This window comes from Diuraphis noxia, unplaced genomic scaffold (genome assembly GCF_037042655.1).
Source record: "Diuraphis noxia isolate RWA-SAM2 unplaced genomic scaffold, SU_Dnox_SAM2 contig0001, whole genome shotgun sequence".
In the NCBI taxonomy this organism is placed as follows: domain Eukaryota; kingdom Metazoa; phylum Arthropoda; class Insecta; order Hemiptera; family Aphididae; genus Diuraphis; species Diuraphis noxia.
Window position 1 is genome coordinate 65,322,832 of NW_028301711.1, and position 144,179 is coordinate 65,467,010.

At 29.7% G+C, this 144,179-nt stretch overlaps 6 protein-coding genes, 2 long non-coding RNA genes and 3 pseudogenes across 9 annotated transcripts; 4 read left to right on the forward strand and 7 right to left on the reverse strand.

Moving 5' to 3' along the window:
- Window positions 1-4,926: 4,926 nt before the first annotated feature.
- LOC149061313 (uncharacterized) lies at window positions 4,927-5,416 on the reverse strand. Its single transcript, XR_016189829.1, has 2 exons — window positions 5,182-5,416; window positions 4,927-5,081 (listed from the first exon to the last, which is right to left on the reverse strand). It is a non-coding gene; the product is annotated as an uncharacterized LOC149061313 (long non-coding RNA).
- A 14,590-nt stretch (window positions 5,417-20,006) lies between these two features.
- Window positions 20,007-21,326, reverse strand: LOC107172671 (innexin inx2-like). Its single transcript, XM_015522963.2, has one exon. The coding sequence runs from the start codon at window positions 21,123-21,125 to the stop codon at window positions 20,055-20,057; it is 1,071 nt and encodes a 356-aa protein (XP_015378449.2). The 5' UTR covers window positions 21,126-21,326; the 3' UTR covers window positions 20,007-20,054.
- On the forward strand, window positions 21,327-27,365 carry LOC149061314 (uncharacterized; annotated as a pseudogene).
- Window positions 27,366-28,106: 741 nt separating this feature from the next.
- On the reverse strand, window positions 28,107-30,139 carry LOC149061315 (uncharacterized). The gene is made up of 3 exons (XR_016189703.1): window positions 30,050-30,139; window positions 29,407-29,852; window positions 28,107-28,612 (listed from the first exon to the last, which is right to left on the reverse strand). It is a non-coding gene; the product is annotated as an uncharacterized LOC149061315 (long non-coding RNA).
- Window positions 30,140-34,535: 4,396 nt separating this feature from the next.
- LOC149061316 (uncharacterized) lies at window positions 34,536-35,653 on the forward strand. Of its 2 annotated transcripts, XM_089215918.1 has the most exons (3): window positions 34,536-34,797; window positions 34,864-35,223; window positions 35,284-35,653. In XM_089215918.1, the coding sequence occupies exons 1-3, from the start codon at window positions 34,683-34,685 to the stop codon at window positions 35,571-35,573; spliced, it is 765 nt and encodes a 254-aa protein (XP_089072044.1). In that variant the 5' UTR covers window positions 34,536-34,682; the 3' UTR covers window positions 35,574-35,653. The 2 variants fall into 2 exon arrangements, with proteins under 2 accessions (XP_089072044.1, XP_089072043.1); XM_089215917.1 differs by having other exon boundaries at window positions 34,545-34,797; window positions 34,864-35,653.
- A 6,676-nt stretch (window positions 35,654-42,329) lies between these two features.
- Window positions 42,330-47,493, forward strand: LOC149061317 (uncharacterized; annotated as a pseudogene).
- A 19,377-nt stretch (window positions 47,494-66,870) lies between these two features.
- Window positions 66,871-76,721, reverse strand: LOC149061318 (uncharacterized; annotated as a pseudogene).
- Window positions 72,522-74,615, forward strand: LOC107172700 (zinc finger MYM-type protein 1-like). The gene is made up of 4 exons (XM_089220797.1): window positions 72,522-72,751; window positions 72,841-72,860; window positions 72,951-73,700; window positions 73,793-74,615. The coding sequence occupies exons 1-4, from the start codon at window positions 72,522-72,524 to the stop codon at window positions 74,515-74,517; spliced, it is 1,725 nt and encodes a 574-aa protein (XP_089076923.1). The 3' UTR covers window positions 74,518-74,615.
- A 1,810-nt stretch (window positions 76,722-78,531) lies between the features above and the next one.
- Window positions 78,532-85,436, reverse strand: LOC149061319 (E3 SUMO-protein ligase KIAA1586-like). Its single transcript, XM_089214937.1, has 2 exons — window positions 85,011-85,436; window positions 78,532-80,103 (listed from the first exon to the last, which is right to left on the reverse strand). Exons 1-2 carry the CDS (start codon window positions 85,434-85,436, stop codon window positions 78,532-78,534), a joined length of 1,998 nt encoding a protein of 665 aa, XP_089071063.1.
- Window positions 85,437-87,442: 2,006 nt separating this feature from the next.
- LOC107171116 (uncharacterized) lies at window positions 87,443-88,004 on the reverse strand. Its single transcript, XM_015521346.2, has 2 exons — window positions 87,902-88,004; window positions 87,443-87,840 (listed from the first exon to the last, which is right to left on the reverse strand). The coding sequence occupies exons 1-2, from the start codon at window positions 88,002-88,004 to the stop codon at window positions 87,443-87,445; spliced, it is 501 nt and encodes a 166-aa protein (XP_015376832.2).
- A 20,576-nt stretch (window positions 88,005-108,580) lies between these two features.
- Window positions 108,581-114,210, reverse strand: LOC107171417 (uncharacterized). The gene is made up of 9 exons (XM_089220803.1): window positions 113,872-114,210; window positions 113,124-113,324; window positions 112,791-112,991; window positions 112,215-112,221; window positions 111,559-112,134; window positions 110,832-111,118; window positions 110,416-110,582; window positions 109,217-109,356; window positions 108,581-109,122 (listed from the first exon to the last, which is right to left on the reverse strand). Exons 1-9 carry the CDS (start codon window positions 114,163-114,165, stop codon window positions 108,581-108,583), a joined length of 2,415 nt encoding a protein of 804 aa, XP_089076929.1. The 5' UTR covers window positions 114,166-114,210.
- Between the last annotated feature and the right edge of the window lie 29,969 nt (window positions 114,211-144,179).

Below are 144,179 nucleotides of genomic sequence, written 5' to 3' on the forward strand. Positions count from 1 at the left end.
TGTAGATATATTTAAGAATAAATTGGTTTTTACTTAATGAGCTTACGAACATTTTATCTTAAGGCTGGTTATTGATTTACGATTTAGCGATTTAGTACGTCTGCGAGTGTCGCAGTCGAAAGATATTTTAAAGTTTATAGTGTTATAGTATATGATTATGGTGACTAGATATTAAAAGAGAAAAAACAGTACCTACATTATAATATAGGCTAATACATTATGTGTATATACATATATCAATATAATTACCTAACAATATAACATTAATTTAAACTCATTTATTTATTTTTAAACATAAATATGCATCACAGATTTTTAATCTTACTAACAGTGAAAAATAAAATATGTGTTTTTATATATAGGTAACTCTACTCATTATGTGATTTTCATGAAAAACAAGACTTATAATAATAAATACTTAATAAAAGACAACTTTAGAACTTAGATTATTATTATTATATTTATATTATTATTAGATAGTATCTAAAGCCGTGATTACAATATTAACACTATATCACGGTACTTATTAAAACTTTTTTTTTTGATGACAGCATTTTTTAAATCCCTTAAATTTGAATTTAGGTAATTTTTTTTCCATTTACAATATTATTAAATTATTAAAAATAAGTACATTTAAGTATACTTCGACCATTTATTTAGGACAGTAGGACATGTTACCAAAAAACAGTACTGTCCTTATAAAATAAGTACGTCTGGTCACCATATATATGATATAATATAATGAATACCATTTTAGGTGAAAAAAATAAATAAATTCGAATGATTGATAAATTTAAATATCGTTTCCACAAAACGTTGGCCAATGAAGTCGAGCGTTGGAGTTATACAAATAAGAAATGCAAATTTTATTTTAAGAGAAGTGGATCAGTGTTATTAGAAAATGAAATTAACTATCCAATCATTGTCATGAGACGGATTCTTCTGAATTTTAAAGAGAAAAAATATTCGAAGCAATTTAAAACAAAACGCAACTAAAGATATTACTTTAAGACCGACAACAGTCAAATAAAAACAGATCGTAAGCAGAATAGTAATTTTTATTTCTAATATAGTAGGTATTTAGGGTGATATAATATATTGGTTTTTACATATATAAAATGTATAGTCACTTGTGATACACATTTAATATAAATAAAAACCATTTATCTAAGTCAAGTAGTTTATTTTTTAGAATTTTTTAAGTAAATTAATTTAGAATGTAATAACTTTTTCCAAAATATAATTTTTGGAAATTTATCGACATTAGTATATTTCTATAATATTTAATCAATATTTTAAGAGTCGATGATTTGACAACTTATGATATTTCATGTATATACACAGAGGAATTTATATGTCCCGAAAAAAGATATTACTAACTCTACTAGCTATCTCTACCCCAAAATATCAAAGGAGTACATGATGAAATAATCTAGTAATTAAATATAAAAACTATTAAAAGAGAACCATTACAAATGACAGAATAAATAACATTATCATATTTTCATGTACTAGTAACTTACACGCATTAAACTTAGTAAAAGATATAGTGATTAGACAGATGTATTTCACGTCTTAGGATAGGTATATGGTATAATAATTATAATTTTGACTATTCAACATTTATTTGTCCGATTGTTAAAAATTGGGCTGCTTAATTTTATATGCTGCATCTGCAATGAAAGTCTGCGCACACCTATGACACAAAGATAAAGAGGTAAATAAAAATGCAGTTATCGACGAATTTTGTGCTGACAACAAACGCCGACTTAATTTAAAATAATAAATATTTTAGTACTCAAACATTTAATAATTAATATAGGTATCATTGTTATTTGCTTTCTTAATCTATATTTATTTTTAATAAATATATTGATGAGTTCAGTTAAAATGTTAACTAGGTATACATGTGCATTTTTTGCAAATTGTTAGCTTTACCTGTAAACGCTATTTTATTCAATAACTTAAAGATCTATGACATATGTACGCCTTGTGAAATTTTTGTTTTTCAACTACATAGGTACCTAACTATTGTAATGTACAAGGCAGTTTATTTTATACCAACCGGCCCGGGGTATATAATAAGTATTGGCCCACTGTGCAATTGCACAGTGGGCCAGTCTACCCCTGGGTTACCTTAGATAGGTACTTGAAATGTACACCAAATGATTATTTTATCATTATATATGTATTGAATGCACTTAGATTCTTTCCTAGTGGAGGCTACCAACAAAATATTGGAAAACACAGAGATGCTGCTGTTAGCCAACCATCTGTAAGTAGAAGCATAGCAGAGGTAGCAGTTGCATTAAACAACTCAATGATATTAAACAAATATGTACATTTTCCAACAACAATAGAAGACCTTAATAAAGTTCGACTAGGGTAAAAAACCAAGACAATTTATTTTAAATTTTTAGAGTATAATGAAGCAATAGAGTTCATAATTAAATATTATAACTTGAAAATTAAAATTGTATTTAACAATAACAACAATTACTAAAAAGTATTAACATTTTTTATTGAATAGGTTCTTTGAGAAATACGGTATACCTGGTGTAAATGGTGTGATAGACTGTACTCACATAGCAATATTGTCACCTAATACTAATGACCCATTTTATTCAGAACATATAAATATATATATAGAAAAGGATAACATACCATTAATACTCAATTGGTTAGTACATCTTATAATAATTACTGTTGAAAGTCTAAACATTTACCATTAATATTTTTATTTGTATACTTTTTTAATTTTTCTTAATATTGTAAATAAAAATAAGAAACATCTAAATGCATTTAAATACTAATAAATAATAATAAATTCTAGATATGTGATTCAGATTTAAAAATTTTAAATGTATGTGCTAAATTTCCTGGCAGTGCACATGATAGCCATAAATGGTGATTAAGTCAAGTACAAGGAGTTTTAGAACATCTCCATTCAATTGGACATACATCATATTTTTTATTAGGTATGTAAAGGTAAATATTTAATGAAGTGATTTAAAATGTAGGTGTTATTTTATTTTTATAAGGAGATTTAGGGTATGGACTAAGACCATGGATACAGACACCGCTGTATAATCCAGAACCAAATACTCCAGCGGAACAGTACAACAAATGGCTATGTAAAACTACATCTATTATAGAGCATTGTAATGGAGTACTCAAAATACGTTTTCGGTACATACTTTTATTTTTTTAAGCAAACTAATTTGAAATAATAAGTGCATAATTAATTAAATTTAATACAGATGTCTACTTAAGCACAGAGTACTTCATTATCATCCTGAAAAAGTTGAAACTATAGTCAACGCATGCACAATACTACATAACATTTGTATAGGATCTATATGTAATTCCTGATATTATAAGTTAGGTTACCTATAAATGATAGAGGAAATAGAATAAACCCAGAGCTTACTGCAGTAAGAAATTTTTAACAACATTTAATCAAATTATATTTCACATAATAGTCACAAGTTATAATGAAAAATGTTGTTATGTTATGAATTCATAAAAACTTTTTTTTTACTTTTGAATACACATTATTTAACACTATATATTGTATACTTCCTTAGGGGATGATTACTCATAAGGATAACATTGTATATATCTTAATTAACAAAATTTAAAATTTAAAAATAAAACTATTACTCAAATAACATTAACATTAATAAAATTAAATATATAAATATAAATTATTACACTTTAAATATTATTCTTAAATATTTTTTAATTATTACACTTCCTTTTAATACTTATGTATTCATCATAAATTATTACCTCCTTAAAGGCTGCATTAAAAAAATAAAATAAATAAACATAAATTGTTACACTTTTAAGTTCCTTTTAATTCTTATGTTTATCATAGATTATTATTTAACTATTCATTACATAAAAAAAAGTAATTAGAAAATATTCATACCTCTTTAAAGGCTGCAGCCCTCATATGATAACTTTTTATTCTTTTGCTATTAAAATCCTTTCCAAAAGAAGGAGTTTCTTAGCATAATAATCTTTAATGATATAATTTCTAACCTTCGGAAGAGAACTCACATCATTGGACATCTCCATCGATTGTCTTAAACGAATCTAAAATGGCAAAATAATATGCAAAATAAAACTTTGTATTCCAGATCTATTGACTATAATATTGAAACTGGTAGCTTATCTTGATATTTTTTGGACTGTTAAGGAAAATTATGCAATTGCATATAAATCCGGCCCCTAGTAATAACAATAAATTAAAATTTTATTTTGTTTATTATATAAGATTTCTATTAGTTACAAACATTAAAGTTTAGCTTATATGACTGTGTTAAAAATCTGTAAGAGTACCTACGTAACAGTGGAATTTGTTGTCTCCGTCTTACCAGTGCGTAATATAGTAAATTTATGCTCAGAAGAACACTTGTAACTTCTTTAGTTTAAAAATTACAGTGAATCAACCTATTATAAAACTTGATGGTAAGAACATTATCTGTGTTTGTACATTGCTTTTTTACGATAGTTACATTTTTAAGTGAGTTATGAGGATTTTTAATGTACTGTATATTATATGCCCATAACTCAGTTAAAAATTGAATTATCGTAAAAAAGCAACATACAAACATAGATAATGTTCTTACCATCAAGTTTTATAATAGGTCGATTCACTGTAATTTTTAAACTAAAGAAGCTTCAATACAATAATACATATAATTATGTATATAATATTATATACATAATATAATAACAATATATTATATTATATACAATTAATTCATGGTTTTTAAATTGAAGTGAGGGCCGCCAGTGGCGTAGTTATGATTTGGTTCTGGGGGGGATATTTAATTAATTGGATAAACGTGAAGTGGAGGCCAAAGTCCCCCACACCTCCCTAACAGGTTTTTTTTTTAAACATAATTCTATACACAGTTAAATTAATACAAAAATTTTATTTCCATAAATTTTATAATTTATAAAATAAAATCCAATTTCCTTGGTTTTTTGGCTAACTCGTTTATTATCTCCTCTGTGTCAATGTGTACGTTTTTGTGGACAGCCAACATAGTTAATCCATTCAATCGATCCTGTTTAATAACAAATAAGGATTATTAAGTAATTATTATGAAAATGTAATGACAATCGTTTTATGACAATGAATAAAAAGTTAATGATTTTTAGTCTTACTTCAGACATGGTATTTCTTAAATATGTTTTTATTCTTTTTAGGGATGAAAACATCCGCTCAGGTGTTGTAGTGGATACAGGCAATGTACATAAAATTTTGATTAATATAAATATATTAGGAAATAGATTAGCATCACATTCAATAAGCGCTTTAAGAGCTGATTTTGATACAGTATAAGATGATCTGCTTAGTTTGCGCCTCCACAACTTTAGCTCAACCAGTAAAATATCTAAGTTTTCCACATCTGGTTGGTAAAATTCAACCAATTTCTTAAATGAAGTTCCTTCAACTTCAGTCAAAATTGTATTAGAAGAAAATAAACTTTCAAACCCTAAAAATGTAAAACAATTTCAAATACACTAATAAATAATATTTGTTAATATTACTATATAATAATAATATTATATTATTAAACTACCTTTGAAAATGTCTGAGTGTGCCAAAAATCTATTTTCCAATTCAATTATGAAATAATCAACATATGGTATAAAAACAGTTATTTTGTAGTAAGTTTCCGCATCCATTTGTTGATCAGACAATGGATTTGCTCGATTTGTTTGTCTTTTATTCAACCGTTTGACTGTCAACTCAATATCCATTTTAACAGCCATTGCCTATTTTTGCCCACAGATGTCTATAAATAGAAATTTGTAGGAAAAACACTTGGTTAATCTATGGTATTGCGTTTCACGTATGATTGTATGAATGTATCATGAATGATAATATGATAGACGAAATATATAATTTGAGAGCCAAGATAAGGACATGGTGAATTAAATCCGTAATTATAATATATTTTATTATATTATTATAATATATATTTTATATGTCAATACATTAAACATTTAAAAAAAAAAAAGGCTCTGGGGGGGGATCTATCCCCATCATCCCCCCCCCCCCCCATAACTACGCCACTGAGGGCCGCATCAAAATCTACAATGGGCCGCAGGTTGGACACCGCTGATTTAAAGTATACGTGGAAATGATTATTTTTTAAATATACATATTCAAAAAATGAAAATATTTTCATAAATTCTATATATTTCTACATAATTTATTAAGTTGTGAATATAAGTTTTCCATACCTGTATTCAAGGTTAATGAAATAAAATCTTTTGGCAAGATTTAAATTGGACCTGTGTAGTTACTTGAAAATTTTTTTCTTTTTTAGAAATTTTTAGCAGACTTTGGGATCAATCTATTTTAAGGAGTGTTTGGAATATTTTAAAATTTGAAATTACTTGAAATATTTCACTTGATAACTTTCAAAAGCCATTTAATTTGTAATGATTTAACAATATCTAAATTTGTTAAATTCAAAAAAAAATATTGAGAAAAAATATTAGAATTTATGTTACTAGTTAAATGTTTATTCCTTATAACCAGTGCTTGAAAGTTAATTCCCTAAAAAATGCCAAAATAAGTTTGCACATTGCACTCGGACCCTAAAAACTGGCAAAATATATATTGAAATATGCCTTTAAAAGTACAGAAATATGCATTTATATGCACTAAAAGTCTAAAAATATGCATTAAATAATTATTAAAAAAATGTCCATTCATATTTGTAAAATATATATTCTATTTGTTTAATTAATTTAATTTAAAAAACTAATGTAAAAAAAATCCATTAATAATCTAATAATTATATACTCGTATTATATTTTATATAACTTGTTTCCCACGATTGCTTAATGTGGGTTACATAATATACGTCCATACGTATTTATGATCTACCTATATACGTTTTATTTTTAATAATTTTATGTTGCGAAAATTCTCATTTATTTTATAAAGTGGAAAATATAAACCATTGCAATTTCATCAAGTGTTGGTAAAAATACACTAAATAGCACAGTGAAATAGAAAAACGCATAAATAAGCCAAATAGGTAGTTAAAAAATTTCTAAATAGGCAAAAATATGCAAAATAAAACTTCACATACTTAATCACGGTATCTTGAATTGGATATCTTTGCATTAAATGCGATTTAGCTAGATTGATAATATGCAAATGCATAAAGTCACGAGCCCTGCTAATAACACTATACGAAATACTATTTTACTTCTAAAATAACATTTAAAGGGATTTCCTTGCTTTGGTTTTATATTACATATATATTTTTTTTTGAAATGTCATTGATTCAGTTCGTTGCACATATTATACATCATAACAGAGGAATAAAAGGAATTTATAAGCCAAAAAGAGAAACTCGAACAGTCGAACCATAAATCAAAACCTGTTAATTTTGTACAACTATTGTGTTGAATATTCTATAGCACTTTTTTTTTACACATCTTCAACAAATATTTCTTAAATAGGTAGGTAGATAGGTAACGAAATTTGGTCTCTACGTGGCCGTACAAAAGAACAATGAATGACCCTTGGATTCCACAGGTAACTGGGTTGTTGTTAGGTAGGTGGGTAGGTATTTGACCGGATACAGTGTTCACACAGCCACACAGGACAAATAGAAGGGTCGAATTCTAAAGCAATTCAATATGACTGAAGAGGAGGACGATAAATGAAAAAATCTTCCAAATAAATGGTCATTAAAACCACAGTATTTTACTATATAAGATGAAATACCAGTATAATACGAGTATAGTACATTATCATTATACCTACAGTAGTGCGGTACAATTATTGGTATTATACCAAGCGAGTGACTTTTTAGAACTTGGAGTAATAAGTTAACACTTTAAATTTACTAATATATATATTCCAAAAAATATATTGTATTATATAATATCAATAGATAGTTTCAGAAGATATTAAATAAACCATCGTTGTTTGGCTATATCATAATGTAAATTTATTTTGCAGACTACAATATTGGTAGAGCACTAATCATAGTTTTTGTAGTTGGTGTATTTTTAAACTATGACCAGAGCTTGGAAGTTGTAGGAGCTGAAGTCAACAATATATACGTGAAAAAGCTTATATACTGTTTAAAATGTAGGTGTTGTCAACATTCGTACGTTATTGATTTTATCTGCAAAAAAAATTCCCATATAAATATACAATATGTCCTATACTAGCTGGTATTTATCATAATTATTAAAATAATATTTAAAATCTTAACATAAATAGGTTATAGACTCATAGTAAAAGCATTTACAATTTATATAATTAAGGGGATTCGATACCGTGATTTTCTTACTTTGTCCAACACATGTGAGACATAGGATTTAGAAAGAAGAATACTTAGCCAAGCGATTGATTTAGTTAGCGAGATAAGCGAGATAAGAATACTGAAAACAGATTTGAATTTATCGTCAACTCTATTTCAGGTTGACTTACACCTAATTTTTGATTTTTTAATCTTAATTTCTCAAAAAATTGAAATATGAAATTACTATTTTTGAATAAAATGTTCTTAAGAATTTATTGGGTAGTATAAAAATTTGGGAAAGTCGATCTTAAGTACCTAATCAAATCTGATTTTAGAATTTCTATCGATTTATTAGAATAACCGGTATGTTTAAAAAAAGAGAAAGCTTAAAATCTGAAGTCACGTGTGTGTTAGACAAAGATAGAAAATCACAGTATTGTATAGCCGTATAGGTAGCCGCATGTGTTGTCTCCGTCTTACAAGTGTGTACATGGCAAATTTTATGCTTAGCAGATAATGTTTATTTCAATTTTCGTTAGACCACTCTATTAGGCTAAAATTTAGAGTAAATTGACCTCTTATAATAATTGAGGGTAACATTATTTTCTATGGTGTCTCATGGGATTTTAATTCTATTTTTATTTTAAAGCAAGTTATAAGTATTTCAAAGTAGGTATAAAAACAATTTACAATATTAAAATACTCATAAGTCTCTTTAAAATTAAAACATAATCAAGAGCCCATGAGATGCCCTAGATAATAATCCTGCCTTTAATTTTGATAATAGGGCAATGCACTCTAAAATTTAAACTAACGAAGCTAAATGTGATCTGCTGAGCTTAAAATTTGCGATGTTACACATTTCTAAGACGGAGACAACACATACGGGTGTGACGTCCTCTACTACCATTCATATATCATTACTGGCATTGTTGGTTCCATTTTGCTCTATTTATGTGTTTTTTAGTGTGCTCAAGACCTCGAGTATTGATCTATAATTCTAATATTTTAAAGTTATGTACATGCTTTCTATACTGTTCCTGGGGCTTAAGTGATTTATAACGACAATATATTATATAAATAAAGAAATATTATTGAGAGACATATGGCTATATTATTAACTATATTTTAAGTAGTTGAAATTATAAATTATGAAGTTTTCAGTAGGTAATTGTTTCTACCTTTTGAACGACTGATTTATTTATATTTTAGTATCTTTATTTATAGTTTTTATATATTATGAAGTTTTAAAACTTAAAAGCATTAAGTATACCTATGAACTTATGAGAAAATTTGGTGTTTACCTACTTACCTAAATACCTATACTACTTATCAGGGGCGCACCCAGGATTTTTTTTTTTTGGGGGGGGGGGGGCTAAATTCAAATAATTTTAATATTAATAGGTAGTATTTATTTTGAAATATGTACAGAAATCTTAAAGCTTGTTTACAATCTTTTACTAACTAATTTTGTTTTTCTGTCCCGGTTTTAAGTTTTATTTGAATAAACAAAAAACAATTAACAATTAAAAATGAATAAATAAATAAATAAATCAGCTCGCGAAAAACCAACGATGTCGACTTGAACAGTTGTACGACAATAGTCTCAATACTAGTTAATCTACTAAATAAGCAGTGTTGGGAATTATCTAGATAATATTATTCATTAAATTATCTTATCTAGATAAAAAAATGAGTGGTTATATATTATCTTATCTAGATGAATTTAATGATTATCTGTGTCAATTTATCTAAATAAAATATTTTAAGTACTTAAATTTATAATTTTTTTAATTTTTTAATACTAGGTCACAATATACCGAGTGTCGACGTAATTAATATTGCATTATTAATAATGAAATAAAATTGTATTAATAAATTTATAATTTGAGATTTTAATTTTTTGTTTTTATATTCCAAATATTAAAATGATAATATTATATAAATATAACTAAAATGAGTTTGCTTTCGTGTAACGCGTATAACTGGCGTGCAGTGCGATAAGCCGATAACCGGATAGGTAACTTCATGCCGGAATGCCGCACAACGTACGGCACAACAGAAATATGATAATAAGAATAACCATATTATGTATAAATCTGAAATAGACAATGGAGATAATGTCGCTAGGTCGTTTCAATCAAGTGAAATGGAATCTACCGAAAATAAAGTACAAAATTACTTGCTAGATGGCAAATATTACAAAATCATGTCTGTCGAAGGAACAAAAATATTTGCTACTTGTAAAATGTGCTTGAAGAAAATTATTGCTTATAACAACTCTACTGGAAACTTATTAAGTCACTCTAAAGTATTATTTGTCATACATAAGGGACTAAGTGAAAAGTCAATGTTTTAGGTAGGTACATACATTTCTAAGAAGAATACCCTACAAGTCCCTACTACCTAGTAGTTATTCATATTTGTTTTTCAAACCATATTAATATATATTTTTCAATTGACAATTTTGAAGAGATGGGTATAAAATAATTTAGGACATAGGTAGGTATTAGGTACCTCATATTTAATACAAAAAAAAAATAATTCTTCTCACCTACCTACTTTTTTAGAAATACTGTTTTGCCGATTTATAATTTTATTTTTCTTATAAAAAAGCTCTGTAAACTGTGGTTTTTCACTGTAATTCTGAAATTAAATTAATTTTTACTTTTACTACCATTTACATTAATTTTGTTCTTAAAATCGTTATTTTAGTAAATTACCTAATACCTAATACTAGTTTACAATAGGTAGGGTTAAACCAACCTCATACCCAACATTTCAGTATAAGTTATATATTTAAATTTAAAACCCAATACATAAAATAAAGATATACAATAAATTATCTATTTTACTTTAAATTAATAATTATTTCCATAAGTAAATATTTTCAAATCCTTAGAGTAAACTTAAACCTAATATAATATTAATAATTTTGCCATGACTAGTGACGACACTGACAACTCACCTACCGTTTTTTAAAGAGAAGTAGGTATATTGTGTATGGCGAATGGCGAATGGCGATTGGCGATTGCTCCACTTGTTAAAAGTTACATTTTTATTTTATATTTTTAAATATTGGTTTGTGATTTTATGCAGCAACTTTAACTTAAAATTTTTCCATAAGCTAGTAGTGGGTATATGGTTGTAGTATAAAAAGCTAAGATAAAAACATTCAAATATGTTGATTTATACTACATATATAATTTAGAGCTTACAAAATATTAATTACCTATGGTTTTTTAATTCGCATAATTTTTCTTTTTAGTTATTACATTCAAGTACAATGAGTCAAGTAAAGGAGTACAAAATCTTGAAGATGTCTGGTAATTCAAAAAAAGACATTTTAAAACAAACAAAATTGTTCCATTCAGGAATATTTTATTAAGATATTCTTAGCTAGGTAATATGTTCTTACAAATGAACTCTGTTTATTATGATTACCTATGAGACTATTAAGGTCTAAAATACTATAATTTTAAAATAATTCTTAACATTCAATAATAATGTGCATAATCTAGGTACCTACTATAATTATTATACCTGTACCCCTACGTTTTAATTAGGTATCAGCTTGTATTTTGGTTAATAATATAGGTATGATTTGTATTACTGTAATAATATAATCCAAGAACCTATGTATAATTAGGGAACTATATATGTTTTAATATATCAAACGTATATTATAAACATTATATATAAAGTGATTTGTAGTTGAAAATGTACATTCTATATTTCAATCAATTAAAGTATTTACATTATTATAAGGATTATTATGTACTTATCCAATATATTTTTATTTTTTTTATTCACTAAAATATATTAGATATGTTTAATTGTGTTTAAACATTTTATTTAAAACTAATCGCAAAAGATCAAAAATTAATGTGAACAAATGATAAATATATTATAACAAAACATTTTGTGACCTAGGTTCTTTTACTATATTATAATTTTTTAATCTATAGTTATAGATTATTAAAAATTAATTGAAATTTATAATTATAATGTAGATGTTTGGATAGTTAATAATTATTTATAATACATCAATTGTTCTTATCAAAATATATATTTTAACAGGTAAATGATCTTGTATATTGTATGTGAAATGCGACCATTTGTGACTGTCGAAAAACGTAGTTTTAAAAAACTCATTTTGGGACTCACTCATTCAAACGACGAATCCGTTATTCCAAATAGAAAACAAATATTGCAACTTTTGAAAAATAGTTACAATTCATATGTTTCTATGTTATCAGATTTGATTCAAAAATCAAAATTCATTTGTACAACAGCAGACATATGGAGTGGCAATAATAAAAGTTATCTAGGTATGATTTAAATTATTGTTATTAATTATCAAACTTTTATTAGGCTAAGGTATACCTATACTATTTATAAATAAAATATTTTCTATATTTATTGAATAATTTATGTCAATATTTTTATATTTTTTTCATACATATTAAGCAAATTACATACATATTTATTTACTTTTTAGTTCATTAACATCATAAGTCCTTACTAATAATTATAACACTAACTTTAAGTTTTTCTAGTTTCATGTTTTACATTAGTTTATTTTATCATTAAAGATATTTTAAAAACCCACTAAATACAATTTAAAACAATTTTTACCATACTGATTTATTTATACCAAAAAGATAATATAATATTTTTAATACATCACACATAAGTTCATAACTGTAGTACATAAATATAGAATATAGAAATTTATGTATTCCAAATATTCAAAAAATATATACTTTAATAATCACATTTATGTACCAGAATTTCATTTAAAAGTGGCATGTTAAAACAAAGAAACTATTTTGAAAATGAGTAGTTTATCACTTAAAAAATAGTTAGTTTAGTAACAATCATTTTTATGTTTGAAATATTTTTTAAATAGTAATATTTTATCATTTTTCAGGGATGACTTGTCACTTAATTGATCCTATAACTTATGAAAGAAAATCATTTGTTTTGGGCTGTAAGCGAATAATCGGAAGTCATACTTACTTAAATATCACTGAAACAATGACATGTATGACACAAGAATATAATATTCATTACTCAAAAATAAGTCATACAGTTACAGATAATGCAAGTAATTTTGCAAAAGCTTTTAGAACTTTTTCAACACGCGTAAAATCAACTCAGTCAACTACTTTAAGCATAGGTGATTTAACCGAAGACAGTTCACCATATGAGGATTCAGATGTGGAAACTGAAAATATAACTGTGGTAGATATTGGTCAAATATTTACCAATTCTGAGGATCAAAATATAGATGATTCATTTTGTTTACCTCCACATATGAGGTGTTGTGCACATACTCTAAATTTAATATCAACAACTGAAATAAAGATAATTAAAGATGCAAGTTACATTAAAATATCTGAATCAACATTCAAAAAATTGTTTAGTTTTTGGACACTCATTAGTAGAAGCACAGTTGCTTCAGACAAAATTTTAGAAAAGTGTGGCTGTAAATTTCCTATTCCTGTAGTAACTCGTTGGAATTCTTTGTATGACTCTAGCCTAAAAGTTTAGTCTAGTGATGATACATTTCAAATGTTGTTATGTTTTAGATCAAAATTTGATTTATAAAAAATAATTATTTTCAAATAGTGTCAAGTCAAAAAATGACATAATATTGAAGTTGTTTTTATTAACTATTATTTGCTATGTATTATTAATTATTATACATTATAATTTGTTATTACTTATGTTCAAATAAAAATATTACATTATTATAATTTATAAATGTCTGATGAAGAAATAACAATTGTTTTTAGGCTTATGCAGGTTGTATAGGTAATATGATACGTATACATGTGTATTATACAAATTTACTGTTTATAAATTAATTTAGTTTAAAAAAAATTATATAGATAAAATTTTATTAATTTTTTTCTCTATCTAGATAAAAAAATTAGTGGTTATATATTATCTTATCTAGATAAATGTTGAATGACTTATCTGTTATCTTATCCAGATGATTATTTGGTCATCTTTTCCCAACACTGTAAATAAGTAATAAAATGAAAGTGGAATTTTTTAACGCAAAGATACCTGCGGTTTGCGATAAACTAAATCGTATCGATAAAAATGTATAATCTAGACATTTCCGGTATCCTACACAGTACACAGTTTCAACTAACGACGTCGTGATGATAATAATAGACAACAGAGGTCTCACCCGGGGCCCGGAATGACAGGTAGAAATATAATATTATGTTTTACCTAATGTTTCAATTTCGATAGTTGATAATTTTTTTTTATAATAATTTAAAGTCAAATGTCAATTGTCAATAAACCTAATAAAATTATCAAAATGTTTTGGGGCTAGCCATTTGGGGGGGGGAGGGGGGCTAAAGCCTGTTAGACACCCCCTTGGGTGCACCCTTGCTACTTATACCAAAACGTGTCATTTGTAAATATTAATATTCCAATAATGATTTTTTAGTTAACTAAGGAAAAACTACTTAACATAGTAGTACTACTACTTGCAAAAATTTTAGCAAGTATTAATTCTATTGGTATGTATCAGAGGTAAGTTAGTATGAGCAACCAATCAAGTGTTATCAATAATATGACATAACAGTTTATTCCTAACTTCTATACACTTAAGTACTAAGTTAATAGTTAATAATTAATATTTTTTAAATACTTCCAAATGTTAAAGGCTAATTTTCAATGTTAATATTAGACAGCTTTATAAGGTCTAAGTAGATACAGTAAAAAGGCAGTTAGAATAATATTTTAATCATAACTAATACCCATTTTCAGTAATTAAATCAAATTTCTCACTATACATACATAGATAACTAATTTTTAGTACTCATACTTCACTTTATTTCATATTAAAATTATTTATTTGTTATGTATCATAAATACAATGTTTGATAGTTCCATAAATCATTGCAAAATTATTTTGCAGCTATCAATTTACTCATTTAAAACATTCCTTGTTATTATTGTTTCAGGTACCACATCAATTTTATCACTTACATTTAACAAAAATTGAAACTTTGGAACAAGCCAGTAGCTAATAATTGTCCATTTTTCACAGAAGTCTTTCACTGGGCTGATTATTGGTGGTCAGTGACCAATATTGGCCAAGTAAGCCCATTGTATTAGACTGACAAAATATTACAACATAAACATATTACTACATTTTATTTTATTTTAATACAAATGTTTAAATAATTAAAATCCTTAATTATAACTAGGTCTCGTTAGTTATAGAAGCGTAAGTGAATAAAATATACACTAAAAAAAACCCTAAGATTTCAATCAAAAATGTTAAACATGTAAAAAAATATTTTCAAAATTCTATAACAAATTCTAAATACACCAATTAACTAGCAAGCTAGCTAATTTTTTTTTAAATTCAATAAGTCAAGTTAATATAAAAAAGTGTTGGTTACATTTTAAGTTATTTTTAAAATTTTTAAACCTGTAAAAGTTACAAGCTAATTAGAAATAAGAAGTAAATTACTTCAGTTAAGAATTAGTTTTTTTTTTTTAACTAACATTTAATGGATGTTTTACAGTTTTAAATAAATGTATTTATTAAAATGAATTGCTTAGGTATCTTAATACTTTAATCAATGATCAAATCCAACAAAATAATTATTTTTTTTTGTATTTGTTTTCCTAATTGTCTACTATAACTATACTAAATTATAACCTAAGATATATATATATATATTATAACATCAAATATTATTTGATTGAGGTGTTATTCTATGAATGAATAAAAATATTATAATATGTAATAGTTATTAGTTATTACTTATTAATTATATAGATTAATGAGTATATAAACATGGATGGGATACTGAGTAAATTGTTGTATATTCTTTTTCTAATAAAGCGGTTACCCCTATCATTTTTCTGTTTATAATATAAACAGTGTTGGGTAAGTTACTTTTTAAAAGTAACTAAGTTACATTATAAGTTACAAAATAAAATAGGTAACTAGATTACTTGTTAGTTACTGAGTACAAAATTAATGTGTAACGTTACACTTTTTTTCTTCAAAAGTAACTAGTTTCAATGATGTTACTTTTATGTGATTCAAGTTTTAAATAAAAAAAAATGTATATTTTAAATCAATCTTTTTTATATTTATTTTATACAAATGCTAATTTATAATCAATTAAATTGAAAATAATATTTACACAAAATCGTTTATTCATATAATTATATTAGATTATACTGGGAAAATGTTGTAATTATATAAATATCTACTTATATAGGTAGTTTAAATAAAATTACAATATCTGATCCGGATACAAAGGCAAGAACTGCTCCGTGAAGTTGAAAAAAAAAATAAAATTTATTTTATAATGTAATGCGTTCTTCTGACATGTTACTTCTAAATAATTAACGTAGTGACACTTGCGCTACCCAAAAATAATAATAACGAAGTTACCATAACGTTACTGAAAAATGCAACTACGTTACTACCCATCACTGAATATAAATAATGTATTCTATGTTATGCACTATTATACCATGGTTATAAATTATTATTGATAAGTTATACAACAGTATTTATAAATAATGTTAGATACATCCGATTATCATTATTATTTACTTATAAAACAAATTTTTATAAAAATAAATATATTTTTTAAATCAGGGATTTTAAGAAAAAAATAACTCAATTCAGCAACTCTTATCACTTCATACATGGAAACAAATTTAACTCGTTAAGTTAGAAGTTACTTCTGAAAAAAAGTAGCTTGTTATTGTAATTTAGTTAAAAGTAACTTAACTTTAAATTTTCAACATGCTAGGTTATTATTTATTAACATTTTTATATTAAAATGTATGTCTTATGATTACCATTACCTTTTTTTTTTTGTTAGTTTATTACAAAATTAAAGCATTTTATAGAAACATTAATTAATAAGAAAACTATGATTATTGGGAAAACTGGCCATAGTTATGAACCAGAAATATTATTGGTACCTATTTATATAGTATCATTAAAAATTTGTTTTCAATATTTGTGAAAAATTGTACATTAAGAAACAATAAAAGTCATAAAATAAAAATAGATATTTGCGTAGTGTACAAAAATAAAAAAAATACCAATAAATTAAAATTCATTAAAAGTTTAAAAATTTATTTTAATTTTATAATATATAAAGCAAGGTTCTTAGACAGATTTTTTTGGGCTTCATGAATGATGCAATTAGCATGTCGAGAACCACATGATAATGCAAACACTGGGCCATTAGTGGAAAAAGCATAGCACTGGAGAAAATCAGCTGGTCGACTGATTATTCTCTTTTGTGACAGAGTATAGAGTGAATAAATTGTAGACTATAGATTGTTAGAAGCATGAGAATGGGCATTAAGCTGCAGAATTCAAGTTTATAAGTCAGAATTAAGTTGGATTTTTAAAAAAAAATTTGTATTTATTTTACCAAATAATAAATTACTTAAATTCATACACTTATAACATGTCTACATTCTGCCAATGAATTCAGTCAAAGCCTTTTAGTTGTAGGAGTATGATTGTAAAGTGAAAGAGGAATACTTCTTAAATGTCTAGCAAAAATTAAAAATAAACGTTGATCATATTCTTATTTAATACAATCACCTGTTGTATAGGAATCCCATACCTCAGAGCCACACTAATACATTTAAAAAGAATCTAGTTGATTTTTTCTTAGAAATTCTTTGTCAATCTTATAAGTCATTAAAAAGTCAACTTATAAATACATTCAAAGTCCTCAAACTTATCGTTTCAAAATGGTGCCTAGGGTTTAGACTAAAATCTAGATAAAAATCATTGTCAATTACACTTACCAACAGAATATCAAAACCAGATTGAACATTTTATAAAGTAAACAACTCTACTGGCGGACTGTGGTCCAAATCCAGACCATTAACATATCAAACAATTTTTTTGTCTTCATATTACTATTAAAATAAAGATTTTCCTTCTGGGCCTCATTTACTCATTATTTTAATCTTCCAGACTACAATATAAATTGCTTGTGAATCCCTACTCTAAAGTATGACCAAACATTACACTTAACCAAGTATTTTTGAATTCATTGTTTTATAAAATGGATTTTAAATTTAGTCATCTAATAAACAAATATGAAGCTCTGTCATTATCTTCCTGTAGAAATCAACATAAATAATTAATTAGCTTGTAACTTAAAATTTATCAAACAACTATATCTGAATCAGTTATTAACTTTAAAAGTATCTTACATCTTTACTAGTTACAAGTTACTACTTGTAAAATAATAAATTAGTAACCAGTTACCACAAATGGAGCAACTTATCAATGTAAATTTAAATCAATTGCTATAGATTTGTTTTCAATTACTGTATACTGTATAAGTTAAAAGTATATCACAAAAAATAATAAAACACAAACTTCATTTTATTTGAAAAATATATTAGTTTTTATTGTATTGACAAAACACACTATAGTTTAACATTCATTTAGGTATCAGTTTTACTTTAATGGCAGGATGATTTAGATTTAATTTATTGTTATAACAATGATAATAAATAAATAATAAAAATTTCACGAATGTGTTAAAATGCTTAAATTCAATTGAGGTATTTGACAAAAAGTGGTTACAGTAAATGTTAGATAATTAATTTTGAGTATAAAATAATGGTCATCGAGATATACAATAATAAAACTAGTATATATATACTTAAATATAATATTAATTATAATAATACTAATTATACTTAAAAATTATAGTTGTAAAAATATATAATTAAATGATATTATGTTATTTATGTTAATGAAAATGATAATACACATAATGCCTAACTTATTACAATTAATGAGTGATACATATTTATCACTGACCAATTTTATTTAAATGTTTATACTAATTTGATAAAACTAAAAAAAAAATGTTTAGCTAATTTTATTGCTCAAAGATTTTAAAACTAAATATTATTTGTAAATGTAGATAATTAATTAATCGTATCTACTAAATATGCAGCTTATAAAAAAATAATTTTAACATACTTTAATTGAACATTATGTTTACCAAGAATTATTTAATTATTAATTATTATCTAAATAAGTACCTCATAAAATTTACTATTGTTTGATTAAAAGTTAATTATTTATTTTAATACAGATAATTGACATAATAAAAGTATACAATCATTTATAATTTTTGAATCAACTATTGTATAACAGTTGTTCACATTACAGTTAAAATGTAAAATCAAATACTAAAAACTTAAAAAAATTAAATTACAATTAAAATCTTATAAATTAAGTAATTCTTTATAAGTTATTGACATGCAAATAAGACTTATAAAATTCATTCTACAACTAATCTTTACATTTTAAAATTATAAGAATGAAACCACAAATTATATTTAATTAATATCAGTATTTACATATTATAATATGGAATATCATTCTAGGATGTGATTGTACAAAAAATATAATATTTTGATTTATCAATATAAAAGCACTTGTCCAGAAAAAAAAAAACATCTATAATATTTGTCTTTTAAAACCCTGTAGTTCATTAATTTAAATTGGAAATTGATTTTAAATACCAACATACCTACTATAAGATATATTCACATGGATTGATAAACAATCATATTTAAATAAAAATTATATATATTATTGATAAATAGTTACATAAATTATATTTAATTTGTTCAAAATTGTTTTTATTTGATTTTGTTGGTATTTAAATTTTAAATGATGTTATATTTATTGAGTTGCAATTACACATTATCCTTTGCCTCAAACTTTTCGGTCAATTCTGATACCAGCTCCCTGAAAACTACAGGGCTGACATTTTGAGATAATTGATAAAAGACAAACCAATCACCGATCCAAAATTTCTGGGTTAAAGTTTTTAAGTTTTCATAAGAAAAGCGATCAGTTTTTGATCTCAATAAAAATAAACGGAAACAGGGGACCATAATGACAAGTGTGCGATATACAAAGTTTAATACGCTAATTATGGCAACAAACCATAACCAAAACCATAAAAATACATATATTTTTTCGTTAAGATTGTTTTGTGACAATATACACATACCGTCAAGTTTCTGTATGGTTCCAGAAGGACCGAATTTATTGAATGTACACTTGGTGACTAAAGGAAACACTCGAGACATTACATCATTACGATCTTCAGGATTCATTTCAATCATTTTAAACACATCTAAGCCATAGGTTCTAAATTCACCTTCAAGAAACAGGTCCATAAAATAAATCTGAAGAAATACATTGCACAAGTTAAAGATCTCGCATATGAAAAACCGAATAAAATATAAATTTTGTGAGTGTAGGTTGTGGACAAAGTAGTTTATCAACGATTGCTTGTGTTCGGATTCAAAAGAAAATGGACTGTTGAGGTCAAGGACCAATGCCTTCATGCGTCCAGCCTCCCATATTTTCCAGACATACCTAGGGAAGTAGAAAAACATGGCCTGAAAGAATAACACAAAACATACCCACTGGTAATAATTATGGTACTTGACACTATCAACATCCTCTTTGAAACTCGATACACCTGGATGCGCCATGGTTTTGCCTGCCTTTCCAGTGATACGATTGGATATGGTGAACGTCGAGTATATCCAACAGTATGTGTCCATGACATGGCTTGCAACACCATCAACAATGCAATCAATTGGGTCGCCGAAGTACTGCCGTAATGTTACTATAGTCGAGCAAAATAGTAGGATTATAAGCGTCGCCTTATAGTGCAATTTGAATACGATGTTGTCGATGCATATTTCGTCGATTTTCAGTAGTGCCTTTATAGATCCAAAAACGTCAATCATGTTGTAATAGTTCAAATGAAGTGTGCCTTGCGAGTTTAAAATTTAAAACCGGATGTTACAACAAGCCAAAATTTCTTCGTAATAAAATTCAAAATAGTAGCGAATTAGACAGTTGCGAATGTAATGTTATTAAAATAAATATTTAAAGGCGCGAATGTCTCGAACGCAACGCGCACATACACTCGAGTCACAGACAGTGTTATGGACGAATTAACGACTACACACTACAACCAACAGGTGACCGAGGACCGACTGAACGACGAACAGCGCGACGGTGGTTGTTGCGGACGAAATAAGAATCACGAACGACACACCATCAATGGCAGGTGCTGGTGAGTATAGCCGTTTGGTTGCAGCGTTGGACTCGTCGAAGGTACTGTACTGGTGTACTACTGTGGTGGTGTAATCGTGCACGTGAACAAAGAACGACAATGGTGTGAGCGAATACGCGGGGTGAATTGCCAACTATCTTGCGGTCAATTGGTGGTGGAGTGTTGTCGTTACTGCCACTATTGCCACCCGTCAAACAGTGCTGACCTCCCGGTAAATTCTTGAATTTCATATTCGACCAGCACACAGTACTGTGTACTTCGGTTACATAATTATATAATACGTACTAGCTGTATTGCCCATATCAGGTTAATGTAAAAAAAATTGATGGTTTAATAATTATATATGTATTTATATGAATAACAGTGGTGAATTTACAGGGGGATCTCCTCTTGGTCACTTATTGATAATATTGTAATCTCGATGGTAGTGAGCTACTCTCTCCCCTTAGGGAAATTAAATAGCAACACCGGTCAGCGACACAGAACGACACAGCAGTTTGCAGCAGAAATAAGAGTAGTGTGTTGTAAAAATGCGTGGTTGCGGACGGCAAGCAACGCCAAAACGTGTCGCTATGTAACAATACGGAAATCTTTATGCTTCTAGTTCTAATCAGTGCTTGACTTGGTGTCTGGGGCCGCAGAGGAACGGAGGTACCCCAACTAATTTTTCAGAAATGTTAGCGTACTCCAAATTTTATTTTTAAGGAGAATGCACGAGACTGCATCATTCTGCAGCATTTTTATCAAAATGCACGTGATAACATCATAATTTTTTTTCCATGTAAAATCTTGGGTATTAAATGGTAAAAGGGATGTAGATGAAAACCGTTGTCCAGAAAGGATCAAATTGTAACATAAGAAAGAACATACCTATGATAAATTATAGAACTATGAAAAAATCAAAAAATTTGATTTGTTATAAAATAACGAAAATATTTATTCTTAGTTTAAATAATTAATTTCTTTGATGTTTAAACGTTAAATGTCCATAAAAAAAATTATGTTTTTAATAATTAGATTTTTTAGTTCCAGTATTTTTCCTCTTAAGGACGTTGGAAGATGTTCATATTCTTATTTGCGGATCTTCTTGGTTCAAGCACGAATGTCTAGAATTTTCGGTATTAATATAATTATCGATATTCGGTTAGTCGGCAGCACGATTTAAGGGAGAATGGTTGTGCTAATTGACCAAGCGATGTACCAAGTGCAATGTACCTCAGACGAATGGACTGACTATTATAGTTCCATCTAGCGTCAGTCTGAATATGTTTTTATAAATCGTACTAATAGCAGGAATCGTATTTTATGATTTTTTTAAATAATTATGTTTACTTATCTAATATCTCATATTATCTTATAGATTATAAATATGACCTTTAGATCGCGTTAAAAGCTAGTAAATTGTCACCACAGATACATAAATATATTTTTTTTATAAAATTTCTGTAATTTTCATAAACGCGTCTTTCTCCTGCCCCTTGAAATTGTTGGACGCGCAACCATTCTATCTTAAACCGTGGTCGGCAGGGAGCAGCACTGCGTTCAGTAGCTCCGCCGCCGATTCGCGACTTGCCGAAAGCTACGTTGGCACGTTGCGCTGTCGCGGTCTGCGTCACTGGCCGATTACCATGGATCAGTGGCGTATTTAGGAATTTTGCTAGGGGGGATGAAATATATAATAATTAATAATACACCCATAAGGCCATAAATACGTACATTATATATTTATATACATTCTTAAATCCCCTAACTTGTTATCTATTACGGGTAGTGTGGATCAATGTGAAATAGGAATTAACGCAAATTGTTTAGTACTCGCCTAATAATTAATAACATTTATATAATATATCAGAGTACAAAATAATTTCAAGAGTTCATGAATATTTGGATAAAAGTCTTTATCACATATACACATATTATCGATATACACTGCTTATGTAATCTTTGTAGTTTCAAGTTTGTTTATTAATAATTAAAATTTAAAATTCTTTAATTATTTCTAATTAAAATTATAGCATGACGAGTGATAATAATAATTATAATTTTACCATATCCATATGTGAGTGTGGTAAAGAAGAAAAAAATATGAGTAATTACAATCAGCTTTTGCATGCACATCGGCTCGTGCGTTGTGCGAAAGTCAAAACTACCTATCAAACAAAAATATAACCACCTATTTTTCAAAAACTCCAAGTAATTAATAACTTTAAAGTTTTAGAACTGTTTTAGTTTTGTTAATCCGTTAATACATAATACATTAATTATTAGTATAAATAATATAAGATAATAAATGTTTAAGGGGATTGGAAGTGGTGATTTTCTGTCTTTGTCTAACACGCGAGGGACATACAATACGCCAAACAAAAATTAGGGTACCTACTTCTAGTTGTTCGATTTAAAATATGTAAAAATGTGTTAATTGGTATACAAGATTACTTTACATCAGTCGAAACACTTATTCGATTGTAGCAATATTTTGATAAGAATAAATATATTAAATGTTATAAATTTGTCAATTTTTTTTATTAAATATATTAAAAATATGCTACGACCGATGCAAAGTAAACTTATATATCAATCCAAAAATCTTTACATATTTTAAATCAAGCTACCAGAAGTATTTTAATTTTTATCAGGCGTATTGTATGTTCCACGTGTGTTAGACAGAAAATCACCGTTTCCAATCCCCTTAACTGCAAATATTTTGTTTGTTTAATATTTGTGCTTATTGCTGTGATTAATAAAAACGTCGATCTAAACAAAGTCGATGATGCACAAATTTCAGAATCTTCATCATAAAATACTAATCTTGAATCAAAAGGTAAGTTATGTACACATTCTATGTAAATACTAAATAATAAAATTAGTTCCTAAATATATTATTCAATAATTATTACACCTTGGAAATATCAAATATTACAACTACATTTATAGTTTAAATATTTCTGCAGTACACTACAGATATACACACGTGTACACATACATTCAGAGCAAGACTAACAAAATTAATATGGTAGATCTTTGGACTCTAATCAGAATAATATTTTATCCTATGTTTTTAAATTTTATTCTTCTATTATAAATTTTAACATATATCTATTTTAAGATTAAATTAGATAACTTAAGGTTATTTTGTATTTCTTTGTTCATAAACCACTAAATTTTTTACCCATCAAATGAATTATTTCTCCAGAAATTAAATTATATAAAAATACACTGATCCAAATTTAATATTATGTATTAGTAAAATTACTTATTATAATCCATTAATATTATATAGAATGTATAATTAAAAATGTAATGTAATATAATAATTTACAACATTATATAGTTTCAATATAACAATATTTTATGAATTAAAATAAAATGCTTTATGTTTCAAAACATAATTTGTATGTTGTATTGCATTTTTTTCTAATTTATGTTTTGGTTGAAGATTTAGTTTCAAAACATTAAGAACTTCCATTGCTTCTTAACATATCACAAGTACTTAATGACTGCCAACCAGATCAAACAAAATTATCATAAATTTCAAACAAAGAGACACCTTCAACACCTCAAGATAATTCTTCCAACTTCCAATGTGATATAGATAGGTTACTGTTAAAGTCATTTGGCGCTCATTCTTATGAAGATAAAATGGGTATTATATTGAGAGGGAGGCCTACTCCTAAATTACCCAATTTGAAATCTAAAACTAAAAATTGCTGTTACCGTTATTTTTTAATGAAAGTTTTTATAAAATATGTGATTGGCTCTGTGGTTGTTCAGATAAACTATGTGCCCTGTGTGATATTTCACATAGTGAATCAAATGTCTGGTCAAAATATGGCGTTACTGATATGTCTAATTTTCATGGTTTTTTAACTAGACATGAATCAAGTCAATTACACATTCAATCCTTCGTTAATTTATAAACTTTTGGAAACAATAGGATAGATATTTGGATAAGTGAGGACTTAAAAAAGACATAAATAAATATAATGAAAAAGTAGATAATAATAAATACATTGTTAGTAAATTAAATGATATCACTTGTTTTGTCGCTAAACAAGAATTAGCTTTTAGAAGTCATAAATCAAATTCTTTAAATAAAGGTAATTTTGTTGTAACATTTAATTTACTCTCTTCTGTTGATGATAAATTAAAATTCCATATTTCAAATTCTACTGTTTTTACCGGCCTTTCTAATGACATACAAAATGATTTAATAAATTCTATAAAAATGTTATAGTTACAAAAATGACATACGATGGAGCTGCTGTTATGTCTGGATCTCATAATGGGTTGCAGACTTTAATAAGACATAGATATAAAAACGTTGTGTATATTCATTGCTATACACACAGAATTGATTTAGTTCTTAAACAGTCAGTATCTCATATAAAAGAATGTAAAACATTTTTTACCAATCTGAATGGACTTACTGTTTTCTTCCCCAATAGCACTAAAAGAATTAATGAATTAGATTTAATAGTTAAAAAACGATTTCCAACTATTGCTCCGACCAGATGGAACTATAATAGTAGATTAATTAACACTATGGTTGAATATAAAAAAGAAATAAAACAATTAATGCTGTCTATTGTAGAGAACGTAGATAAGTTGGATACTGAATCATTAACATGTGCTAGAGGATTTTGTTTGACTCTAGAAGATTTTGATTTTAATTTTAATTTAATTATTTTTACTATCTTTAGCCAGATACCTTTTTGATATATCTATTACAAAAAAAGTATTTGATATTTCATTTTGTACACAAAAAATTGATGAATTTAAAAAACAATTAAATGAATATAGGCAAACGTTTGAGTTAGTTTGGAATGAAGTAAATGACTTAGAAAAACATACTAAAGTACCTTCCAGAAGTAAAAGACCTCAAATTGTTCATGTATCTATAGAAAAAAAAATTAAATATAAATGTTTATTCTATGAAATAGTAGTTACTATTTTAGTTAAAATTAATGATAGATTTCCTAAAGTACATAATTTGAAATTTATGGGGTTACTTGATTTTGAAAAATTTTCTTTTTACAAAGATTACTTTCCTCACAGTAAATTTAGTTCTCTTAACAGACATATGGCCAGTATTTTGAATTTCCAAAGTTAAAGAGTGAATTATTAATTATAATATATATTCATCTGATCAGTTTTATCAAACTCATATTTATAAGATTTTAGAATATTTAAGAGAAACAGACTAAACTATACTACCACAAGTAACTAAATTATATAAATTAGTTTTAACCATTCCTGCAACTAGTGCTTTTGCTGAAAGATCTTTTTTAGGCTTTAAAAAGAATAAAAACTTATTTAAGAAATAATCAAACGCAAGATAGACTTTCAAATTTATCTTTACTTTTCATAGAAAAATATGTTTTAATGACAACAAAGTGTGAACCTAAGTTTTATAATGATTTTTAAAACAAAATAGAAGAATCGATTTGATTTATAAATATAAATATTTGTATGTATTATTTTATTTGTACTTACTTAATTTAAAGTTGTTTATAATAAAGTGTTAATTTTTATAAATAAAAATACTGTTGTTTATACTCATTCTTACCAAAATGGCACGTTGGCCAGGCTCTGTGCATGACTCAACTATATTTAATAATTCTAGATTGCACACAGAAGTTTATTGCAACTACATCATGTTAGGTAAAATAATAGCTATTATTAGCTATTAATTATTATCATTAATATATGTATAATGTATATACATCTATATTTTTGTTATGTATAGGAGATAGTGGATATCCCTTATTAAACTATTTAATGACATCATTATTATATACAGCTACAGCTAATGAACAACTTTACAATGAAACTCATATCTGTACAAGAAACTGTATTGAAAGACGCTTCGGTGTCCTTAAAAGATTTCCAATTCTTGCTTATGGTATAAGACTACAAAATATTGATGCCATTATGGCAGTCATTACATCAACATGTATCTTGCATAACATCGCTATTCCGTTCAATGACCAAGTACAAGACAGAATAGACCTAGAACACCCTCAACATTTGAATTTAGTTATTAATAGTAATATAAAAAAGATAAATTCATATTATTACCATTACCTAAATATATTAAAAATAATAACACACTATATTTTAGTTTAATTAAAAATGAAAGCATATCTGCTGTATTCATTTAAAAATAAGACATTAAAATAATATTTACGATTATGGATGGCAATCAAATAAATGGAAGAGATAACCGACAGCATGGAGAATAACTAGATAACTAATTTAATCAATAATTATTTTGGAAATTTATAATGCAATTTATAACTACTATACCAAAAACATACAATTTTTATTTGCCAACAATTATATGAATTATTTAACAATTAATACATTTTTATTTATTAACATTATACCTATATAGTCTTAATGAAAAATATTTAAGAGAAAAATAACAGGTCAGTATACGAATCTATATGACTATATACTAACTAGTATATACTTAACATAAAAAAAATATAATACTTCAACTTAATAAACTATAAATCTTAATATTAATTATATGAAATATAAATGTTTGATATATAAATAATTATGATTATAATTATTATACTATATAAATTATTTAAAAATTAATGAATTATTTATTTATCAACATTTAATAATAAAGTCTATATAAAGTTACATACAAACTTAATAAAGAAAAACAATTTCAATTTACATATAGGAACATAAATTAATTTTTTATTCATAATTTGGTGAATTAATTATTTTTAATAATTTGGTTAATTTAATTAAATTTTTTAACAGTTTGTTTTTTAATAATTTAATAATAAGGTAATAGAGGCAATAATTAATTACAAATTACTTTAAACCCAATTCCTTTTTTTAAAATTCTCACTCCATTAAGAGAAGCTCCTTTCGAAGTAGATGTTCCTCTCTATCTTTTTCTTCTTTGAGTCTTAAGTTTGCTAGCAGTTGTTTGGCTATTTGTTTTTTCATTTCTGCTACTTCTTCAAATTTCTTGGCTACATTTCTAGTTGGGGTATAAGACGGTCTTCTTCGGTTTACCCATTCTTTGTTGATATTCTTGGTAGTTGTTAGTTTTGTATTTGGTTTTGTTTGTAAATTACTGGCCCACATATTATTAGCACTCCAATCTAAAACTTCTTTTGGAATTTGATTCTACAATAATATAACCTTGTATTACATAACTGTGTAAAAATTCAATTCTACAAAAAATGTTAATTTTAGAAAAATAACATCTTCTAAGTTTATATTTAATAATAATAAATAATCTTTATAGGTCAATACTCATAAAATAATAAAAATAATTACATATTATATTGTATAAAATAAATTGATATACAGTATATTATGGTAAAAAATGTATAATAGGTACAAATATAGCCTTGATTATTATTGATATGAATGGTTAATAATAAGTGTGTAAATTGTTTAGGTATACTTCAATTTGAGATAGATACAGCATTAATTAGTAAATTTGTTTAGTGAAAAGCCAAATCTTTAACAATGCCCTAAATAAAAAAAACTAACTTTAACTAAAAATCTCTCCTATGATCACACCAACGGCCACTTTTTTCCTTGTTCATATTGACAATAAAATAATAAACTGCCTACCAAATTGAACATAATATTATTTTCTAATAAAATGTTAAAATGTAGGTATTTTTATTTATACAAATTAGATTTAAAAACATGTACATTTTTTTTTCTGTATTTATAGAAGACAATTTGTTATTAAATATCTGAAGTCTGATTATTAGACTTTTAATGAATAATTAATATGAGTGAATAATATCATATAGGGCCAGTTGTACCGTCTCTGATTAAAGTTAACCGGAGTTTAATTGGCCGAATTTGCAAGGTTAAATATCTGTTATCAGCTGATTAAGCGTAATCGAAGTTTAACCGTAGACGGTACAACTGGCCCGTAGAGTAAAATAAAAAGTACTCACATCACTTTCTTCATATTCAAACTAAATATTTGATAAAATGATATCATTGCTTATAGTAACCTGGTCATCATCATAATTATAATTGTGACCATTCACAGAAGTAGCATTCATAACTTCTAGAGTAGCTATGTCTATTGTTGAGATTGCTGGCGTTTCAATTTTTCCAACTCCAGTCTTCACTACGGTTTTGAGCAATGACTTTACAAGTATTTTTTTTTTTACGATTATCGTAAAATTTTTTTAATGACTGCAATTCACGGAATACAGTAAAATTTGAATTGAAATCATTTGTTATTGATTTCCAGGCATCTTATTTTTGCTTCTACGAAACTGCATCGGTAATTTTGTTCTCTTTTATGTGTTTGTACTTGTGACAAATATTTACGAGCCGCAATTTTTCATCAGGAGAATAATTTTGCCTTCTTTGGTGCTTTTTGGGAGGTTCACTAATAATTAAAAGTATAGAAATTACAAACATGTCTGTTAATACTAAAAATAAATTTAGTTGGTTACGAATAAATCGGTACATATAATACACATTATGAAAAATCGGAGCTTTTGGCATTCAACAATGTAACGGGATGTATTTATGTGTCACACGTCATAATGTGTGATAACTAAAGTTTAAAAAACATGTACTTACTCGATATTGTCCATCATCTTTTAGGAATACCTACAGATTTACTCTTAACAATTAACACAAATGACAAATGTCTGTGAAGCACCAAATACTGTAAACTGTAAATGATAATACAGGAAACTTAATGATAATATGGTTAAAACTCGTTGCCCTCAGTTTCAATGGTGGTTGCCTATGTAGAGCCCCTTTTGTACCTTACTAATAATACTACTTGATATATTTTGTAAGTTTGTATTTTGTTTTAATAAATAATAATTAATAATGCTATTTTATATAATCTGTGCTATTATATTATGATCCATGGTCTTTGTTTCTTTATGTAACTATACATTAATATATACTGTGTAACTATAATACAAATAACATAACATTCAATTGTTGTATCATTTTACAGTCTATACTAGTACTAGAATATTGAAGGTACATAATACTGGTCAGAATAGCAATTTTTCATGTACAAAATAAAATATTGTTATCTACTAGAAGTTGTGAGTTAAAAAAATTTAGTAATTGTACTTGATATAATTTTTCTACAAAGAAATTTTAATTTATTATTGGAATCTGTTAAATAAATTTGAAAACATATTCATTACATATGTCCATGAGAATAAATCTTCTATGTGAAAAAATGCTACTGTTCAGTAAAGACAAAACAGTTATTTTAAATTAGCTATTATTCTATTTAATTTGAAAATACTTTCAGTGTAAGAAATAAATAATATTTTATTTTTTAAATTCCGTCATAATATATACTTTATTTATAAAGATATTAATTTATTAAGGATTTAAATAAAAAAATTGTCACATCAGATATTTTTTTATCTAGGGGGTGACAGGAGACTATGAAAAATATTAAATACAATAAAATGTAATAATAATAAAATCAACTTGTAATAATTTGTATAATATACAAAATAAAAAAATATTATTATCCATAGTAAAATAATGGCACAGTATATTAATAATAAATTTGATTATAAATGAGCTATTTTCTTCAATTTCTTATTTTTAGTTTTCATTTTATAATTCTGTATGGTAGTGTTATTAAAATTCTTCACATAAGCATTTATTAAAACATTAAGTAATTTTTCAATGAATTTTGATTTACATGTTAGACAAATATGTAATGTTCTGATGTATACAATTTCAATAAAATTTATCATTCTGCTTTTTATGTTGTGTTTTGTTTCAAACAACAATTGTTCAATATTTGAATTAAATAAAGATGTTATTCTTTTACTATAATCAATGGTTGCATCAAGTGGATATAACATGTCTGAGTTTTCATAACTTTTAATATCTATAAAAATATTATCTTGACTATAAGTTACTGAATAATCTTTACTTTTTCTTTTAGCTATCTTGTCAATGCAATCTATATGTTCTAAATTACTACATACCCACCCAGTCACATATGCCACTGCAGAAGAATTATGTTCATCCATAAGAATACTTTATATATTAGTTGGTGATAAAAGGTTCATTAAACTATGTATGTAATTTTCTTCTTTTTTGTCATTAACTTGATGTGTTTCATTTACAGTTGTTTTCAGTTTTAAACCTACCATCTTTATTTCATGAAGTTTTGTTAGAAACTGACATGCATTAATTTCACAGTTTCCTATTTTAGATGGAGTTAATAAATGATTACTAATTAACATTCGCATTGAAGAATTAGATTTTGATGCGTCGGGATTAACATTATTACCTCCTTTGGATCTGATAACTGAAAAAACATTTTCTACACAATCTTAAGTAAGTCTCCTAGTTAACAAAAAATCTACATCATAATATTCATTTAGTTCTTTAAAAAGCAATTTCAATGAACTTATATTTTCTCGCCCGCCTGTTATACATGGAGGATGTTTTCCTGATTTATTGTAAATTTTTAATTTATACAAAAACTTATCAGCTTTATTCAGAAATTCCCAATGACTTGAGTCTTTAGAAAGAGGCCTTCTTAAAACTTTTGGTTAATTTTGTGTAATACTATTAAATATGTCAAAAAGATCATCAAAAAATTAAATAAAATTTGCTGTATGTCATCACTGCTCATTTTATTTAATCCAACAAGTGTCATAATTCCTGAGCTGACGGTATGGCTTAAGGTTTGTGTTGCTAAACAAACACGCATTGGAGAAAAGGGAGGTTATACAAATTTGCATTTGTACAATTGAATTACTTTTAAATTTAGTTAATAGTTGTTCATCATTCCCACTGTTATATTTTTTAACTTTATTTTGAAGTAAGGATATTTTTTGCTTTTGTTTATGAATTAATTGCTGACATTTTCTTAATTTAAATTTCATAGACTTTAAGTTTTTTGAACAAGATTCTTGTTTATGATTGTGATGTACAGGTAATTTATAACTATAGCCTATAGAATAACCAAAATATAGTAAATGGGTGATTTAATATTATAAAGTTTTCCATGACAAAGAACATGTAACCATATTAAACCATGCATTGTGTTTTATTCATCATATTAATTATCTACCTACTATATCTAGTACATAAACATATTGGATTTTAATCACATTTGAATTATTCATTATTTTCCATGCTATATAAATACCTAACATAATAGATAAACAACATTATTTACGTTGTGTATATAAACATATTATAAGAAGAATTTATTTTCAAATTATTATACAATATGAACAAAACACATTAAGCAAATTGCCTAAATTAACACTCTAAAACACATAATTATTAATAAAGACCAAATTTACTACTTGTTTTTGTGGGATTAAGAATACACAATTCAAATTTGTAAAAGCAAGAAGAAACTGGCAGGTATCTAACTACTTCAAAATTACTACCTTTACAGTTATAAGTTATAACTTATAAATACACAGATTAAAATAAGCTAATCTCACAAATCAATAAAAACTTACATTCTTTAAAATCATTTTCATTAAACATAGGTAGTGGTTGAACAGACTTTTTTAAAGTATTGCATTCTACAAAAAGTTTTCTTGAACATAATGGTTGCCTTAATTTTTTTGGCATAACTGAGCTGAATGTATCTTTGAAAAAATACTTTGTTAGTATAATTATAGTATTAATAAATAAATGTAGTAAAATACACTACCTTTACTCAATGTTTGCATTATTTCTGGACTTAAAACTTTAGGTAATGATGGCATTATCGATGGCATGGATAGGTTATGTAGTAAGCTAAAAAGTTTATTAGAAAATATAATTTTAATAAGCATACCTAGGCCGAAATCCATTGAAATTTCTAGGGGAGCTGAATTAATTTTTTCATAATGATATTATAATATAGGTACTGTATAATTAGTAAGTACCTATATAATATCATATTATATTTTTACATTAAACACAAAAAAATTCCGGGGGGAGGGGCTAAGTCTCCCCAATCATATATTAATAATAATGTATTATTATTAATCAGTAATTATTACATTGTCATATGGCAGCTGATATAGTAATTTATTTAAATTAAATAATTTTACTTGTATTTTTGTGTAAAAAATGTAATATAATTTAAATAATAATTACTTACGTCTTATTCCCAATGCCTTTCCAAATAATATAATCAGATTCAAGAAAATGATCTGAGCAAATTGTCCTATTTTTGTTCAAAAATTTTGGGCCTTTTTTATTTAAAACATCTATAATGCATTCATTTTGGCACCAATCAGCCCATTTTTGACACCTGAATTATGTTTTAATAAATTACAAAAATATTGACTCATTTGAATAATATCCAATATGTCTACCTATGCTATTAACATACATCTTTACATTTGAAGGAAATCTGTGGAATACCAAATGTGGGAAATCCTTTCCATTATTTCGACAATACTTCACAGAACACAATTTTTTCGATGTCATTTGAAAAATATATATTTAATGATATATATACCTAATAAACTTACAGAATATGAGTTTGCGAAAAAAACAGTATATATTATAAACAAAATGTATTGCCTATTGATGACAGGTGTGTCTACTACTCTACTAAGACTAAGACAGAAACCAGAATGGCACATTTCTTAACAGGATATCTTATGCTTTAAGCTATAGCACATGTAGCAAAGTGATCTGTGGTATATGTAGTTTAACCTAGTCTTAGATAATCTGGTTGACGGGACACAAAACGTCAATTAATGTGAAATATGAAATGTGAAACATAATAATAAGACATATATTATTATAAATTATTATTTAGTTGGGGAATACTAATTTACTAAGGCGCAAATATAGGCAATAATAGTGATATTGAGGGCATAGTTGGTCTCCATTGATTAGATTTGAGTTTCCCGTATTATCATTTACAGTATTTAGAAGCATGATTATGGGTGCGTTCCGGCTGGACGCTTTGTACGCTTCAAGCGCTCATGAGCGCTCCCAGTGAGTTCCACTTGGCATTTATAAGCGCTCACACTACAACCGTGACGTCATGAGATCTGAGCTCTACGTCATCGTCACGCGCTCACCAACGCTCAAATGAAATAGGTAGTGCAGCGTAAGCGTTTGCGTCGTTTGCGATATCTTATCAGTTTATCACAGACTACAATTTGAAAATAAATGTACGGCAGTAATTTATTATTAATATTACATTTATTACAGCAGTAATAGTTTAATAATTTAATTCAATAGTAATATGAATAATAGCAATAGTAATAATATGTCAATTTCTATTATACTGATGGATGGAGTGGATGGAGAAACGTACACATTAAATGTGACGAGGGATGAGGCGAATCGTATAAATACAGGTATTATAAGAGTAAATCAAATTTTTGAACTTATTTTGAATTCAATTTGAATTTTTTTGTTCTTAGATATGGTATTCGCAGCTGAAATGTTGGATATATGCAAGAAAAATCAATCTGATTCACAACAGCCGACAGAACAACTTGAACAGACATCACAGAATAATTATTCTGGAACAGTACAAGAAGAACAGACAGCTGAAGTTGATGTCAATGTATTTAAATGGCCTCATGAGGCCATATTACTTCTTATTGAAGAATATAGAAAAACGGCCGACAATTTCTGTTCAGGGAAGATTTCCCAAAAAAAGATTTGGCAATCAATAGGAGATGAACTGTTAAAAAAATCTTACAATGTAACTGGTCCTCAATGTCAATCAAAATTCGGAGGTTTGAAGAGGACGTACAAGTCGATCAAGGACCACAACAGTAAGTCTGGAAATGGTACCAGAACTTGGCCATATTTTAATTTACTGGATGACTTGTTAGGAGCTAAACCGTACATTACACCCATAGCCACTCTTTCTTCGACGGGGAAAAGGGACCAACCAGAAGTGGAAAATTCTCCATCTTCTGCCATAAGCCCTGGTCATGAAAATCCTAAAAAGAAACAAAACTATTTTTCTCCTGTTGATAAGTTTAGATTAGCAATTGAGGAAAATAGAAAAGTGGTAGAAGAAAACAGAGAAAAGCGACATAAAGAAAAAATGGATCAGAAAAAGGAGGCTATTAATCTTTTGGCTAGACTAGTTAGTGTACTGGAAACTAAAAATCAGTGATTGAGATAACTGTAATTATTCAATATATATATGTGATTTGTAAAACTTTAAAATATTAAGACTGAGGATTATAATCTGTTAGATATGTTTATTATTTATTATTTATTTTGTTTATTATTATTTTTTTTTTATTATTATATATTTATGTTCAATATTTTAAAGGTTGAAAATATATTTGTTTGATATTTATTTGTGAACTAATGTTGTTAACTGTAATTAGTCAATATATATGTGATATATATTTAATATAATATATATTTTTGTTTGATGGTAGTACTATTACTAACTTATAATTATATAAAAATAAAATACAAATTGTTATGATTCAGACTAGTTTTTTTTATTGTAAACATATCATTGTATTTACACTATATATGGCGAAAAGGTAGTTGATCACACAAATTGTCCCTCTTGAATGCTCCTTGACGATTAATTGCAACCAACTCTCCACGAGCTTGTATATTTTCGTTTACCGGTGTTGTTTCAGGTAGACCAGGAAACTCATCATTTTGTAATAAGCATATATTATGTAAAATACAGCATGCAATAATATACTTGGGAATTAGATCGACACGCTTCATATCCAATGTTGTTAGGAGACTACGAAACCGTCCTTTTAGGAAACCAAAAGACCGTTCAATTGCCATCCTTGCAGAGGAATGACAAAAGTTGAAATTCTTTTGCTTTTGAGTTAAGTGCCCATTATCACGGTATGGAACCATAAGATGTTCATGCAAGGTATAAGCAGAATCACCAATTAAATGGGTGTTATTAGGAAATTTGGTTGCGTCATCAAGGTAATTTTTCAGTTCAGATAATCTGAAAACCCGTTGATCATGTACTGAACCTACATTCCCAGCATAGCAATGAATAAAACGACATTTATGATCGCACACAGCCTGTTGAAAAAAACAGTTCATTAAAATCGAATAAAATTTAAAAATTAAAACATTAACATACTTGTAATTGAATTGAATGGTGACCTTTTCTATTAACATAAGTTTCTTGATGGTCATGTGGTGCAGGAATGTTAATATGTGTCCCATCAATCGCACCAAGAACATTTGGAAAAGTACTGTTAGAAAAAAATCCATTTTTAATTTCTTCAACTTTTTCTTCATTTGGCCAAGTGATGAAAACTGGTGCCAACATTTCTAAAGCAACAATGACTCTTCTAATACATCTTAATGCAGTAGCTCGCCCCACACCAAATTTTTCACAAATTGATCTAAAAAGTTATTAGGTAGGTATCATATAAAAGATAGAACTACATATAATAATATGGCAAGTAATATTATTGCATCTAAAAATAATGTTATTTGTGTAACAGAAGTACCTGTAAGAGTCAGGAGTAGCCATTTTCCATATTGCAATTAAAAATTGTTTATTTGGTGAAATAGATTTGTACCCCGGCTTCATTCTTTTTAACTTTGGAGCGATTAGGGTTAATACATATTCAAATGTGGTTGGAAGCATCCTAAAAAATAATACAATAATTTTATGTAGAATATTTACATTTAATCTTATTAAAAACTTAAAAGCCTACTACTAACCTGAAGTGAGATTTGAATTGTCCATCATTGAATTGTGGTACGATGGTTTCAACATAATTCTGCAACCGAGGTATTGCAGTTTTAGTCTCAAGATTCTGTACTACGTATTCATACAATTCATTGCTGTCATCTTCACTGTCATCCGACGAAGAAGAAAATATAATATCACAGCATTGTTGTATAGCCATAATAACTAACGCACGATCATTCAAATTATTCATTATAAAAACAAAGAAACAAAACGTTGGTAGATTATTACAATTTAAAAAACAAACTAGATTTGTGGATTATGTTATCAATTTCATTTTTGATAAAATGATAACACGGTCTAAGCGTTCATGGCAGGTTCAACATCGTTCCACTTGGAACGTAAGCAAAGCGATTCTATGCGCTTATTTTCTAGTGGAACGGTTCATAATCATGAGCGCTATTGTGAGCACTGTGAGCGCGAAAGCGTCCAGCCGGAACGCACCCTATAAAGAACAGGTTAAGCATCGCGCGCTGTGTCAGCGCCTCAGCGGTCAGAACTAGTTACGCACCGCGTAGTTCATAAAACCGCCGAGCGCTGCTAGTCAGACGTGCTACATTTTCATTATTCTGTAATAATCCCAATGGAAAAGAACGCTTTTACACTTGCAATGTTTTGTAAAAATGTAAAGTATTCGAATAAATGTAATATGTATTCAAATACTATTTTTTTATTCGAATACTATTTTAAATACTTTATGAAAAAATTATTTGAATACGTATTCCAAGTACAAAATATAAGTACACTTATGAATATATTGATTATATGACTGCGCCTAGGTTGCAAATCATGCTCAGACAATTTGAAAAATTGATCATCAAAACCACAATCAGTTTTTATAATGCTTACATATTTTCTTATTGTTGTAGTACAAGGCAATGGAAGAAGCTGTTGGTCCCTTAAAAATTTGTAAGCACCAGAAGATCTTATGTGAAATAATAAACACAAAAGTAACCAGTTCTCAGAGTAGCGTCGATTTTTGGGATTTGTATATTTACTTGCAGCTATAACTTCTCTTAACATTATTGATTGAGAATTATTCAACTGATGTTTATTAATTATATCTTCTATTAAATTGCATGGTATTTTATTTAATTCATCTTTTGCAGCACTTAGTTCACTCTCTAATATTTTCAATCTAAATTTGGCCCTTAATACCTTTTTTTGAATTCTATGCTTATCCTGTCTAACAGTGTTAAGTTGCTCCTTCTTAGACGGTGATAAAAGCAAAATACTTTTTTTACCTTCAAAAACATCTGTTTTCTTTTCATATGCAGAGCACCACTTATATTAAAGCAATGCAAACAGCTTTGTTATTGTCGTATTTTATAATCTAATATATATGGACACTGTTTATGTCGCCAACGTCCATTCAGTCCTACGTGTGCCATACTGTTATGAATACCAGGATATTGGTGTTCTAATGGTCCCCCAATACACACACGAATATTATTAAGCTGTTGTAAAATAATAGTAATATTTTGAACTGATGGTAAACAAGGAATTTCTATACCAATTTTTTCTAAATCAAACATTTTGTTATATAGTTTACACATCATCACCATATCTTTACCAAAGCTAATCTGTTTTTCAAGTAACAATACAACTGTCCCATCAATATCAATGCATGATATTGCAAAATAATAAGTTATAAATGGGTTTTTTTCATTAATTATTTTATACTGCAAACCATTTGGACATAAAACTACAGCTGGATTTTTAAATATTTGTGAAAATATTACACCTGGTTGATATTCTGGCTGTAGAGAGGAAATGGCAGTCTCAGTGGGTACCAAATTTGATTGAATACAACTGTTTTCGTTATTAACTTAATTGGCCTGCAACAAACATAATAGATAATATAGTCATAATAACAAGACAATATGGGAGCAGCCTTTTTTATATTAGTAAAATCTAAAATATCATAAGATACAAAATAGTAGAATTGTGATTACCTGATTTACTGACCTGTAAAACACTCTTTTTGTAGGGGCTTTTCTATTCTTTGTAAGCTTTGACAGGTATTTAGGTCCTGGGAATATGGAGGGTATTGCTTCACTAGTCAACTTTGGACGTTTCAAGTTTATCTAAAATAAAATAAAATTAGGTATCTAAAACTATTGCATATTGTTATTGATACTTGCAACCAGTGTTGGGGAAATTATCAAAAAAAAAGTAATTAATTACAAATTACTCAAAATACAAGTATTTAATTACAAATTACAAATTACATGATTGTAGAATATTTAATTACAAATTACAAATTACATAATTGAATTACTTAAAATTACCAATTGCATTTAAAAATTATTTATATAAAAAAGTGTATAAATTAAATCAAAAAAACATTAGAAAAATATAGGTACATAGAAAAATTAGATTATCCCGTAATTTTGATTGCCTTTTAAAAATACTAGTTTTTCGAATTGTTCGTCAGACAACCGAGAACGAGTAGGTGCCATTATGAAGCCAACAAATGAAAACAATCTCTCTACCGGTGCTGACGAACAAATATTAGTATTAAAATTAATAAATAATTGTTTCACAACAGGATAATTGTTTAAACATGTAAAACTTTTATTTTTGTCGTTAAAAAATTGCAAAATCTGTAATTCAACACTTGTTGAGGAATCTGTTATAGCGTTACCACGGTTTGGTGACAATGGTGACATGCATATTAAAAAACTTTCCTCGTTGTCGGATATATCGGAAGTAGAAATTTCATTATTAGGTATATTTATTTGTTTAGCAGCATTTACACATAGCAATTGTATTCTTTCTTTATCAGCTTCAGTTAGACCTTTCGGAATCCATCGCGTTTTAAAGAATGGATGAAAACACGTAGCCAAAATAGCATCATCAGCTTCATGTGATAAATTAAAATAATTTTTAAATCTATCATGCAATTTATTACATAAAGGAGAAATCAGATTAAATAAATAGCGTAACTTTTGATTTTTTAATTCTTCAAGACGAAGTTTTAAAGAAATCAAAGTTGGTATTAGTTGACCGTAATAACAATTTTTTTCCGCTTGTAAATAGTCTAATGCCTGTGCTATTGGCTTTAAAACTTTAACTAATTCCTCTAAGTATTCGTAATCAGATTCCTTAAACACAAAATTTAAATTGAGGCATTTAACGACATTATTTAATTTACATCTTAACGTTTTTAAATGATTAAGAGAGTCAAACATAGAATACCAACGTGTCGGCGTTGGATAAATAAGACTACAACCTAGTTCATCAAGGATGATTTCAGACGATTTTGGACGCCTTGATGCATCCCACAATGCAGTACATTTGCCTATCACGGAATAGTGTGTTTTTGAATTAATATTAGGGTCTAAAATGTTATTGAAATCTGTGGTTGCTAAGAGGCTTAATGTGTGACTAGCGCAACGAACATGATGAGGCAAAACAAAATTATTAATAAGATTATCTTCAAGAGGTATATAAAAAAAAACTATTTCTTCATTTTCACTGTTAGTGTTTTCTTCTATAACAAAATATACAGGGTGATTTTTTAAGCATGCTCACCCCACTTTTATGCTTAAATTATGCATATATTCAAATTCTGATTTCTGGAATTTTTTAATGGAATTAAAGACGATATTTTAGAGTACTTAGATTTTTCACAACATTTAAGGAGTATCCTGTGGCAATACCAACTTTTCAAATGAGATCATACATGTTTTAAAGCAAAATGTGAATCAGCTAATTTTTCTGAAAATTTTGACGTATTGTAATCGAAATTTGAACGAAAACTTCCGAAGTTATTCTCCTTTGAATACTGAGAAATAAGGATAATAGTCCATTATACTAAATACTTCGTAAATGGATACGAACTCAATAATCATAATTCGGTATGCAATATAAAATATTAGTTAATAATTACTACTTATTACTAAATGCTTATGGATTAATATTGCACCTGACAATTTTCAAAAACAAAGGAAATATGTATAAAATAATTTCCTTTCTATTTTATCGTCTACCTATGTTATCTTATAGCCTATAGGTATAAGCATAACTATTTACTTCGAATAAAATACTAAATAATCGTAAGTAGTAGGTAAAACGAGTGTAAAATAGTTAAAATATGTAATAATTAATTAAAAATACATATTGTAATATCGCAGGCATTACTTAGCTATTACACATGTACTTATCGATATTTATACACATCCAGGAAAATGCTTCCAGATTACGCACATGCTCGAAGATCGGGTAAGGTAAGTAAATTTAGATATCGGCGTTTAGATAAAAGATAATTGCCAATAATAATTGCGATAAGCCACGAACCAGACTTCAGTTATTAAAAGTTGTCGGCTATGGGCGCTATGGCTATCTAGTTTGTTGTATACATATACATATTGTGTACATAATACATATATCTGTGATTGGTATCAAATGTTTTGTCCTTTCTATCACTCATTCACTCCACCAATCAAATCAAAATTTAGAAAGGTAGGAGGGCCGTAAAAACAGGAAATTATTTTTCAGGAAAATTAATATCAGAACGCTATTTTGTATGAACGATATTTTTCATGAACACTATTCAACAAGACTTTTATTTAATGGAATTATTTTTTATCAGAATGTTATTTTTTTGGAACAATAATACCATGGAATATATTTATCAGGAAATTATTTTCTCGAAAACCGTTTACAAAGGAATGGTATATAATAGTATTATACTACACAGAATCGTACGAATCGGGACAGTTTTTTATAGTACGGTAAAAACAAAAAATTATTTTCAACGATTTGTAATTACAATTTATTAATTAAAAAATAAAGTATTTTACAGAATCGTACGAATCGGGATGATATTAAAAACAATATACCAACAAACCATGGTCGTAGTAAATAGGTTATAACCATTATACTGTTATCACTTATCAATTAGTGTTAAATTTACCGGTTTAAATTAATTTGTGTTCTAATTTTAGTTTGAACATAGGTGCAATTAGGGAGTCAAAGCCACAGACAAAATATTATTAATATTGTGTTTTAATGTAGGTATTGTTAATAAAGTTGAGAACACCGAACAATACGCTCAATTTTTGGGAATTTTATATTGGAAGTCATACGATCTGATGTCAGTAAATAGTAATATTTAAGTGTTCAAAGTTCATTACCAGAAATTATTATTTTTCTCTCACGCAAATAAGTTTTTGCAATGTTTTACATTTGTAAGACGGAGACAACACATGCGGGTATAGCGTTCTCTTAATATACGGTCCAAAAGACCGTGTGCCTGATCGCGAAAAATCAACTATAGGTTATATTTTTAAATTGTGTTTTCCAATAATTGCTGCTGAATAGACGATATCGATAATGGATCAATAAACTATTCAATAAAGAATATTATTCAGTCCTAATATGTCTAAATAAGTACTAACCTAACCGTAACTGTAACTGCTAATATATTATATGAGTTTAGTATTTATATTTTATTCAACGTATGAAGACTTTTAGATCAAGCTTTTCGATTAATTTTGTTTGAAATTAATAAAATATGAATAAAAACGGTTTTGTATATAAAAATAATGGAGGCATCCATAAAAACAAGAGTGTTCGGTAAGTTTAAATAAAATCATCTTATTATTGTATTCAATTTTTATGATTTTATATTTTAATATTAATCAGATATTTGATCTGCAAAACCAAATATTGCAAAGGCTCTGCTAAAATGTTAGCGAATGGGACAATTGTTGAGTTGGAGAAACATACGCATGACCCTGATGACCACAATCACGAAATTTTGAAAAAAGCATTCAGGCAAATACTGAAAGACCGTTCTAAAAACGAGACAACAAGACTCCGGACCATATATGATGAAGAAATGATTAGGTAAACATGAATTTAAATATTATTTATTAGTTATATTTTTGGCATAAATGCAATTAAGCTCCCTGCAAGCGTTTTTTGGAATTTTTTTTTTTCAAAGTGTGTGTTATTTCATGCCTAATTTGATGGTACTTTCAAAAAAAGCCGGTCAAACTTATTTTTGGAGTTATGGTAAAAAAACTTATTCAAAAATCGTGTTTTTGAATTTAAAATTAAATGTTTGTATTTACATGTTCAAAATTTTTGTGGAATCAGAATTTTCCTAATAGTTGCGAACTTGTGTCTTGTGTACTATGCCTATAATAACATGCCTCTCGATTTTATTGAAATTTACGAGCTTTTTGGGCGAAAACGTCAAAACGTCACGGGGATGTTTCTATAGTAGTGATTGAAAAATTGCAGTCTTGGACATTAATTGCCAAAAACAATATATTAAAATGTGATCACGGGCATTATCTTAAATTCTTAAATTATGTTTGAGAGCATATTGTTTGAACGGATATGTATGGAGACATTGTAATCGTTCTATTAATTTACCCATGCCCCCACATCAGGGTTTTTTTTATATTACTTTGTAACGTACCTCGGGTCGCCCTTGTCAACCATACGTAATTTTGGCGCGGCGACGAATATGCAAATGTTTGAAATAACTTTATAATTCAGTTTTATGTGGTTTATTAACAATAACATAAAAAGTAAGTACGATAGGCAAATTCTGATTTCACTAAAATGTCGAACATATAAATAGGTACAAACATTTCTAAAAAAAAAAAATTCTAAAAACTTAAATTTTTGGTATTTTAAATTCAAAAACGCGATTTTTTTTACTATAACTTCCAAAATAAAAGTTTGACCGGCTTTTTTTGATTGGGAGCTAAATTGCATTTGTTCTCATACTATTTATATTTATTTGCACCCCTTATATAAAGAAAAGACATAAAATAAACAAATTAAAATATTGATCTAAAATTGTAAAATTATATAAATTAAGATTAAACTTTTAAATAATAATACATATTTAAAATAAATTTTATTAGAAATGCAGCTGCTGCAACCCTATACCCCTGGCCAGTGGCTGAGATCTCGATGAGAAAAGCTAGGAGAACAACTATGCCAGTTTTACCGTCATCATTGAGTGAATTAGCAAACTTCCTAGATTTCAATGTGCAACGTTATATGTGCTGTCAACAGCCCTTCTTTCAAGATAAGGTTACAGATACACATGGGAAATGTTCAATCATTTTTGCATGTAGTACACTCATTAGAAAAATTGTTATTCTTGGTAGTAATGAGTTGCATGCTGATGCAACTTTTAAAGTTGTGCCTTCAACTCCACCAAGCCGTCAACTTTTTATTATGCATTTAATATACCAAAACCACGTGAGTTTTGTTAATTAAAGCTAACCATTTTTTAGTAAGTATACATTAATAATTTCTAATATTTTATTAGTCCATACCGATTGTTTATGCTTTGATGGAATCAAAAACTGAAGAGGCATATACTATATTATTAAGCAAGTGCAAAGAGTTATTTCCGTTTATAATGCCAGCAAATATAATGACTGATTTTGAATCTGGGTTGCTGAATGCTTTTAAATCTGTTTATCCAGATGCAGATCAGCATTCTTGTTTTTTCCATTATGTACAGGTATTTTAATGATAATTTAAACATGTAGTCATAATTTATTTATTTATTGAAATGCTCAGAAAAATATTTTGTTTTTGAAAATTAAATTAAAATTACATGTTGTCATTCAAAAAAGTAAAAAACTTAAAAATATAATTTTTTAATAAAAATGTTGTTTTTTAACAACTTGAAACTATGTAAAAAAATAATTTCTTAAACATTAATACTTTTTGAAACAATAAGTGACAATGATAAAAAAATCACCTTGTATATTCATAATTACAATTTTTTTTTCCATGTTTATTACTGGCATTTAATGGATAAATGGAAAAAAAAATTGAATAAATAATCTATAAATAATTCATTGCCAAATGTTAAACTTCTTAATTAGATTATTTTTATTTTGTTTGTATGGTATATCTTAAACAATATTGTTTATTTTCACTTGTTATTTCAGGCACTAGTCAAAAATATCAGAACAAGAGGATTAACGCACTTTGTTAAATCTAAATTTGAATGCACAATTTTGTGTGCAGATGTTTTGTGCATTGGCATTATTGCCTACAAATAAAATTGATGAAGGGTATACAGTAATTCGCCAATATGCCAGGGATAAGAACATATTCATGGATATGGCACCATTTTTTAGTTATTTTTCAAGGTGTGCCACCTATGTGTATAATAATATGTTAATAGATAAATTTTATATCTTAAATTAAATTGATGTTGTTTTGTTTTAGGTATTGGTTAAATAATCAAAATGGAGGTGAGTATTTGTTTTCAGTACACGGAATAGCAAGGCGTACCAATAATAATATTGAATCGTTTCATGGACGTCTAAAAGATAAATTTCAAGTGATGCATCCAAACCTTTGGACATTTTTGAGTAAGCATGACTAAATTCCAATTTTTAATTATGAAGTTTTTGTAAAATAATATAATTTACTCCATGAAATGTTTAGAATTTAATTAGTGCTACCTGAATTATATTAATAATACCTCTATTAATTGTTTTATTCGTCTATTTTAACCAGGGGTATCATTTGAGGGGGCCAAGGTGTGCAATGGCACCACTAACTTAAAAATTTTTAACAATTTGCCCACCATTAATACTCCAAGCGCCGTCATAATTAACTGATACATTATGTTTTCATATATAGGTAATATAAATAAAATATATATATTTTTTAAGTTTTTATATTCATTATAGGTACCTTATTTGCCTTTTTTTCCCAAATAATAGTGAAATTAGCTGGTTGCTTTAATTGCTTATAAGCTTTTAATTCTTTGAATTGATAGCTATTTAAAAGTTGCATTAGTCGTTATGAGTTTCAATTAGAATTATAAAAGGGAAGGAAAGAATATTTACATAGGTTTGCATAGGTTTCCTACATTTATATAAATAAGTTTATTTTTTTTTGATGGCCTGGTGAAATGTCAAAATTGGCCTGCCTAAAAGTTTGCACACCCAGAAAAAAAACTGAAACGACGCCCCTGATTTTAACATTAAAATATTTACTACTTTACTAATAAGAATCTAAGTTTGCATACTTTTATGAAATATGTTACCTAATATTTATTAAGTAATTTCTGTTTTGTTTATAGCACATTTAAATGAATTAAGTAAAAAATCACACATTATAATTGATCAATTGGAACAAGGGCGTTCAGTAACTCGGCCAATAAAAGTTAAATACATAGCGAATTCACAACGTATTAGAATTGCTTCATCTCAATTAGACCTAGGTATTTTAAAAGTGAATGAGTTCCTTTTCCAGTGCTGTCACACAACTGAAAGATACTTAAGAGAAGAGCTTAATTGGCAGATAAATGTGTTAGGAGGTATATTTAATTCAACAAATTTGAGAACAATGAAGGAAACTAACCTTGTTTATTACTTATTGGTATTGTAAATAATATATTATAAAATATGTATAGAAGTTACATCGGAAAATGATGACAATGACCATGATGCTATACCCATTCATCAATTGAATAATTCAACAAGCATGGATAATAATGTGACAAATGAACATATCCCTAATAACATGGTGGACAGTGATGCAACGGGAGATGAGATTTTTGTAGTTGATTTTAATAATATTTCAATTTATAGCAATGGTACAATACAAAATTAAATAGTCTTATTTTATTTATATAACTGAATTTAGTAAATATGTAATATTACATAACATAATTTTATTAAACTTTAATTTTTTTAGATTCAGATGGTTCAGAAAGGTTGAGTCACGTATCAGGCCAGCAGAAACAAGAACCACTTGTTTTGTTAGGTATAGTTTTAATATACTTATTTTAAAACATAAAACTTATATTCAAGAAATGTATTGTATTATAGACAATGAAAATGACTATGCGATTCCAGAAGATATGGACCCAATTGAAACAGAATATGTGGAAATAATAGCTGCAGAAAGGGAGGAAGACAGACAGCATTTATCATATTATGCACAATACAATCATAATGAACCATTGCAACCAAACCACCAAACTTGCATAATTTGTAACCAAGCAAGTACACATGTTATAGTGCCTTGCGGACATAAAGTTGTATGTGGAAGTGAAGAATGTTTGGCTGGAATCCAAAATAACTGTCCAATTTGTGCAGTTCCTCTCACTCTAATTATGAAAGTATATGATTAATTAAGTTAATTAAATTAAGTTGGTAGGATTTTTTTTTGTATTACAGTGACAAATTATAGTACAATTTGTATTATGATGAGATTTTCAATGTAAAGTGGTAAACATATTTATATTTGTTGCATATTTGCCACTTAGTTAATAATTATTATTTAACAATTAATAACTATTATTGTTTATTAGTTTTTAGTAAATATGATTTATATTATGTGCTATCAGTATTTAATATACTGATAATGTACAGCAGCTGTTTTTTGATTATATTTTCCCGATTAATACCATTCTGTAATAGTAATTTCCTGAGAAAATCTGTCCTGGAAAGTACAGTTCCTTCCCAATATTAATCCCAACAATTTTGTATCCCAATTTATATAATTCATTTAAATGATACTTCCCACGACTTATCATTCATTCATCAAAGTTATTCCTATATAAATTCTGTCCAGAATAGTACGGGTCCCAGTAATTATTATCCTGATTTTTACGCGGGCCCGAAAGGTAGACTTTTGTTGGGTTATGTTCAAACAAAAAAAATTAAAATAATGATAATATCAATTTTATTTTGATAACACTACCACGGTATATCTTAAACTGTGACCACTACCACATGATATTATCTCCACAATCACCGTGGAAATAACACCACGGACCACGATTTAAGATATACGCACGGACTAAGATATATGTATACTATTAAACAGTAAAATATGTTACACCCACCCAATACCCATAGAGATTACTCTATGCACCCACCACAAGCTATGGTGTTTTATTTTAATTTTGTTAATTTTGTACATAGACCTTATACTCTATACTTATAAGGTCTATGATTTTGTATTATATTCAAGAACTGAATATTATTGTTCTGTGATTATATTAAATGTGTCGCCATGATAAGAGTTGTTATCACAAATAAAAAACAGTTAGAAAATTGTTCGAGATTTTGCCTCGTTGACTTCAATTTAAAAAAGGTAAAATATTAATTATTATTTTATACGTTTTCCGTATATTAAGAATCCCTAAAAAAAAGTTATGTATCATAATTTATTGATAATAAGAAATATACAATGTATAATTAATGTACATAATTATAATATAATATAATATAATATACATAGTTAAGCTTAAAAAACTGAAAATATTTGATTTTAACTAAACTTTGCACCAAACAATTTTTTCTATTACGCTTTATACTTGATGAAATGTTTCAAATTAATCTGAACATTGTATTTTAGTTTGCCGAATGTGTTCAATAGGAGTTCAGGTTCCAAATCCTATCACAATTACAATGCAGATAAATCTTTTGATTACTTGAAGAATGCTAGACTTAGACTCGAAAAGAAGCATCAAAATCTTATCATATTTCTAGGAATATGATATGTTAATTAGGTATTTTTTCTATTAAGAAAATAGATTAGGTAATGAATACTAGTGTAATTTAATTTTTATTATATTTTTAAATTATTTAGACCAGAAATCAAAAAACTATAGATCTTCATCTGAGGATGATACATCTACACTTAAGAAATTAATTTTTTTTTCAATCAAAGCAAGATTTTTCTTCATCTTATTATACTCAATCCAGCAATTCGGAGGATCGGCGTGCTTATCAACTCCACTCTTGCGATTGAATACACAACATCTGACCTGAAAAATTTGATAAAAATGTAAAAATGTTTACATATAGATATAATTATTGTGCAATCTTTGTGAAGTATGTAATATATTTTAAACTAAGAAGACACTATACATTTATGGTTTCCATCTTAAAAGTGCGTGGTACAACAAATTTACACTCAGCAGATCACGTTAGTCTTTGTTAGTTTAAAAATTAGAGTGAATCAACCTATTATAATATTCAAAAAAGTATATTATTTCTGTTTGTGTGTGGGTTTTTTTTTATGATTATGAATTTTTAGCAAGTTTTGAGTTTATAATTTAGCAGAAATTAAAAATGCTCATAATTTACATGAAAACTGAATTATTGTAAGAACCGCACATATAAACACAGATAATATACTTACCATCAAGTTTCATAACAGATAACGCTTGTAAGATGGAGACAACAAATGCTTAAATAGTGTATTAGCATCTTCTTGAGATTTACACTATGAAATTACCTCCCCTTGACGACTCCAATATCTTTGACGTTTTAGGGCCTGGTCAATTTCAATTTTATCATTCAAGGTTTTGATGTCGAGCTTTTTATATACCATAGCCAAATTGGAGTGCTTTGGACACCACCAAGAATTACACTAGATTATAAAAAAAATTTGTTTTATGTTAAATTCTAAGACCATCTTGCTAAAAATACACATATGTACCTAATATAAATTATACGTCATACAACGTGGATTATACATAGTAAACTCTTGAAAATAAAATTACAATTTTAATAATTTGAGATATGATTAAACAGTTTAATGTACAGAATTCTTTCAATTTCTAAGTTTAATTAAAATGTGAACATACTTTTTCATCAGTGAGTTTTTCTTGAGCTAATAATTCTTGTTTGTTTTGAATTTTTTCTTTTTCGACCAATAATTCTTGTTTGTTTTCTTGTTTGTTTTCAATTTTTTCTTTTTCGACCAATAATTTCACATCATTTTGTAATGATAAATCATTCTTTTGATCCAAATAAATATTTTAAAATATACATATAAATAATATTTTTAATTAGTATTTAATGTAAATTAGATATTTAAATAAATGATTTTTTATTTGTTATTATTTCCCAATTGTATTTTTAATGTGATGATTTCATCTGCAAAAATTGCATTATCGTCACTTAATTTTACATTTTCTTTTTCCTTTTTTAATAGTTGTTTTTTTAACTGTTCCTATATTAAGTTAGTTTTATTAGAATTATTGGTTATATTGATTCAAATTTGTATTCATGTTTACCATTTCAATTGCCATGTTTTCAAGTTCATTTGTTTTTTCTTCCACTAAACTTGAAGCATCATTCAACTCCAAGGTCTTAAGCTCGAGCTTATTTTTCACCGTATGAAGTTCCTGACAAGTTTATATGTTGTGCTATTTAATACCATTTATTTTTATTTTTAATAAAATAATTACCTGATACAATTCATCATTTATGATTGTTAGTTCCTTGCAAGAGGACTTATAATAACCATATCTTTTTAAAATATAGCTATGGTTAGCTTTTTTACTTTCTGTTGAAGACACGACAGACATGTTAAAATTTAATTGTATAATAAATGTGTTAAACTTTCGACAAAATTTTTACTGTTAAGCCTATGGTGACAATGTACCTGGTGCACTGTTAAATTTATACTAAAATCCCTATGTCTTTTGTAAAGTTATTATTTCACTTATCTTTATTACTAAACCAGTTTCATACATCACCAAATATACCAGTGTAAGTTAAAATGATTTCCCTATGTCTGTATTCTGTATTTAGATTCTTTATTTTACTTATTTTCATTATATTGAAAGGTTAGGTTGGGTAGATTATGTTCTATATGTATAACAAAGTATAGACCATATTTTTATTTCTATCTTAATATTTTTTTTTTATTATCTTTCAATGTTTATAATACACAATACAGCTTCTATGGAGTAATAATTTACAAATGAAAAAAACCCAAACATACAATTTAGATGCAATATGTATTAGTATTGAATAATACTTTAAAATTTAAATAAAAACAATTTTTTTTTAATATAAACATTTTTACATACAAATTTAAATCATTAACAAATTGTTTTTTTCTAATAAATGTGAAAAAAGTACAAAAAAATGTATTTACATGCTAAACAAAACACAAGTAAATTTTCATTTTATTTAAAGAATTTTGGGGAAATATCAATTACCAATTAATAGCAGACACCACTTTGATTACATTGTAATGCATCCAAGCAATTTTATTGGTGCAACTTATTTGTGTCCATGGTTCAATGACATTTGGTTTACAAGATACCTTTTTTTTTTTTTTTGAGCATTAATATCAGTAACATCACGAGCTTATACTCATTTTTTTCAATATAATTTAAATCATGTCATATTCTAACGAAGAAAAAATGGATATGCTTAAATGTTATACACAGTGTTATGTATTATAAATATAAATAATAACATAAACGTATTATATAGACATTTATTGTTGACAGTATAAATCGTAATGACGTACAATATATTTCTACTCGCTAATAACCGATGGACAGTCCCCACCGATCGTAATATGATACTTATGATTATTGTTAGTATAAACAGTATAGTGGTAATATCATATAATATAAATGCTGAATATGCAACATCTTTTTCCTTAAAAAAAAAAAAATATATATATATATATAAGTAGTATTTTGTGTATTGCTTAATCGCTATGTTAGTGTGTTAGTAAGTTTAATTACATTAATTATAATCACTTGGAGAATATCGCTGAGGTGGTTTTCTAGATCTAATTGGTCTGGGTGTTTTATTTATTATTATAGTATCAGGATTTTGTTTTGCACCTACGGTTTCGATATTTTCAGTATTTTCATTTATTTGTCTAGTGGGTGTAAGTGAAATTGAATTATTCGCTGGTGTCAGCGATTTATCAATGAGTAATTGATCATTGTGTCTCTTCCAAATAGTTCCGTCATCGAGCTCTACATCGTGTGTATTACAACTAATGGATTTGATAATTTTACCCTTTTGCCATTTATTGTTATTATTCCTATAATCTCTAGCTAAAACATTATCACCTGTATTGAATGATACTATCCTATTACCACCATTGTTTATTTGTGATATTTGTCGTTCAATAACCACTTCACTTGTATTCGGCATTAACGCGTCAAATTGTAAACGTGTTGATCGACCTAACATTAGTTTAGCTGGCGTTTCTCGTGTTGTTGAATGAGGTGTATTACGATACATCAAAAGAAATTTATTTAATTGGGATTGTGCAGTCGAGCATTTTTTAAAAAAATTTTTTATTGTTTTGACTGCTGATTCCGCACAGCCGTTTGATTCTGGGTGAAATGGAGCGCCTGTCATATGCCTTATACCTAGATTTTTGCAATATGCTTGAAATTCAAAACCAGTGAAACATTTTGCACCATCTGATGTAATTGTTTTTGGAATTCCAAATCGTGCTATCGTTTCTGAAAATTTTTGAATAACAATTTCTGCTGTCATAGAATTTATTTGAAATACTTCTAACCATTTTGTGGTTGCGTCAACAATGACAAAAAAATATTTATTTTGAAATGGACCCAGAAAATCGCAATGCACTCTAGTCCACGGTTTTTCTGGCCATTTCCAAGGTGATGTTACATATTTTGGCGGATTTTGCCTGACATTAATACAATTGTCGCAACTTTGTGTGATATTTTCGATTTCTTTGTCCATTCCTGGCCACCAAAAGTATGATCTCGCTAAACTTTTCATACTGGAAGAACCCATATGACACGAATGAAGTTCCTTGAGTATATTATTTCGAAATTTAGCTGGTATAATAACACGGTAACCCCATAATAGACATCCCTGTTCCACTGCAATTTGAGTTTTTCGTAAATTATATGAATTAAGTTCTAAATTTTTAGAAAAATCACTATTCCATTCTCCTGTTTTGACTGCGTTTAATACTTTGGCGAGAATTGTGTCTCTACTTGTTTCAATTTTTATTTTAGACCAGTCTAATGTGAAAGGTGATTGTTCGTGAATAAAATTAAGACTAATACATTCTTCATTATGATTTTCAATTTTTAATTTTGAACTTTTTATTCGTGATAAAAAATCGGCTGTATTATCTTCGGATTTTACATATTTTATGTCGAAATCGAATGATGATAAAACATAGGCCCATCGTTGTAATCTATTAGCCGCGTAAATTGGGATACCTTTCTTATCACCGAAAATATATATTAACGGTTTATGGTCGGTTTCTAATAGAAAATGCCTACCATATAAATAGTCATAAAATTTCGTAACCCCGTAAATAATTGCTAAAGCTTCTTTTTCAATTTGTGGAAATTTACATTCTGACTCAGATAGAACTCTTGATGCATATGCTATAGGTTTTTCAGTACGATCTAGGTACACATGGGAAAGAACTGCGCCTAGTGCATAAGATGATGAGTCTACAACGAGTTTAATCGGAATATTATGATCATAATGTGCCAATACGGGTTTCGAAATTAAAATTTGTTTGACTTTATTGAATGCTTGGTCACATTTTGGTGTCCAATTCCATTCACTGCCGTTACGTAAAAGAGTGTACAATGGTTTTAAAATATTTGCAGCGTTTAGAATAAATTTTATATAATACGTAACTAAACCTAAAAATGATTTTAGCAATGTTTTATTTTCTGGGACAATGGCATCGTTTATAACATCTGTGTGTTTTGTTAGTGTGTGTAAACCATTTTCATCTAACCTGTGACCCAAATATTCAATTGACTTTTGCATAAATTTGCATTTATTCAACTTTACTCTTAAACCTGCATTTGACAATACATTTAGTAATTTGTCTAAACGAGCATTGTGCTCTGTGATAGTGGAACCTGCAACAATAATGTCGTCTTGGAATATACCTATGCCCTCAAGACCTGCTGTTGAAGTTTCCATAGCTTTTTGAAACTCCCCTGCTGACGACTTTATTCCAAAAGGGTTGCGTGTATAGCTAAATAAACCTTTATGTGTGTTAATAGTGGTATATTTGCGATCAGATTCTTTAATAACCATTTGTTGGTATGCGTCTTTTAAATCTATTTTCGAAAAATATTTTGAACCACTAATATTTGCATATAAATGTTCTATTTTTGGAAGAGGGTATTCAGTCCCTTCTAATACCGGATTTATTGTTATTTTAAAATCACCGCAAATTCTAACCGTGCCGTCTGGTTTTAATATTGGTACTATTGGAGTTGCCCATTCGCTGTGGTCGACGGAAACTAAAATGTTGCTTTTGATTAAACGCTCAATTTCGGTTTCAACTTTTCCCTTTAATGCTAATGGAATAGACCTATGTTTGTAAAATTTAGGTACTGCCCCCGCTTTGATATTTAATGAAATTTCGTATTTGTTAAAAGTGCCTATTTCATCTTTAAAAACATTGTTATATTTTTTTATAATACTATCGACACTTACGTCATTTTCAATACTAAACAAGGTAAAACATTTTATGTTTTTTATATCATTTCGACCTATTAATGGAGGACCACCATTGTCGATAACATAAAGGCACATTGTAAATTTTTTATTTTGGTACACCGAATCGACAAATATTTTTCCTATCGGTTTAATGTCGTTGCCGACGTAATCAGATAGCGAAATGTCATTTTTTTTTAATTTGATATGACTAAACAGTTGATGATATAATCTTTTTGAAATTACGCTATGTTGTGAACCGGTATCAATTTCGAAGCTTACATTATTGTTTTGTACAATTAAATTAACTGTAAACGGTTTTACCGCTTTATTTTGAAAATTTTGATCAATTATGGAAAAAAAAGTATTCGAAAGATCATAATTAACTGTTTCGTCATCATCATTATTATCATACAAAAATTTATTTTGTGTTTTTATATTTTTCTTTTCTTTCGTACCCTTTTTACATACGGTGGACAAATGACCTTTTTCACCACAATTGTTGCACTCGAAGTCCTTGTATCTGCAGTCTTTTTGAAAATGATTGGAACGGCCACAAATCCCGCATTTGATTTTTGACTCCTTGTATGTGTTGAACCCCTTCTTGGCAGTATGTCCATTATTTTTTTTTTTGGTACTTCAAGTCTGCGTATTCTTCTTTTTTCCAGCCACTCTTGTCATTTATTGCAGCTTCTTTGGCTGTCGCGATTTCCATTAGATTTGAATATGTAACTCCAATTTTTGAGGCATCCTCTTCTAACAGACGATCTTGGATTGGTCCTGAACCCATTCCGACAACAAATATGTCTCTAATGACTGTTGTTAGTTCCGACGAAAACCCACATTTTGAAGCAAGATTTTTGACACGTGCACCCCATTGGCACACCGATTCATCTTGTCTTTGTTTAGCTTGATAAAATGTATACCTAGCCGCGAAGTATGATTTTATTGGTTTGAAATATTTGTTCAAACTTTTCATTAGAGTTTCATACTCAACATCGTTTGGCGTGCTAGGAACACATAAACTAAAAAGTACTTTGTGAATTTCCTCACTGACTGATGATAATAGAATGGCTCTTTTTTGAATATTATTTTCGATGGCATTTGCCAAAAAAAAATTTGTCAATTTTGACTCAAAAATTGTGATATCCATACCTGTTTCAAAGTTTCCAGGTGACCCAATAACTTGATTGAAGTTCGTTATGGATTCTGTCTTAGGAGTTGCCATTTTGTATTAGTATGAATACAATACTTGAAACTTCTAATGCACTAGTGATTACGATTAAATTATTATTTTCTTCGTCGCCAATTATTTGTTATGTATTATAAATATAAATAATAACATAAACGTATTATATAGACATTTATTGTTGACAGTATAAATCGTAATGACGTACAATATATTTCTACTCGCTAATAACCGATGGACAGTCCCCACCGATCGTAATATGATACTTATGATTATTGTTAGTATAAACAGTATAGGTGTAATATCATATAATATAAATGCTGAATATGCAACACACAGTGTAATAATAATGCTATAGCAGCTGTTGGGTATACAATCGGTAATTCAAAATTGCGCGGTCGTATGCGATAGGCATATGCCGTTATGTTGTCGCCCTGCTGCGCCGCCACCGAAAAACTGTGCGAGTGAACTTTGTATCTCAGAAGAAGGGGCCGGTACCGTCGCGGTCAGCCGACGGCCGCCAGCACCCGCCGATATACACTTTGTCGTTTCCGAGCCGTTTAGGCAAGTTCTCGTACATGTCGCGATCCGGTGCGCCGCCGCCGTTAAAACGCCATTTTTGTTGTGTGTTCCGTGCCATCAGCCTCGTTGCTCACCCGAACCTTTTGCCTTTTTTAACTCGTCGCGAACGCCAGTTTTCGCGTTACGAGTGTCGGCCCGTGTGCCGACACCCCGGCTCATTGTTATTGGTCCGTCGTGGGCCGCGTTAGCGCCGCGACCCCGAGCTGTGGTCACCACGTATCCACGTGTTTGTCGTCGGAGCCGTCCGCGCTTTCGACGCTTTCGTGTCGCACCGCCCGTGGTGCACACGAACTTGTGTATGTCGACCTCCCGTGGTCAGTACACTCATTGTACATCGTCGCCCGCTCGTTTTACCTACGCAGTGCGAATTTGCCGTGGTCCCACGGTTCACGCGCTTCACCGTTTATCCGCCGGTTTCCTCATCTGTGTGCGCCGCATTTACGCCGCGTCGCCACCGAGGTACTGGTGCGAGTCGAACATCGTTATTTGGTCACCCGTCCGACGACGGAGCCTGAGTTACCTGCCATCCTAGGTACTCATTCCGCGTACGCATTGTTCCGGTTTTGACTACCTCCACACCATCGTCGAACATCAGCACCACCTCCGCGGTTTCGTCGACTCGCTCGTCACATTCGACGGAGGTGCAAGTGTCGCACGCCAGATCGACGCCCGCAGCCGTGCCACCGTCGTCGTGGGTCAACAGCAGCATCATCGTCGTGGTATCAGTTCAGCGTTTATATCAGGTCGTACACACGCGTATTCTTTTGTATCATTTTTTTTATTGTCATAGGTCTCCGACGTGCATTGTCGCGCTATTATTCTAATTGATTTATTATTCGTCGTCTTCGACGTGCATCTGTATTAATATGTTATTTTTGCCGATCGGCTTGTGATCGCGCTCTATTTATTGCCACTAACATTAGTCTGTAAGATTTTCGTATTGCAGAATATCATAATAAATTGGTTGTATATTTTAGACCGCAAACAACGGTCTTATATTTGCTTTACCGCATTAGGTTAGGTACCTCGCATCATCTTCCTGATAGATATAATTCTCTATGTGCAATCAGCTCCGATCTCATATTTAAATACAGTCCACTTTTCTTCTCTCCCATAAGGTTATCGACTAGGGTAGGTAAGTATCGGCACACAGGACGGGTTGCGTGTTCGCCGCCGTCCATGCGCGCACTCACACACACGCACACACACGCACACTCGTAATCGGCTTTGCATGTGCAGCCGTCGTCAGCACAGCAGCAGTTAGGTTATATACTGAACTTTATGGTGACCGTACAATTCCTAGCCGTTTTACTTTTTCAAGGATTCAAAAGAATTTACTTTTACACGGTTCTTTCAATAAAAATAATAGAAAAAGTGTAAGATGAAAGCGAGTAATAAATGAAAAAAATACTATTATGGTTCTCGCACATTTATATAAAAATCCACATACATCATTACGAATTATATCAGGTTAGTAGTCAAATTTTTGTTAACACTTTTTAAAATTATTTTATGTTATGATTATTATTTATGTTAACTTCATGGCTAAGGTCATAGTTATTCATGCAATCAATAAATATTGTATGAATAAACTTTTAAATTAAACTAACAAATTAAACTCACAATTTATTTATATTTATTTGTTGTAAGCCGAAACTGGAATAACATACAGTTCTTGCCAAAAAATAGCAAAATTAAATAAATTCCATGATTACAAAATTCAATTAATACACCATTTACGTCCAACTGATTTTGAAAGAAGATTATACATGGTAGCTCAGTTTTTAACAAAAATAGATGAAGAACCGGACTTTCTAACAAATATTTTATGGACAGATGAATCACAATTTACAAATAATGGAATGATCAATAGACATAATAGTCATTATTGGTCCGATTCAAATCCTCATTGGACCAAAGACATAAACTTTCAAGTTAAGTGGGGAAGCCAAAGGTAGTATATTTCTTAGCGCTTCGCCATTGATGTTAACTGCGACGTCTCCTGCTATATATGGTACAAGACCGATACCGTGGTGTTCTTCATCTCCTATCTGTAGCCCAGTCTTAACCATGTTGCCATTCCAGCGCGTCCTGCTCAATTCGGCTACCGTCGATATAGCCTTAGTAACCACAACCTCGACAGCTATGGTCTCAATCAAATGAGACCATGCAGCACTCATCTCGTTGGACATGTTGACAGTCGCGTGCTCAGCTGCCCCTATTCCTAACCATCCGTACACGTGTTCGGCAAATGTAGTTGTCACTTCACCATAGTGTACGTCTAAGTTGCCCTCAGGTCCGGGTATCGCAAAACTTTGCTCTGCTCTGTTTTGTCTGGTCTTATTCACGCATACCAACATGATTCTCTCATAATTTCCTTGCACTACAGGGATACATGCTTGGGGTAAATACCTCAAACGCCATTGGGACGTGGCAATGCCTGTGGCGACGTTCAACATTTGCGTCTGTATGCTCGCCGCGTGGTTCCACCAACCCGTCGTGGTGAAACTGATTATATAGGGGACCAGCCAATCTTGCCCAGACCATTCTTGTCGTACGGGGATTATCACATCTGGGTCAGGCATGCCTATTTCCATGCTTAAATCACCACTCACCATCATTTGGTATTCCGTGATTGTCGATATGGTTATCCTACTCGCTCCATCTCCTATGCCTGGTCTGATTTGCCCGTTTTCCTGGTTGTTATGTGCAGACCACATTGTCTCTAGCGGTGCTGTCCTACAATTCATGACTACTTCGGTCACCGCACGTTCATGTATAGCTTTGTAGTCGGAAACCTGTGCGTACACTTGCCAAAGCAAGAGCAAGCGCACAAGTGGTGCTTCATCATAAAAATCGGCTGGACGTTGTTGTGCTAGAGATATCAAAGCAACGAGTGACTGCTGGTCCGTCACTCTCGTCACTTGAACGAAAGCTCTTGCGGTGGTGGTGTTTGCGAGGTCTGAATCCAACATAGTTACAAGTTGTTGGCCAAATGGGGTGGCAGTTGGTGTGTCATAGCAACGGTGGGGTGCGTTGTCAATTACCACAAGAGGAGTAGGTATCCACACCTTGTGGTTGTCGACCGCAGCCACTTCTTCTTCAGCAGGGAGTAAGAACCCGAAGAGCCGGAGTGATGAATAGTACGTGCCGGGTGTTCTGGCGGACGCTCTGTTCATCGGCCCTTTCACGGATTCAGTCATAGTAGGTAGTGTTGTCGTGTTGATTGATATTGCCATCGAAACGTCGCGTGAAAAAAGTTTAAACAAACTCTTAACACCGGACTCTTCTTCAGATGGCGTGAAGTGTTCAGAGCATCTGTCATCTTCCTGAACTTTTCCCTTCTTTTCTATGTCGCGTTCTTTACTTTCGGGCGCCCTGATATTAGCGGCCCTAGTCGTATTCTCAGCAAAATGGGTTGGGGCACCTCCCACATCCGAACGGGCCCCGGGATTTTCTCTGTTTTGATTTTCCATCCCATTTTGTAGACTGGTGGGGACACAACTCCGGCCAAACTTCTTTGCCACCCACGGTTTGACGCAAGTCCTCGCCGCTTGGGAGTCCAGTAGCGCTACTACTGCCCCGAGTGCAAACTCTAGTTCTATGGCCGGTAACGGAACATCCGTTACTCTTGTTTTCCCCGTTGACACCGTTGCAATTGCTGGAGACTCTAACCCTCCGGTCCGCAGATCCGAGAAGCGTTGTCTCAACTCAAACTTTGAGTCTGTATCTGAGTCTCTCCTCTTGCTATTTTCGCGTGGATAAGGAATGAACTCCTCGGAAAAATCTTCGGATGTGATCGGACAAATTAACAACTGCTGTGTTAACTTTTCTTGTTCCGCATCACTTGAAACGCTTTTCGTGACATTGTTATCGGAAGGATAACTCACCTCGGTGATATCTTCACATTTGTCCGAAACATTTTCAATCCTGACTGATTTTCCCGCCTTGTTGTCCAGGTGGTCGGTCCACCTTTCCGTCGCAGAACCATTTACCCGGTCCATTGTCACGAACTGTGGTTCCTTCACCAGAACGTCGCTTTCAATGGATTTTCTCGGATGGCTTTGGCGATTTCTCCGATGTTTTTTTCGGAGGTTCGACGGTTTTCACCGGACAACTCCTCACTCCGGAGGTTATCTTCGGGTGACCTAAGTTTTCCTCCGGAGGAATTCCGTCCTTACCGGAATTCGCCGGTTCAGAACTCGTCTGGCCCATTTTCTTCGGACCCTTTCCCGAGTCTCCGGTCCGTAACACTCCAAAGTTCCTTTTCTCCGGGTCAGTTTTGGTAGTTTGTGGTTCCTGTACCGGAACATTACCAACTGCCGAAGTAGAACTTCGTTGCTTACTTCTCTTCGGACGACTCTTTGTTTTTTCGCCGGTTACTTCCTGGCCGGTCGGGACCCGGCGGTCCCGCCGGTCGTTTTGGCGTTTCCCGACTCCGACTTTCTTTTTGGACATGCAGCTTGCCAGTGGTCATGACTACCACATACTCTGCATCCTGATCCAGTTGTAAGTCGTTGCTTCGGATTTGGCACTTGGGATTTCTCAGCACTCTCAGTTTTCCGGGTATCCCACGATTTTAACTTTGGTGGTCCGCCAGTGCTCACTCCCGCCTTAACCGGTATTACGGCCTTGCTTCCATCCAGAACATGGGCAAGCGCTCGTAATTCACTAAACGCTCTCAGTCTCTGAATACGTGCATGAATTCTAAATTCATCACGCATGAGTCCAATCACTGTCATTACCACCGCTTCTTCAGTCAGCCCAAGGTTTAACCTCCGATACAACTGGTACTTGTGTAGAACGTACTCCCCCAGTGTTTCGTTCTTGGTCTGAGCGGTACTTAACAGTTCCGATTGTATGCTCGACTGTAATTCGTCCCCGTTGAACTTTTCCAATAGTTTAGATTTGAACTCTTGCCATGGTAAGTCCAACGCTCTCATGGTTCCCCGCCATGTTCCTGCCTGAGCCTTCAGCTGAGGGGCCAAAACGGTCACCCATCTAGCCACGTGGATACCAATTTCTTCGAGTATTGCCTCGGCCTGGAGCAAAAACCGCACTGGGTCTTCCTCCCTCTTACCGGCAAACTCTGGTATCGACGCACGGGCCATATTCAACTCATTCTGTGGAATGAGCAGGCTGTCGGGGAAATGTACGCGTTTTACACCGGAAGAACTACTCCGTAACGCCTCCCTTTGACTTCTACCGAACCCTTCGCCGGACACTCTTGACAGATCACCGAAGACACCGAACATTTCACCGGACACTCCGGACTGGTTACCGGAAACTCCGGTACAACTCCGATTTCTTGGGTTTTCCCCGGTCAATCTGCTCCGTATGTTCGCCCATCGGCTCTCAAAACTCACACTTTGAGTTTTGACCGGAAGATTTTGACTTTCGTCCGGGCAAATGTGATTTGCTCCGGATATATCGCTGGTTGATGGTTGTTGGGTATTTCCACGGCATGAGCAACTTGCTTGCTCCACCCGTTCGGTTGACTTGAGCTTTTCTTCGGCTAACTCCCGTTCCAAGCGTTCCACGCTCTCGCTGAGAGTAGCGATTGTCAGTTGCTGCTTGTCGACCGTTGTTTCCAACCCCTCCGGCCTATCCAACATCTGCTCCATGAACTGGTTTATCAAACTCTTTTCAGAGTCGACCTCCTCCTCCCCAGTTTGAGCCACCGATGTTTTCCCTCCCGGTACCTGGGCTGACGTCTCGTCAGTTTCCCCAAACCGTACTGATCCTGGATCCATATTTTCCTTAGCCCTAATATACTCTTCTAATGCTAAGAGTTTATCGGCCTTGGACCCCCCGGTCTCAATACCACGTTTCGATAATTCCCTGTTAATATCGACAATATTTAACTCACTAATGCGTTTAGCAACCATTGTGGAGATTAAATTTAATTGCTATTATCTATCTAATTAAATTACGATAGATACGAAATTACGTAACACGGGCTATCGCTGGTAGAGATATGTACTTTCCAATCTATAAATAGCCTAAACCACGTTTAGCACTGTAGGGATTACGCTAAATTATGCAAATTTTGCTACAATTTACCACCTTAGATTGGACAAGCCCTTAATATTTTATTTATAATAAAAAATCAGAATAAAAAAAAATATTAGGAACCGGTATGATCAGGACACCTATTGTAGGTTCTTTTAACCTGATATGTGCTAATTTAATTTAATTTACGTAAAATTATTTTTATTAAAATTAGCACTTACCTTACTCCTTTATCGACTGCGCCAATGTAGGTGTAGGAACGGTCGGGGATGCTGATGCACTGTATAAATTTGTAATGCCTCGTTTATTTGCACACAACTCGTTTATTATACACAATTTAAAACACTTTACGTTGATCACGGATCGTTACGTGTGTGTTCGATGACGGTCCCGCGAAAGCTGCTGACCCCGCCGTCGCTAGCCGCCGCCGGCGGCCCGTGCCGCCGGCGACGGCCAGACCGGTTTTCGGTCGCGATCTCGCGGACGTCGATGGAGACGCCGCGGTCGTTGCGATAACGACCGCGACAATTGGGCGGATGTGTTACCTGTATAATATCTTTAATTGTGGTCCGTTCCAATTTATTCTATATTTATATTTTACGGCAATTACTAATTTCCTTTTATCTCTTATCTTAAATTTATAGCCCGTGCGTAATCTTGAAGCAATTAACCGGACAAGTGAAAATATGGATACATGTGTAGTAGGTAGCCATATTTATTTGTATTACATGTATTTCTAATTGATTTATTACATATTAGAACTGGGAATCATGTTCATAATATTATTTCACACATGTGTTACCGACTACTGACGATTATTTGATATTTTATTCTAGGTAATGGTCATGCTATGAAAATTAACAAAATTAACCTATTAGATAACATACTCGATAAAATAAAAAGGATACTTATTGTTTTATACATATTCCCTTTGTTTTGAAAATTTTGAGGTGTAATTTCAATCCATAAGCATTTAGTTATAAGTATTAATTATTAACACATTTATTATGTGACCCTTTAAATCTCCTACAAGCTAACACACATCCATGGCGTTCAAACGTCTCAGAATCAATCTATATGTAGTATGATTTTGTGTAAAAATGTATTTTATGTTAATAACAAAAATGTATATTATTTTACCCAATGAGCGGTCACACCAATAAAACTGCGATGTTTCGTACTCCAGATATCAGCAGTTGTACACACTTTGATTTTAGGTGATTTTTGAAATATTTTGTTTAATTTTTCACATATTATTATTTTTTTATCATCTAACCGTCTTCCTAAAGTTCTTCTCGATATAACACTAAGTTCAGGATCAATATCTAAGTGAAAAATTAAATAATACTTATTAAATTTACTCAAGGTAAATTATATATTTCAAATAGATTATTTCATACATCATACATACCATGAATAATTTTAATGAAATATTCATCGGACACCGTTGATAGTGGTTTCATACTATTCACAATATAATTTATTATATTTGAATCGAGTGTATTTTGTTTAGAAGTGGATAATTTTAATCCATTTATTAATTTTGTTTGTTTTAATACTGGAGACGAAATGGTATCGTCACTACATATTTTTCGTTTAGATGATCGTGGTTGTGACTTTAAATGAGTTTGGAAATCTTCGAATTTATCTTTATGTATTTTCTAAATAAAAAATGAATTATTTTCAGATATTTTAAATTACCACAAACTTTTGTATTAAGTATAAAACATACATTCAGTAATTGTTTTAAATATTATTATTTGATAATAGATACCTTAATATGGGTCCGAAAATTTGAGTTGGCTTGAATGGAACCAGAAATCACAGCCTTTTCATTATTGCACAAAATACAAAGAGCTCGAACATTTTCATTAGGTATCGATTTTCTTAATAGTAAAAAATGTTCCATCAAAAATTGGATGGTTGATATTTTTTTGAGAAAATTCATCAGCATTCATTTTAGTAACTTTTTACTTATTAATAAATAAGGAAAAATTTACAGTAATTACTTACTTATTAATAAATAAAGAAAAAATAGTAAGTAAAATAATTACAGTCACAAAAAAATATTATTTACCACTATGCGTCTATGCGAGATGACGAGACATTAATCAGTGACGGACAGCGATGAGATAGGTACTAGTGGTACTACTTTAGATCATATACAATGGATGGAGCTATGTGTGTATTTCTCGTATACCGAACTGTGTCCAATATAACACCCCCCCCCCCCCCACTCATTTAATTTCAGGGAATAACAAGTTTATGCGCCTGCGTCGTACCGGATCACAATCATATCAATGCCCATTGATAAGAAATAAAGATGAGTCGCAAATTTAAAATTTTACTTTTTATTCGTTAAAACTTAAAGTTCGAGTACTTCGTTAGTTCGGTCTTTGAGTAGTTACGCACTTTAAATATTCACAAATTCAAATATCAATACTTAATCATGCATCGGCGATGTTGTTTTTTTTGTCAGTCCTCAGCATTTAAAGTACCAGGCTTAATATTACACAAGTAAGTAATTGAAATGTAAATAATTAAACATAATAAAACATTAGATATATTAGATTGTATAAATAATACACAATATAATATGGTTTATAATAAGATTACACCATTATGCCAAAATGCATACATTATCAATTTCGGGGAGAAGTATACGTCGAAAATTTACAAAATTAATTTTATTTAGAAATCAATAATACCTAGGTACTCATAATACTCATTACACAATATTATTTTAATTATACTTACTATTTTTTTTTATATAATTACAAACCTACATAAATAATACAATAGTCGACAAAACTATTGACAATATAATATAATGACTGTATAGATATTATAATTTATTATTAATTATCATATTAATGTAGTTAATTTTTTTTGCATTTGTATCTTATAAGGTTTAAATAACCTTAACTTTAGTGAAAAGCATAATATTCTAAAATTAATAATTAAAATCTGTAAAATTGCCGTCAGACGTTGATTTATACAAATTAAAATAACAATCAAATAATTAAAATATATAACATTATTGTATACATTTTATTTTAAACTATTATTATTTGGCGCCATTGCCCTGATTGGCTTGTTCCTATGCAAATGCGCACAAGTAGTTAATTCCTCAAAACTACAAATAAAGTGGGGGGTTATGTTGGACACGGGAAATTATCAAAGTAGCTCTATCCATTGTATATGATCTAAGGGTACTACAGTTACAGACACGTAGAGGTAGTCACAATTTTTGTCGATTTATACATAGAACATGGACAGTTAAGATAGTACATATACTACATGTCACATCTTCTATATTATACGACGTATAAAATAATAATAAAATAATCTTTCAGTATCGCTACAAATTACTAACCATTACATTTATCAGTAGATAGAATTGATAGAAACATATAGTAAACAATTATAAATTACTAATTACACAAATATTATGTAATTAATTATCAATTACAAATTACATCAAAATTTTATAGTCAATTACCAATTACAAATTACTGAAGTAATTGAATTACTGTAATTGAAAAGTGCCCAACCCTGCTTGCAACAACTAAAAACATTATTTATACATACCACAATTTTATTAGCACCAGTACCTGACTCCCAAGTTCTGATAATCTGGCCTGCCGTGAAATGCTTTTCACAAATAACAGTTTTAGGACCGACTTTAAGGTTGGAGCGAGGTATAGCTTTTATCCATTTAGATTTTAGTTCCTCATCTTTTGGAAATAAAAAACAGGAAACTTTTCACAGTCTGACTTTTCCAGATTGACTAGATTATATATTATGTTATAGATAAATATTACATACCAGATTTCCCTACGGTGTTAGCAATAACCAACCAAATATTATCTTTATGTTCTGCATCTTTATATTTGTTGTGGGACAGATCAAACAACTCAACATTTTTTCGAACCATTTCGATAATTTGTTCTTCTTCTCCCGAAAAATGCAATTTATTCATGCACGTGATTATCAAAATTCACTACCCAAAAGTTGGTTTGTGAAATAAATCGAAATAAATAAATAATATTAGTATTATAATAATAATTAGTACTATAATAATCTGAAATAAATCGACGGTCGCGCGCATCAGTCGCAATACACTGCTCTCGGACCGGTGGTGTCGCCGGTCGCCACAATATAGTTCAGTCGCGCGACAAAAGTCGCGCGTTGGAAACCAGATAATAGGAATTAGGTTACTAAAACGAGAAGATTCTCTTACGGACGTGTATCCTAATATAGATATAGCACTTAGAATATATGTTTGTACTCCAATTTCTAATTATACTACTGAGTGTTATTTTTCATGTCTTAAACGAATCAAAAATTATTTAAGATCGACTATGGGCAGTGAAAAACTCAATAGTTTGGCTATATTGAATATCGAAGCGGATTTACTGTCGACTTTAAATTGCGATGATTTAATTGATGTATTTGCCGAAAAAGTAGAAGAAAAAATTTTAAGTTTTAATATTTGTAATTTAATGTTCATTAATAATGTATATTTTTTAATATAATATTGTAATATAATAAATTGTATATTTAAATATGTTTTATAAATAATTTTAGGAATGATGGAGGGGGGAGGCGGCAAATTGGAAAGTGCCTATAGGCGGAAAAACCTTAAATACGCCACTGCCGGTTGCTCAGTCACGTGCTTCGCCAAAATCGCCTATTTAAAACACTGTTGGTCCACGTTTTGGGGATTAATTGTGGCCCGTTTTCTGTCTATAAATGCTGGCAACGGTATGTATGACGACTCACCCATTGGTGTATATTTATAGACTACCAATAATAATCCATCTATAGTTTGTAACGTGAACCCACTCCCTCTACTTGTATAAGTCTCCTCTTCCATCAATAATTTTGTAAAAGATTTCTCAAGAATTGTTGATATATCAGACTCTCTAAACATTTAAACTGCAGATGTTTTAAATGCACGATTTTCCGAGGAATTTTCTACACGTGGGCGATTGTAGGTCGCCTCGAGCTTCAAGCTAAATTTCATTGGATGTTCCTGAACGCGAGTTTTCAGTATGTCTGACAGAGCAGGTCTTAGTGAACGGAGAAAGTCGATGTAATTTTGAACATTAGTCAAATTTTTTGCGAAATACCAGGTGACTTTTCGAGCCGCGGACGACGAGATTTCCACAAACCCTGGAGATTGTACTAAATTCATACGTGCTTTTTTGGCCCTAACTGTTGACGCGGTGTTCGCGGCGGAGACACGTTTCCCCTTATTGATCGTAGTGTAATCTTTAAAATAAAATACATGATCCTAATTAAATAAAATGTGATGGCGAATCTTTTTAAAAATCTATTGACCTATCTATTAACAATTTGTTATGAAAAAATCTTTTATTTCGGGCCCCAATAAAAAAAAAATTAACTAATCTGTATTATCGTTTTGAACTTCTTCATTTTCAAATTCGTCCATTGCTGCCATGCAAATCTCGTCTTCAGACATCATGTTCGAGCCACCAGCTGGGACATCGGGGACAAATATTTGAGGGGCAATCTGTATAACACTGTCATACTGGTTGAGCATCGATCGATGCAGCCGGTAGGTCGAGCTGCGCATAGGGTTGACAAAGAGCTGGTACGACGTGCATTACGCCAGCCCCCCCCCCCCACTTCTGGAAAACATCGATATTTTACTGCATATAATTAGTACGTAATTAGTATGAATTTGTACGATCATTTTTGGAATTTGTACGCAACTCGTTCATCGAGAAAAAAACATTTTTGTGTGGGGGGGCTGGGGTAACGTTATTCCAGCCCCTCCCAACCGCCAAAACACTGTTAGTAGAAACAATAGATATGCAAATAATTAGTACGTAATTAATATGAATTTGTACCACCATTTTTGGAATTTGTACGCAACTCGTTCATCGAGAAAAAAACATTTTTGTGTGGGGGGCTGGGGTAACGTTACTCCGGCCGCTTAAGTAAACTACTTTTCTAATCGATTTACGTTTAAAATAAAACATAAACTAAACTTTTTGATTTTGTAAAAACTCTCCAACCATTTGAACCCAAAATAATTTCTAAACGTAAAAAAGATTTAAAAAATTAGCTTCGTTCAAATGGTTGGAGAGTTTTTACAAAATTGAAAAATATAGTTTAATATGTTCCACATTGTAACATACATTAGTATAATAACCACCTCGGCGAACTTGTATATGAACTGTGCTATGTGGGTTGCACTTATACCTAGTATAATGACACATCGACTAACAGTTATTGTAATTTGTATGATTAACTAGCTGACCCCGTGCACTTCGTTGCCTTTAAAAAATGTCAACCCTTTATAAAATTGTGATTATTCAAATCCTTTTTGATGTAACTTGCAGCATTAAGTGCAATTGGTATGCAATCTAGGGGGACCTATCGGTTCCGCCAGAATCGACTTTGCCAGTTCAGGTAGTCTAAAAACAACCTCAGATCGCATTGCGCGACAGCATATAAAGTGGACACCGTCGATTAGCAGCTATTAGTACTACTCAGCCTACTTTAAAATATTAATTGCTACTTATTATTTCTCCTATAATCAATCAGTGGCGCCGAAGTCCATGTTTATGTATGGCAGCTGCCATACATATAAAAATTTGGCTGGGGGGTGGGTCTTTAGATGAAAATTAATAGGAATAGGATCACAAATTATTAAGTAATATTGCCCATTGGGCATTGAGAATATTTGGTATTAAACATCAATGTTTTCGTTGAACCCTGAACAATAAACGCTAAATAGTTCATAATAAATAATAATACAATCAATAGTAAGAACAGTAACAACTATTAGCGCAGAAATCGATGTCAGTTGCTTAGCACTAGTCAGCAGTCAGTCATTACTTTATTAAGTATTCAGGTCAGAGTGAGCGACTTATTTGTTATTTTTGTTGAGTTTATTGTCTACTAGTGTTCATGTACTATTTCTGTTAACTGAATAGTTTATAATTAAATGAATTATTATTTAATATACTTAGTTTATATTTTTAGTTATCACTTTTTCTATTATTTTGACTTTTGTCTTTTGAGTTTTGACTTTTTAAGCACGTTTATTTTTAATAATTAAAATACTTTATTACCCATATTAATATATTATATGAATGTTAATACTGCCTTATCGACTATTATTTATACATTTAAGAATTGAGTATACTTATTTTATGTACATACGTATATGGTATATCCGATATCGTATATAGAAACATTAGAAACAAATATTTTGAACAGAACAAAAATAATAATAGAAACCATCAACCAATAAAGGTATCCGCCGACCGGCGACCATCTACCCCACTACCATAATTAATTATACTACATTATTACCGTCCATCTATTATGTTATCAACAATGCAACATAGTGTCCATAAATAGCTATTGATTCCTATACTCTATAGATTGTGATACAACACTATCTTAGAAAATCAACTGCGCCTTCACTAATATAATTAGCCAGCTATTATACAAATATACTGTGGTCTGTGACATTATATAAAACTGCTTAACTGTGTTTGTTTTATGTTTAAACTTTACAAAATTATAAAGCTTTAACCAGTAACCATATTATTTAGAGTTAAATTGTCTAGTTGTGATTTGTGAAGTAAGTTACTTTATAGTTTCTACTAAAAATATTTAAATATGAGTTATATTAGTAAATGTGATTGCGGTAAATTAAGTTCTTCAATGAATGATTTAAATTGGAGTAGACATGTTAACTCATGTAAAGTACGAAAATTTAAAAGAAACTCACATGACATAAAATCTTTTTTTTCTGGAAGCAATAAAAAAAGCAAATTGTCTCACCAAATTACTGATGCAAAAAATAGTAAGTACTTACTTCATTTATTTAATTGTTTTATTTTCTTTTAAAATAAAACTACAGATATCAAATAAATAATTTTATCTTAATAAATAGGTAGGTATTATCTTAAATAATAAATATAAATCTTAATAATATATTAATATGAGTAATTTATTATTAGTTATGTATATCTATCGGCTATCTCATACTGCTTATTGTACTATTACATACGTCTTGTCTTATTAGTTTTTACATTAATTTATCCCACAACTGTGAATTTGGAATATAAAATACTTAGTAAAAAAAGAGTAATAAAAAAAAATAAAAAAAATATGTTAGTTAATAAAGAATGTTCTGATGAAAATTATTTTCAAAAATATACTTTATTTAATTAATTTTTTGCAAACTATAATATTACCTTTTTTATAGGTAACTCATTTTTAAGTAGGTTTTTTTTTATATGTACTTACATTTGTATACCTACTTATAAACTTATATGATAGGTACACGCAGAGTGTTTTTATGATCAATTTCCTTATTAGATATACAGCTGGGTCAATCTTTAATTTAATCCATATTTTTAGCTCTTGTTGATTTAAATGAAGAACCAGTACATAAAGAATCTTTAAATAAATGTGAACTTCGACAAGATACTGAGATAAACACATGTTTGGAAAATAAAGGTATGTACCTATCCATATTACACAACTTTTTAAAATTATTTATATCATTTTAAATATTTAATTGTTTACACCTAAATTAACTCATCAACTTTTGAAGATAAATATCCTTATTGGATATACAGCTAGGACAATCTTTAATTTAATCCATATTTTTAGCTCTTGTTGATTTAAATGAAGAACCAGTACATAAAGAATCTTTAAATAAATGTGAACTTCGACAAGATACTGAGATAAACACATGTTTGGAAAATAAAGGTATGTGCCTATCCATATTACACAACTTTTTTAAATTATTTATATCATTTTAAATATTTAATTGTTTACACCTAAATTAACTCATCAACTTTTGAAGATAAATATCCTTATTGGATATACAGCTAGGACAATCTTTAATTTAATCCATATTTTTAGCTCTTGTTGATTTAAATGAAGAACCAGTACATAAAGAATCTTTAAATAAATGTGAACTTCGACAAGATACTGAGATAAACACATGTTTGGAAAATAAAGGTATGTGCCTATCCATATTACACAACTTTTTTAAATTATTTATATCATTTTAAATATTTAATTGTTTACACCTAAATTAACTCATCAACTTTTGAAGATAAATATCCTTATTGGATATACAGCTAGGACAATCTTTAATTTAATCCATATTTTTAGCTCTTGTTGATTTAAATGAAGAACCAGTACATAAAGAATGTGTCGAATGTGAACTTCAACAAGATACTGAGATAAAAAAATGTTTGGAAAATAAAGGTATGTACTTATATTATTCGCCCTTTTTTTAAGTATCTATTTATATAATTATATATTTGGAATTTGGAATTTTCTGCATCTTTGCCTATTATCAGTTTTATAATAGGTTAAAGGTATATATGTAACCTTCAGATAATCAGATAGTATTAGTAACTCTTTTTATAATATTAATCATTATATGTATATTGCTTCCTCTATATACTGTATTTTTCTATCATAGTATCATAAAAATTGCTACTTGTAATGTTGGGTAAGTGTAACACCCACTTAGGTAAAATATACATGTTTTTGTGAATTGTATTGGGCTCACTACCTATAATTAATTAAGATATAATATTGATACTTCATTTTATTTGATAGATCATTAGAATAACAAAGTCCTAAATATAATTTTTATAGTACCATAAAACTATTTACTTAGTAGTTAGTATAATTTTTTAACTGTCAACTCATATTGTAGATGATATGGATATAATGAAAAATGATCCTGCAGTTTTTGCTAATATGTCTTTTTTGTCACCGGAAATTAAAGATTACATCTTCAAATTTGGTCCTTGTCAACCGTTACAAAATGATTTACCTAATAAAATATTTCCATTTGAAATTAACAAAGAAAAAATAAAGAGAAGCTTTAATGATAAACATTATTACAGAATTTTACCTGATAAATCAAAATGCCATCGTGATTGGTTGTCCTATTCATTAAGCAAAAATAAAATTTTTTGTATACATTGCATGCTTTTTGGAACCAATTTGCATAGTAATTTAGAAAAATCTTGGACCAAAGAAGGATTTAATAAATGGAAAAATTGTTCATTTGCTATTCAAAGACATGAGTTAACTCCAGATCATGTCACATCATCTTTAAAATTTAAGTTACGTCAAAAGAATTTACCAATTTTACCTTCAATTGAAAATAATAGAAAAACTCAGATAGCAATGAATAGAAATGTTTTATTAGAGCTTATAGACATTGTTATATACATGGGACGTCATAATCTGGCATTTCGTGGGCATTGTGAGGATTGGTCTTCAAATTCCAGAGGTAATTTTAAGGACTTAGTTATACTAATGTCTAAAAATTCAGGACCATTAGCGGAACACATAAACCGTATTCAACAAAATGGAAAACATGAAACATCTTTTGTTTCATGGCAAAGACAAAATCAGCTGATTGAAGCTATTGCCGAAGATATTTCTTTTCAAGTACGATCATTTATTAAAGCTGTTAAAATGTTTAGCATATCAATTGATACCACATTTGATGAATCTCGTAAGGAACAAATATCATTTATAATACGGTAAATAAATACAATTAATATAACTATAATATCAGTTATCAGTTACATTGTTTATTAGTAGTGTCTTGTTTAATTTATGTTTTTTTTAGATATGCTGATGAAGTTACCGGTGAGATTCATGAAAGACTATTAGCAGTAAAGGAATCACCAGTTACATCTGGAAAAAATGTATATGATATTTTTGTAAATGTAATGGAAGCTGAAAATTTAAATTGGAAAGAAGAGTTGGTTGGTCAGTCATATGATGGAGCTAGCAATATGCGTGGTAACTATAAAGGCCTCCAAGCACGTATTAAATCAGAAAGCCCACAAGCATTATTTGTTTGGTGTCACTCACATCGCTTAGCTTTGGTAGTAAAACAAGCAGTATCGTGTAACTCCAACGCTGTTGATTTATTTGGGAATTTAGAAACTCTCTATATTTTTCTTTGGTGTTCAAAAAAAAGAGCAGCGATTTTCAGAGAAATTCAAATTGAATGTGGTAAAATTGAAGGTAAAAAAAATCCATCGCATGCAGTTAAGAGAGTAAGCACCACTCGGTGGAGTTCTCATTCAGCAGCATTAAATGTAGTTTTGAAATTCCACAATGCAGTTTTAAAAACATTAAACCAAATTAAAGATTCCGAAGGATCTGCTGATGTAGTAGTTGGTGCAAGTTGCAGTGGCTTGATATCATATCTTACATCCCAACGTTTTCTTCTAACAGCATTATTATTCAAAACTATATTTGATATACTTGAACCTGTCACCCGCCAATTGCAATCACAAGATATGGATATGCTTATGGCCACAAATATTTTAAATAATGTGATTCACCGAATCAAAGAACTTAGAAATGATGATGCGTTTAAAAGATTGCTAAAAATTACTGATGAGTTTGCTGAAAATAGTGTTGTTGACTTTTTACCTCTTGTATCTAGTCGACCGAAACGTGTTCCAAAAAAATCAGGTATATATTATTTTCAAAATAAATATCAATTATTTTATATTTATTAAGAAACTATGTTTGTTCTAAATTACAAAATTTAATATTAATTTCAGGTGAACTTTCTCGAGATGAAATTATATCCTGTCCCATGAAAAAATTTAAAATTGATACATACAATATCATAATGGATATTCTTTTAGCAGAGTTAAGTGGACGTTTTGAAAGCACCAATATAGGGCCCTTAAAAGACTTATCCCTTCTTTCATCTAGACGTATTCGAGAAGTAAAAAATAATCCACACATTGTACCTTGTGATGCCTTTGACGCTTTGTGTACTATGTACACACAAATTGATAAAAACACATTATTAACAGAATATATTGAATTTTGTAAACATTTTACAGAAATAGAAAACAGTATTGTACTTCCTAAGTATCTTAACACGAATGTAATAGTTGATTATGAAGATTCGCTAGAGTTAAATGCATATAGTTACGATGGTATGGATAAAGATTCTGAACAAATTGGTAATCATAACATAGCAAGCACGAGGGAATTATTTAATTTATTTTGTTTGGCTAAATTAGCTAATATTTTTCCAAATTTATATTTAGTTTTAAAATTAGCTGTTACATTACCTGTAACAAGCTGTAGCGTAGAGCGAACGTTTTCTAAATTAAAACTTATAAAAACAAAGTTAAGAACAACTATGTCACAAGATCGTCTCGAGAGTTTAATGAAAATATCATGTGAGCAAGATATAATTATTAATAATGAAAATGTAATTTTGTTATTTGCAGCTAAAAGTAGTGTTCTAACTAAATGTTTGATTTATTAGTACATGTTTAATACTTATATTGTTATGAAAGGACATAATTATTATTAATACTGTATATTGTATAATATAATATAAAATAAAAGGTTGAATTTTGTTTATATCTTTGTATTTTGTAGTAAGTACTATCGTTGAAGGCAATTCAATATAATTTGTATATTATATATTTATGTTAATTATTACATAGTTGGAAAAAGGAGAAAAAGCTTATAAAAAATAAGAGTATGTAGAAAATTGTTTGTGAGAGGTTTCAAATTTTATTTGTGGGTTGTGTTGTAGGTGGTGGGGGTGGGTGGGTGGGTGGTTGTTGGAGATTCTTGCCATACATTTAATTTTGTACTTCGGCGCCACTGTAATCAATAGCAACCATTTTAAACTAACGGCAATCAATAATTATTATAACAGCTTTAAAACCCATGGCAACCATTTATAAACAAAAATGTCCAACGTAAATTTCAAAATCTCCGTTTGAGCACATTCTTTAGTTGGACCTAGGTATGAAATATAGCTTATGTCTTATACATCACTCTCTGAGACCTATTAAATATACACACAACATTTTGTGAAGTCAGTCCAGCCGTTTCAGAGGAGTTTGGTAACATTTTTCATATTATGACACGAGAATTGTATATATTAGATTCAATAATATTTATTACAATTTATAGATCTGACTACTCTGTGGGTACACAAAATTAGATAATTCCAAAATTACAACTTTGATTTTGGCAAAAAATATATGTTATACAGTAAAGATTCCAATTGAATTTTTTTTTTTCAAAATGGGTGTTTTATTATGCTTAATTTAATGGAACTTAAAAAAAAATGACTCAAACTTAATTTGTATGTTATGGTCTGTATCGTGGTTGCACTGATATACAACGTCAGTTTTAGTTATCTATGTCACTGAATTAAGATCTGTTTTTTTATTTTTCTATATCCGATTTTAAGTTTAATCCTCAATTACTAAAAATTTCAATGCAATTGTTTCATTGAATCAATTTAAGGCTGTGACAATTTGAATGATGAAGGTCTGGTAGTTGCCAGCCTAGTCATGGTTGCGTAACAATATAAATACTATGGAAAGGACAGTAGTATAAATAATTACTTTACAAACAAATTTATTTATTATTGGCGCTTTTTATTGTAATTATAGGTACCTATATTTTATAATATTTAGTTAAATTGTATTTTCTAATATCAAACAAATTAATTTCTCTGTTTGTGGATTATATTATTATTGCTTTAAAGTGTATGATTAAATAGTGTATAATAATAATTCACATGATACTTTTGTTGTTTCTTTAACTGGCATTGGCTTTTTTTTAAGGTTATCAAATAATTCCCAATTTTTGCCGCATCTTTTTACGTAAGCTGTGTAATGTCCTACTGTATTCCGGAGTAGACTTCTGCCTCTATGAAAATGTATCACTCCTCGTAGTTCATATGAAATGGTGTTCATATTTAAAACATGAGGAATATCACACAGCTTTATATCCATTGTACATCCAGCATCATTGCTGTGTTCAATATTTTCACCTAAATAAGGATTAGGAAAATTTTATTAATATTTATCCAAGTATTTAAAATGAGCGAACACATTCTATCAGCTTATATAAACTATAAGTATATTTTAATATACTATAGATATTAAATAATTTATTTTACTATAAGTACATACCTAAGTAGTACCGTTGGTTGAATTAATTTTTCACAAAAACCTTGCACAGCCCCCCACACAAAAATGTTTTTTTCTCGATGAACGAGTTGCGTACAAATTCCAAAAATGGTGGTACAAATTCATACTAATTACGTACTAATTATTTGCATATCTATTGTTTCTACTAACAGTGTTTTGGTGGTTGGGAGGGGCTGGAGTAACGTTACCCCAGCCCCCCACACAAAAATGTTTTTTTCTCGATGAACTAGTTGCGTACAAATTCCAAAAATGATCGTACAAATTCATACTAATTACGTACCAATTATATGCAGTAAAATATCGATGTTTTTCAGAAGTGGGGGGGCTGGCGTAACGCGCGTGCTGGTACGATACCATGAACATTTTTCAAATGTTTGGCGAGACTGGATTTGTATGTGAATGTTGACTGACATATAGTACATGGAAAATGAATACCAGTATGAGTTTTTCCATGTCTGACTAAATTATCTTTACGAGTGAAAACCGACGGACACTGTTAACATTTAAACATTTTTAAATAATATAAGGTAATACAAAAACAACGACAAACACACCTTAAAACTCACTAAAAATTTTAAAGACTGAGCGTATACGTGCACAACGGTGTAACGTAGCAGACGGACTAAACGGCTCTTTCAGTCAGGAGTCTCTATAATAGGTGGGGTCATTTTTCAATTATAATGGTATAATGTAATTAATTGATGTGGACTAATGTTAAGACGGGTGACATCCTGGTGACTAAATCGGTCATTACTAAGTTATTCACTAATAGGTATTTTAATATCGAATAATGCTAATGGCAGGAAATATACGGCGGCGGTTGCGGTGGCGGGTTGTGGGATGCGGGAGGTGGGATGCGGTATCAGGCTCAGTTGGCTCAGTCAATAATATGATAACAATAACGCACACGTACGTAGTGGCTGGATGAGGTTATGGGTGGTGGGGAGAAAATACACGTCGCACACGTACGCGGGATGCGTATTTACATATCCCACTTGAATTGAGCACCATAGTGCTAAATTCAGAAACGATTTGGAAACCAAAAAATTAAATACATTCCCTACTGGTATTCAGCATTCATATTATATTATATCATATTGTCAATAATCTTTTAAGACTATATATATTATATTTTTTATAAGTATTTTATAATATTGAAAATTTTCAATTTGACAGGTTATAAATTATAATTATAAGTAAAACAGTTTCTAATGTTAATATGAATAATATGAATATAAATATTAAAATATATTTAATGAGTTACTATGATTTAAGAATAAAATTTTGTTCACAAATTTTTACTTTTATTAGGTAGGTACCTAGGAATATTTTAACAGTATTTGATTGCCAAACATTATTTTTTCTTCTTCTTTATTTGTGTTTATGTATAGGTAACTAATAACTATTATTGTATAATATTTTGGTAATCTAATTACTTAATGCTATTTTAATTATTCATAAGTATAGCAATGGTTTGAAATAAATAAATTCAAACAAAATTAATTTTTGTTGGCTGAAAGACTGAAAGACTTTTGAATATTTGACCACGCATCGAAAACTGCATTTCGGTCTCTGTGTTTTAAATCTTTTGCATTCCAAATGACAGATTCTTTTTCGTATAGTCTTAAAAATTCCAGTACAGATTCATTTGACCACTCCATATTATTATTTAATTTAACAATGTGAAGTACTAAAATGAGTTGTTCCTTGCACACCGGAAAACTGATGACTGATATTAAATACTAATATACGACGGTCGCAAATTACAAATATGGAAACATGAACGTTATGTATTTTTCTAAAAATAACTGGATTATTCTGATCATTATAAATAAAATCAATTTCTCGTATTAAAATTAAAATTAAACTAACCCGCATTCATTCACAAAAACAAACAAAAAATCTAATTTAATTTATGAAACTAAAATAGACAATGAACGAAGAACTTGTGATATTAATTAAATAAAAGTATTAATTATTATCTAATCACAAAAATTTATTTTGAATAGGTACCTATATTTTAATAAAAAAAAAAACGTAAGTATGGGTGAGTGGGTATCATATAAAGTATATAAGTACCTACCAGGGATATAGTCCTAAAATTATTTGTGAGTATGCTTAATATGAGGCAGCTTTAGGGGGGCTTTTGTCATCAACCCCTACCCCCACTCCTCAATCACCGTTCTATTACCTATATAAATTATTATTAATAATAAATTTTATTAACTTCAACAGTGTAATAATTAATATTATTATAAAATTTATTTATTTACCAAATACATAATAACATAAACATAATATTAAAAACTTATAAATTAAGGTTATAGAATATTCCATAAATTTTGTTTTAAACTTTCTTTTTCTTTTCTATTTATTTTTCTGGATCTATTGTCATCAGCTGTTCTATGGTGTAAAATCCAACTTTTGACATAGTCTTCAGGGTCCCATATACTCAATGGTGGACCATTAATGTTAATCATCATCAAATTTGAAATATTGTGAATTGTCAATCTTGGGCGTATGTCAGTGCAAATAATATTCATTAAGCTAAATCCACGTTCACATTCTGCTGTAGAACATGGGATCGTTTTTATCAAATTATTTATTTCATTTAGTTCTTCAATTTCATTGGTTTCTTCGTCGATTAATATTCTTAATCCTCTTAATGTTTTTTCTTGATTTAAAAGAAATCTGTTACAAAGTCGTTTTACTTCCTGTTCACCAAAACGAATATTTACATCAGCTGGCCATGTTTTTTTATCTAAAATTTGAATATCTTGTATGATTATTTTATCTTCTTCATTATTATCTAATAGTCTCATGTTTAAATTGTTAATAATACTTGTAATAAATTGGTTTTTATTGATACATACTAATTGAATATTATTACTTAAAGGGATATCTTTAAACATCATTTGTTCGATAGCCTCGACTGCTTCAGCATAATAATCACCATTGATAGTTTTTAAAGAATCAATTACTCTAATAGTTCTTTTAATTTTTTTATCAGCTTGTATCAAAGTTGCATCCTGACTTTGCAAATCTAATGACAGTTGAGATAATTCAGACAACACATCACACATAAGTGCCAAGTCTGAAAGAAATTGTAAGCTTTCCAACCGTTTACAAAGACCTTTATACTTGGATCTAGTTTTTTGATCACGATACTTATCCTCAGAAGCTTCTTTAAAGTGTTTGTATAAAGCTGGATACATCTTCCAAACTACTTTTACAGTTCTATAGCTGCTAGCAACCCAACGAACATCGAGTACTCGACCAATTTTTAAAAATATTTCATTTAAACTTTCACAATGCAATTTTAATTCGTTTTGGTTCTTAGGTGATCGACTATACAAAGAATATAATGTGTCCAGAAAATATTTGAAATGATACGTTGCTGTAATATCTTTTAACACATCATTAACTGCCAATTCTAACCTATGGTTAATGCAATGCCAACTAAATATTATTGGAAATTTTTCTTTTAAGCGTGCAGCAACTCCATTAGTTTTTCCTAAAAGAACACTGGCTCCATCTGTGACAAATGATATCCAATGTTCTTTTAAATAAATATCAGTAAATCTATGTTGATGTAAACATTCAAGTAGTTGGTCTATGATGTTTATAGATGTTTGACTTTTCAATTCAATTAAATCCAAAAATATAAAAACAGGCGAATCATATGATATGGAGGCTTTGAGATAAATAATCATACCAGATGATGAACTATTTGTTGTTGATTCATCAATTAATATAGAAATCTTTGAATTGGTTTCTATAATATTTTGAACAATTTTATTTCTCATTTTAGTAGCTATATGATCAATAATAGAAGTACTTGAATATCTCGAATGTAATGTTTGGCCTAATAAAACCCCATTCATTTGTTGTAAAAAAAATATAAGACATTGTACGTTAAAAAAATTATTACATTACATAATATTTTATATTATTAATACCTATAAACTTTGGCGCCACTGGACCAAAGTTGTTATCATGCTGCTGTTTTTCCTGGACAACACGAACCGTTCGTGGGATCAGTAGTACAAGTATATTGGCCGTTTCTTTGACTTGTGTCACATTTACCGACACTCGCCGGGAACGACACCAGTGACAAATAATTGTACAAGTATGGTGATCCGACGGCATGGCAAGTAACCACCAGTACCAAATATTGGCCAAGTACACCAGTCGTGGGAATCCGGCTTTACAGGAAAGTCCTTGCGGTAATCTCATCTAATGTTATATTTTAGTTTTGGTATCTATGCAAGATGTACAATTATCGATGTTCGATGAAATATTAGATAAGGTTATAATAATATTATGTACCAATGTACCAACCTACTTGTAAATACCATATTATAGTATTTGTATATAATGCATTATTTGTTAGTGGTTGCAACTTAGTACTTACTGTTACAAGGAAACATACCTACGAATTAATGTTTAGCGAAATTACTGAAAAATGTAAGCATTGTAAAGCATTGTAAGATCACGATTATTGATTTTTACGGATTTCTATAGTTCTATCACCGTAAATATACTATAAAAAAAAACAAAAATAGTAGTAATACTTCAGTAATAAATTAATATCAAACAAATTAAGGTTTGAATAACGATTTTATACCTATTACCTAATTGATTTATTACTTTGCTAAAATCATAATATACAATTTGTAAAGTTGTGTATGATATAAGAATATATTATGACTATACTATACTTCGGCCTATAAAGATAAAAATAAATTTCGAAATTTACTGTATATATTGTAATTAATTTACGCTTAACAACTTCATGATGTTAAAAATTCTTTATTATATCAATAAGTTCGATGACCTTGTATGTCAGAAACACTTTAATTTAATAATAAAAAATAAATAAATTTCGTAAATTATTTTGATCCAATATTTAGAAAAAAAGATAGTATGCAAAATTCCAAAATTAAAAACCTTCAAAAATATTTTCACGTCGATTTTAAGAGTTGAGGCTAGTTTAGCGTCACATTAGCCATTAGGTAATAAAAAATAGAAAAAACGATATTGCTTGAATTATAGTTATTTTGACTATTGCATATTGAGTTAAGAGAGAGAAAACTAATGTTTTTCTAGAGAAAAATTCAACTTGAATTTAAGTTAGTTGGTCACATAAGTCTGACTAGTCTGAGCATACCTATGGAACCGAGTACAATATTTTGGTACTATAACATGACAAAATTTAAATTGTCTAATTAATATAATATTATGTACATTGGTCACCCATAATAATTGTATAAATATTTAAATGCACAGAAAATATTTTCAAATCCTATCTTCTTATATGTATAATAATCGTCGAACGATAAAATGCACACCGATAACACAGACCAATACACATACAAATTAATAAAGAAGAAAAATTGTTCATTTGATACCTAAGTTTAATCCCTGGAACTATTTGAGTGATTTTAAAAATTTTTTTACCATCAGAAAACTACAAAATCCCATGAATCTATAGGCTATATTATATATTGATAAGCTGCCCTTAATTTTTTAATGTAAATTTGAGATTTTTTATAGAAATAATAATAATATTAAATATATTTTTATACAATTTGGTACGGAAGAATAAGAAATAAGCAATTTGTTATTAGGCAGCAATTTTAAAAATTGTTTCACTTATACAAAGCTAAAAATCCGATAAAATAATATTATTGAATATACTTCAAGTCCTGTATTTTGACCGTGTTAAAATTCTTTAATGTAGATTAAGATAGGGTAAATCCATGGGAAATTTTGATCATGACTAGGCCTGGTATAAACGACGAATTAATCATATTATAGAGTCTGTATTTTTAACGGGCAACGAAGTGCACGGGAATCAGCTAGTCTAATATGAAATTGTGTTTATATGCATTTATTCATTTAGATTCATTATAATAATATGTAAAAAAGTACAAATGTACAATACTATACTACTTATAAAGTTATGTTACTTATTAAGTTTAGTACACTTACTCGTCTAATCCTTATTCGATTTTTCAAACACGTATTTTGGTTAAAACATGCTTTGCAAGACTTATAGATGATGTCATCACCACATTTTAAATTTTTCCACTGACAAGGAGCGCATCCGTTTTCTTTCAAAACGGCAATCAGCTTTTGAAGATTTATTTTTGTCATTTTGATGCTTAAACACAAAAGTACAAAAAAAATCAGTATGTAAAAAAAATAAAAATAATAAACAAAAGTTATTATTAAAATGTATTTCCTAAATACACGGCCTCGTGGGTGATTTGAAAATTAAAGTGAACAAATCGGTGTTATATTACGTCTACGATGGTAATATAATTTACGGCTGTACGAGGCACAACAGACGTGTTTGTTTGTTGGCCGCTATCGATCAACGTACCGATCAGTGATGCCAATGTTTATTATCTAGTTAGCGGGGAAAATATGACAAAATTACCGTACTATGAACAATATTACCGTACTTATTGATTTTTTATTTGATATTATATATATATGATATATTTGGGGTACCTACTAGTCAAGGTGGATTTATAAATTTATAAATTTATAAATCCACCTTGCTACTAGTTCTCCCAGAGTGTGATAAGAAATGTGATAAGGCTTATACCAGGTATCTAGCAGTGATACCAATACGAAATAAGTTACGTCAGTGATGCCATGCTAGCGGCACTCGTCGCTACCACTCTTGATTAAAGTTATAAGCAATAATTTCTTATTATGGTATAATTAAATAATAATATGGCTAAATTATTATAGTTTCACTATAATCAGTTATCACTGTTCACTAATAAATAGCTTCGGTTTCGTCGGTTACTAGGTTTTCTTTTTCATTCACAGTTTGTCTATTGTACATCGTGACATTCATAGAGCTTATCATGGACTTCGTTAGCTCAAATTTTACACAAGATGTTCTTTTCATTAGTTCACTTGACAACAGTAAGCCATTTAATGCTGGTACTTGAAGTTTGTTTCTAACTTTAGTTTTCGTTAGGTTAACTTTAGAAAATATTCTTTCGCAGTCAACTGATGAATGGGGCAAACTTAATACTTTTAAAACAAAGTGTGCAACATTTTTTAAAAATAAATTCCCCTTCACGTTGCATATTATATAAATGATACCAAAACTCATCAGTATTTTTGGTTTGCTTTATATCATCAGTGATTTCTAAAGCATGCAACTTTCTCCATTCATCATCAACTGTTTGTATCTCCGAGTTATTATATGCGATTAGTATTCTAGGTACTTCATTAAAAATTGTAACTAGTGAAGACAGTTTGTTGTTTCCTAATACATTAACAGGTTGTAGGTGAGTTATAATTTTTAAAATCACACACTTAAAATCAAACCTAGAATTTTTATAAAAACACAAATTAGATGTATGTAAGTGTAAGTATAAAATTTATATTTTAATTTCACCTTTTTTTAATTTGTTTACAGCCTTCAATTAAGAATTGTCTACATCTATCATGGAATACAGATAACATATCATGATTACTACTAATATCTGGTTGGCTGGTCATCTGTAAAACACCTATCCCCAAATACATGTCATTAGACTGAAGAAAAAGTGTTGAATCATCTGGATCCACATCCAATGGATTATGAACTTTCTTCATATATGAAAACAATAACTCTAATAATAACAAACAAGTAAATAATTAATCTTAAATTATAAATGTGTTTCTAAATGTTTTTATTAAATGACAAGATTATTTTTTTAACCTGTGTAGGTTTCTTCCATTTTAGAATATAATATAGCTATAACACTTTTCTCGCTTTGAAAGAGTTTGTTCAAATTGACAAATTTTGGTGGAACCCATTCTAAAAATTTTAAAAAAAGTAGAAGTGGGTCGTGTAAGCAATTATATATGTGTTCTCCACTTGTTACACGCTCATCAAATCTGTATCAATGAAAATAGAATATAGTTTTGTACTTATGTTTATAGGTTGTAAGTGCCGATGGAAAATCAAATACAAACCTATGCAGAGTGAAATACATTTTAAGTGGTTGCCATTGTTCTAAAATACGACAAACCACCATTTCTAAAGATAGCCAACGAGTTTGACATGGCCGAAGCAAGTGATTTGGCACTACAGTACAAAAATCTTGAAACTCTTTCAATTGGGCATATCTCTTACAACTTGACTTAAAAAAGTTGTAAACATCTCGAGCTAAGTCTTCACATCTTAACATTAAATATTTTGATGAATATTACAATGTATTATACATGTTTAAAAAACATTGATATATAATAATATGTTTATGTAGGGTTATTACCTGCGTGGAAGTACTTTACATGCTTCACTGACACACAAAGCTAAGGAATGACAAATACACTTTTGAATCATTACACCTGGGAAGTCTTCCAAAAATCTACTGGCTACTGATTTCCATGCGCCCATCATAGTATTGCATCCATCAGAAGCAAAACCAATAACATTTTTAAGACACACTTTTTCGTCTTTAAAAGATTTAATAACTTCTGCGTATAATTTTTGTGCTGTAGCACCTTCATTGGCAGACTCAGAGTTTTTAAATACTTCAACTAAACTCCAAAACATTGTTTCTATTTTTTTTGTTGTCGGATTAAAAAACCGAACACAGATACACATTGTTTTTATTGTTCCAACATCTGTGCTCTCATCAATAATTATACTAAAATGATTGTTGTTTAAAAGTGTTCTTAATTCTTCTTTGTGGCATTTTCCAATTACATTTTTAACAATATTAGTTGCTTTTGTTCTTTTTAAATTTATATTTTTAGCAATTTCTGAGTCAACAAAACATTCTTTTAAAAGTTGGCTGAGGTGATCTACAGTTAGGAATGATATGTTATGTTCTGATAAAAAACCACATAGTTTAATTTCAGCTACTTTAACTGCATTATTTTTTCGGATAACTGTTTCGTCAATTTTTGGGAATGTAGATATTATTGATTTCGAACCTGTCATAGATTTAAAGTTGAGTTTATGTCTGGATGTATTTGCATGCTTCTTAATTGTTGAAAGTTCTGAAATCATATGAATTTTACAAAAACTGCAATAATATGCTTTCATAACATCATCTTTCACAGGGTTTAGCCATTTTTTAAAACACTCCATTCTCGTCCAATCTTCACGGAATTTTTGTTTTTTATGGCACAATCTTTTTGTCACTTGACCAGAAATACACCGTACAGGACGCTCATCATAATCACTTGAGTCATTGTCACTCATATTTAAAAAAAAATAACTCCACTTATTTGTTAAACAGGGTATAGAATACTGTAAGTAACTAATATAGGTAATATCAGCTTTTATGTTATAGTCTGCGGTTTATTGTATCAATGTCACTTTATAGTTAATTAGGATATTGTAAAATACCAGTTTTTCAACAATTGTTACATTTTATATATATATATTATAACACCTTTTACTTCTCTGGTCTTATCTTAATATCGCACCAATAAAGATCTTAACATCCTTATGTTAAGATGTTCTTGTATATTACTTAAAGCTAAATATAAAATGTATCTGATTAACTCTGTTTTCTTTTAAGGGGAAATTCTATGGTTTTTAACTAGGGATAAACTAAGCACCATCTTAGTCCAGTCCACACAATATCATGATTAAATGTCAGAGTCAGGTTCTAAGTTCAATATTATATAAATTTAATTTTTTTTTTTTAGTATTTCGATATCGGATACCCCCAAACATCTGTTGCCCGGGGCAAGTGCACCTAAAGCCCCCCGTCAAATCCGGCCCTATTAATACATAATAATAATATAAAAATAAAATAAAATACAAAATAATTACTACGAATATGGTTAATTTTTTTTTTTTTGAATTTACCGTAATATTTGGTCTATTATGGGGTGACCGTACTCCGGCCGTACGGAGTATGAAATTACCGTAATCCCCCGACAAATACCGTACCATTGGCAAGACTGGTACCGATTTTATAGTAAAGCACAATTCAAAATAACCCTCCCTCCCCATTCTAGAATATAGAACTACGTGCACGCAGTGACTCAACAACCTCCGGCGGCAGGAAGAGCGTCGATCACTGGGGCCCACCGACTGCAGAAGCCCCAGCACAACTTATAATAAAATAATAATTAACCTAACCTACACATAATAAAGATGTACTTCGATTACCACCGTATCATTGTGAGCTCAATCCGATTGAGGTCGCATGGTCTAGTGTAAAAAACTACGTCAGAATGAATAATTCAACTTTCAAGCTTCATGATGTCAACCGGTTATTAATCGAAGGCATCCAAAGAGTGGATTCTGACATGTGGAAAAATTTTGTTAAACATGCAAGAAATTCGCCAGACTAAACCGGTGTAGATTTCCCCTTAAAAAGTAAACCGGAGCAGTATTAAGAAATTCGCTGGACTAAACAGGTTAAGAATCGAGACACACCGGTTCACTTTTTTTCGAACGCTGTAGCGAGATGGTCGAAAAATACCGATTCCGATCCGTCCCCACCCTAAACCTGAATTTCCCCTTATTATCTGTTATCACAACAATCATTATCAATTTCTACACCAAACCAAATTAAAATATGAATATTATGAATATTCTCTAGTTCTCTACAATATTTATTAGCTATTAAACGTGATTTATATATTAATAATATAATATTACTACCTGCTAATTATAGAGACCTAGTTGTATAAAAAATATTAACATGGACTCAGAAAATGAGATAATTGTAATGGGACATGATGCTGAGTATGAAGGTAAATGTAATTTACATAATTAAGTATTTTTCATATTTTTTAAAATACTTCTGTCTCGTTTTACTATTGTATAGATAAATTCCAAGATATGATAGTTGAAGAATATGAGGAAGAATCGAATGGTGAAGTACAGGCGAATAATGATAAAGCATACAATTCGAGTGTGTATTTCATTGATTTAAGAATTGACGATATGAAATGTTTATTATATTTTTTTATATATCTATGACCAGTGGCAGCTACAAAATTGCTTATTGCAATTAGAGGTCCAATGAGTGCCAAATTTGAAAAAAATAAAAAAAAAAGGTAAAAAAACTGCACTTTGGCAAACAATTGCCAACAAAATGTCATATAAAACACAATAAAAAGAAACACGCTGGACATTATTAAAATTATTAAGTATAGTGCTTATAGCTTCCGTAGGATTGGATGTAGTGGACATTGAGACAGCGTCATCCTGGTTCGTAATGGTGTCCAAATGTAGGAAACCAAATGTCACGGTAAAAAATTCTGAATGGTTGCATTGAAAGCATCGACATTTTTATTTTTTGCCGCTAATATAGCTCGTTTACCTAGCCAATTATGGTTATTGAACTGTTGCGCTATATCTGGGAAAACATGCTGAATAAGCTCTTCTTTGGAGTCTGTGATATGACAGAAATCTGTGGGTAATGTGATTAATCCGGTCGAGGTGTCGACTTTATTATTTCCAATGTCTGACAACTGTTTCGAAAACACATTTTCAGTTTCATCTTGTTGCAAAAATACTCGCATGTTAGTTGTTAATTGGAGTGTATTAACAAACCGCCACAAATTTGATGATTTCAGCCATGCGTTTAGTTCATCAGCAACAGTTGATCGGGGAATGACTGGAAGAGTCTGACGAAAATCACCTGATAACAGAATCATGGATTCATGGTCATGAATCATATCCAAAAATATTTTGGTTGTCACAAAGATCTTTCAACGTTCTGTCCAGCGCCTCCAGTGACCTCTTATGGGCCATTGTGCATACATCCCAAATAATCAATTTGCATACCTGTAGGATCTTAGCCATTGCGCTATTTTTGTATATGTTTCAAATTGGTGTTTCGTTGATTTGCATGTTTAATATTAATTTCAAGGCAGAATGTGCAGTTCATCCGCCTTCTAGTAGAGTCGCAGCTATTCCAGATGAAACCAACGCTAGAGCTACATTACTTTGCGATCTGATCCTCACCAAAAACAATGAAATTAAGAACGTGTTTCCTGTTCCTCCGGAACCGCTCAATTTCATTATTTCGTGCTTGCAGCTGTTGTTGTGCACGAATTCCAAGCCTATCTATTTCATTGTCACTGACTAAAGCAATATGACTATTTTCTTGATCTGTCTGGTCATCAGTGCGGTTAAAACGTGAGGTAGCTCTTCGCACATTTGATTGACTGCGACGACCTAAGTCAGATCGTCTTCTTCTTGGCATCGTAACTCTCCGTACACGGAGAGAACAAAACACGACCGTGGAGAGTGCCGTACTGAGTAAGCGTGTGCATAGTGCGATATCGGATATACAACAATATATAGGTATAGATTTAGATAATATTCATAACAGATAAACATAATGGGTCATAATCGTGTATCGTCATGGCACCCATATCTCGCACATCCCAGTGTGTTGAGTAGTTTTATGCGGGGACAATAAATGCAAATCTATCATCAGAAATGTCTTAGCGTCGGTAAAGCGAGCCATACACGAAACAATTTATCGACAGATTTATCGTCAAACGCCGTCGCATAGACAGATTGATACGTGTATGGGCTGGTTGGCCGTCGTGTCGTCGTGTCTGCCGGTTGACGCTCGCGGAGCGTCAACGCGACAACCGCCGACCTGTCGACAAACCTGTTGGTGCGTGTATGGTATTGTCGATATCAACCGCGCATTCACGCGTTTACAAAGTTTTATCCTGCTATAGTGAATGTGACTTGATTACATTCGGTTCATTAATATTAAATTGAAGTTCATTTAAATTTTGTGCAATTATTCACGATAACTATGGAATTCGATAAAAAATTTATTGCCGAATTCATCGATGAGTATAAAAATCATCCGGCGTTATGGAATGTAAAAAGTGAAATTGCTAAAAATAAACACCTGCGAAATAAAGGCATTGAGGCGCTTGTTAAAAAATGTCAAGAGAAAAATCCCGAAGCTGACGAAGCGTTTGTTTAAAAAAAAATAAATAATTTGAGGACAGCATACAGAAAGGAGCTGGCAAAAGTGCGATCGAGTAAACGCACAGGATCCTCTACCGAAGACATATATTCACCAACGCTGTGGTACTTTGATCTTCTTTCGTTTACCCTTGAGCATGAAACGGGAAGAGAGGGAATATCCAGCAACGATGATAGTGTCACATTTTCAGTAAGTATTTAATTTCAATTATTTTATACAGACAAAAACGAAACAAAACAGTTAACAAAATAAGGACGCATAGCAAAAGTTTAAAAAATATTGGACATACCAAAATGGCATTTAATGTCTATAATAATACATTAACATTAATATTAAATTATTTAATGAAACGATTTGACCCTTTCAGTGTTCAGTCTCCTTGGCCTCGTAGAGGCAATGCATTTTAACAATTCGTAAATTATTATCAGCTAGAAATTAGAATATAACTTCGACATTAATGACAAATGTAATAAATTACAAGGTACGAAATCGAATTTATTTGTTTGTTACATGAACCAAAAAAATAATAATTTGGGACTTAAAGGGTTAACGAATTTTTTTTCTATACACAACAACTGAATATTAATATTATATTTTCTTTAAATCACTGACCAAATAGTTATTACTTATTAGTTATTATAAAACAAAAATGATTGAAAATTGTATAAAATTGTAACCTAAAAAAATTTTCTTTAAGAATAATATAAAATCACTCATGTTGAAAAATTTTAATTTAATTGTTTTCACAGAATATGACTGAAACTGATATTATTGTGGATGAATGTAATCAATCAGTATCATCTGAGACTGAACACACACAAAGTGTTGCTCGACAGATTTCTAGCCCTAGTCCTAGTCCTAGTCTTCCAAAAAAACAAAAAAGTTTCATTGCAAAAAAAAGGGATTTTATAGATATTGTTAGCGAAACTATGAAGGCGTTGAATGCTCCACTTAAAGAAGATGATGAGTGTGATATTATTGGTAAGAGATTTGCTATGCAGTTAAGAGGTATGAAAGAAAATCAAATGCTTCTGGCTGAAAAAATAATTAGTGATGTTATGTACTACGGTAGAATGGATAAACTGACTGAAAACTGTTTCCAATTTAATAATACTAACGTTTCATTCACTGAGTCAACAATAAACGCATCCTCTATGTTTCACTCAGCTCAAAATAATAATATTATACGGCCTACATTTAACACGCAACAAAATGTTCAACAACAAATACCACCACCTCAGTCAAGTATTTATAATCAACCACGTCAATATATGTTAGAAAATACATACCCCTATCAACTACAAACTCAGTATCTTCAGCACGATGATTCTCAACACAAAATAAATTCGGGTCATAATATTCAACAACATTCGTTCGAGTTTGGTATGCCACCCACCCAACATGATAACCGTGCTCATTTGGACATGAGTAAAAATTCATTATTTGCAAATGATACTGATCCTGATGTGAGTTCTTAATAAGTAAACTTTTTTATGTTTATATGTTTTTTTCTTAAAGCTACGTAGTTAACATTGTTAAATTTATTTTAATTATTAAAATAAAATCCAAAGTACAGTTATTTATTTTATTACTTATAAGTTGTAAGTTATAATGATTGTATATAATAAAATATATATTATACAATCAATCAAGTTTATTATTATTTTGTTGCATTAAATAGTTTTAATATATATTAAATACATTTTGTTTTTTTGTTTTTCTGAATAATATTGTTTATAAAATTATAAAGGTATATAGCATACAATCAATTGAGTTATTACTTATTATATTACATTAAACAATTTTAAAATAGGTATTGAAAACTTTTTTTTATCTTATTAGCAATATATATTATAATTTATGTGCAATGTATCATCTTTTCTTGAAAAGATACTTTTCCTTCGTTGTTAAAATATTGTTTGTACTTGTCTCTTACTAGTTTGGCATTTCGAGGTGTATAACTTGAAGTCGCTTGTAGAGGAACCATTTCACCAATTTGACGCCATTGTCCTTGAATAATATTACCTGATTCTGTGTCTTCCAAATCAATGTGATTTGCTGAGGTATAATACGTACTAGACTTTTTATATTACCTATATATATTTTAGTCTGTTAAACAATATTCTAAACCTGACTGAAATCAGAAAGTCCAGGTGTCCGTCGTGGCGTCGCGCATTCGCGTCATCCGAACTATCTGTAGTCTGTACGTACTACGTAACTACGACTACGGTTCAGTATTTCACGAACTATGAGCTAATCACTAGATGCATACAGGTAACAAAAGTCTACAGTCTATTGTTATAATGTTTTATTTACAAATTTAGCATCGTTCGTTCTCTTACCATTTTACCAGCCTATAATAGAAGTCTAGTTGAATAGTGTTTCATTATTTAATTATATTACCATAATATTTTGTCAATATTACATCCACACAATAGGTGTATTTTTAATATATTATTATTAGGGCATAAGACTTATAGGATTTGCATATCTATATAATAATTTATCATTTTATCAATAGTTTTTCGTCGATGTCTAAAATAACGTTGAATTAAAAATTATTTTAAATACAAAAAAATTGTTTTAAAATTTTTTCCATATTATTGACACGCTCTTTACCGGCTTTACACCTATAATAAGCCTTAAGAAAAATATTTTTAAATGTTTATATTTGATGATATACCATACTCTCAAAAAATCTCACCTCTGCTATTATGTTTAATAATCGAAGGTCAAATATTTATCACCAGAGTAATTTTGACAACTGGCTTGTCAGTGATATTAAAAAAATATCTTTAGTTCGGTTATTAATATTTAAACATAAATTAAATCATTCTGAGAAATTTAATTTTCCAAAAAATATTTTAGCATATTTAAAATTTTAAAATTTTAATTTTTTTTTAGTAGGTATTAGCTATATTTTCTGAACGCTACCTATCCTTTTGTTATCTCCGTCTTGCACACGTACGACATAGCAAATATACATAATATATTCACTATTTTAAAAAGTTTTAGTTAAGAACATTATCTTTACTTATGCGTTGGTTTTTATTCGATATTTTGGCTAACGAAAATTTGCTACCATCGAAAGTAGAGTTAAATTACAGTAACAAATATTTACTTTAAAATACAAAAAATGTATTAGTTTTTTTTAAACTATTAAATTTATGTATAAGGCTATACAATAAGGTTATAATACGTTTGTTAGTGTATACTATTTATTTTCTTGTTAATATCATAATTTTATTATTACTAATAAAAATAATATAAAATTAAAAATTAAAAAATATAGAAAATAAAACTTCAATAACAATTCTTTATTATCCCGGAGTGGCCAGGGTTAGTCGTTTTGTATATTGCATGTTTTAACTTTTAACAGACATAAGTACATAACGTTATAGTCAGAATTAGTAGTTTATATGAATACATGAATAAAATTAATTATTAGGAATAGTGAGGCATAGGAATTCTCTAATATTATTAGTAGACATTAGTTGTGTACAGAAATCAGTCATACTGGTGATTATGATGGGACTTACTGTTTTATAATACACTTTTAATTTTAGTTTTCTAGGTACCTAATGTACTTAACACACATTTAAATATTATGAAACATTCAGTATTTATGAAAAAAGTTTATTTTATATATTTATGTTACGACGGTTGACGACGCCGGACGCACTAACGGCAAGCACGAGGCGGTAAAACCATTGTTGTACGGCATAATAATTTAAAAATAGATCGACTTGGTGACTGATGTTATCGCAAAATCGTATAATAATAAAGCAAGTAATATTATATAAATTTGTATGTGTACTGTGTCAAACCGCCTCAAACCCCATAAATAACCGTTTGTAGATAAAATGTTGCGCCTGCCATGATCAATATAATTATAATCAAATAAAAATTGACAATTTTCAATGGAAAAATAATTAAATGTAGGTTAGGTAATAATAAAATGCATGTTTTATTTTAATTTTTTAATGACATTTTATTTTGCAGTGCCACTTGCGCCGCCTCTGCCACCTCCTCTATCACCACCACCACCTCGTCGCCGCAGATCTCTCAGGTACCGTCCAGGCCGCTGTTTTCGGGGCTTTGGCTGAGCTATCCTCATATACTGTAAGAGCTGTAATAATTGTATTGATAAATTAATTTAATATTGTCAAAATACATAATAAAATAGTCAAGCAACATAGGGTATAGGGTAGTAAAAATTAGAGATCAGCACACTTCGTAAAATAAATATGGCTAAGGCCTGGTTAGGTTTGACTTATAATAATAAACAACGGACCGGGCCTGGGAAGGACATTATTTTAATTTAAGCATTGGGCCAAAAAAACGGCTTGTGCTGATCTCTTTTAAATATTAAAAATAAATCTTACCATTGACCATGTTCGGATTAGGTCTACCCTGCCCCCACCCACCGCGGCCTGGTGGATTGCCCCAACCCCGGGCACCCCTGCCACCCCTTGGAAAGGGGTTTCGGGATGCCGAGGAGGGCTCCGGGGAGAAGCTGCGTCTGTATTCTGTGTTGGCCGAATAAGAGGAGGCCTGTGATGGCGACCTACTATGGCGTTGCTGCTCTACCTCGTTCTCCGTGGTCGTGTTGTGGTCGACCTGCGGCCTCTCCAGACCGTCCTGGTTACCCTCAAGAACCTTATTGTCGTCCATATTTCTTTAATTTTATAAAGTTAATATAATATAATCAATTAAGTAAGGCTAAAATTTAAAAAGTGTATTCAATAATTAAATGTATTTAGTTTAAGCATAGTTGTAATATTTTATATCATATATAATGTTAAATTATTGCCATTTATGTTATGATGAATTATAATTCAATAGTTTTTTCTGTCAAAATTGTTCTTACAATCAGATTTACAAATTGGCTATTTTGAATATTTGCAAAAAAATAGTAATTTAATTTAATTATTTTTATTTTCAGAATTAAAAAAAAACGATTCTGAGCGGAAACGGTTTATCTGTTTAGGATATATTATAGATTATTAAAAATTTACAAATCTTAGATTTAAAAAGAAGATTTTTTATGAATTTCTAGCATAAAATAATTTACGAATTTTCGTGATTTTTACATAATATGTTGTCAAAATTAAAACTTTGAATGCTTATAAAAAAAAATTGTGACTATGTATTTCTTTTATTTTTCAACTTATATTGTAAAACTATGTTAGGAGCCTTGTATTAAATTTTCAATCCTTAGAATTAAAAAGAAAAACTTTTATGAATTTCTAACTAAGATAATTTGAACATTGCCGTAATTTTTACGTATTTAGTCAAAATTTGAACTTTAAATGCTTATAAAAAAAAATCGTGGCTACGAATTTTTAATATTTTTTAACTTCTATTGTAACAATGTGTTAGAAGCCTTGTATTAAATTTTCAAGCTTTTCTACCGAACAAAAAAATTTTTATCGATATTTATAGAAAAAAAAACTAAAAAAGTTGAAAAATTAAAATGTCAGTAAACAGCTCAAAACAAATCTAAATATTTTGAAAATTTTATCAAATATATAAAATGCCTATATAAACATTCAGTCAAAATTTCAAGTATCTGCGGTAATTTGTTTTAGAGTTACACCAAAATAAGGAAATCGCTAAAAGTGAAAATCCAATGTTGTAAAAATTTAAATTTCAAATGCTCATAAAAATTTAATTTGAATTTCCGGTGTACTTTTTATTTGTGATAAAGATTGAAAAACTTGTAAGGAATCTTGTCTTACATTTTCAAGCATTTCTGCCAAACAAATAAATTTTTATCGATATTAATTAGTTAAAAAACTAATAATGATCGAAAATTTCAAATACCTATGAAAAGTTCAACTTAAGTCGAAAATTTTTGAAAATTGCATGGTGGATAGAATATACTAATATAAACATTCGGTGAAAATTTCATGTATCTATGGACATTTGTTTTAAAGTTACATCAAAAACCAAAATCGATTTTGTCGAAAAATGATAATTTAGAATTAAATAATTGATAATTTACTGACCACATTGTTTGCTTACCGACGTCGTGTAAAGCACTATTCACTACTCCTGTCTTGTGTTATTTTTTTGATTAAAATTTGCCATTCAATCTAAATAAATTAAAATATGGGTGGTGACAGATGCATGTACAGAGGATGTCAGAATACGCGAAATAATTCTCTAAAAATATTTCACCAATTTCCTACTAATGAAGTTGAATCAAGAAAATGGATTATAAACTCTGGTATGTATTTAAATAACAGTTGTAAAAAGATTTGCAATTTGGTTCCAACTTATAAACGATTACAACATGTTATATTATCAATAGGACTGGGATTTATATGTAATAAAAAACCAAAAATATGTAGGTACATAAATATGTAATTAAAATTACAAACATATGTTGAATAAAATAAAGAATATGTAATAAGAAAAATTTAAAAATATGTTAACGAGATAAATTAAAATACAATTATACAAACATACAATTCATCGTTTTTAATTTCTATTTTCTAATCAATAAATATTATAAAATGTGGTTACAATTATCGAAGTTTAAATGTATAATACTACTAAACCATCGAAATTATTATCAAAATTTACGAAATATGTAAAATAAAAGCGGAAATCTTACTAATTATGTAAAAATATGTATAGATGACGAAATATGTAAAATTAAATACGTCTTATTTTATTTCAAATTACGTGAAACGAATTTATCATTTGCAACAATTAATTTATCGCGTTTTAGTAAAAATATGTTTTTACATACAAATCCCAGCCTTAAGGCTAATTAGTTATCGAATATATTTATTGAATAGGGAACATAGAATTAGAAGCTCTTAGTCCAAAAAAGTTGAGACGAAAAGTAATCTGCTCAGCTCATTTTGAAAAGAATGATTATTCAAACCCAGCTGCTCCAAAATCACGTTTAAATCCAATAGCTGTACCCAAAAGTTATTTAAGTAAAGGTAAATATAAAATAATCCAATAGGTACTTTAAAAATAACGTTATGCACTTATGTAGTTTAGAACATACAATATACAAATTTATATTCTAATGAAAGTGACTATATCTTATTTTCAACTATATTATTATTTATTAACTATATAGACAACAATAATGAATGCGATGGTTTGGTTATTAAATCTCCTAAATCTTGGTCGTGGAGAATATCAAAAACAGAGTCGAAAGTTGAAGGTAAATTATTACGTATCTATGCACTTTTTTTTTTTGTTACGTATGAGTGCTACTTCTTAATTTTTGATAAAAAATATAACATAAAATTTGTGTTTAGATGCACATGTTGATGTTGATGATATAATAAATACCACTCCAACAAAATTACAAAAACGTACAACACTAAATATGGTAGAACTGTTTCCAAGTATGTACTTATGAATAATTATTGATAAATTTATTCTTATATGAAATGGCTGTAGGATGTTTTCTGTATTATACTTTTATCAGACTATTACCTACAAAGAATAAATATTTTGTGTTAAGCTTAATTGATAGGGGGGCCTCTCCGTGATAAGTGAAAATAGCTAGGTGACTGTAAAAATGCTTAGATTTTCTTCAACAGCATCTTTTCAGATAGGAAAGTGAATCTAGTAGATATTTTGGGGGTCAAAAGTAAAATATAGGTACTCTGAAGTTATCAAAAGCGCCGCGAAAAACAAAAAAAAATAAATAATAACGGGAATTTTTACGCAACATCGATTTTTGGCAAAATGGATTTTGGTTTATTATACAGTAGGTTACAAGTGTGTCACTGTAATGGATGGTATTAAATTTGAACTTAATGATATTGTAATATCATTCTGTACGAAAAATTAACAAACGAAGACGGTATGTCAACCTATAATATAATTATAGTTAGGCATATTAATTTATGATATTATTGTGACTAAAGTAATTAATTGTAGTATTATGCATAAGTATTTACTGCAATAGGTTAAAATAATTTTTTCCAAAAAAAAGTACATTTGAAAATGTCATTATTGAGTGTATAAAATATAACAATATACTTTAAAAGTTTTATAGGTGTATTCACGAATAATATTTTTAAATTACAACAAAATAACTAAAATCGTTCTTGGTTTTGGTATGTAATTTCGTCCAAATTTGAATTTAAAATGTCTGTAAAAATAATTGTGTTTCTATAGTCTTTAGATATTTTAGTAACAGTATAAACTATTTATGAGAATCATTTTTTTTAATTTTTAAACCTTAGTTATAAAAATTGAACATTTTATGATTTTTTAATTACCTTCCCCCCCCTTTTGAAACCGGGAACGGGTGGGAACTGGTTAGCAAAATATTGCCACCCGAACCCGTATTGTTTATTTACCATAACAAAATTTTTAATTACCTACCTACAATGATTAATAATTTTCGAAATGTTGATGAATTTTACAAGTTTAAAACTTTAAATAATTGTAAAAAAAAATTGTGCTACATAAGAAAATATCGAGTATCCAATGTTGTAAAAATTTGAACTTCAAACGCTTTTAAAAATTTAAGTTTACTTTCCAGTAGACATTTTTGTTTTATGATAAACGTAGACAAACTTATAAGAAATTTTGTATTACATTTTCTAATCTTAGATTTACAAGGAAAAAAAATTATGAATTTCTAACTCAAACTTGTACTAAACTCTTACTTGTACATTTTCATGTATACGTTTTTCCTTAATTTTTGTTTTGTTTTTCCTTGCACTTTTGAAAACTATTGAGAAATTTAAACATTGACCTCCCAAATGCACCAACTTTAGAATTAACCTAAATTATTTAACAAGATTTGTTTTTATCTAGATTCTAATACTGGTAATACTCATACCTCTATATCGCCTACTGAATTGAATGTTTTAACACCAAAGTATAATTACGGAAGAAACAGCAACACAACTAATAACATTTCTGTTGACAACTTCTCTATATATAACAGCAGTCCTACGCTATCTATTACTCCAAATACCAAATCATGGGTATCTGAACTTATTCAACTTCCAAGTCCTCAAAAATCATCAAATATAGATAATAGAAAATACACTTCAGAAAAATTAATTACTAAAAATAAATTGCTGAAAGAACAGTTATATCGTTATAGACAGTTATTAAAACAAAAAAGATCAACAATCTATTCATTAAAAAAAAAATTAAACAAAAAAAAAAAAATAGATCTCAACCAATTTTTTGAAGAAACCAAGTTTCCATCGGTAAATTCCAAGGCTTTAATAGCTATGCAAATAATGCATAAGAAACGAAAACCATGGAAAAGTACAGAAAAAAAAGTGGCATTGTCTCTATATTACAAATCTCCGTCGGCTTACAAGTACTTACGTAAAAATGGTATTGTATTACCTGGAGAATGTACCGTACGTCGTTGGCTAAATTCCATAAATTACGCAACTGGATTTTCAGAAAAATATTTAGAACAAATTAAACTTAAAATATCGGATATGTCGTATGATGAGAAAAAATGTGTTATATTACTGGATGAGGTTTCAATTATGAAATCACTTGAATACATTAAAATTATTGATGAAATAGAGTGATTTGAAGATTTGGGTTCAATAGGTCGTACTCAAAAGCTTGGTTCTCACGCTTTAGTGATTATGGTGCGAGGACTTATTAAAAATTGGAAATTTCCTTTTTCATATTATTTTACGGGTAGTGGAATTAAAGGCGATGATTTGGTAAAAATTATTAAGGATTCCGTGGAAAAAATGTTACACGTTGGTTTACTGCCATCTTGCATTGTATGTGATCAAGGAACTCAGAACCGTAGAATGTTTTCACTACTCGGAGCAACTGAAGACAATCCATCAACAACAATATGTGAGACTAGATTGTTTTTGATTTATGATATGCCACATCTTATGAAGAGTATAAGGAATAATTTACTAACGGGAGATTTTAAGATTGATGATAATATAGTATCCATGAAAGATATACGCAAAACTTATGAAATTGACACAAATAATAACACAACGACAGCACGAGCTATACCCAAAATAACTCCAACGCATTTAAACCCTAACCCGTTCCAAAAAATGAGCTGTAAGCTCGCCATACAACTTTTAAGTAACTCTGTAAGTGCAGCAATTAAGACATGCGTGGCAACCGGACAACTTAAATCTAACTCTGCAGTAAATACTTCCGAGTTTATTGATGTTATCAACAAAATGTTCGATTCAGCTAATAGCAAAAATTTATCTGATCCAAACCCAAACAGAAAGCCTATGAGTACTAAAAATAAATCAGTGTTTGATAATTTAAATAAAGCAAGATCATTATTCAAAAATGCAGTAAAAATATGTCATAAGACTAAAAAATCAAGCGTTCCACCTTGTTTTACAGGAATTATTTGGACAGCCATTTTACAACTATATAATAATGAAAAAACTGATATAAATAGTTCTCAACCTGAAAAAATAATTTTTTTTACTTACCAATCGCTTAACACAAGATGCTCTAGAAAATCTATTTTCGATTATGAGACAAAAAAATGGGTATAATCGAAATCCTACTGCCCGAACATTCCGCTGTTATTTTAGCCATATATGTTCTTATAGCTTGATGAAATGTATATCAACGTGTAATAATTGTGAAGCAGATGATAACGAATTTCTCACAATCGATGTTTTAAAAGATGTTGTTATAAATAATATAAATACTTCAAATCCTACGGACATAATAGAAACATCAAACTTTAATAGCGATCAACAAAAAAAATCTGATTCTGATTCAAGCACCCAACTATTTGAGATCCCAAACTCACTGGAAGTATCATTAGAAACATACTCCATAATTTATTTTGCTGGCTATTTAGCCAAAAAATGCATGGACAAATTCAATTGTTCTTTTTGTGATTTAATTAAACCAAAAGAAAATGTATGTGATGAAAAAGAATTGTTACTAATGTATAAAACATATGATCATGTAGGTGCATCTCAGGGTCTAAAAGCTCCATCAGATAATTTGATAAAAGTGGTTACATTATGTTTGAACTTATTCAAAAGTAAATTTCCTGAGATAATGTCTGAGAAAAAAATTTTAGAACAACTTATGTCTAGTGCAGAAAAAAAAATTAATAAACACTCTTCTGTTTTAAAAAGTACTTCTTATAAAAATCACTATATATACATACTACACTTACTCTTTCGAACTAAAATTTACAAAGAGTGTAAATGGTTAAGGGGGTCGCAGCAGACGAACTTTTCAAGCGTTTTAGACCAATAAGCGGTAGTAAATTACACATACTTTGGAATGTCCGATTTTATTTTTTTATACATGTATGAACTCTTTGACAAAATATCTAGGTTATTTAGGAAGTCGATTTTCAATTTTCAATTTTAAAAGACCTTAAAATAACGATTTTTTTTTCAAAAATTCCATGAAATAATTACGTTACATTTGTATTTATTTTTGGCACATCTAATTTTAAATCGAAAAAGTGATTCCTAAAGAGCATAGTCTAGAAGTTTATAAATTCAACCATTTTTTCAAAATTACAATCGGCCTTCAGGAAGTATGTTTAATTTACTACCGCTTTTAGTAGTTTTTATAGCATTGCAAACATGAATAATATTATATTTCACTTTTCGTAAAGTATTGACATGTTCCTGCGCGTGCGAGAGTTTATTTCTGCGGCGTCTCGCGGCTGCCGACCGGCCGTCATAGATTCTCGGAAGTCGGAAACAATTAGCCGATAAAGATTATTGGATAGGTATAGAACATTACTAATGGGCGACAATAATAATTATATTTTCCAAATTTAATACAACCCACATATATTTAAATTTCAAGGAAATACAAAGTATAATAACACTACCTATGATTTAAGAATCACTTGATTTCAACACAGCACGCCGATCAGTAAGGTTGTCTGTAAGTAATGTGTTCTTTTTAATTTTAATTTTTACAAAATGGGTAAAGATTGGCGTTATGGGAGAAAAGCTAGACGTAAGTTAAGTGCACCTAAAATAAAAAAACATCGATTGCAAAATTTACAGAATAAAAAAAGTGATATACATAATAACTGCAGTGATCAGGTAATTATAAAATATAAAATTTAGAATAATATTCTAAAAATTGAAGATTATTCAGACTGTATTCTTATATTTTATTTGCAACAGGAAAATACACATTTACCAGAATCTGAAAATGTTTTGACAGATAACAATATAGAACTTACTACTGAGACTCGGTAAGTAAAACATTTATTATGGATATTATTCATTGTAAAATGACAGACGACAGTTGTAGAACATAGGTAGTAGTTGTATATACTAATATTCTATATACCTATATTATTTTTATCGACGATTATAATAACAGACAAAAAAGATGTAACATAAAATATTTAATTTTTTTTCGTAATTTATTATATTTGAGTCTGCTATGGCACATGTTTTGTATCACTTGCGTCCAGGCACGTATACAAAAAAAAAATCTGGTGCGGGGTGGTTCATAGTAGTTTTCCGGGAGGAGGGGGGTCATAGTCTTTATATATGAATAAATTAAACAATTATAAATGTAGGAGGGGTCGAACCCCCAAAACTGGAAACCCCCCGTTTATACAAGCCTGCTTGTCAGTCTAAAGCAGTACTTCTGTTATGAGGGGATGTGGGGAATAGAGTAACCTCTACTTTTATGAAACTATTTGAGCTTACCCCTTTTCATTTTACCTTAATCAATATATATTTAAATCTTCAAGTAGTATGCGCTATTTTTTTTACACTTTCTCACCTACTTTCTAATTTATATCTAAACTAGCCATGATGATATGTTTGTCCTTAGTTTGCATTAAGTTATCAAGTGATTAATATTATTTATCACAAATTATAAAATAATGTATAATTATTAATATTAAAATACTTTAAGTCAAAGTACTTGAAAATGTAATACAAGGTTCCACAAAAGTGAGTCTTATAGAAAATTAAGAGTTTAGAAAATACGCAAAATTTTTTTTATAAGGGTTTGAAATATTTCCGAAATTTGTCAAAATTGTCAAAACATTACCAATTTTTTGTAGTTAAAAATCTTATATTTAAACTATAATTTTAAATCATAGCATTTTAAAAAATGCCTAAAATATTTTTTATTTAATAGTAAAAGGTAGAATTAGGCTATTAGTCATATATTATATAAAAAAAAACTACAATAAAGAAATAAAGATAAGTATAGAATAACATTATATTATTCGAATTTCAGCCAATTATTTCCAATTACTGCAAAAGACACATATTACTTATTTTGATACAAAAAATATTAAAGGTTATGAAATAGCAGGTTTAGATTTAATTTTTTTTTATTTTTTATTTGTGCATAGGAATAATACTATCGATTTAAACGCTGCAGAATCTTCATACAATAATAACTTCACATTTCAAACAAAATCGTTTTTTGCTTCTACTCCGGTGAATAGAATGTTAACTGAAGTAGTTGAGCAGGAAAATAATAGTTCCGAAATAAATAGCTCATTTGATAGTCTGGATGGAAGAAGATTAGTAAATATTAAATATATTTTTGAGTCTATTCAATCAATAAAACATCAAGGGTTTGATTGCACGTTTCGTGACTTGGAGTTTACTAAAGAAAAGAGGAAAGGATTTTGCAGTACTTTTTGTTTTACTTGCAAAGTATGTGGCTCAAAAGAAAATATTAATAGTGAAAATCCATCTGATAACATAAATATAAAGGCTAATATGGCTGTCGTATCTGCCATCGTAAATACTGGTCAAGGATATTCTCAACTTGAAGAATTCTCTGCAACTTTGAATATGCCGGTAATTTCTAATAGGATGTACCAAGAAATGCACTCAAAAGTGTTTTATTATACCCACAAAATGGCTTTGGAAGGAATGTTATTAGCAGGGAAAGAAGAAGGTAGGCTAGCTATTGAAAGGGGCGATGTAGACCAGTATGGTCGTCAGGCGCGTACACAAAAAAATATTTTGGGGGGGGTTTTGGTTGTACATTTTTTTAATTATATAATCTAACCTAAACTATAGTCTAACAAGAAATTTACGACCATTGGTCGTCCTAAAATAGCTGTTGTAGCCGATGGTGCTTGGAGTAAACGCTCTTATAGAACAAATTATAATGCATTATCTGGTGTTGTAAGTATAATTTATAAAATGTGAATAAATAATAAAATAAATTAATAATTTTGGATTTCAAATAGGCTTGCATTATTGGAGCAGTTACTAAAAAAGTTATTTTTTTCGGCGTGAGAAATAAATTCTGTTGTGTGTGTTTTTCGGCGAAAAAGTATGATAAAGAACCAGGGCCTCATCATTGTTTTTTGAATTGGAATGGACCTTCCACAGCTATGGAAGCAGACATAATTGTCGATGGGTTTAAACATAGTTTAGAGATGCACAATCTTATTTATTCACAGCTAATTGGTATAGTAAAAATATTTTTATGTTACACAATATTAAAACAATATTAATTTTGCCTCGCTTCTAAGACGTTTTATATTTAATTGTTTAGGTGATGGTGATAGCAGCGTCATGAAACGTTTACGCATTACTAAACCTTATGGACCTAATTTTATAATAAAAAAAGTTGAATGCACCAACCATTTATTGCGAAACTACATTAATCGATTAAGAGATTTGACAAGTAAACGAAAAAATTCCAAAGGTGAGCGAATACCGGGTTATCTCAGAAACAGTATTCCAACTCGTCTGTTACGATTACGGTAAGCTGTCACCGAGGCTGTAAAATATAATCGACAACTTCAGAAAAATATACCGTATGAAACCCGATTAATGGATCTAAAATCAGATTTGGTAAATGGGCCCAACCATGTGTTCGGAGATCATACAAAATGTAGAAAGTACTTCTGTCAGGGCACAAAAGAAGGTAAGACCATTGAATATAACTAGACAGTATAATATATTTTATAATTTATAAATATGTTAAGTAAATATAGGTACATATAGTATATATTGTTAACAATTATAATATAGGTGAAGATAATCTTGTCGATGAACTAAAACAATTTGAACTATGGGATGATATTACACGTGCTAGAAATTTATTAACTTATCACACGGAAAGTCTAATGTATAATTTTAATAATAATGTCGCAGAACTGTACAACTCAATCTTGGCCAAATTTATCGGCGGAAAACGGGTCAACTTTTCTCACAAAGGTAATATTTTAATTTTCACCTTATTTAAAACATTTTTAATTTTTTCATCTTGTCAAAATTTAAAAACATATTAGAATCTAATACCATACATACAAATTGTATTTAATATTACCTAGTGGCAAAACGGGCCTATAAACAACATAACATAAACATAAACATACAAATATTGAAAGGAAAGGATACCAAAATGCAGCCAAACTCCATGTGCTTGAGCATAAATGAATGCGATTTTAGAAAATATTATATTTCTATATAGAATATTGGTACTTATTTCAATATTTTTTATTTTTGTTATTTCATTTTATTTCATACGGAGTAAACTCAATTTACAAAAAATATATATCATTTTATATAATTTATATGAATTCATTTATAGCTGAAAGTTTTAGACTATAAGCTTTTTTTTCAACTATTGGTAAGTGGTTACTGGTTACTAGTATATTATTATATAACATTTATTATTTATATATTTAAATTTATATACAGTATCTATACTATTTGTTTTATGTATTTTTTATTTGTATTATACTTTTTCATTTGTAAATATTTAAAAATGTGTGTAAAAAAAGAACTAAAAATACGTCTAAATTGTTAACGATTAATAGTTTACTAATTGTGTTTTGTGCATAGGTATAAAATAGATACCTATATTAAATATTTACTGGAATTTTAACTTTTGTATTTATTTACATGGCATACAGAATAGATACCTACCCTTTTTTCAAATGTTCTTAGTGCACTTTCATTTATAATTAAATTTTTACCATACGGTTAAATTTGCTATGCTTGATTTTATTTGTTGGGTCGAAAAACTTGAAAATTTAATACAAGGCTCCTCATCCTTACACATTGTTACAATATCATTTTAAAAATACTAAAAATATATTGGCAACATTTTTTATAAGTATTTAAAGATCAAATTTCGACAAAATTATATAAACAGTGCAAATGGATTAATGACAATTCAAATAAAAAAAGAGAATTACAAAATGCAGACAAATTAAAATTTTTTAAAAATAAATACCTAATTGATTGGTGCTGCATAAAGTACGTATACTTTTGATGATTTTAGTAATAACTTAGATAAAATGAATAGGTAGGTCTACATGACATTTTAATGAAAAATTTGTTTGATTATATTGTATACATTTTTCAAGAAATCTTAAAAATTAACCTGTTATAAATAAAAATAAATGTTTATAAATACAGTATATTAATTGAACCTTGTAGTTGTAAATTTTTATTATTGTTTGTATAATTATTTCTGTAAACGTGAATATATTTCGAAAATGTTTTCATCAATCGAAAGCCATTAAAATAAAATTTTTGATTTTGTTGAGCAAACATAAGGACTTAAAGCTCCATCGAATTTAATAATAAAAATTGCAACAATATCATTAACTCAAACTCTTAATGGTTTATGATATACTAATTGTAGGTACCTAGGTATTATAGGTATATAAAATAATTACTGGAATATTAGTTATTGTTTATTTGAGTAAAATACCTACGTAAATAAATTAAGAATAGATGGGTCTCATCTTTCCAATATTTTTTAGTTTACTCTTTCTTAATTTTCTAACAGCTCTTATAATTAATAGTAAATTAGAACGCTCTAAATTAGTTTCTTTTCCCAATATGTTAATAGACAATAGTTGAAGGTTTGATTATTAATTAATAATATAAATAATTATTGTAATGACGATCAGCGGAGAGCAAAATAAATGGTCACTCATTTCAGTGAACATCGATCGGTAACGTAAAACAAAAATAAAAATTGATGCCCGTAGACACAGCGCACACGACCAAATCATTCAAAATAAAAATAGAGATTATTTGATTATTATTAGAAGTCGGACTTCGGGATCGGGAGTCGTCGACGTCATGACGACTGACGAGTGACGATAAAAACCAGTTATCCCCGCACCGCGACAATCGCGGTTACGGCATTTGGAATAAAATACGAATTTATTAATATTGTTTGTTCTTATCGCCATCTATCGAGAGTTTTAATGTACGTCACCGAAAAAACGGCCAGTGAGCAATCTATAGTATTTATAATCAATGTTATTATGTAGTGATATATTTAGTTTATACTTTATAATTTATTATTATTTATGGAAATATCAATATTACGATTACGAAGACTATTTCCGATGACCATCGCGTATATATTTTGTAATGTTTATACTTAATCGCTATTAGCGTGTAGTGCATGTATTAAAATAATAGATTTATAAATAATAAAATTAAGTTCATCGTATTCATATTCGTGTCTTCCATTTTTAATTTTAAGTCGTACACAAATACAAATTAAAAAAATTTACAGAATACAGGCCCAACCCAGCCCCCATACCCTGATATAAAATGCTCGTCCCATTAAAGCCCAACACTATTCTAGTTTTACAGAGATAACAAACGCATTCTTGTGTAGTATTTTCTTAATAAGACAAATATAAACCATCTTAAGTGCAGTTAAATTATAGAAAAAAATATTTACTTCATTACACAAAATTTATTAGTTTTTTTTTTCAAGTGATTTATTGTTTTCAGCAAATTATAAACAAAATTATAGGGGTGCAATTATGTCAAATGGCCAGGAGAGCTAATGGACATTGCTAGTGCGTGGCTCTACTAACAACGGAAGAATACTATGCAAAAATATGCAATATCAAAGTTTTAAATGATCTCAGATTTGATTTATTTCTTTAGCATTAAAAATATCCTTCCAGATTACGATTATGATGGAGCCCCTTTGAGTCTTGTGGGCCCCGATGCTAGGCATCGCCATCCGCCCTGGTTGTTGCGCCACTGGTAAACACGATTTATGAAACTATATTAAATCAGTGGCGCATCCAGGCGGATGGCCGGGCGCATATAGAATCCCGGAAAATAATCGTACATAACGTAGAATTCTAGACTGTAAATACTCAGACCGTATTTTCACAGACCGTAGAAATCTAGAATTTCATAAACCGTATTATTCCAGACTGTATTTCGGCTGAAAAATAAATACTCATACCGTATAGTTACCGACCGTAGTATTACGGAAATTTTTTTTTGGCCGTATAATTCCCGAATTCGATAATTTTCATACCGTATTTTTCCCGACTGTAAAAATCCGGAAATTCACAAACCGTATAATCCCAGACCGTATAATTTCCGAATTCGATAATTTTCATACCGTTTTTTTACTGATTGTAAAATACCGTATAATACCAGACCGTTGGATTGGCAGTGGCGTATTTGAGAGGGGCATAGGGGCATTTGACTTCTTATATTTTTACTGGTTTAAAAAAAAAATAACTATTGCATTAAAATTTCCTTATGTTTGTATTTCCCCCCCCCCCCTGAAAAATTATCCCATATACGCCACTGAATCAGGTCCATGGCCATAAGTCATAAGTACACCATTTGAATAATTATTTGTTCTAATCAATCAAAAGCATATTTGTTAGTTGTACCTAGTTAAAATCACTTACATAATTTTAGTGTATAGAATATTAAATAATTATGAAACAGTATAATACATTCATGGTGAACCTATTTAATATCATTATCATTCAATACATAAAAAAAATAAATCGATACTATATGCGTCGAACACTTATTGTGTAATTTATACACTATAATTATTATAGTATAATATAATATTACATATGAGTTTTTTTCAATAAAAAAAAAACATGACCGTATTTGTACCTTACAGTGTAACTCTTCTACTAACTCACCTATACAATATAACTCAACACTCATAATATATTATCATTACAAATATTTTTCAAATACACTCCACCTAAAGCAATGGTTATTGGGGTAAAAATTAATCAAAAAGTAGTTTTTTCATTTAACTGTATATTATTGTACCTATATTTTCGATTTGATAAAAAACACTTACAAATTAATTGGTAATTCAACATACAACTAATAAACTAACCTACTACAAATATATTTGGAATTGTTTTACAAAGATTATTATGGTTTATTAATATTTAATAATCGTATACATAAAGAATTAATAGATAAGTAAAACTATTTTGCTTCATTATTTATTTCACATCATGATATAATTGTATAGATCAAGACTACACAAATATTACACTAAACTGAAGTAATGGGTAATAACTAATAAGTAAGTTTAGTAGATGAATTATAAATAAAAATAACAAATAGGTAAAAGTTTAAACTTAACCACAGAAACTAACAAATGAAAAGTTATAAGTTGATGAGATATTGAATGTTTTTATTAGATTATTGAATAATTAAGCAAAGTAAATTCTTTGAAAGGTCACATGCGTTCTACGGCATATAGGGCACACACAGTTAGGGCCGTCTAAACTAACAACACATATGCCACACAGCCAACCATGCCCACACGGTAAAACAATAAATTGTTCTTCACTATTGAGGGTCGTCGCTGTCATACACACTAAACACAATGAGGCTGGTACTGGTTCACGATTGGCCACTTCTAACGGTACCTCTATTTCCAATGGTGGCAAATTTTCTACTGGCGCTAGTACTGGTGGCTCGTCATCAAATTCTACGTCAGGGATTTCTTCATCATCTTCATTGTTTTGAAGAGCCCAGAGCCTTTGTCTCTCTATGTAAGCAGTACTTAAATAAGAACAGCGCTGTAAAAATTGCCATAAAGAGATGAGGCCTAAATCGTATTGCTCAGAAGCATTTTTGATTCGCCGAGAATTTGCCAAAAATTTGTTTCTCAAATGTCTTGTTGGAGTTAAATTATTTGAAATTTGGTTGACAATGATATGGTAATTTGTGTGTATTTTACTCAAATGATCTAAATCCAATTAAAATAACCATTAAGATACATAACGACAGCAAATTATGGTGTGATGTTCACCTATACAATTTGAAGTATTTTTTTAATTTACCTAAAAATATCCATAAACTTGGATGGTTGACGGAGAATTTCAGTTTAAGTGCGTTATGAAAACTCTTCAGGTTATTGTTCGTCCTTCGTGGCAACCCATGAACCGAGACAATTTCTGGCCCAACATTCCTTAACCAGTACCTATAGATATTTTGATACACGTTTTATTCGATAGTTAAGTATCTTATTTTATTAGTTTAGTTTTGTATGATATTTCATGTTTTTATTATAGATCATATTATTTAATTTTTTGGCTTTTTAATTTAATGATAATTGATGATAACTGTTACCTATTGTAGATTATATACAAACCTCTGATAATATTGTAGTAGGGGTGAATGGGGGAATGCCGGTCACCTAAGCGGGAATTCGTGTATCTCCGGTAATAAAAAACCAAATATTTTTCTACTGCTTACATTAGAACTATACAGTTGTTAGCTACTACATATACAATTTTCAAAATTTTAAATTAAGTGCAACTTCTTTTTATTTTTATTTTTTAAAAAATCGCAAATGACCGGTATTCCCCCTACCCTGGGGTAATACCAGTCACACAAAAGCCCCATATAAACACATAGGTAATTCAACATTTATTATCAAAACATTACATTTTACATCAAATCAGTTTTTTTAAGTAACACATCGTTCTTATGTACCATTGAGAAAGTAATAACAATGTATACATACTAAATTAATTATCTAGCCTTAATAATAGGATCTATCAAATAGTATCGGTTTATATTTCTTTAAATAAAGTAATAACAATTCATAACAAAATAAATATAAAGTCTTTTAAATTTAAAAATACAGAACCCTTTAATATTTAATTTTTAATACGTCTTAGAAAAAATAACAATATTAAATTAGGATTAATTATCCATTATTAATCATATCAGTTCATATTATTAAAAATAAAGTAATAACAATTCTTAACAAAATAAATTTAGTCTTTTAAATTTCATATTATAGGATCCTTTAACTATAGGTAAACAACTTGTTTTACCTACTAGTATTTAAAAATAATAATATATGAATACCTAATATACTTGAAAAAATAATATGTAATTAGGAAGTGCTTATTTCTTGGCCATTTCTTTTTTTCTGATCATCCTCATGCAAATGTCACAAATATAGTCAACTGCAGTATCAGCTCCACTACATTCTGAATGTACCCAGAAATCGCATTGTGTGCACCTGTACCACAATTCATCTTTTCCACTCTCTTCGCATATTAGGCAAACCTCCTCGCCATCATTAACATTATCATCACTGTTGTCAACAACTATTTCTATCATATCAACATCATTATCTGAACTAGAACCGATGTCCTCAAATAATTTTCGTTTTGTTAATTTCTTCTTGTTTGACTCTAAACAAAGTTAAATAATATAATAGTTAGTAAAGATACATTTTAATAAAATAATTTGTATGAATATAAATCATAAAAAATTTACTCACTCTTTGGTTTAGGCTTTTGTTCTTTTTTTTTGAGGGGGAGCGGCAGGTTTTTCTTTCTTTATTTTCGTTTTTCTTTTATTTTCTTTTAATTCGAGTATCGTTTTCATTGGAGTAGATGTTATAACAGTAGAGTGCTGTTTTGTAGATCTTCGGCGAACCACTTTTGGAGATGGTTTTTTTGGAATTGGCGTAATTGATTTAAAGGTAACAAGATATTCCGACGATGTAGATGTAGAAGGCACGGAGTTTTTTATAACATTATTTGTAGAATTTGATGGTTCTTCAGAAGTAGAATTCATTTCAATAACAACTGGAGATAAGGTGTTGGTATCGTCAGTAGCAAATGTGTTTGCTGCGAAAAAATCCTCTTCGGTAAAAATATTTGGGTTCATTGGATATATTCCTGTCGAACTAAACCCAGATACACCTTTTTGTATTGTTGCCACTATAGAATATGCTTTATTAAACAGTTCAGCCAAATCATACGGGGTTATTTTTACAAGTGAATTTGACTTCATAAATAAATCACATTCTCTTTTAAATGCCTGCTTTAGTGGTCCAAAAAATGTGACATCAAGAGGTTGCATTCGATGTGAGGTATGTGGTGGCAATGACAACATAATTACATTATTTTTTTACAAAAATCATAAGCAGGCAATTTAATATGGCTTCCATGGTTGTCTAATATAAGGAGAACGGGTTCCGCCGTTGATGGTTTCGTATGATTAACAAAATGCTGTAACCAAACAAGGAAAATATCCTCATTGGACCACCCATGGTACCCATGGTTGGTACACTGATATACTGCACCTGGAGGACCATTTCTTTGTAATTGATGACACATTCTCTTTCTTGGGAAAATAAATATAGGAGGAACAAATGTACCTGACGCACTCATGGAACAAATAACAGTTACGTTTTTATCACTTTCCCAGCTCGTGACAGAACCTACACGTTTTTGGCCTTTAGGTGCTATTATTCTTCCTGGGTCTTGTACGGTGGAAATTCCGGTTTCGTCCATATTAAAAATGCGGGAAGAAACAAATGAATACTTTTCCATTAACATCTCAAGATTTTCAAAAAAAAGTGAAACTTCAGTTTTGTTAAAAGCTGTTATACGACTAATACTGGTTGCTTCAGGTTTTCTAATGGTTATTGATGGATTACGTCTAATAAAATTATAAAACCAATCTATTCCCGCAAGTTTAAGACTACTATTAAAATTGTGTTCAAGTTTGTTATCTTCTGCAAACGTAAAAGCAGCACTTCTTAATTGCAAAGGTGTAATTCCATAAAATAGTTTTGCCAAATCTTTTATATGTTCAGTCATATCATTTTCTAGATCAATACAAAATACAGGTTTACGCCCAAGATTTAAAATTTGGGTTTGGCCCTTTTTAATCCTTTCTTGGAGTGTGCTGAACGGAATACCATAGGCTTTTGAGGCTTTTCTAATGAGTCCTTATTGGAAATTGCACTCATAGCATTTAATAAGTTTTCATGTGACCAATCACCTCGATTTGTAACTCTAACATACTTACGCGGCATCTAAGTAAAAATATACTTAATTATTCAATGATAATAAACAAATTTCTAGGTAGAGAACTATATTTAAAAAAATAAACAAATTAATAACGATATATTATTATTAATTTGTTAATTAATATTGCATTTTAATTGTGCACTAAAATATAAATGGGGCAATACCGGTCGGGATATATAATATGATAATTGACCGGTATTACCCCACACACTTTGACTGGTATTACCCCTTTCGTATATGTTTTACACAAATGACTAAAACATTAATTTGATGATAAATAGGACTAGATTAAGTATAGGAACATATTCTGTATGTATTAAGGATTATATTCTACTAAAACAAAGTAAAGAAAAAGGAAAAAATCTTACCTTACAAGGATGATTAAGTGTTCAGATTTTAGTAGTGAAATGTGATAAGAAATGTTATCACATTTTTGTTCGGGAAAAAATCATACGAATAGCACGCCATATTAAATTTTAGATAACGATATCATAATTTATTAATCAAAAGTGTTTGTATAACCTCAAATATGATAGTTTTGTTTAAATGTTAGTGACCGGTATTACCCACTGACCGGTATTCCCCCATTCTTCCCTAACCGTTCTAAATTGACTTGATGGTTAATAACAAATGCTCTGATTAACATGAATCCAGTTTCCATGCTTTGAGCCGGTAACAGTGGAAGGCACATTAATAATCGGAATACTTTTTTTGCATTATCGTTGTTGTTGATATAATTTAAATATTGTAAACTTTTCATTTTTTTCCATAGGGCCTTTACAAAAACAATCATTATAATTAATACTTACACAAATCTGATAAAAAAATACATAGTAAAAATCATGATTTAATCTTTTTTTTGTCATATGAAAAACTAGGTAGATACTTTGATAGGTATTATTTTTACCTGGTTATGATGGAACCAGCAACCCACAGAATGGGCACCTGGAAACACTGACATTAACACATCTCTCAATGCTGTCTCGTAGTCCGTAATAATAACACTTGGTGTTAATGTTGGTAATAAATTATTTTTGATGAACCGAAAAACAGATTCGTATGAAGTTCTCGTCTTCTTCTCCATTAGTACGTAAACAATAGGTATTGACTAAATAATGTTAAAAGATTATGAACAGATAGATAGATTTGATTTTAGAGAGTAGGTATCAACTTGTAAATAAAAATATTGTGTTTTAGTTTAGTTGATTTTCATTAAAATAATAAAAAAATATATATATTATAATATTATATATTTCCACAAAAAAGTAATAGTTAATTTCATTTTTAGAATATATGTGATGTATATATAAATACAAATGTTGGCAATAACATAACAATTTTCCACTATAAATGTATTCTTTATAAATTATTCGTAGGTAGGTATTTAAGAGAATATCATGATATTCTGGTATTTGCTATCTTCTTATATATGGACAATATTGAATGTAGACAAAATATATTTTTGTATTTCCGATATTTTAACTACTACTAGGGTATTTAAAAATAAAAATATTAAAAAATGTCTTTGAGTTTATATTGTTACATTTAATTGTACGGAATTATTTTTAGTTTAGTCTATTGATAGCAAATACCAGTAACCAGTATGATTTCTACTTAAGTCTTAATTTATCATAGAAGTCTTAAAGTTATCTTACATAATTTTGAACCATGCAATGTAGTGTTAACATTTGGTAACCCATGTTTGAAGGAATAACTTTAAACGTTGCATCTGCATGGATTTCTTGGATATCATTCATAAGAACCGATCTAATAAGTTGTGTGCAGGCAAATATTATACTTGTCTTGTTATCAGTATCCTGCACACAACCTTTGAATAAAACATTATTACAACATGCGAATCTGTTGAGCTGTCCATCCTCAAATAATGTTGCTAATTCTCGTAAATTGCCTGGCAATCTGGGCAATGAATTTTTCCTTGCCAAACGCATCAATGATTCTGCGGTTGATCAGGGGTATAATGCAGCAGCTTCCATATGTCTATTATAGGAAAGTTTTTTTTTAAATATTTAGGTAGATTAGCATAAGCATGTGCACAGGGGATTCTGGGCGTGCCTGAGCACCCCCCGACATGTAATTGGGGCCCTAAAATTTAAGTAATATAGTTACTATAGTTATTATACTATACTATATAATATATGGGTCCGTATTTTAACTAATTTTAATAGAAAAAAAATGTTATTTTTTCTAAAATATAAATATTTGATTAAAAAAAATATATATGTTTAGGGATAAATAAATAATACAACGTAAAATATTTTAAACTTGCATGGTAAAACTTATTATGATTACAACAGCTAGTTGTTGCCTGCTAGATGTTATCGAATACTAAAGTAAAAATAATAAAAAATAATAAATAAATAATGCAATTATCTAAAAATAAATTTTAGATCCAACTATTTAATGAAATATTATATATAATTTGGAACTAGTAATATCACTATTCACTGATAAATATGTGATTTAATTCCGTGTTACTATTAGCATAGAACAGTTATGCTATTAGAGACCATTATACGGGTTATGGCGTTATTTTTACATTTTGTAAAATCGAAAATAAACACAACAAACTGATATCTACTATTTGCTATAATAATTTTAACATTGAAATATTATGATTTGACTGTTAACTAAAATAAATATTATTTACGACTTTACGAGTTATTCTACAAGGATCACTGTCCAGTGTTCGCTGATTACTAAACCAACGTTGTAATGTTATTTTATTTTTTTAAATTAAAATCATGCTAACTAAAACCGGTTGCTCTAATATTGAAGTAGATTTGGTTATAAATGAGTTTAGTATTTTAAGTAATAGGCACACGTTATTATAAATTTATCATTTTAATATTAGAATATTAAATAAAAAACTTTAAGTAATGTTTATTTATGCATTATAATTTATTAAAATATGTACATGTCTTGTTAAGAGAGGGCCCAAATTAAGAAAATGGCTCGAAAAAATTGTAGGACCCCCCCCCCCCCCGCCAAACATTTTACTATAAACAGCTAAGAATTGAAAATATAATACTATGCTGTCCATAAGTTAAGCTTAGAATAATTATAAAAATAATTGAGGGTTATTCAATTAAAAAAATGTAGTGTTTAAACTGTATAAAGTTTTAATTTTCACAAAATCAATATATTTACGCGTAAAAACACGATTTTCTATCAAAAAAATTTTGATTTTTGTCATAATTAAAAAGGTATTTTCAACCCATCCTAATTAAAAATAAAATATATAACAATTTTTAAATATAATATATCCTAGACTGACAAGTCATCTTCGTTCAGAATCTAATAAGTATAAAATAATTAAATAAATAGAATGTTTAAAATGTAAAATACATGTGCGAGTGTATATACTATAATGCAATAATATTATGATAATATAAATTGGGTCTGACTTTTATATTATAATGGACATAATATTATATATAATCATAAGCGTGTGCAAACTTCATTGGCAGAGTATGTAAACCAAAAATGGAACCCAACAATAAAATCGGACCTTTCCCACTAAAAAAATAAAAAAAAATTCAGTAATAACCTTCAATTTAACTTTTTATAAAACCATTAATATTAATTATAGTGTTAGGTACCTAAAAGTTCGAGTCTACGTTTTATCAGCATGAGGGTTTTGAACTAGTTTATAACTTACTATACTATAGCTATACTTATAGACAATTTAAATTTTCAAATTTTCTAAGTATTTTTTTTTTTGACATTTGTCCGCCCAAAAATGTATATACAAATTTTTTCACTTTTTCATTTTCTAGTATGACATCAATTGGATTATTTTTTAAATATTCAGACATTGAAAATATACTGGCTATGTGTGTTTCACTTGTTTGATAAGCACACACACAATTTCTGTGGTCCTATATTCCAATTAGTGAATCCTTTTTTTACTGAATGCTAGATCATTATGCCCTCTTTTCGATGTTAATTAAAGGGCAAAACAGCGACAAGGGAAACAAAATGCAGCATCTAACGTTTGACTATACTCTAACCAATTATAATCTTGATACCATTTTGAATAAAAACTTCTTTTAGAAGTACTTACTATTTTACGAGGAAATTGTATATTCATTGGCTGATTAGGTCCTTTCTTAATCCTTTCCTTTTTTCCAAGTCTATTAGATGACAGTGGTATCACTGGGTCCATGGGATCAGTTATTTTATTTTTACAATCATTATGTGGTTCATGGATCTAAAAATAAAAACCCCGTATTCTTTTGGTTATTATAATTAATGTATGTTGATTATGTTGATCTTAATAAATAATAAAGACAAAGAAAGAAACATTTAAACATGCACTAGGCTTTACTTCTAAAGTTAAACCTAATCTAAACCTAAATATAATTATAAATATTTTTATTATAATTATATAAATATAATTCAAAATAAATTTTATTTTTATTTCAAATAGGTATACTAAAACATTCATTGCTGATTTCAAATGAGTTAATTAGATGCAGCTAAACACAGTTATTTGGTAATAAAAGTTATGATTAATGATTAATATAAATGTATTCCTAAGACATGGTACATAAATAATAATAATAATACATATACAAATACTAAACACTATACAAGACTAACAATGTATATTTTTGCTATTGATAAAACACAATTCACATAGGTATTAGGTATGTATAATTAATTTGCTAGTAAGTAGTAACATTTAGGTATTTATTAACTATTAACTTCACATACAATATTTTAACCGTGGATTAAAGTATCATCCATTTTATTTTGTGGCTCTGCACTGGAACTTGGACAATTTTCACCCTTTAAACATCGTTAAATTAAACATTTAAAATATCATTATTCATATATCATAATTATTAAATGATCATTAAAATTGTTATTACTTTGGATAAATTTACAGCATTCTGTTCTTTTTGGTGTTCTTTAGATTTATCAATTATTTTATTGTCATGAGCCTAAAAAAACATAATAAGTTAGTAAGGTATAACAAATTTTAATATAGTACAATTATTATTATACCTAACACAATTATTGGTGTGTCTGAAAAATATATATAAATAAAAAATCTCTAATGGTAATAGTATATAATATTAATACCTTGGAATTGAAGAACATATTTCGAATGTCACCACACATTTTTGCATAGTTTTTAAGAATTCTTTTTTTTTATTTCGAATTTTTTCTGCGCCACCTTTACGTTTTGTAGTCTTTTCAGATTCCGAAATGTTAGATCATATACAAATCACAAGACACAAGCATATTAAATATTATCTAATAATTAATAACACAACGATAAATTCGATACAAATCAAATTGTATTATGTTTATCGTTGACGCAATCGACTTACACGTTTCACAACAACTGTCAACCGTTAATCGTTACTTGATATCATAATCATAAATAGCAAAACAAGTACCTAATCGCAAATCGGTAGCAGCGCAGTGTTGCCAATATGACAAGACAGCAGTTAATTATTTATAAAAATCACAGATATCTATACTAATCACTAGTAAGTAATAACTTATAATAACTTATTACTAATAAGTAATGGTTCTATATACAAATCTGTGATAAAAATCAATTTTTCGGTAGTTCTGTGCATAGAACATAGATTGTTCTGTGGAAATCATATTAATAATGCAACATTTAAAATGTAACCTCTAAATGTTTGCTCGACTTAAATTATACCAAATTTTCGGGTGGGGGAGTTGATTAGGGTGTGCTGCTGCATACCCAACACGCCCTGTGGCTCCGCCTATAATAATAAATTATTATCATAGGTTATTATTAATAATATATATATGTGATTATATATTATTAGTCCGTAGATCGCTGACACACTCACATACTACCCATACTTGATACTAAAGAGCCTTTATTATCTAGGCTCTTTATTTGATACTAGTGATAATATGATATCATATTATATCTAATCTGTGCCCATAGGGCCATACACGGTGTTAATATTATCATGACGACCCGATTATATTATACTTTAGCAGTAGTGCCAAATTGCTAAAGTCATTGCTAACTTTGTATTTATTTCTAAATTCTACCATTGTTTATCATACTAATAACTAATACTACAGTTAAACATTATTTTTATTTATAATAAAATTTTAGTTCTATTATAAATGGGTTAGAGTTAGTAGAAATCAAGTTAAGTGTGATTCATTTGGCACGCACATTGTGTTCTGTTATGGGGATTACATTTTCAGCTGGTAGTGGAAGTGAATCATCAAAATGTTTTTGACCTGGACCAAGTACTTTTGCTCCCTATTATATAATATGCATGCACATGTAATCAATTTGTCTGTAGTTTCTGGGGCAGTAGCAATAGGTAGGAAAAAGAGTCTGAAATAACTGCATAAAATTCCGAAATTATTTTCAGTTGTTCTCCGAGCTCTAAATAGTCGATAATCATATACAGCTTTTTATTGATCATGTACAGATTGCTGTCTTGGATAAGGTTTCATCAGGTTTTCGTGCAAAAACTTTATCCCCTACAATGACATTGTTCCGGGTATTACTTTTGGTGCTGGTATATTGAATGTATTATTTCTTATAATTTTCCCTATTTTACACTTTAGGTAGATACCAGCATCTCCCTCTCTACCTAACTAACCAATATCAACAGCAGTGAATTTACAATCCGCGTCAACGACTACTAGCAAAACGATTGAATAGTACTCTTTATAGTTAAAATATAATGATCCACTTCGTTTGGGAGCTTTTATTATTATATGTTTCCCATCTATCGCTTCGACACAGTTCGAGAAATTCCATTTTGAAAAAAATTGACTACTGTTTTGTCTTAGTTGATTTTCTGTAGGCGACGGTATAGTTAACTCAAATATCCTTTTAATAATGGTCTCAGCAACTTCTTTTAGTATGACACTTATCCAGGAATGACTAACTCGATATTGAAAAGCAAGTGACCGAAAAGATTCTCCTGTTGCCAAATGTCTGAAATAAGAAATCAAATTACAATTTGTGTTTTAAGTTCTGACTGCAGTAAACGATGGGCCTACGTAAGGTATTATTACCCTTTAAATAGATACAATAAATTGTTTATAAATACCTAATAATATTAAAACTTTGGTTTGAATACCTAGTTATATTTATTTATTAATTTTTCTTGTAAAACTTATATTTATTATAAAATGTTTTATAATAATATGAGTTTTGACTTGGATTTAACTTGAAAGTTATACGAATCAGTTTAATATTATGTAATCTTATTTTTATTTTTATTTTGTAATGCAAGATTTTAATTTGAGTGATAATTAATAATTAGTTTTGTATAATTTTTGATGCACCTCTTTTTATTAAATACATGATATTCCTTTTTAAATAATAATATATTTATTTTATTTTTACAAGAAATAAACAATCTGTATCATAAATTATACTAGACACAATAGGATTATATTATAAAAGTTAACAGGTCATGAAATGTTGTTGAAAGGAGCCACCCATTGATGAAACTTTCTTTTAGTTTGAATAGTTTACTTTAATAACATAAGTTAATTATTTTATATATATTTTTTTTGTAATTAATTTAATTTAAGAAATCACGGCATCAATTACGTTTCAAACGACTCGGAGGATTTCCAGGTATCGTGGGAGTGGCCAAGTTTTTTACAAGATGATTTGGATGATTATTTAGGCGGCAATGGAATCTTTTATAAAATATTTTTGCTTCCTCATTAATTGTTTTGAGTTTTAATTCAGTGTGTAGTGTATGATTTGAAACATAGGGCGGAGCATTCATCAGTTTTCTAAGTGCAATATTTTGAAAGGTTTGGATTTTCTGAATATTTGTCTTTTTCGCATTGCCCCAAAGTTGAAGGCCGTAGGTCCATAGTGGTTTTAATAGAGTTTTGTATATAAGAAGCTTAGTTTTAGTGGATGTGTATTTATTATTGCATAGTAAAGGTTTAAGTAAGCGGAGTCGATGATTCAAAGCTAATCTTTTAGTTCTGATGTGATGAGCCCACGTTAATCTTTGATCAAGCATAAGGCCGAGGTATTTGATTTTTGGAGAGTAGGGAATCGGAAGGCCGTATAGAACTACACCAGGACATGGAGTATGTCTGAGGGTAAATGTTGTGTGAACTGACTTATTCTGGTTAACTTTAAACCGCCAGTTTTTGAACCATTTTTCCATAGCATTAAGGTGAGTTTGTAGGTTTATTGATGCTATGATTGGATCTTTGTTGATGGATATTAACGCTTTGTCATCAGCGTAGTCAGCTACTAATGTATTGGTGGTAGTAGGTTGGTCAGAAGCAAAGATATTATAAAGAATTGGAGATAAGATACCACCTTGAGGTACGCCAGCCTTTATAGGACCTATATCAGAGAGAGCGGAACTGTAGCGAACTTGAAAATTTCGATCCGTTAGATAGGATTTGATGAGTAGGTAGTAAGTGGGTGGAAGGAATTTCTTAAGTTTATATAAAAGGCCATCGTGCAACACCCTATCGAAGGCTTGTGAAATTTCTAGAAAAACACATTGCAATAAAGTTTTTTTTCCCAGGGAATACGAGATGGCATCTACGACTCTGTGTAATTGGTTTATGGTTGAGTGAGACGTTCGAAACCCGAATTGGGTATTTGGAAGAATATTCTTTACAGTAATGATGGGTATAATACGTTTCAGAATTAATCGTTCAAGGATTTTAGCGAAAAATGGAAGAAGGCTGATTGGTCGATGGGAAGATGGAATGTCCGGCAGTTTATTTGGTTTAGGGAACAACAGTACAAGACTATAGTGGAGAATTTCCAAAGTAGAGGAAAATAAGAAAGTCTAAGTGAAGCATTAAATATGTGAGTGATGTGGACAATAGCTCTAGTGGGAAGAGATCTGGCTACTTCCGCAGTAATGCGATCATAGCCTGGCGATTTGTTTAGTGAGTATTTCAGTATGGCAAATTTTACTCCATTTGGAGTAAAAGACTTGACAGGGAAAGATATAGGAAGGGAAGAATTTAAGAACGTTTCTACCGCATTCATATTTTCGTGTTAAATTAATCAATTATGTCGGAGTGTGGTTGAAAAGTTTGAGAAAGATGCTCCTTAAAAAGTTCAGCTTTTTCGAGGTCGGAGATAGCAAGGCTACCATCCAGTGCCGGGTTAAGGGGAGGGGGGCAAAGGGGGCAGTTGCCCCGGGCGGCAAATTCTTAACAGTGAAAACGAGAGTTTTGAATTTTTCTAATGTATTTTAATTTTTAGGAAGAATCATCATTCATTGAAAAATGTGTATAACAAATAATAACAGTAATATTATATTATATATTTATATCGAATCGCCTACCACAGAATTATTACGTGAACGTTCAGCGTGTTATTAATAAAATAGAAAGACCATATTATTATTATAGCGCTCGAACCGACGGCCAAGCGGCGACGCATTTCTATTTTTGTTCATATTATCGTATTTTTTTCCAGTAGAAATATTTTACACAATATTAAATATGTTTAAAGCAGTAAATAATATAGTCGTGTTTGTTTCATACCCGTATGGCTATATTATAGGTTCGGTTATCTGTTATCTGTTCGTCTTTCGGGTCTCGTAGTAGTAGAACGTACTCGTAGTCTCGTCAACTATCAAGTGTCAAGTCATATTTATTTAAAATTGAAAAAACGGGATTAATATTTCCTAACAGCAGTTTTTCATCAATTAATATGAGTGGAAAACGCATAAAGTTAAGTGGTGCTGAATTTCGCAAAAGAGCTGAGGAAAAAAATAAAAATGACAAACTAATTATTTCTCAGACGCCTAAAATTCAAAGTTTTTTCAAAAAGGTAAGAACTTACGTATTTAATAATATTATATAGTAGTGTTTACTTACCTATTTATTAAAGAATAATGGAGAATATAAAATATGAATAGTCGCGATAATATTTATGCTAAAGTTTTTAAAACGAATTTATAATTAATTTTAAATACTTCAGACTACGATTGTATTTTATTAGATTTCATTTTTCTATTGACTATTTTATATAAATGGCGGATCAACATTATTTAACATAATATTATGCAATAATTTTTATTAACTGTTGTATACTTGTATCCAATTATCCAAATCCAATGTTTTAAAGTTTTTTTTTTTTAACTTTATTATTACTTTGATTATTTAAAATATTTTTTTAAATTTTGTCATTTATCAAATATTGTTGTTAAATAGTTTAAATAGTTCGCTAATCTGCAGAATGTAAGTTTTTATTTGTTTTATTCGGTTTTGATTTGCCAATAAATTTATTCAATCATAATCTACCTACATATTGTAAGAATGATGTTTTATGTTTTTATTTTACAGAATAAAATATTCTGTATTTTTTGATAACCTAACCTAACCTTAAATTGATTTACCCGTGGATTGTGAAATTTAGATTAGGTACTAAAATATGATCTTTTAAAATTTCCAGAAACACGATTCTGGTGTATTAATTGAAAAATCGTTAAAAACCGATGACGAAACCATTCAATTATCAGATGAAACGATGTCATCGTTGGCTCTAATGCAGTGGCGCCAAAATATATATTTACCTATGACAGCTGTCATAGGTGATTTTAGTAGGTAGGAGAGTTACGTTTGTCATTCTAAATATATTACGATATGGATAATTGCATGTATTAGACATTACTGTCAATTGTAAACTAAAAGTTGATAATATTTCATAAAAACTAAAGGTAAGGTAATTATATGAAATAGGTGGGTGTCAAAATTTTATGTGGAGGTGTCTGATGTGATAGGTAACATTTTGGACTTTGGCGCCACTGCTCTAATGAATATTGAGAATTGTGTCCTTCAAAGTATGGATTGGAATGATTTTGTTAAAGAATTTGCTGTATAGAAAGCTAGGAAAAAGTTATAATGATACTAAAACTACTGATTTTACGATATGCTTATAAATATATATAAATTAAACAATTTTGACACTGTTGTTTTGTACGTTACTTTTTTTATGATAGGTACAGGTTTGTAAAGGATGGCATTTTAAAATCTGCCCCCAGGCGGCATATTCGTTAACCCGGCACTGCTTCCATCTGATTTTTTAAAGGGAGATTTGGTGATTTATAGCGAAGTGTTTGCCTAGTTTCTCTCCAGAGACTACCATCTTTGGGAGTAAGCTTCATTAAGTGATTTTGCCAAACATTTGCCTTAAGTTTAGCAAGCATTTTTTAAGGGAATTAGCCAATTTACTGTAAATTAATTTATGGGAAGGGAGTCGAGTGCGCTAAAAAGTGCTCTTGCTCTCCGTTTTTCGACTATTTTATTACGTATGTACACAGGTAAAGGATTTGATGAGGGAGGTGCTGGAGTAGTATTTGTAGCTGACCAGGCTGCAGTTTGTATGGCATTGGTAAGATTGTGGATCGTTAAATCAATGTAATCTGGTGATTTTAGTTTAATGTTTAGTTTTATTTCTTTATCGACTAGTTCAATAAACTTAGAATGATCTGTAAACTTATTAAATAGTTTGTTCGATTCTTTATAATTTGGAGAAGTATTAAGACTTAGGAGCACTGATGAATGATCAGAATTCAAATCAAGAAGATTTTTTGTAGTAGTAAATAGGTTATTAGGTATTTTAGTCACAAATATATCTAGAATATCAGGGTTTTTTTTGGAAGATGAAAGCCAGTACGTTGGATCAGGTGGGGCTAGAACTTTGAACCTTTTTAAATTGGTAAAATTATACAAGATGACTCCACGTGGGTTATTCACTCGACACCCCCATGATTGATGTTTGGCATTGAAATCACCGCCTATAATAAAGTGATTATTAAATGTGCTAAAGTAGTCAGAGAATTGTATATTAGTAACGATATGTTTAGGGGGAGAGTATATGGCAGCAATAGTGAGTGGTGTATTTTTTATTTTTACTTTAATAGCACAGGATTGGAGATAAGCTTGTGAAAAACTAGGCAAGGAATAAAATTCTATAGTGGATTTAACAAAAATAGCAGCACCACCGTGCGCTGTGTTATCTGGATGATTTGTTTTTTAATGTTTTAATTTTTAATTAGAAATTAGGGTTTACCAGTTGTGATCATTGCGTGATGAAACGCACATGAAGACGTGAGTGGGTTCACCATACGGCGAGTTGGTACGTGGCGTGCTCGAGCACCTCTATTTAGTTAATGTGTTATTTTAATTAATGTATAGCCAAGAATATGGACATACGAATATTTTGTGAAATGTGTCTCAGAAATGAGAGCGATATCAATGCGTTTGTTGATAAGTACAGATTCGAGTTCATGGACATGGTTTTTGAGTTCATTAGCGTTAAATTGTAATATTAAGAGCGAGTTGTCAGTGACAGAATTATTATAATTATTAGCCATTATTTGTCAAGGAGCTTGGATATTACATTAGTCAATAGAGCTATAAGTGGGTTAATTAAAGTTTTAAATTCATCTAAAAAACTGGTCATTAATTTATTTAAGTCAGGAGGATGAGTTTCATTAATAGGAGGCGATGTGTCATTAGCTGGAATGTTGGACGTAGCTTGAGCGTAAGTTTGCTTTTGTGGATTGGTATGAGTGTGATTAAGTGGGTGACTACCTTGTACATTAGATTTAGTTTTATAATTATTATCTATACGATTACTTGGTGCGCTGGGTATTTTACGACGTTGAAGTTCCTTGTAGATTGTGCAGCCTTTGTAATTGGCTGGGTGGCTTTGGGAACAGTGAACGCATTTTGGAGGGGCATCTCGTGATTTAGGGCATGCAGATGACTGATGGTCCGCTCCACAACGAACACAACGGGAATGGTAATCGCAGTATGCTCTGGTGTGCCCGTATTGTTGACAGTTGAAACATTGGCTGATTGTTTTTGATTTATATGGCTCTTCAATTTTAATTTTGCAATGAAGTAGCGATGAAAGTTTGAAAATTTCATTAAACTGCAGTGTTGGCTCAAGATCGACGAAAAATAATGGAAGGGGTTTTTTGCTAACTTTGTGTAATACATTTGTAACTTGCCTTACCTCAAAACACCGAACCTCTAACTCCTCTTTTATTAGAGTTAGTGGTGTAGTTTGGTGAAGATTACGAATAACTACCCGAAGTGGTTTGTCCTCTTTCAGTTGATAAGTATGATACTCAGCTTCTTCAGTTTTAAGGAATTGTATTAATGCTCTGTATGCACTGGGATCTTTGGTTTGTATTTTCAATGAGTTTGTTGTAGACTTGCACATGAAATTGTCTACACCAATTAGCTCAATTAGGGCTGTACATAATTCAGGATAATTTTCGACATCTTTGACAAATATAGGAGGAGGAGGCTTAATGATTATAATTTCATCATCAGTATTAGTTTGATGAGAGTCGGGTATATTTTCAGTAGTAGAAGTGGTTTCAAACACATCTTCTTGCGAAAGAATTTCAAATCTGTTACGTGTAGCAAACATTTTTTTCTTATGATTTTTTTGAATAGTATTCGTATTTATATTCGGAGTTGATGGTTCAGATGCTGAGTTTGAAGAGCTGGAAAGATTACGTTTATTCGTTTGACTTGTTTGAGATGATCGGCTATCATTATTTCTGCTGTTAGAATCGGATTTATTTGATGGGCTGTTTAGGCGAGCATCCTGTATAGTTTTGTTTCTATTACTGTTATTAATAATACTACTAATTATTTTATACGAGTATTATTAGTTTTTATATCTGGTGATTTGATTTAGGCATGTTTATCTCGCGGGCAAAGGTCACCTGCCGTTGCGCGACGCGGTCGGTTACGCGACGGATTTAGGTAATGAGACACTTGAAATTATTTAGTACTGAACTCAGCTCACATAATAATAGAGAATTATAACGTTTTGTGACGAATAATAAAAATGAAATATACAACATAACAAACTATTATGTAGTTTTTTATTTTATTTTTGCGTTTGCGGTTTTAAGTCGACTTGAAAAAGAAGAAGAAAAAAAAAGATCGACTGATGACAGCGGTAATTAACGGAGCAACGATAACGACGTGCGTTAGGTACTGCTGCTCGCATGGTATTAAATAATAATATACTTTTATAATATTAAATTCTTAAATTTATAATTTAAATTACTTCAAGCATTATAGTTCTACAGAATTTAATATTTTGAATTATTTATTTAACAAAAAAAAAGAAAAAGAATGAGTAGATACTTTTTAATATATTTGCATGATTTTAACTTTAGAAATTATTGGTATGTGAAGAAGTTATCGACAGTGATAACAGTTTTAATGGCTATGACAGTGACAGAGATCCTGAGTATAAATGTATAATATTATATTTTCCACTACAGAACAAAAGATCCAGTTGACGGATGACGGCTTTGATCATGAGAATGAAGTAGAAACAGTAATAAATTTGTGTATTTTTAAAAATTATTATTGAAATGGTAATTTAATTAAAATAAAATAAAATATAACAGGTTTTGTATAATGCATCTGAGGGTCAACCAGATGCCAGTTATTTTGATCCTGTAGATACTGATGAATCAACCTCAAGTTATGTAAGTAAAATATTGTAATTTAATTATTTACCATTGTACCAAGGTACAATTTTTTATAGTTATAATTTAACCTACCTAGGCCCTAGATTATCTAATATAATAATATTATATTATTATACTAATATAGGGACTAATAAATTTTAATGTATATACTTCTAATAATAAATACTATTTATAATACTATAACTTTAGATTAGAATTTTGACATTTATGTTTACCTATTGAAGAAAGTTTTAGAAAAAATTGTCTGAAGCTTAAAAATAAATTTATGTTAAAAAAAAAAAATAAATTATTAATCTTAATAATGATAATGGTTTTTTTACATGTACAAATATCATTTTATAATATTATTATGATAATTATTTATATTATAATTTTCAAGCACTTTCCACAATATTCTTACATACACAATTATTTCTTACAGGGGCTTAACTTAAATAGTACAAATAGAAAAAAAGGAAAATCACACCAAAAGAGAAACTAACAAGAAAAAAAAACTAAGAATGAGAGTGAATGGATAGATGTAAAGGCAATAAAACATTTAAAGTATGGTGAAGCGTATGTAAACAGATTAGGGATCACTAAAAAAGCAAAAGTTATGGGACCGCCATGTACAAAATGTAGATTAAAATGTATGGATAAACTTATCGAAGAAATCCGGAAGAATCTGTTCAGAGAATATTGGCAGTTAGGAGACCACACTAGACAGTGGGATTTTATAGCTAGATGGGCAAAAATTACAGAATAAAAAGTAGGATCTTTGATATCGCGAAGAAAATTCTCAAGGAAATATTATTTTCCTTTAGAAAAATATGAAATTCAAGTATGTAAAACCATGTTTTTACAAACACTTTCTATATCAAAAAAGATTGTAAATTCAAAACTTGAACTATCACCAACTACAGAGGCTGATAAAAGAGGAAGACACTCAAACAGACCTCTTAGAATTTCAAATGAAATAAAAGAATGTGTTAAGGAACATATCTCATTATTTCCTGTTGTTGATTCACATTATACAAGGGAAAACAATAAAAAACAATATTTGGATTCAGAACTAAACATTTCCAAAATGCATCGCTTGTATTTATTATGGGTGAAAAAAAAAGAAGTGAGTGAAAAAACACAAAATGTGACTCTTCGGCAGTACAATGACATTTTTAATACATCCACTAATATCAGTTTTTTCAAACCCAAAAAAGACCTATGTGATACATGTGAAAAGTATAAAATTTCAACTCCTGAAGAGAAAGAATCACAGCAAATGTATAACAATGAACATCTGTCAAATAAAGATATTGCTAGGCAAAATAAAATTGATGATAAACAGCGTGGAATTAGTGAACCTAATTATTTGTGTGTCGCAGCCTTCGATTTGGAAAAGGTTTTAACCACTCCACAAGGAGAAGTGAGCAACTTTTACTATAAAAGGAAGTTTGCCACATATAACTTTACCATCTTTGACATTGCAAAAAAATTAGGATATTTTTTTATGTGGAATGAGTCTGAAGCCAAAAGGGGTGCCAATGAAATAGCCACTTGTTTGTTTAAATTCATGACGATGATGAAAAAAGATGGAGTAACTGAATTTATTTTCTATTCCAATAATTGTGGAGGACAAAATCGGAACAGATTTTTATTTTGTATGTGGGAGTATGCTGCTTTCACATTAAAGGTTAAAATCACTCATCGATTCCTCGAAAGAGGACATACTCAAAACGAGGGAGATTCCATGCATGCGTGTATTGAGAATTCCAAAAAAGGAAAAACCATTTATGTTCCTGTTCAATGGATAACCTTGGTGAGGTGTGCCAAAGTCACTGGCAAACCATACCTAGTAACCGAAGTATTAAATGAAGATTTTTTTTAAACTTCAAGCCAATCGTTGAAGGTAAGTCATACAATTGGACTAAAACTGTTGATGGTTGCCAAATTCGATGGAACTGCATCAAAGAAATAATGGTCACCTATGATTAACCATTTATTCTTAGTATAAAATATAACCGGATTTTATTATAATAGATATAAAACAAAAAAAACAAAAGGGCAGATATCAGTCTCGTTGTTTACCTGTACAAGCGTATACTGAAAAAGTTGCAATTGATAAAGCAAAGTATAATGACTTGTTATCGTTATTGTGAAATGGGTCTTATTCCAACTACTTACCATGAACATTACAAATCTCTAACTTCTAAGTAGATATACCTACTTATTTTATGATCCTTTATTATTTAATGTATTATTTTGAATGCAAATTGTGTTTATTTTATTTATTTTTACTTCACAATATAATTTATATCATTAAATTTTATTGAACTGTTAAACTAGCTGAACGTTATTATAATTTGAGTATTTTTTTCTTTTAAATCCTAGAAGGATTGGTTGATTTTATTTTGTTTTACAAATTGTGATTAAGTTATTTTGTTAAATTTTGTAAAACTAATGAATATTATTATAATTCAAGTATTTGTTTGATTATAAAATAAGTTTATTTTATTTTTTTATACTTTTTGTAATTAATGTTACTTTATTAAATTGTTAAACTTTATGAGCATTATTATAAATTGGGTATTTTTTTCTTTAGAATCAAATAAGGAATTGGTTCATTTTATTTTGTACTACTAATTTTTATTAAGTCATTTTGTTAGATTTTGTAAAACTGATGAATATTATAATAATTTAAGTATTTGTTTGGTTATAAAATAAGTTTATTTTATTTTGTTATATTTCTAGTAATGTATGTTATATTATTATATTATTAAACTTGATGAACATTACTTTAAATTGATATTTTTTTCTTTAATCCTTCATTTATCATTGGTGAAACTAGTGTATGTAGTTTGGGGGTCTAACATACTTATTATTTTAAATTTTGAGATCCTTAAGGTTTCGACATTAATTTAACATGGCCGAATACATTAGATACGACATTAGATTTTCCCACAGAAAAGGTCTTGAGTTGAGATACGACCTTTGATTTTTCCAGGAAAAAGGTCTTATGTTGAGATACGACTTTTTACTATTGGTCGTATCTCAAAAATAAGCTATAAAAAATGATTTTTTTTTAAATTTGGCAAAACCATAATATATGGTTCCCTACATGCTAGAAGTATAGTTATTAAAAAAAAAGAAACAATGAAAAACCGGATAAGAATATAAATTAGAAAACTAATTATGGTCATCCTGAAAAGTTGATAAAATTGAATTACAACCCATTTCGTTGGAGGTGTCGATATGATTTCGTTGACCCTACTTCTCAATGGACCAATTCTATGTTTCTTAAGGTTAATTTACAAACACATTCTAGTCCAACCAATCTATCAATTTCACTACATCCACTATAATCAGCATCTTCACTAATAGACTCATCAGATGGGTGTAGTAATGAAGGTGATATGAGTAGTATGAGCAACTACTACACGACATTTTCAGATACAAATTGATGTACATAATATATGTTTGCGCAGCAAGAACTCTTTACCCAGAAGGTTGGCACCCACGACTCTCACCACAGGACTAAGGTAGATAGCTGTAATAATTGTCAGATATTAATGAAGGAACAGTTTATTGAACAATACAAAAATCATATAAATTAATTAGCTTACCAGGGGAGGGCCATTCCACCTCAATATAATTATAAATAACAAATGAAATATATAATGCCAGAGCTACTAATAAATAATATAATAATAAAGGAGGAAGACGCTGAGCTGCTGATGAGGGAGATGAAGTTGGATGAAAAACCAGGTAGTAGTCGAACTGACGGTGCTGATAATGTGAAGACGTGCTGGCCACGTGACCTTGTCCACGGTAAACGATGATGAATGCGGTGACGAGCTGTCCCGTTGTCCTGTGTCGAACCGACGCTTAAAAATTGATTGGTGAACTGCCGGAACCACGATGCTGAATTTATAGAATGACAATAGTCAAAAACGTTGAATAACAAGAAGGAACCTGGACACTGAGCTGCTGTCACACTGTAGTATATATAGACATTAGACGGAGCTGTCATGTGTACCGTTCAGTGGCGGTTCTGGTAGTATTTTTTCGGTGAGGCAACCTAAGTATCGACCCCCCCACCTTCCCCGTACAAAATTAGAATTCACAATAAATGTAATATAAAAACATAAAAATAATTATAACTGTATGAATGCTAATAATATACTTGTTTCGTCTAGTAAATAATATAGTAAGTGATAGATAGGTAATAAACAGAGCATTTTAAAATTTGGTAGTCCTGAAAAGGACCTTTTGAGTAGGTATGCTTAGTCCTGAAAATGACTTTTTAAGTAGGTATGTCTATTGCCTAGTCCTGAAAAGGACTTCTTAATTAGGCATGCATCTGCCTAATTCTGAAAATGACTTTTAAGTAGGTATGCCTAGTTCTAAAAAGGACTTTTAAGTATGTCTGGTTCTAAAACAATTAATTAACTAAATTAAACTATTATATTTTGTATGTTAAATTTATACTCCTATCTTTTTGACTAGAATACATGTTTATAATATCATCGTAAAATGATTCAGTTTTTTTAAGTTGATGAATCAAGGACTTTTCAATTGATAGTATTGTAAGAGAACTTAAACGAACTTGTGAAATACTATTTCGAGAACAGGTTTTAATTCTTTTGAGGCAAGAGAAACTTCTTTCATTTGATACACTAGTTGATGGTATGGTTAAAATAAGAATAAATAATTTATAAGCTTCAGGTAAAATGTCTTTCAATGCATCTTGTTCAATAATTTTAACCATGTCATAAATGTGCAATAAATTTTGATATTTTACATCACTATACAAAACCTCCAATTCAACTTTTAATGTATCAATATTATAAAATATATTAGAATAAGTTGATTTCAAATTATTTAATGCATTTATAGGAAATCTACAAGAATATTCTTTAAATTTAGTTACATCAGCTAACTGCAAAAAAAGTAATTTATTTGTGTCTTGAAATCTGATATTTAATTGCATTAGAATATTATCAATTATTTCATAAAACAATATTTTAAAACTTGATTGATTGTTAGATTCATTTCTTGTAGCTTTTGGAGGTTTTGTAAGAGTAACTGCTTGATTAAATAATTTTAAAAATTCAGGTTCATTTCTTTTTTTATTTATAAGATCATATGTTATATTTATTTTTCTCAAGCAAAATTCTACATCAAATGATTTTTTTTGGAGTATGTTAAATAAATTGTCAGTATATATGAATATATCACTAAATATCAGTGCTAAGAAAGCAAATTCAAAAGTTTTTAAATTTTTAAAATGACCAATAGCACCACAAATAGATTCAGATGACGATTTTGGATCTTTGCTAATACAGTCAAAAACATTTATAAACCCAGACCACTCATTAACTATTGTGTGTAAAATTTTTGACCGTGAGGACCATCTTGTTTGAACAAATTGAGGAATTCTTTTCCCTACAATACTATCTACAAAATTAGTACGCGAAGTGGAATTGTGAAAATAAGCAGCGATACCAGTGAGGTTAGCAAAAAATATACGACATTTAGCATTTATACTACAACCATGTTGCAATACCAAATTTAATCTGTGAGCTAGGCAGTGTGTAAACAAAGCATTAGGTGCAACTTCCTTAACTCTAGCCTGTAAACCTGTTAAATGCCCAGACATTACACATGCCCCATCATAACATTGTCCAACTAATTTATTTTCTATATCAAACTCATGTAAAACAGAATTAACCAAATTAAATAAACCTTCAGCCGTGCGGTCTTCACTAACATTATGAAAACCCAAGAAACGCTCAACCAATTCATATTTATCTGTAACATATCTAATTATTATTGAACATTGTGTTTTTTGACTGATATCTGTAGTATCATCAATTTGAATGGAATAAAATTTACATTCCCTAATTTCATTTTTTATTTGGTTTATTAAAAATTCAGAAATACATGAAATTAAATCATTTTGTATGGACTTGGACATACCTGAAAATATGTTTTTTGTATTATTATAATGATTTTGTATTTCTTGAGAACACCTAATAATATGCATATCAAACAACTCTCTAAAATTCCCTTTATTTAATGAATCACTGCTTTCATCATGACCTCTAAATGCCAACTCTTGTTTTCCCAAAAATAAAACCAAATCAATTAAGTGCTCCATAAATAAACGATTCAATCTCACATTTTCATTATAATTTTTTTTAAACAAATTACCATGTTCATTAACAACATCTAATATAGTAAAACAATTTTTTTCTAGGTTTTTTAATCCTGAATATGTTCTTTTGATGATTGATGTATTTGTATACCCCTAGATAAATTTTTTAAATCATAATACCCTACAGTGTTCCACACAGACTTCATTTTACCCAACAACAAACATGGCCAACAAAACAATTTTTGTATATAATGACTCCCACATAACCAAGAGTGTTTTTGATATAAATTTGGATTAAATGACCTACAGAATACCTTACTTAGTTTCTTGTCAGGAGCCAAAGCTGACAAAATCGGAATAGACTTACCAACTTTTAGTAAATCATTTTTATTATCAGCATTCCAACGTCGAAACGGCGTCTCCAACAACATGACTACCACGTCTGTCACTGGATACATAACTCCAACAGTAATTAATTTAATAATGTTTATTAAAAAAAAAACTGCAGCACTCGTACATAAATTTAAACTAAGGCGTCAATACAAACCAACGTAAAAGTGTAAAACACAAGCGACAATTTGAACAGACGTCAAGCTAAATAAGAATGACTAATGATAAATATAAAATTATTATCAATAGATATTACAACGGACAACGGTTTAATTAGGACTGTCCCTAATCTCGACTGTAACAATAACAATTTTACTGATAATGTGTTTTAACGTTGAAATGCCGGCTGACCATAATTCCTGTATACCGCGTCTATTTTTAGTACATAAGGCAATGTTAGTCGAGCCTCAAGATGATTATTGCGCATGCGCAACTCTACTTATTTAATAGTCGCGTGCATTCGCGTACATACGCTTGTATGTGTAATTCATGTACACAATAGTACATACTCCGAGGCGGAGTTGAACGGTGCCTTCTGACATCATCGGAACATTACCGCCGATTGAAACACCAGTGTTTGTTTACATAATAATTATTTCATTCATTTCTTATCGGATTATCACTATTTTTGGTAATAAACACTTAATGATAATATGATTTACCATTTATAATATAATAAATGATAATTTATATTATTAAACTTGGCAAAGAAGAATTTTTTCTCAAATAAAATCATAAAAACGTTTAAAATTAATATCGAAATATATGATATCGGTGGGCCAAAAATTATACTTTTTTAATATTTTTTTCTTTAAATTGTAGGTTAGGCGGCGCCTAACTTGCCTCACCCCCAAAACCGCCACTGGTACCGTTGAACGGTGGTTAAAAGACAACAAAACCGAACGGCGGCAACGAGGAGTGGTGGAAGCGTCTGCACTCAGTGCTGCCAAATATGGTGGAAGAGAACAGTTGCACCTTCTCCGGGGCGCGAACATACTCCCCCCTTTGGATACATAGGGTGTATCACAACTTAATGCTTGAGCGACCTAGTATCACAGAACAATAGTAGATAGGTGAAACGAGCAAACTGCTGGATCCTGAACTGGAGCTGGAAGTGATATCACCAGGACCGAACTGGACGAAGCTGAGCTAGAACTGCAGTCGAACTGGAACTGTAGCCGAAGTGGAACAGTAGCTGATGATAATTTTATCTTGAGCAGAAGGGATAATACATTTTTTTTTTTAACAAGTAGTCTCTGAGTATAACTAATAACATTATAAAGACAATTATTATTATGAAATAACAACTAATAAATTAATGCCACAGCATTATTAATCCAAAGTACATAAACAATATAAGAATGCAAAATAAAATAAAAAATATAATAGTAACTATTTACCCTGAATGCAATGAAAGCCATGGACGCCAACGCTCAACGGAAGACACTCCTGGCACAGTAGCATTACACACACACAGTATTACATTATTTTCATACAAGTAAAGAAGAAGGAAAGTTAAACTAATGGATGCAGAACTTGCAATAAGGATTGGTTACTCTAATATATATAGCAAGTAAATATTAATATTAAAGTGCAATGAAATAAAATAATAATAAGAGAGTAATAATAAAAGAAATAATAACATAATAGAAATAGAATCAAATGTTTGTGCTCTATTATTGAGTTAGGAAGTGGAACTATCTTCCGTACGAGCATGTGAGTTGTCGCGATGCTGTAAACTATTGTGACGACCATTGCAAAAAGAGCATGAGGACTTACATTTATTTTTGCACAATGGTTATTATCGAAACAAATCATACACAACCTGTACTTGCTCAATAAAGCGTAGCGATCATCAATGGACAATTCTTTAAAAATGGAACAAGAGATTAGAGAATGGGAACCGTTACACTGTTCAAAATGACGAGATTCTCCGGTTGGCCTGTTAGCAACTAATGCTACTGGGGAACCTTTATGGTACCGAAAAGTTTCAGAACTTGACTGATTTGATCTATGTTTTATCGAATTAGGTTTACTAATTACAAGCTTAGCTTGAGGGTTAACTGTGGCTTGGGCTATAGAAGATCCAGATTTTTCCAACACCTAAACTCGATTCTTAATAAAATATAACAAACTATCGACAGTAGGGAAATCAACAGTATTTCCTGTTCAAACAGCCGACGGGTAGTTGAAGGCAGGCACCGAACTGATATAACAAACATCAAAAATGAACCAAGATCAGGTATATTCAATGACTGAAGTAGCTCTCACAAAATGTATTCAGAAAAGTAATCAACCCTGCAGGAGATTCCTGATGGTTAATTGGAGCGTTGAGCATTTTGTGGACTAAGGTGGTGGTCAACTGACGGGGCTTGTCATACCGTTGAACTAAGTCAGTCCAAGCAAGCTAATAAGTGGTCTCGTAGACTGTGATACCTTTAACCACGTCAGTAGGACCAGGTGCAAACACCCTAATAAGTAATAGAACTTTTCAATGTTTCTGATTTGAGTCCTGTTGCCAACTAAAGTAGTGAAACGATCTCTAAAGTCAGGCCAGTTTTGAAGACGACCGTCGAATGTTGGCAGAGGTATCTTGGGTAAATGAACATTAGACTCAGACGGAACTGTACTGGCCATAATCGAACCCACTTGAGCGGTTAGGTTCGATACAGATTCAATATTGTCGCCAACGTTCCCAGAATCAGGTTTATCATTATTACTAGTCTCTCTGACTGCAACACTAACACCTATGGTGGACCAAAATTTATTGGCTACAGCCTAAGCATTAAGATTAGTATTGTGAACCTCGAGTTCAACATTGTTCGAAAATTCACCATCCGTTCCTAATTCAATCATTGCTTCTAGCATGGTGTCATTATCCAAGGTAAATGTGGCCCAATAGTCGTAAAGATCTTTACAAGCTATGAGGAATTTAGGAATGACAGAATAATCAGCAGAAGCAGACAAACCCAAGGTATAAATCGATTCAATATGGCTAGCAGCTCTATCTCGTTTCACAGAGGCACGTTGCTTGTTATGAGTGTGACGTTCCACATCAGAAATGATGGTAATAGATATAAAGTATTCTCTAAACTATAAAAATAAATATGAGAACTACCAATAATAATAGAAAATATCTAAATATTATATCAACCGAGATTTACTTAGATAATTAGAGTACAACGTTAAACAACTGGCAACACACTATCATAAAGTGTAATAAAGAATATTACAATACTAACAATAACCATACACTTATTATACTCCATTCCAAATAAGAATGACCACTTTCGCGCATGCATACTGAGCCGCCGGAACGTTCAGACCCCCTACAAACAGTGCCAGATGTCTGTGATTGGTCGGCGTTCGTCGGTGACCGACGGTACTTCTCGTTGACGGCGGCCGCCGCCGTGTATACAGATTGATTGGAGAAACACATCTATTCAAATAACACGTACGCGGAGTGTGGTGAAAACGTTGTGACAATACAACTCACTACGTATACACCGTGGTGTTTCGCGACGGTCGACACCAGCGCGCCTAGTCGGTAACGTTTTTAGGAGGGGATGCGCGGCGGCGACTGGTTTTTGTCGGTTGAGTGGTCAAACTTAAATGGAATAGAGTATAAGTCAGAGAAATTACCTTAATAAATATAAGTCCAACCCACAACAAATTTAAATAAAATTAAAAAAAATAGTAACAATGAATGACCAAACAACAAGAATAATCATAAAACATTAATACTGAAGTGAAAAATACAATATTTAGGGCCCAAACAGACGACCGGATTTTGCCGGCCGGCGTCTGCCGTCCGGTTTTTTTTTATATAGAGTTAGATAGTGGTAAACAGACAGTGACGTTTTTCGCCGGCCGGTCAGTTCGCTCAGTTCGCCGGCTCCTGCATATTTTTCGACCGGCGACCAGGCTTGGAGGAGCACGGCGACCGGCCGTCAAAAAACCGGTGGACCCTTGCCGGGTCACAGTAAAATACATATAAAATAATATGAATGAACACACGGCGTACGTTTTGACGTCCGGTCACCTGAAATCTGTTTCATTTCTTACATAACTTTGCAAACATTATTTTCAATTTTCTTTCTGTTTTCAAGATCAGCATCTTCTCTGATATAAAAATGAATCTATAGTTGGTACTTTTGGAAGGTCAAAATTGAAAATTTCATGTATTTTCAGAATCATTTTCGTATACAAAGGTTTATTATTGGATTCAAATATTACACATTTATTTAATAAAATAATACAATGACATGCTGTACAGTAAAATTGTACCCACTTGTCCGCCTTTTTTTAACTTTTTAACTTAAAAGTTACAAGTTAGTTAATTAGTTACTTTTTTTTCATATAAAACCCTTTTTTTAAAGCTAACAAACAAAATGGTAACTCAATAAATGTCTTATAATTTTTAAATAAATGTATGAGGTATTTATTTAAATTGATTATTGCAGGTGCGTATACATACTTTAATCAATGATAAAATCCAACAGAATAAATTAAATTACACCAATAACGTCATAACTGTTTATAGTATGGGTATATATTCCGTGAATATTTAAAATAATAACTATTATTACAATTAAGATTTATTAACTTAACTTCTTAACTTATTATTAATGCTCAGTCTTGGTAATTAGTATAACCTCCACAAAGTGCTAACTATTTTTATAAGACTGACTTAAAAAATGTATCCTATACATAAGTGTTGAAGTACCTAGTGGCAAAAACATATTTTATAATAAAAATATGGCATACAAGAATAATATTAGTACCTAATAGTCAAGCAATGCGACAACAAAATGTGTGACTAGATATGAGTAGGAAAATTATTGCCATCATGTCATGGATCGACGCGACAAGTTTCAACATGGTCGGTACACGATTGTCGACGACCAGTGAAAACTTGGCCACAGTCGTATCGATTTGAACAAAATTACTGCAGTTTAATTCCAACCGACCTTGTGTTCTTTTTAAAATGGATCCAATAACGGATGTCATTGACGATTTGGATTTCGAAAAATTAATTGATGTTGTGCGAGACCGTCCTGCTATTTGGAACACATCACATCCAGATTATTCAGATAAGATAAAAAAAGAAAAAAGCTGGGATGAAGTGTGCAAATCGTTCTACAATGAAACATGGGACAACTTGACAACAAATGATAAAAGAACAGCAGGTAAGTTTAATCAACCATTTATTATTTACTTAATATGAAATACTTAATTATTTGAACATATACCTATGGATAAAAATAAAAATACTTTAACTCAAATTAAAAAAAAAAAAAAATAATGTAAATATACCTATGTTACAATATTTTAAATTTTTGACATTTGCCATGGAAGTTCCCCTTCAGGGCTCATAAAATATGTTGCGAAATTATCGCGGACTGTTCTTCCATGTCTCTGTGTACCATTTGTAAACTCCACATCATGGAAATCTTGATATGATGTTGCATCTTCAAAATGTACACCATCACGTACCCTTATAAAATTATGTAGAACACATGCGGCTTTAACCACGTGTGTTACATTTTCTGGTTCCAATGTGATAGGCGTATGGAATAATCGCCATTTGTTGGCTAATATGCCAAATGCACATTCGACAAAACGTCTACCCCTACTTAACCGGTAATTATAAATACGCTGGTGTACAGATAAATTATGACCACCATATGGTCTCATTATTCGGTCAGATAAAGGAAAAGCTTCGTCGGCTAAAAACACATATGGAAAAACGGGCCCATTGTAACCATCAATGATGGATGCTTGTGGTAGATCTAGTTCATCACGTTGAAGTCTTTGACCAAAATTACTATCTTGAAATACTAATGAATCTGAGCCTTTGCCGTATGCACCAATATCAACAGCTAAAAATTTATAATTGGCGTCGACAACTGCCATTAAAACAATTGAGAAATAGTTTTTATAATTAAAATATTCTGATCCCGTATTGCTAGGTTTTCTAATCCGAATATGTTTCCCGTCGATAGCTCCGAGGCAATGGGGAAAATTAGCTTTTTTTTTGTATATTTCCGCAACTTCTATCCAATCTTTTTTTTTTAATTCTGGCATGCATGAAGCCTTCATTTTTTGCCAAATTATTTTGCATGTATCTAAAACTATGCCACGGGCGGTACTTGCACCGACTTTAAAATTAACACGAAGTTCAGAAAATGAACAACCCGTAGCTAAATACCTAAAAAAAAAAATCACTCAAATTAATGAAAATTGAAATGCATTCTTTATTTTTTTCTAACTATTAAAAGTTCTAATTTGTACAAAATTTTTTTCAATTATGAGAATTATTTTGCTGGTAAAAATGTATACAGTTTTAAATATTTACAACTAAAAATACATTTGAAAATTCTATTGCGTGTATATAAAATATAACAATATACCTAAAAGTTTCATATATCTACAAATAATATTTTTAAATTACAACAAAAAAGCGTTATTCTTGGTTTTAATATGTAATTTCGTCCAAATTTGAATTTAAAAAGTCTGTTAAAAAAAATGTGTTCATATATTTTTTAGATTTTCGTCATGTTTACGTATTTTGTCCAAATTTTAACTTTAAATGCTTAGAAAAAAATTTGTGATAACGGATTTTTTATATTTTTCATCTGCCTTTGAAACAATATACATATATAATGGAGCCTACTATTAATAACCTTACAAATAAAATTTGATAAATATTTATAGAAAAATAACCTAAAAAAATTGGAAACTGAAAATGTCCGTAAACAGCTCAAAATAAGTCAAAATATATTAGATCAAAAAGGTATAGTGTGTAGAAACTGCTCATATAAAAATTCATCTGCCGTAATTTTTTTTAGAGTTAAACCAAAACCAAAATAGATTTTGCATACAAATTTCCGGTTTTTCTTAATTTTTTTTTTCCGGCACTTTTGAAAACTAATGGGAATCTAAGAATCTTAAAATTTAAAATTTGTTATACCTAAGTGCTGTTAACTATAGTTGTACGTGTGTGCAAAACACCGACAATCATGAATTGTGAAAGCCTATACCATAAATAATAATGATCTCTGACTATTATTTTTTGCACCATATCATTCTTAACTGCAGGTGTGCATACATTGGTGTCGAACAAACAAATTGAAAAATTTACGTGGGCTCTTAACTAGATTTATCACACTATATTAAACTTGACCTACTCAATGAATTTTTAAAATTTTTAAAATCATAAAAGTTAAATGCCTACTTATCCAATTCTATTTAACTTATTTATTTATACTTATTAACGTATATGCAGTAACAGACATGAGGAAAAAATGGGGAACTTTACGTGACTCGTATAGGAAGTACAAACGTAAGACAAAACAAAGTTCCGGCGCAGGTGCAAAGAAAATAAAAAAAATATTTATATGCATACTTTTTAGCTTTTTTGGATTTCACTTTTGAACAAAGAGAGTAAGTATAACATTCTCATTTACATTATATTATATTAATTCACAGATTGTGCTAGTTCTTTAAATAAATCATATTTTACAACATAAACAACCAGCTAACAATATTATTATATAATTTACTATGTTTAATATTATCCTACAAAATGTCTTACTTATTTTTTTTAGAACGGATTCCAATTATTATACCCAGGAAGACAATGATAATTCAATATCATCAGTCCACTCTATAATTGACATCGAAAATTCCGAAACGAATACATATTCAAGAAAAAAAAAATCCAAAACTAATCATGAAGCAGATGATGAAGCTCAAAGTATTTTGGACTTCATTAAATCAAAATCAAAATCTGAGGATGAAGATTATCATTTTGTCATGTCCCTTGTTCCTGAAATTAAAAGAGTTCCTTGGCAACATAAATTGAACCTTAAAGCTGAAATAAACTTACTTATAAGTAAGTATCAACAATTACCCCAATCTGGACCACAATCAGACAGCAGCGGTGTACCACGGTATTATCAGCATCGTCCGTTAGAACACGATGACAATTATTCTCAGTTTATTCATCAACCTCAACAGCTACTCCATACATCAGACTACAACCAGGTACCTCCAAACTATAAAAATTCTTCACAGCACTATAGTCAAAATTTCACCGGAACACAGCCAAGTACATCCCAATTATTTCCACAAGAACCACAATATAATCAATTATACACAATTGCAACATCAGGCACTATGGGGCAGGGGCATGATCATATACCACAGACTCCAACCGATTTATTGCCACAACCTAATATACAAAGTTCTCCACAAAATCTGTCTTCCACTCTTTCTACACAAACTTCCACTTACTAACGTTTTAATATTTTATTTAAACATTTTTAGGCCAGTACCACTTAAATTCATATTTTGTTCACAATATTTTTAGTTAAGCTAACTTTTCTTTTCGAGTTTATAACAACTTAAGTACTAATTTTTTTAAGTTTTATTATTTAGTTCAGCATGGAAAGCTGAAGAAGTTAAGCCCAAGGAATAGGCTATTATAGTTATCACTATTTACTTATATTTGTATCAAAAATAATGATATCATTTATTATTTAATTAAATATTCAATATCTAAGTGTTAAAAATTTTTTTAACTATTATTATTTGTTATTTTATTTTTTATTTATTATATGATTTGATTTTAGTATAAAATAAATTATTTAATAACATTAAAATTCATTTATAATATAATAGAAATGTGTGTTAATTAAATTTTACAACTACTTTTATCTAATTGTACCTACTTGTATAATTACTACTGCGGAATATATATTTTTATATAGATTTGTGCTAGGTATAATATGTATTATGGAGGTATAATAATATATTATATTTCATGTTTTTAACTTAATATTAATCTTAATATATTAATTTAGATATCTTAATATAGACTGTTACAGCCGCAAAAAATTTAATTTATACATTATATTATGAAAATGTTTTAATTACTTAAAAAAAATTCTAAATTATCATAAAAATGTATATGAAGTGTGATAAATGAGACTAGTGTAAAAAGCATAACATATAAATAAATAAACTCATAATATACACTACCTACCTTAATGCTATATATAGACGTTCTTTTGGACCAATAGGAACTCGCATATCAGTCGTTTGTTTGGTTAAATTTGTTTCCAACAAACTGTATAGTTCATCAAATGTTGACATTGTCATTCGAGTGTAACTAAAAAATTCATCTAAAAAGCAATAATTTACTATTTATTAAGAAAAAAAAATAATTATACTCATACCTTCATTAGTTCTTAGTTCATTATAGGTTACTATAAATTGTCCTTGATCCATTCTCCTAGCTAATACAGGATGTACCCACCAACGACGATTTTGTATTTTCCTTTTTTCTTTTTTAAAAACTGAAGTGCAATTAACGCTAGAGTTGTTGAATCCATTTTTAAAACTTAAACTGAACACGACACACTCAACCAACAGACGGAGCTCGAATGAAAAATATTCACTTTATTTTGAACTCTTGTCTAATTTTAAAATTATTTCATTTTATATTTTGTGTACAGGGTACAGCATTTCCAAAATGTAACACTGCACAAGTTTAAAATTTAATCGAATAAGTACGTATTATAATTTTTCAAAAAGTACTGAAACTGAAAAAATATTTTATTAACTCTACCGGGTTTTTAAAATAATATTGTAATATACCATTTATAACAATAATATTATTCGCCGGCCGGTGGACCCTAGTGGGTACATCGACCGGACGGCAGAAACGCCGGCCGGCAAAATCCGGTCGTCTGTTTGGGCCCTTAGATATCAATAAAATATATAAAACCAAAACCAGGTTCAAGTAATCAACAAATAAAGGTTATAGTTAAATAAAATAACCAGAATAAAATATAAAAATAACAACTAACTTACAATAATAATCAATAACTTATGACCAAATAAAATTACAAAGAACAAATTAATAACATTGATAAAAATCAAAGTACTTAAATCTATTGACACTATGTCAATAACAAAATAGAGCTAACACTATCTAACGATTAAAGATATCAAAACTAGTAGGTATGAAAGAACAGAATTAATGTTATATATTAATATAAGAAGTCTTCTACGATAACGGTAACATATTAATAACTAGAGCGAGGATTTGTATGCATTTGCATATTTATTCTGGTTGATCGTACGATATGCTAAGCAGTGGTGCAACTAGCGGGTAAGTTAGCAAAGTGAAACTTTGGGGCCCCACAATAAAAAATTGTTTTTAGTTTTTTTTTTGACATTTTATAATTATTATTTTTATTTCCGATACTTAATTATAAACATCTACGTACCTATAGGCGTATAGCTTAAAATGAGATGATTATACTACTTATAATTATTATAGGTACTATTATTTTAACATTACACATTTAAACTACGAGTTATTAATATTTAATAATATTATAAAATCATGATCATGGTTAATTAATAAATGCAGACCATTAGACCAAGATCCAAGAATAGTGTTCTAAATATCCAATAGAACTTCCTATAATTAATATAAATTCGTTTTCGTGAAATCGTAACTCTAATAATAAACTATTGACGAGCTGATAGCAACGGCGATAGCCGATGTGATGTGGTGACGTGGAGTGGTCAGGTGGGGTAGCAGTGGCCAGGGATGGTTACTATTTATAGTTATTCTTATTACAATTACTTATTAGTTCATAATAATACTCATGGGCGATTCAGTATTTATTATTTTCATTATCGTTATTTCGTTCACTTCTTCTTCTTCTTCTTGGGTATTATCGGCCACTAGGACCATCCCGTCAAACAACCGATCCTCCATGACTCTCTGTCAGCTGCTTTTGTTTTCCAATCTGGACCACCGTTCAGCGATTCCACGTCTTTCTTTATTAAATCTTCCCATCTTAAACGGGGTCGTCCAAGGGGCCTTTTCCCTTTT

Bases quoted from the DNA above. Each gene is read 5' to 3' on its own strand.
- LOC107171116 (XM_015521346.2), bottom strand. From the start codon at position 88,004: ATGGCTAAGATCCTACAGGTATGCAAATTGATTATTTGGGATGTATGC. The intron at 87,841-87,901 runs GTGACAACCAAA...TTCTGTTATCAG, and splicing joins CAGAACGTTGAAAGATCTTT to GTGATTTTCGTCAGACTCTT.
- LOC107171417 (XM_089220803.1), bottom strand. From the start codon at position 114,165: ATGCGTTTGGCAAGGAAAAATTCATTGCCCAGATTGCCAGGCAATTTA. The intron at 111,119-111,558 runs GTACATTTGTTC...CATATTCTATAG, and splicing joins TTGTTCCATGAGTGCGTCAG to TGGCAACAATACAAAAAGGT. The intron at 109,357-110,415 runs GTACAGGTGCAC...AAATATCTATAG, and splicing joins AGTGGAAAAGATGAATTGTG to GTACTGGTTAAGGAATGTTG.
- LOC149061319 (XM_089214937.1), bottom strand. From the start codon at position 85,436: ATGAGTGACAATGACTCAAGTGATTATGATGAGCGTCCTGTACGGTGT. The intron at 80,104-85,010 runs GAATGTTTTGTT...CTTATATTTTTT, and splicing joins ACCTCAGCCAACTTTTAAAA to TTACAACAAATGAATGGGGT.
- LOC107172671 (XM_015522963.2), bottom strand. From the start codon at position 21,125: ATGATTGACGTTTTTGGATCTATAAAGGCACTACTGAAAATCGACGAA.
- LOC149061316 (XM_089215917.1), top strand. From the start codon at position 34,683: ATGAATAATAGCAATAGTAATAATATGTCAATTTCTATTATACTGATG. The intron at 34,798-34,863 runs GTATTATAAGAG...TTTTGTTCTTAG, and splicing joins GGCGAATCGTATAAATACAG to ATATGGTATTCGCAGCTGAA.
- LOC107172700 (XM_089220797.1), top strand. From the start codon at position 72,522: ATGTCTAAAAATTCAGGACCATTAGCGGAACACATAAACCGTATTCAA. The intron at 72,752-72,840 runs GTAAATAAATAC...TGTTTTTTTTAG, and splicing joins CAAATATCATTTATAATACG to ATATGCTGATGAAGTTACCG. The intron at 73,701-73,792 runs GTATATATTATT...TATTAATTTCAG, and splicing joins ACGTGTTCCAAAAAAATCAG to GTGAACTTTCTCGAGATGAA.